Source organism: Mustela putorius, unplaced genomic scaffold (genome assembly GCF_011764305.1).
Source record: "Mustela putorius furo isolate JIRA1106 unplaced genomic scaffold, ASM1176430v1.1 tig00003972_pilon_pilon_pilon, whole genome shotgun sequence".
Classification (NCBI taxonomy): Eukaryota; Metazoa; Chordata; class Mammalia; order Carnivora; family Mustelidae; genus Mustela; species Mustela putorius.
In genome coordinates this window covers 4041141-4185319 of record NW_025422115.1, presented here as the reverse complement: position 1 = coordinate 4185319, position 144179 = coordinate 4041141, and the positions used below count along the sequence as shown (strand labels likewise).

Below are 144179 nucleotides of genomic sequence, written 5' to 3'. Positions count from 1 at the left end.
GATGATAGAGAAGCAACAGGGTTTCTGTTGACTTTTGTCTTAGTCATAAAATAGAAGTGGCCATTTCTCACTGCCTTTTAGGAAGGGAGGGCTGTTTAAGATATAAACCAAGCGGCATGGAAAGTGGGATCTATGCCTATGTGTTGGGCTTCCATCCAGCTTCACGACCTAGAGTATGGACTGTTTGCTGGATTTATTAAGACTTCAAAAAGACCGTCCTCTGCTTGTTTATTGCTCCATGACTTCAGTCACACTGACACAATTTATAACCTCAAATTTGCAAACTAATGTGAATGATAAGCAAAGACTTGGCGAAATGTGCTTTAAAATCCCACCTGAAAATTACTGAAACAATGCAAACAGAGCTCCTTCTCAGCCAATTATTTTTTTCTGGGACAATATCTAAATGTACTACATATAATGTACTTGATGGGCAAAAGGATGCATCCCGGAGAAAGGGTCTCACTTCCGCCGTGAACGTGAACGAGGAACGAGGAACCGGACAGTAAGTGCCCATGTGAATTACTGGCTCGCATACGGTGGAGGCGGTCTTCATCCTGAAAATGGGTTTGGGAGGGAACGGACACCTTAGGCTACACGAGGTGAAGTAACTGGATGTTCTGATTTCTCCTCTCACCTAATTGGATGCGCAAATGATCTGTCTGCACAATGAGCTCGTGCCCGTGGCTCTTTTCTCCTGCATTTGTATGCTGTAAGCGTATGCACGTGTACGAATTTATACCAAATCGCGCGGGCTCTGTTTTCCTGCAGTGAGATCTCTGAACCCCGGGAACAAAAAGAAAAATGGCTTCTTAATCGTGATGATGTTTGTCATGTTGCCGTGCAGTTTTCGGTGGTTTTATTTGACCTGTCATAAAAGCGGGGGACAGAGAAGAGGAGGTGCCCATTAAAGGGGGTTGTAAAAGGCGTTTTTGCTGTGCATTGGTGTATAGGTTGCACTCAGCAGGGGCCACTTTATTATGTATAACTGTAATATTTTGCCTGCGTGTGTCTCCTAACACCGGGCATTTCAGACGCGGATTTCATTCCAGCCACTCCCCCATTGTGAAACTCCTAAGTAGAGGCTAGACTCTGATCCTATGGGAAAATCTCTCTGTGGTTCAGAATCCTTTTAGGGATTAGCATCTCAAACGACTTCATTCCGTCTTTCCATGGAAGCCGAAGGAAAACTACTGGATAAATTTGCCTTCATGGCCTGTGCTACTCTTTCTTCCCTTTTCTAGTTTATAGTGGCTGTGGCTCTAGGGAGGCTTAATGGAGCCTGGAGGGTGAAAGTGAGTCAGTCAGGAAAAGTTTCCTGGAGAGGAGCTTTATGCTTGCATCTTAAAGAGGAACCAGGGCTGACCTAGTGAAGCAGGGGGAGGGGTGCTCCAGGCAGGGGAGATAGGGAGAGCAAAGGCTTAAAGGTGCTAGGGAAGTGGCCCACTTGGAAAGTGAGACTAACAGACCATGGGAGAAGGATGGGAAGCAGGGGATTGGTGGGGGCGGGGTGGGAACTAGGGCAGACAGTATGATTTTAACTTCAGCTGGCATCCTCATTGCCTTGGGAGGCCATGACAGTGTTTTGAAGCCCTACCTTTACCGACCTAGGCTCTTTTGCTCTGGTGACTTTCCCTGGCCTATGAATCTTTCTGACTGGCTTCTCTCTTTATAGCAGGTTAGCGTAAGGTCAGTTTCTCCAGAATTAAAAAAAAAAAAAATGCATCTCAACTTGAGGCATTTTTCATGCTTTGGTTAGAATCTTTCCTCCCTCATTTCCTCTTATGTCGGTACTCTCTTGCAATAGTCGCTTTAAATGAAACTGATAAATAAATAAATGCCTCTGTGATCTGCAGGTACCAATTTGTCAAAGGCCCATGACTAATGTCCTCAGGCTGCTGTTTTTCGGTTGCATTCCTGAAACTCACAGTCCTGAGTCCTAGTGATGGTGTCACACCATGTGAGGGTCAGGGAAAGAGTTAACTATGAGGGGAAAACTCCACTTCTGGCCACAGTGGAGTCACATGAACTGGATTTACCCTCTCACCTTCAATGACTGACTTTACTTTTCAACTCTGTGGAAGTTGCATTATTCTAGCTGAGCACTCAATGTACATATGACCTAGACTCCTGGTCATGGAACCGATCTTGAATTTTGGCCTATCTGACTTTTTATTGCTTCCATAGAATGGAAAGAAAATGGGTTTACCAAGAGCATTGTTTTCTTGGAAAAGACAGAAGTTGCGGGTGGAACCCCAGTAATTATAGAATACCTACTGTCTGCAAGGCACTATGAGGAACACTTCCCAAACATGAGTTCATTCAGTGTTTACTGCAGTCTTGTGAGAAATTAGAAATTTCAGACCATGGAAACTAAGAGTCAAGGGGTTTGCTTAAAGTCAAATAATGATGAGGTGTCACATCATCTGGAAACTGTACACTTTATCTATTGTACTAAGCTGAATAATATTGTTTTTAAACCTCTAATTGGTATCAGAACCAATTTTAAAGAATGAAATTAAATTTTTTTAAAAGATTAAAGAATTAAAAATTTTTAAAGGAGTAAAATTAAATGCTCATCAAAGACCAGATCTTGTCTTACTCATCTTTGACCCCTGGAGACTAGCTTAGAACCTGTTGCTTAGTGGCAGGGAATGTTTGCTGAATGTCTAAAAGGAGAAGAGAGAGAAGAGAAAAGATGAAACAAAGGAAAAACCCAGAGAGAAAAGGAAAAATATAGGAAAGGAGAGAAGGAAGAAGAAAGAGTAGGGCAAGACCCGGCCAAGCAAGAGAGGAGGATATAGTTAACCAGAATAACCAGAGGTTATAAGAAGACCACTGCAGTTGAGCACAAAGCTTTGTGAGGCACTTCTTGCTGGCTGATGGAATGGAAATCAGATGTTTGATTTCATCTTTATGAGTCAAGTATGTTACTCCAGGATTTCTACTCCTGGCCAAGGTGAAGTAACACGGACCAGATTGGGGCACCTGGGTGGCTAAGTGGGTTAAAGCCTCTGCCTTCAGCTCAGGTTATGATTCCAGGGTCCTGGGATTGAGCTTTCTGCTCAGCGGGGCTCTTGTTTCCCTTTCTCTCTCTCTGCCTGCCTCTCTGCCTACTTGTGATCTTTGTCTGTCAAATAAATAAATAAAAAACAAACAAACATATTAATCAATGATATTGGTTTGAAATTCTCCTTTTTGGTAGGGTCTTTGCCTGGTTTGGGGATCAGGGTAATGCTGGCTTCATAGAAAGAGTCTGGAAGACAGGAAACAACATGTGTTGGAGGGGATGTGGAGAAAGGGGAACCCTCTTACACTGTTGGTGGGAGTGCAGGTTGGTGCAGCCTCCTTGGAGAACAGTGTAGAGATTCCTCAAGAAATTAAAAATAGAACTTCCCTATGACCCTGCAATTGCACTCCTGGGTATTTACCCTAAAGATACAGATGTAGTGAAAAGAAGGGCCATCTGTACCCCAATGTTTATAGCAGCAATGGCCACGGTCGCCAAACTATGGAAAGAACCAAGATGCCCTTCAATGGACAAATGGATAAGGAAAATGTTATCCATATACACTATGGAGTATTATGCCTCCATCAGAAAGGATGAATATCCAACTTTTGTAGCAACATGGACGGAACTGGAAGAGATTATGCTGAGTGAAATAAGTCAAGCAGAGAGAGTCAATTATCATATGGTTTCACTTATTTGTGGAGCATAACAAATAGCATGGAGGACATAGGGAGATGGAGAGGAGAAGGGAGTTGGGGGAAATTGGAAGGGGAGGTGAATCATGAGAGACTATGGACTCTGAAAAACAATCTGAGGGGTTTGAAGGGGCAGGGGGGTGGGAGGTTGGGGTACCAGGTGGTGGGTATTATAGAAAGCACGGATCGCATGGAGCACTGGGTGTGGTGAAAAAATAATGAATACTGTTATGCTGAGAATAAATAAATTTAATTATAAATTTAAAAAGTAAAAACAAACAAACAAACAAAAAACAAAACAAACAAACAAAACATGGACAGATTTACCTGAAATAACTACAAAAAAACCCCCCAAAAAACAAAAAAACCCAGACAAAACATATGAAATAATGGGTTTCAAGACATTGGATTCAGACTTTGAAGGACAGGGTTCCTGAAAGAAGGGAAATAAACCAGGTGAATCCTGTAACTGCCCCCAGATTACTGCCTGAGAGAGTTTCCAAGATACACTGAGGGAGGGGAAATCCTGGTAATGCTCAAAGGGCTTTCTAAGTTGAGAAGATGAGGATGGGGACTCAGAGAGGCCAGAGCAGCTAGAAGTAGAGGACCAGACAGGAGAAGGCTAGAGAGAGAGAGAGAGAGAAAGGGAGAGAGAGAAGTGTGTGTGGGGGAGGAGAATATATTTTGGATACCTGTACTGAGAGAGAGAGAGAGAGAGTACTCTGGATATCAGTAATCAGTCCCCCTTGACTCTATAGTTGTGACTGATTAGCACATGTGTGTGAGAAAATTACCTGAGGCTTTGGAAAGACAGATTAGAACTAATAACCCCCAGGATTCACAAAGTGCCCAGAACCATTCCTCTTATCACCAGCCAGGGTGGAAAACCTCATAATTCACTTGGCATAATATATAACATTCAGAAGTATTTTGTCTTATAGTATGGGAAAAATAGCCCCCAACTTTTTTTCTCCATGGTTAGCTTTTTTGAGCTAACAAAGCTGAAAAGCAAGAGATAAAAGAATTAAGCTATTTTTAAGTAACTTAACTGCATACTAAAGCAGAGTTCAAGAGTATGCTAAAAAAAAAAAAAAAACAAAACAACCCAGCACTAAACATAATAAAATTTGTACTGTTCTGTATCCACTCAAAAATTACCAGGAAGCAGAAATATCTGAACTGTAATGAGAAGGAAAAAAAATCAATCAAAATTCATACAGAAATAGCACAGATGATAGACTTCCTATACAAGGGTATTTAATGGTTATAATTATATTCCATGTGTCCAAGAAGCTAGAAGAAAGTCTGAACATATAAAAGATAAAAGAAAAGACCTAATGTATGAAATAAAGAAAAATACACTGGATGGCATTAAGATTAGAATTAAAGAAGAAAAAAATCATGAACTTGAAGACATACCAATAGCAATCATTCAAAATGAAACAGATGGGGCACCTGGGTGGCTCAGGTGGTTAAGCAGCTTGCCTTCCACTCAGGTCATGCTCCTGGAGTCCCAGGTCATGCTCCTGGAGTCCTGATTTGGGCTCCCTCCTCAGTGGGGAGCCTGCTTCTCCCTCTGACCCTCTCCCCTCTCATTCTCTCTCTCAAATAAATAAATAAAAGTAAAAAAACCCAAAAAACAAAATGAAACAGAATCATCTAAAAGACTGGGGGGAAGTGAACATCGGTTTGTTTGGGGACAAATTCAAACGGTATACATGTAAATGGATGGGGAGGGAACAACAGAGATCCTGGAGGAAGCAAGAGTTCCAAATTTCCCAAATGTGATGACAGTTCTAAACATTCAGATCCAAGAATCTCAGGAAACCCCCAAGCAAAAGCCACATGGAGAAAATTATACCAAGTCCATCATAATCAAATTGTTCAAAACTAGTGATAAAAAGTCTAAAAAGAGGTCAGAGTAAACAGACACACTTTGTACAGGGCAGCAGAGTTAAGGATACAGCGGATTCTTCATCAGGAACAAGGCAAGTCAGAAGTTGGAAGAACAGCCGGTGTCAAAGTAGTGAAAGAAAAAAAAAATCTGTTAAGCCAGCAAAATCACTTTCAAAAACAAAGATGAAATTAGAACTTTTTTAGACACAAAATACTAAAGTGATCATCAGTAGCATAACAAGAAATGTTATAGAACATCTTACAGGCAGAAGGAAAGTGATATGAGAAGGAAGTCTGGATCTACACAAAGGAACAAAGATGCTTGGAATTGGTAACTATGTGGGAAAATATAACAGATTGTCTCTTTCTTATTATAGAAATGTTTTTAAAAGATAAGTGTTTAAATGAAAAATAAAAATATATTGTGGGGTTTATAACATATGTGGAAGTATAATGTGTAATAACACTAGTACAAATGGGGACATGGGATTGTTTTGTTGTAAAGTTCTTATACTCTTAGCAGAGTGAAAGGATGGGAAAAGGTATATATCATGCTAGTACTAGCGAAACAGAGGGTGGAGTGGCTATAGTAATACTAGATGAAGTAGATTTCCAAGAAAAAAATATATATTATCAGAGATAAAAGGTCATTTCATACTTATAAAACAATTGATTCCCCAAAAGAACATTTCTAAATGTGTACCTAACAACAGAGTTGCCAAATATATGGAGAAGAAACAGTTGTAGGACTGCTTCCTTGGGCCATGGACAGAATTGACTCTGAAATGCATTTTGGCATAGCACACCTGTGCCTTCTCTCAGGGCACCCAGAGAAATGTCTTGAACCTCACTGGTCCATTTCCTGTAATGATGTTGTTGAGAACTATGTGCATTACCCAATGTATGGTTGAGTCTTTTGGAGAGGACCTGATGTAGATGCTATTGTTCTTCCCATATGATACGGGGTAGTGGGGTGTTTCTTTTTTCCTCCTTGACACTGATTCTTTGGTGTTTTGGTACTCAACCATTTCAAATGTATAAAATTTCATTGCCCATATTTTGAAATTGATACTTTTGACCACTGTTTCTTATTTTTCCCTTCATTGTTTTTATTCACATTTTTATCAGCTATATTTTATGCATCATCTGAAGCTTCCTTAAATTCTTTTAAAACATTGAGATGGTAAAAAAAAAAATCAACACATAATAAGCAATGCTTTATTAACCTGTTAAAAGAAGACATCAGCCGAGAGACTAACTTTTTATTGTATATTACATAGTTACTAATGAGTGGTGTTGGCAACAACTGTTTGAAAGGCATATTTCTAACCTTACTCCTATGCCCTTGATAAATACTGAGGGCATAAGACTAAAGTGGGCTTTGGGAAGGTGTGTCTGTCCCCTTGGGGGAGGCTAACATCATATAGAAGTTCTAGCCAGGTGAGGCCCTAAGGGCAAGGAACATCCACTGGAGGCTCACTAAGACTACCTGGACGGCACTTCATTCATTATTTGAGTGTGGATACAGATCATTAAACCATTACCACTAAGAGAAACGAAGGTCAACATGAGCTTAAAGCTGCAGGGAGAGGGTGTGAGCCCTGACATGTAGGAAGTGGAGGGATTTGGGGAAACCAATGTTAGGCACAAGTCAGGAAAGATAATTTGAGGTGGGGTAGGGGACTAAGAATTTCGGCATAGATTATTGGCCAAGTTAAGGTGCTGGTAGCTTGATTTCCATGTTGGGTAGAGCTGAATAGTGGGAAGGGGTGTAAGGTTGGGAGTGGTGTTGTATGGGAAGGTTTACTACACAGCTAGGCACGGGGTGAGGCAATCTAGACACACTTCCTGAGTCCCATGGCAGCCTTGAATTATGAATGAGAGAGTCAGAGGAATGGGCACATGCTCCAGGTAGTGTCTTCTCCTGGAGAGGTCTTTCCTCCCACTGAATGGGATTGGGGATACCAGCTCTCTTTCCCTCATATCCCTTTAGGAGAAACTAATTAGATAATTAGATAATACTCAAATGAGAGAATGCTCCTGAAATACTCGGAACACCATAGAGGCTTGATTGGCAGCTAGCTCGATTCGGGAGTGGGTAGGGTAGGGTCTGGAGTTTTCAGGTGGAGAGAGATTCAGTCAGTTTCAACAACTTCATTTCTGATTGGCTAACATCAGACAGCCTAGGTAGAGGCACCTGGGAAGCCACTGATTATGGATGAGAAAGCCCATGGCATACGTAGCCCAATCGGATGAAGGAGTCTTCAGAGCAAATCTTATAAGGTTAGGGGTCCCCCCCAGAGTCTCCTGGGGTTGCCTGGGTTAGGGGTGGAAGAATGGAGAATGGGGAAGGAGCGGCAGAGACAGTGTTGATTACAGCCCCTGGTACTTCTTCCCACAGAGTGCTGTAGCTTGCCCCTCTTATACTAAGTTCTATTTAAAGATTTCTCTTACAAAAGCAAGCTGTAAAAGCAATACCAGTAGAGAAGGAGTGGTTCTAAGACTTGGCAGGGCAGAGGGCATACCCTCTGTTCATTCAGCAACCAATCAGGTCCCCGGGTAAAAACTGTGGAGAAACTTGTAGATTTGGTTAAACCACAAACTCCATTTGTATAGAGTATTAAGGGTATCGTTTTGACAGTCAGTCAAAGTGTAGGTACGAGTGTGTTCTATGTCACTTATCCTTCAGTTAATGGAAGTCAAGTAGGCAGAGAGGCAGGCAGAAAGAGAGGAAGGGAAGCAGGCTCCCCTCTGAGCAGAGAGCCCGATGTGGGGCTCGATCCAAGGACCCTGGGATCATGACCTGGGCCGAAGGCAGAGGCTTTAACCCACTGAGCCACCCAGGTGCCCCCATTTTCTGTGTTTCTGTCCACTGTCCAATCTCTGGTAGGGCTGGCTGTCTCCTGCAGGCTCAAATTCCCAGGGTCCCCTTTGATTCTTCTACATCATCATCTCTTGTGTTCACCATATTCAAGACAATTCAATTGATTTTGCTTTCAAAATATATCCAGAATCTGGCTTCTCTTTCCCACCTCTACTATTGTCACCATCATCAAGACCTACTGTCTATTATCCAAGGCAACTTTTCTCAGGGCTGGGTCCCTGCTCCTTAAACTACCTGGGCTCTGCACACAGGGTGTTCGATATGCACAGTGTAAGCCCCTTCAAGGCTTCCATCTGATAGCTCGTGATGCACTAATGACTTTGGAGATGCATGTCTAATAGAAAAAATGATAACTAAATTAAGCTAGTTAAGTTCCCGGTCTGGACAGCTCTAGGACTCATGGGGAAGTTAGCTGGGGTTTGAGAAAGCAAGAAAAATTAGCTGTAGTTAGAGAATTGTGTAGGAGCATCCAAACATGCAAACTCTGTAACTGCATTGTCCCACTGGTAGTCACTAGCTATACAGGACTGTTTAAACAAAATAAAATCAAATACAATTAGAAATTCAGTCCCTCAGTCACACCAGTCACATTTCAAGTCCTTACTGTGGCTAGCTAAAGTCTACCATATTGGATAGCACAGATGTAGAATATTTCTTATAATAGAAAGATCTCTTGAACATCGCAGATCTTGAAGCAAAAGACAAGGTCAAAACTGTCTCCTGAAAAGAGCTTGATCTGTGCCATGGAACATGCTGACGTACAAGGATGTCTAGGCAATGGTCACCCAAGTTACCAGGAACAAGACGGAGGAGAGAATGAGCTGACCAACATGGTCAGTAGCTAGCAAAGTCAGGATCAGCTCTGCCCTTGATAGTAACATGTCACTGCTCTACTCATCCAGGCTGGGGCCTTGAGATGAGTGCCAGAAACCAGAAGAGCTAATTGGTTACCAGTGGGGCCCCAGGTTTATGTAGGCCCCTGGTCTTCTTTATGAGACTGGAACAGGCAGACTCCAACAGCTTGTTTCCCAAGCTGTGAAGGTACTTCTTTCCTAAACCTCTTCTTACTCAGGGACTAGACACTTATTGTTACCATAGACATTATTTCCTTATCGATCCAACGTTGGAATTTTGCTAGTGCACACAGAGAGAAGCCTCATGGCTTGCTGATGCCCTGCCAAGCTCTTCTTTGGGTTCCTCCTCATGCATTAACAGTGTCTGGGCCACAGTGATGCTGTGAGGCAGGTGTCTTCACTTCACAAGGAGGCAGTGGGAAACCCAAAGGGATGAGTAACTGGCCCGAGACTACAGAGCGTGGCTCTGGTTGGAGCTGGGGTCCACATTCTGATTGTGATTCCAAAGCCAGTCTTGGTTCCATTAGATGGTGGTTTCCCTCAGCTGTAGACTGAATATTTGTGTCCCCCCCTCACCACCCTTCCAAAATTCCTATGTTGAAACCTAATTCCCAATGTGCTGTATGTATTTGAAAGTGGTTCCTTTGGTGGGAATTAGAGAACTTATACAAGAGACCCTAGAGAGGGGTGCCTGGGTGGCTCAGTGGGTTAAGCCTCTGACTTCGGCTCAGGCCAAGATCCTAGGGTCCTGGGATTGAGCCCCACATTGGGCTCTCTGTTTAGCAGGGACCTGCTTCCCTCTTTCTCTCTCTCCCTGCCTCTCTGCCTACTTGTGATCTCTGTCAAATAAACAAATAAAATCTTTAAAAAAAAAAAAAAAGAGATCCTAGAGAGCTCCATCTGGTCACATGAGGACATGAGAGGACAGCCATCGATGAACCAGGAAGTGGTCCCTCGCCAGACACTGAATCTTCTGGCACTTTGATCTTGGACTTCCAGCCTCGAGAACTGTGAAAAATAGATGTCTGCCATTTAAAAGCCATTCAGTCTATGGTATTCTTTTTTTTCTCTTTTTTTAAGATTTATATATTTATTTTGAGACAGAGAGAGAGTGGAGGGAGGGGCATAGGGGGAGAAGAACCTTAAGTGGATGCCCCGCTGAGTGCAGAGCCCAACACAAGCTTGATCTCACGACCTTGAGATATGACCCGAACTGAAATCAAGGGTCAGATGCCTAACTGACTGAGCTACCCAGGCTCCTCCAGCTTATGATATCCTGTCAGAGCTGTCCAAACAGACTGTGGGAAGTGTGAGGATTTCAGAGCTGATCAAGGAGAAGAGGGGCCAGGACAGGCAGTGACATACAAACACTTGATTAGGTCATGCTTGGACAGGGTTGTGTGAGAGGGGAGATCTCTCCCAGCAAGAGACCTTCCAGAGTCTGGTGTGAAGTTACCAGCCAGAGGGTAATAGGGAAAAGGACCTCCCAGGGGAGAGGGGGATAAGAGAGGGGCCTTGTGTGTCTAGGTGATGTTGCTTAGCAGCTAGTTGAGGCGTCTGTAGGTCAGTAAGCTTTGAAAGGCCACTGTGGTGGGTCTGGTCTTATCTGTAGCCAGAAGATGCAATTTTGTGGGGTATGCAGAATAGATGGGCTCTAAATGGCTAAAGATATGTTTATTTGGATGATATTTAAAGCAGTTTGATGTGAAGAACTTGAATTTGGTGCCTGCACATTTTGGGCTAACAGTTCTAGCCTGATTCAAAGAAGTAAAGAGCATGAGAACAATTTTAGGACAATACAAAGAGGTTGTATGGCCCATTTTTATAACATCCTCCAAGTTGGTAACATCACTATTTGTGGTTCAAACTTCTGTATCTGCCATTCTTAAACCGTGGGAGATTTCATCTTGGCCACTATTCTTTCTTTCTTTGTGTTACTGTCCTACCAGGATAGACTTCCATTTACTTCTTTGTAACTTTCCAATACAATCAAGGTTAGGATTGCACTTAAATATCTTCCTGGAACCTTGTTGGCAACCCTTGTAGAACATTTCTCATATCCTCTTTTAAATTAGGGATAATTTTGCTACAGTGCTTATTTCTGCTTCTGGACTTAAGGATAGACAGAGTGTCTTCATGATTGCTGACTTTCCACAGGGCCTGGACTCACTGTTACCTGAAGAAGAGCAAAGAGGGAAGTCACTACCTGCCTGCTGGTGTCCAAAACTTCCCTCACACCTGCACAGGGGAGTGGGCAAGGCTGCCCCTCAGGCCCTCCTGTACTCACAGATTTCAATGAAAAAGGACAACCTACTTCCTTCTTGTTCAGAGGGATTTGTCGGAGGATGCTCTAAATGGAACATTTCCAGGCATGTCTGTTTTTTCTGGCCATCCCAGTGGTCGAAGGCTGATGGTTAGGTTCAGCCAAACTATGGAGTGTGGTAACTGATGTGGTCTCAATGACCAGCCCATGAGTAAGTGGTGGGTGACGTATTTTGACCATCTTGCACCTGGTAAAGCAGTCCCACGTTACCTCATTTAAAAAAAAAATTATTTATTTGACAGAGACATCATAAGCAGGCAGAGAGGCAGGCAAGAGAGAGGTGGAAGCAGACTCCCTGTTGAGCAGAGAGCCTGATGTGGGGCTCGATCCCAGGACCCTGGGATCATGACCTGAGGTGAAGGCAGAGGCTTAACGGACGGAGCCTCCCAGGCATTCCCCACGTTACCTCATTTTAACTCTGGGAGGTAAATTACTAGACTTATTTTTTAAAAAGGAGAAATGAGGGGAGGCAGCTAACAAATGGCAGAACAGGAGCCCAACCAACGTTTTTGACTATCCTTGACTATGTAATATTCTAGTTTCGGCTATTTAATTTTTTGAGGGGAGGGGTTAGCAATCTCCCTCCCCGCTTCTCTCCCTCCTCCCCTCCCTTTCTTTTCTTTCTTATTTATTTATTAGTATAGTTGACACACAATGTTACATTAATTTCTGGTGTACAACATAGTGACAGTATGTTCTTCGGTGTTGGTTATTTAGTTTTTACCTTTTTATTTACTTATTTATTTTTAGAAAGAGAGAGAGAGAGAGAACTCCTGTGTGCACAGGTGGGGGTGGAAGGGCAGAGGGAGAGGGAGGGAAAGAATCTTAGGCAGGCTCCATGCCCAGCACGGAACCCGGTGGGCTTGATCTCACAACCCTGAGATTGCGTGCGACCTGAGCAGAAACCAAGAGTCGGACGCTCAACCGACTGAGCCACCCTGGTGCCCCAGTGCACATGGGCTTGCCACACAGAAGGAATGAAGTCCGCTCGCGTTGGCCCCAGTGGAAGTGACGGTATTGTTGCCTCTGCTCTGCAGGTGAGCACCCCGAGGCTGAGCCAGGGAAGCCCCACGGACTGTCTCGAGGCAAGAGCTGAGATGTAGCACAGCACATCCAGGAGTAGAACGTCCTCCGTCTGAACCCGGTTCCTCTCCTTGCTCCACTTCCTCTAAGGGTAAATACTTGCCCCCCTCCCATTTTTTTAAACAAAATTGTTTATTAGAGAGAGGGAGAGGGAGAGAAAGAGATTGCTAGAGCTCAGGGGAGGGGCAGAGGAACGGGGAGAGAGAGCATCCCAAGCAGACTCCACACTGAGTGCAGAGCCTGACTCAGGGTTGGATCTCACTACCCCGAGAGCGTGACCCGAGCTGAAATGGAGAGTCGGCTGCTTAATTCTCCACATCACCCGGGTGCTCCGGGTAAATAAGCCCTTTAATAAAACGTGGCCTTTCGGGGTGTCTGGGTGGCTCAGTCAGTTAAGTCTCTGCTTTCAATTCAAGTCATGATCCCAGGATCCTGGGATGGAGCCCCATGTCGCTTTGGGCTCCCTGCTCAGCGAGGAGCTTGCTTCTCCCTCTCTCTCTGCCTGGCTCTCTGCCTACTTGTGATCTCTCTCTCTCTCTGTGTGTCAGATAAATAAAAAGGCTTTAAAAAATAATAAAAGGTGGCCTTTCAAAGAAAGCATTTGAGGAAATCAGGGCTCCTTGGAAGTGAAGACTGCTCAGTGGTGACTTTTGGTTTTACCTACTGCTCGGGTGTATGCGGTCCTGGCTCAAGCCTTCGGTGACTTCCCCAGAGATGCCTCATTTGTGTCTCCCCAGTGGCCCCAAAGACACTGCACTGGCTCTCAAATGTCATCCCTGGGACTCTGGGGTAGGGGCCGATGGAACCCCAGGATAGGCCAGTTGGCACGCTGAGGCTCTCTTTCTGTTTCTGCCTCCAGTGAACAGAAAGACAGAAGGGTTACGTGGTCGCTGGCCTTTGTCTCACCTGTAAATTCAGGGGCCAAGGCCAGGTGATCTTTCAGGTTTCCTCCTGCTCAGAGACCATCTGCAGCAGGATTTCCCAGTGCTTTCCTGCAGCCGCAGAACCGCTCTCCGCGTATCCAGCTGTCATTTTTCTCTGCTGTCTGACTTCTCGTTGTGATCTCAATATTGGCTATTTTGTTAAGAGCAGCAGTAAAATCTCTGTGCGTGGCACTATTTTAATGAGCCCCGATGATAAGAGATTTATATTTTAAACCCATCGCCCATTCCATTTAAAAAAAAAAAAAGGTGTCGGGTATCCCCACATAAAATACTGATGAGTCGGATTAACTGTCCAAAAGTGCTTCACAAACTCCCTTCCACGGAATCGTGAAGCGGAGAGTGGAACCGCTGTGGCATTTACAAGGCATGAGCTGACACCAGGCATATTTGAACACCATGAGATATGGTATCACTGGGGACAGAGAGTGAGTTTAGTTAATAATGAATGGCATATCCCATAAAATACCATTACACAGTGTTCAGGGCCCAAGAATGATGACATAATTATTAGGAGACTGGGAGATTAAGATATAATTTAAAAAAACATGACAGGGGAGGGTGTAATTGGGGAGACAAAATACACAGGAAGTTTGTAATTTACATGTCAAAATACCTTTTTCATGTTTTGATTGGATTAGACGCTGCCTTTCCACTCCATTTATCCTGGCTTCAATTAGAGGCAGGCGAAATGACATCTCACGTTCATATTCTTGACACACGCAGCTCACAGGCACTTTCTAATTCTAACCGACAGGAAGGGGGAAAGGGAAACTCGGTTTTGCCTTCGTCATGCACTTTTTACTTAACCCCTAATTTGTTTCTAAATGAGCCTGTCACTGCGGTTCAGGAGGCTTTGTGCGTGGGCCCCTGCTGCCTGCTTCTGGTGCAGACTCCTGTCATAACTTGATGGGCTCTGACCACCGCCCCCCCCCCAACCGTGAGCTTGTAGGGAGACTCTAGCCAAGCAGGGGTGGAAGGAGCAGGAGAACTCCGGGTGCCTTTTTGAACAGGATGGGGCGAAGACATGTCACAGAGCCAGATGATGGTAGTGAGATCATTTTTCGCCTGGGGTCCAGCACAGTCTGTCCAAACTAGAGGACACGGGGTGGCAAGTGCTCCGCTTCTTGGCCTTCGTTCCCGTCGTATGGGTTTTACCTGGAAGCGTGCTCCATGCCTTCAGTGGGGATAAATCCTTAGGTTTTCATTGGCCTTGGATCCCTGATAATAGACCAGACAGCCCAAGGCCCACCTGAAAACCCTCAGTGAAATACTTCATTAACTCTCACTTCTGAAAGTGGTATGTCTAGCCATCCGATTTGAAGGCATTTGCTACCCAGGAGGCAATTATACTTATCTGTGAGATGAGAGCTTTGATTATTTCTCATCTATTTGATGGAAGAGTCTATGCTTTCCTTAAATTGTCTTGACATTCTCTTTCCATTGGATGCAAGGATGCTACTCTATCTATGTCTCAGTACATATTGGTAAAAAGTAGCCTGTGAAGACCTTGCACATCAGGGGTGACTGGTGGACGTAGTCCTCTGGTGCTACCCAACAAGGATTTGGCTATAGCTCTGAAGAGTGAGACTGACTTGGGTAACATAAAATTTGGGACAAATAAATGCCATTTTATACAAGTGACTGGTTTCTCTCTACCAGCTACTCCCATACATCACCCTTCCTGCTTACTGATCCTTGATCAACTATTTTAGCCTGGGAGGCTGAAATTGACTCTTATCTTGGGGTTGTGAGTTTGAGCCCCACACTGCGTGTAGAGACTACTTAAAAGTAAAATAAATAAATCCCCCCCACCCCCCCCCAAAAAAAACCCCACACCAATTTTAGGTTGGATGTGATTCATTTGGGTCACTGAGTGGGTGATTTGAGGAAAATCTTCTGGTGGTCAAAATACATGGCCTTTATCCTAGGGAGGTTGTTAAGATCCCGGGAAGGCAACTGTGGGGGTTCAAGACTGTGGGGGCTCAAGCAGTCTGGCTTTGGAATCCTTTTCTGCCATATGTGCTACCTTGGCTGAGACACAGCCACCTTCAGCATCAGTTCCTTATCTATAAATTGGGGACAACAGGACTACCCACCTTACACTATTTAAATGAGGATTAAATGAAAGGAAGGAAGGAAATGAGGATTAAATGAAAGGAAAGGAAGCATGTTAAATGCTCCTCAGGGAACCTGGTAGATTGACATCTTTGGCAGTGGTTACCTGTTACTTATTCTTGGGTTTTCAGCCATGTTTTCTGAGCGCTCTTATCCAGTCGTTTGCTCACTGACACCCCTGTACCAGGCCCTGGGTTCAGTCCTGGTCCTGGTTCTAACAGGTGGCTTCTGTGTGTGGGTTTTTTTTTTTTTTTTTTTTTAAAGAGAACCTTCTTCACATGCCCATGGTTTTAACCTTTTTATGGTTTCTGGTCCTTCCAGGAAAGCGAGTTAGTGCCTATGTCATTGGGATAAAAATAAGTAGATTCCAGGGTGCCTGGGTGGCTCAGTCAGGGAAGCATCCAACTCTTGATTTTGGTTCAGGTCCTGATCTCATGGGTCATGAGATCCAGCCCTGCACTGGGCTCCACACTCAGAGGGAGTCTGCTTGGATGCTCTCTGCCTCTGCCCCTCCCCTTGCTCACAAACTCTTTCTCTTTCTCAGTAATAAATATTAAAAAAAAAATAAGTAGATTCTGGGGAAAGAGGTATCAGTTGAGAAACTATAACAATATTGTGTTAAAGCAGACTTTAACAAAATATCTGTGCCTGATTGAGGAGAAGCAGGGGTTCTCAAGCAATACTTGGGATGCACAGATATCCACAGAAAATTCATATACTTCCATCAGCCAGTGGGAGAAAAGAGAGGTAACCATAAAACTTGGCTCTGAAAGCAAACCTTCTACCTCTCAGACAGTATCAGGCCTGCGCCCCACTACCATCTAGACACACCACCCTCGACCATCTGGGAAAATGTCCAGTATTTCCACTATAGTCCCTTGTTTAACTGGGACTATGCAATACTCTTTGTGATCTCCTGGGTATAAAGATGAAAGAACCAGTCTCAGTTACCAAGTAGGGCACAACCAGAAGGGAGCTTGCCTCTCCTGGAAGTTTGCACATTGTCTGATTAATAAGTATCAAGGAGGGGAAACTGGATGGCTCAGTTGGTTAAGTGTCTACCTTTGGCCCAGGCTTTGATTCCAGGTTCCTGGGATCGAGTCCCAGGTGGGGCTCCCTGCTTGGCTGGGAGCCTGCTTCTCCCTCTTTCTCTATCCCTCCTCCCTGCTTGAGCCCCTTATCTCTCAAATAAATAGAATATTTAAAAATAAGGAGTAAGGCATCCCTTTCTGGAATTTTTGCTAAAACTAAGCCACTAACCATTCTGTGCTGGGTCATCATAGGAGGAAAGTGCAGTGTAAAATACTTGAATACACTTATCCCACTTGATTATTACAACAAAACTGAGGAGGGTCCCTTAAAGACTATTGTCCCATTTTAGAGATGGGTAAATAGAGATTCCATGGGGTAATGGCCTTTCTTGAAGCCAGATAACTACAGGGTAGAAGAGGTAGAAGAGGCAGCCTTGAGTTCTTGACTCCAAATTCAGTGAACTTTCCATGAAATCACATGCCTTCGCGCCTAAGTCATCAGACATTTTCTGCTTCCCCAAAGTCCTTCCTAGGCACCTGAGATTCCCTTAAAACTGCAGCCATCTAGCTCCAGATTTGGAGTAAAAAGTAAAAAGTAAAAAGTTCACTGAAGCCTGAGGGTGTGCTTTGAATGGAATGTGATTCTCCTTGAAAATTGAACCAAAGGTTTAAGATGGCATTGGCTATCTCATTATGGCTGTGCCTGTGTATTTACTATTTTGTTTAACCAAAATAGGTCATGAAAATATAATATATTATTGATTCTGATAGAGTTCTAAATCCTCAACTGAGTTGGGGGGTATGTTAATTTTATGTAAAAACTTGAATATTGTGAGCACTGGGAGCCATTAGGTTTCTTCTATCAGAAATTGACAGAAAAAACTCAGGCAAGGAAATGCTGTAGCAGAATTAAGGGGTCATGCTCTCATCCTCTTTTAGATGTTTCCTTAGTATGAAATTAGGTTTCCTAAAATCTATGTACATTACTATTACAGCTAACGCTAGGGACAAAGCTCTTGGATGCTTGTAAAAGGATTCTCATGTTGATTTGACAACCACATCAGGCTTAGCAGTGATAGGCAGAGGTGTCTGTTCATACTTCTCCAATGAAGACATACAAATGGCTATCAGACACATGAAAAAATGTTCATCATCACTAGCCATCAGGGAGATTCAAATTAAAACCACATTGAGATACCACCTTACACCAGTTAGAATGGCCAAAATTAGCAAGACAGGAAACAACATGTGTTGTAGGGGATGTGGAGAAAGGGGAACCCTCTTACACTGTTGGTGGGAATGCAAGTTGGTGCAGCCTCTTTGGAGAACAGTGTGGAGATTCCTCAATAAATTAAAAATAGAGCTTCCCTATGATCCTGCAATTGCACTACTGGGTATTTACCCTGAAGATACAGATGCAGTGAAAAGAAGGGCCATCTGTACCCCAATGTTTATAGCAGCAATGGCCAAGGTCGCCAAACTGTGGAAAGAACCAAGATGCCCTTCAATGGAGGAATGGAGAAGGAAGATGTGGTCCATATACACTATGGAGTATTATGCCTCCATCAGAAAGGATGAATACCCAACTTTTGTAGCAACATGGACAGGACTGGAAGAGATTATGCTGAGTGAAATAAGTCAAGCAGAGAGAGTCAATTATCATATGGTTTCACTTATTTGTGGAGCATAACTAATAGCATGGAGGACATGGGAAGAAATAGAGGAGAAGGGAGTTGGGGGAAATTGGGGGGGGGGGGAAGGTGAACCATGGGAGACTATGGACTCTGAAAAACAATCTGAGGGGTTTGAAGGGGCAGGGTGTGGGAGGTTGGGGGAACCAGGTGGTGGGTATTGGAGAGGGCACATATTGCATGGAGCACTGGTTGTTTTGCAAAAACAATGAATACTGCTACGCTGAAAATAAATTAAAAAAAAATAAAGAAGTGATAGGCAGGTGTAGCTCATCCTTGTCCCTTCCCTGAGGCTTGGGATTTATGGCACTTGTTCACATGATTCTAAAGTTTACTCGTAGTCATAGTTCCCCAGAGAAACAGAATCAATAGGATATTAATAATCTATCAATCTATCAGTCATCTATCTATCTACTATCATCTCTCTCTCTCTCTCTCTCTATTTGTCCATCCATCTATCTGGAAGACTCGGTGTTAAATTCCTAACTTTGAAGACTACAGGCTGGAAACTCAGGCAGGGTTTCTGTGTGGCAGTTGTGAGGCAGAGTTGTTTAAGGCTTTCAACTGATTGGATGAGGCCCACCCACATTATGAAGGGTAATCTGCTTTACTCAAAGTCTACTTACTTTAATGTTCATCACATTAAAACAAACAAACAAACAAGCAAAAGAAAAAAAAAAAAAAAACCTTCACAACAACATCCAGACTGGTGTTTGTCCAGACTAGGCCCTAGCCTAGCCAAGTGGATCGATGAAATTAACTATTACAGGGCAATTCCCAGATCAGTCTATGATTGGCAGTGTCCCTTGCACCCAACTAATTTTCTCCCCTTTTGGCAGAGGACAAAATAGAAATGAAAGACAAGCTAAGGGAAAGGGAAGGGAACATTGAATTGGATTAAAGTTATCCACAGAAGAACGATGGCCCCTCTCTCGTCTCTTCCTTCCGGTAGAAGCCCAATTGCTAGAGAAATGCACACATCATTAACTGCTGGCAGCTGCCTACTCACACTCTGCCCAGATTTCAATTCATACTGTTCAAATGGTCTTTGTTTACACCAGAGAAATTAAATTAGAACAGATAATACACATGAGCAGCATTCCTAATGGCCCCATCATCCTGTCAACGGTTTCTTGTATGTTCAGTGTTACGTTTGGCTTCAAATTTTGGAAGCGGAAAATAGCACACAACTAAATGACGTGGGGGCTCATACGGGATGGTGGAGGTGCATGGCAAGGCTGGGAGGAAAAGCTGAGACTCATTTCCTGGAATCACAGAGAAGACTGAGGGCTTCCAGGCTGGCAGAAGGCACTAAAGGGGTATATTTGCTAAGATTCATTTATTTTAAAATTATTAACAAATCATTTTTTCAGAGAGAAAAGAATCAAGTGAACATTAAAGTCACTCTATTACTTTAAAGTCTATTTTTTACTTTATTTGGTTCTCCAAAGACTAGAGTGCCTACCTCTTGGTTCTCAATACTATCTCCCTTTTTATCTACCTTTTCTCTCTATGGAATCTTATTCATTCTGATTGTTTAATTATCATCTCTATGCTGGTGACTCCTACATTTAAATCTCCAGATCTGCCTTCTCCTGGGAGCTGCGGGCTCCTATTCAGCTGTCCACTTGACATCTCCATGGGGTCTGTAATTATAGTCATCTGAGACAAAATGGCCAAGACAGAACTTTTTTTAGGCTTTATTGAGGTATAATTGATAAATCAAAATTATAAGATATTTAGAGTATACAGTGTGATGATCTGGTATATATGTGTACTGTGAAAACATTCTTCCCATCTAGGTAATGGACACATCTCCTCACCTCACACATTTACCCTCCCACCGCTCCCTCCCCCTTTTTTCTTTTGGTTATACCATTCAATTTCTAATCTCTCAGCAAATTTCAATTCTCCTGCAGTGTTTTCAATGATTGTCACCATGTTCTACATTAAATCCTCAGACTTAATTCATCTTATGACTGCAAGTTTGTAACCTTTTACAAACTGTTCTCCCACTTCCAGGTTCTAGAAGCCATATATTATATTCTGTTCCTTTGTTAGACTTCTCTTGTTTTCGTTTTTTTTTTTTTTTTTTAGATTCCACAGGCAAATGATACCATGCAGTTTTGTCTTTCTCTGTCTGGCTTATTTCACTTACATAATGCCCTCCAGGTTCATCCATACATTTGCAAATGGCAGACTGTCATCCTTTTTTAAAGCTGTGTAATATTCCATTGTGTGCATGCATCCTCTCTTCCTGGTTCATTTATGTGCTGACAGACACTGAGTTCATGTCCATACTTTGGTTATCACACAGAACTCTCCTCCCTTCCTCCTGTTTCTCCTCTGCCATTTCTAGCCCAGCAAATAGCCCTCTCCATCCATCGTTTTATTCACTTAAAAACTCAGATGTCATCATTTTATTTCTCTGATTACCTCACTTGCTGCAAGGAGTCCACCAGAAGGTTCTGTCTCATCTACCTCTGAAGCAGGTGATTAGGCATCTTTCTCTTCCTCTTGCTGTGCTGGCTCAGCTGGCCTCGTCTCTCCCTGGGCACTCTGCAGCTGCCTCTGAGGTGGACTTTCTTATTTCAGGCTTGCTCATCTTCCTGTTCTATGGCCTCCACTCCATGCAGGACATCAGGGGAGCTTTGTGGTACACAAAGCAGATCGTGCCAGCCTGTGCTTGAAATACTTGAAGGGCTCCCACCAACTCATGATATCTAAATGCCTCCCTCTGACTTACTCATCGGGCCCCCATAAGTGATCCTTGCCCTCATTCCTGAGCTCATCCTGGACCCTCTTTATTTGTACGGTGCTATAGCCACATGGTCCGCAGTATCTTCACAACCAAAGCGATAAAGGATCAAAGCAGTCCCCCGCAGTATCTTATCTCCACCCTGGGTGCTACCAGCTCAGGACCTTTGCATTTGGAGTTCCCTCTATCTAGAATATTCTACCTTTCAATCTTTTGCAAGATTGGCTCATTGTCATTCAGACATCAGCTCAAATGTCACCTCCTAGGAAAGGGTCTCCCTGTACACCTTATCTAAAAAGACCTCTCTCCTAGTCACTTGTCTGACATGACACTTTCATTGTTTCTGAGGCACATAACACAATCTGAAGTTATCTTATTTATTTCACTTTCTTTTTTTTTTATTGTCTATCTCCCAGAGAGAGAGAGAGCTTCAAACACTTTTAGAGACTGTTTGGTAACCTTCCACATGTTGAAGAATTGTCCTTCACATGGCCAACACCCTATATGTTGTTGTTGTTTAAAGATTTATTTATTTATTTACTTGACAAATCGATAGAGAGCACAAGTAGGCAAAGCAGCAGGCAGACGCAGAAGGAGAATGAGGCTCTCCATGGAGCAGGGAGCCCGATGTGGGGCTCAATCCCAGGATCCTGGGATTGTGACCTGAGCTGAAGGCAGAAACTTAACCAACTGAGCCACCCAGGCACCCCTTAAGGCTATTTTTTGAGAATATTTTTACCTTCTGATACAGAACTAGAAAGCAGAATGCAAGTGTAGGATATCACTGTAACCTTCAGATAATTTTGAAGGAATTTCTTTTTTTGTTGTTTTTAAGTTAAAATTATTGGCCCAATTTTATCACACAGTTCTGTGGTTAATGAAGTAAGAATGTGCACAAATGGATACTTTTGTTTAAAGCTATCCTCTTGTCTTTGTTTATAAATTTTATACACGTTTATGCAATTATCTCAAAATACAAAGTTTAGTGTGAAGTGCATCGCAAAAGGCTCATTTGGGTGCTGGCTCTTCCTTCTCTACCCGATCTCTGAGAAGTCGGGTGATTCTCCTTTACCTTCCTCCCAGAATTATGCTCACTCCTTGCATTTCTTTAAATATTAAAAAGTTCAAAAATTTTTCCCCCATATATTCATTGGCCATGTGTACTTTTCATTTTGTGTAGCATGTGCGTATTCTTAGTGTTTTTATATTAAGGTTGTTCCTTTTTCTCATTTAGATAAGAGCTATTTTTTAAAAAAGATTTTATTTATTTATTTGAGAGAGAGAGAGATAGTGTGTGTGTGTGTGTGTGTGTGTGTGAGAGAGAGAGAGAGAGAGCTGGGGACAGGGAGCAGAGGGAGAGGGAGAAGCAGGCTCCTGGCTGACCAAGGTACTTGACACTGGGTGGTCTTGGTCCCAAGGACCCTGACACAAAGGCAGATGCTTAACTGACTGAGCCATCCAGGCGCCCCAGGTAAGAACCATTTTTGTATTAATGTCAGAATCTCTTTGCCTATCCTATATCACATATATAATTTCTCATTTTATTTGAGTCAAAATTTTAAGAATTTCTCTTATAAAAATATCAAAAAAAAGCAAATAAAGAGAATAAGATAGCAAATCCTAGGGACCCATCACCAATGTCCACACCTGTAGACTGGTAACCATCCTGCACCATCTTATAAACATGTCCACCCACTTCCACTGCCCTGACGTATTCTGAGGCATGTCCTCGATAGCAACTTATTTGCAATCAAATTAATTAATAAATTAATTAATCAAATTAAATGTATTTGAGCAGACATTTCTCAAAGGTAAACTTTCTTTCCTGTACACATAAGTAGCATATCATGATCTCACCTACAGCTGAACAATATTATTAAATATCTAGTCAGTGTTCAGATGTTCCAGATGGCTTCATAAATTTTTTTAAAGTGTTTTTGTTTGAATTAGGTTTGAATTATAGCCTCATTGCCGTTGCCCCCCACACCCTCAATCCCCACTTCTTTGCAGTTATTTAATGAAGAAACCACGTTTTTGTCCTGTAGAACTTTCCACAGTCTGGATTTTTCTGATTCCATCTCAAAGTACTCTTTCTACGCTGTTCTGGCTTTACTTCCTGTAAACTGGTAGTTTGATCTAAAGAATGGATAAGATGAGGGTTTTATTTATTTTTATTTTGTATTTATTTTTATTATTATATTATTAATTATTATATTATATTCTTTATATATTATATATTTTATTACATTCAATTTTATATATTTATTTATTATGTATTATTATTTTATTTATTTATTTTTACTTTTTGCAAGATGAAGTCATAGGTCGTGGCGGTGCCTCTGTCAGGAAACCCTTTGGGACTGTCAGATCTTCCTATCTTGTTAGCGGTCCTGGGGTCAATTACTGCTTTGATCCTTTATCGCTTTGGTTGTGAATTACTGATATTTTCACTCTGTCATTCTTCCTCATTTATTACCTAAGATATTCCTGAAGGGAGAAATTTCCCCTTATTCATCACTCCTTTACCCTGTGGTACGGTTTTACGGGGAAAGCAGAAGAGTTTGATTCTTTACCTTTACTTGGTTGTTTTCAAAATAATGAGTTCGCTCCCTGCCATTCTCAAGAGGTGACAATGAGTGTTTTTTAAACTTGGTATCATTATAAACTCATGAATTTAAACATATTTGAAGTGTTTGAATTCATTGTAATTATTATTCCTGTTGATACGCAAACAGGATAATTCATCTGAGGATGAGCATCCAGTCTGCAAACTGAGGCCGTTTAGAGCATTTACTAGATGAGCTTGCCATATTTTTTTTAAGATTTATTTATTTATTTATCTGAGAGAGAATGAGAGAGCATATGAGTGAGTGCGGGGAGAGGCAGAGGGAGAAGGCCACCAGCAGACTCCCTGCTGAGCACAGAGCCCAGTGTGGGGCTTGATCCCATGAACCTGAGATCATGACCTAAGCTGAAACCAAGTGTTGGCTGCTTCATTGACTGAGCTATCCAGGTGCACTGCCATATGGTTTTGGAAAAGTAACCAGAATAGCAGTGTCTCTTGTTTTGTCATTTAAATCAAAATTCAAAAATAGTGATGAAAAAGCAGTTTATTTTTTTTAAAGTACAATGAAAGAATTCTATATACCAGGGTATAAAAGCAGTGTTTTTGTTGTTGTTTGTTTTTTTAAAGATTTTTTTTTTTAAGTTATCTCTACACCCATTTTGGGGCTTGAACTTATAACCCTGAGGTCAAGAGTTGCATGCTCCACCCACTGAGCCAGCCAGGTACCCCAGCAGGGTTTGTTTTTTTGTTTTTTGTTTCTTGGGTTCCCCGCCCATAGAAAGACCATTTTGATGCTGAGACATAAATTTAATTGCTGGTGTGCATTTGGTTCCAAACCAAACAATATATACTTTGGCATTTAAAAAAAAATTTCTGGAGGCACCTGGGTGGCTCAGTGGGTTGAAGCCTCTGCCTTCGGCTTGGGTCGTGATCCCAGGGTCCTGGGATCGAGCCCCGAATCGGGCTCTCTGCTCAGCAGGAAGCCTGCTTCCCTCTCTCTCTCTCTCTGCCTGCCTCTCTGCCTACTTGTGATCTCTCTCTCTCTGTCAAATAAATAAATAAAAATTAAAAAGAAAATTAAAAAAGAATTTTCTGTGTTGAGAAATCATGCTTTAAAAGTACATTGCTACACCCTTCCCTATTTCTCAGGATGTTTTTCAGTGAGTCTTTTGTCCTATTTCACGTTTTGTAATAATGCCATGAGGTTTAAAAAATAATGATGAAATGTATGCAGAGAAGTGCAGAAACTTGTAGTATGGTTCAAAGAATAATATTAAAATCAATAAAGATGGCTGGAAGAATAGTCATAAAGTCAACACCCATGAGTCCGCCATGAGGATGAAGCTCAAGAACTTTACAGGTGCCCAGGATGCCTCCTTCTCTTTTTTCCCAGACTGATTCCTCTACTTCCCCATCTCCAGCATTTGTGTTAATCATTCCTGTATATTTCTTTGTATTTTAGCCACCTCGGTACTATCTGAAAATAATCCACTGTTTGGGTTTGGGCACCTGTGTAGCCAGGACAAGCCAAGGTATGTGAGGACAAGACAAGTGTTACTCGTCTGAAAGGGTAAAAGAGGAGAGGGAAAGAGTCTGTGGGTCAGCCTGGATTTACCAAGTGTAGGGGATGTCAGAAAGCAGGGTCTTGAGGGTCCTGGGAACTGGAGCCCCAGGTCTGGGGATCTGGCAGGGCAGCGGTCTGTCACACATGGGTGTCCAGTGGGGACACAGACTTTGGGGAATGCACTGCTCTGGGCTCTTCTGTGGGGTGAAAGACAGGTGTTCAGTAACTCCAGGCAGCTGGGAATAGAGTGCAGAACACTCCTTGGACAGATAAAAGCCAGGTAAGACCCTGAGCCAGGCTCTCCCGGGTCTTTAGTCCCAGGGTTACAAAGCATGTCTAAGTGACCCCAGCAAGTTTACTAACACAACCCTCCCCTTGTCTGTCTCTTGAGTCACAGAGCTCTGAGGGAGACCGTGTGTCCTTCACCATCATCTGGGCCTTCTTGTTGCTGTTCTCTTGTGGGATCTTCTTTGTCCTGCCTCCTGTGTGCCCCTCTTTCTTGATTTACTCTGATGGTGTGGAATATATTATGTATTAGCGTCTTGGAGGTTGCAATTTTTGAGATCTTACATGCCTGAAATTCTTTCTTCTCTGCTCATTTTGGATGGCTTTTAGGTTGGAAATAATTTTCCTGCATGGTTTTGTCTTCTTTCTTTCAGAATCCCTTTTGAGAAGTCTTAAGACAGTCTGTTCCTTAATTCTTTTTTCTTTTTTTTTTTTAAAGATTTTATTTATTTATTTGACAGGGAGAGATCACAAGTAGGCAGAGAGGTGGGCGGGGGCGGGGGGTAGGGCAGGCTCCCCGTTGAGCAAAGAACCCTATGTGAGACTCAATCCCAGGACCCTGAGATCATGCCCTAAGCTGAAGGCAGAGGCCAACCCACTGAGCCACCCAGGTGCCCTCCCTGATTGTTTAGACATGATCTTTTCTGTCTCTGCCCCTCTTTATTTGCAATTGCAAAGGTGCATGGGGTGTACATCCATGAACATTTTTTTTTTTTCTGCAAGATTCTGAAAGAGTCATTTTATACTGACTTGTGGTTGGGTGGACCTCCATTTCCCCCACCTGTGCCTCGGTGTTTGACTATCTCAGGTTTGTCTGCCTGTTGTCACTCATCCACCTGGTTTTTTATTGCAAGATTTGGTGGCTGCTCTCATTGCAAGTTTGTGTTATAAGAATATTTTCGTGGAGTAGTGAGAAGGAGAAAATTTATTTGTTCGATCTGCTACCTTGCCTTCCTTATGTCATGGGTTTTTAATGTTCGTTCGAAATTCTTTCCCTGTCAATGCATTGTGAAGGGTCAAAATCTGCAACAGAGAAGGAGGACCTGTGTCCCTAGTCCCTTGACCATGATCCTCACCTGGCCAGGGCCATCCATGCAAAAGAACAAGGCAGTCAATTCATTCACACAATTCAAAACCGCCTTGGCAAAACATATTTGCCATCTGATGGATTAAAATGGAGAATAGTTCAATAATTGAGTTTCACACACTCAGGCTGACCATTTTTGAAGCCTCTTTTGAGTGGCTATCCTTCGTTTTTGTTTTTGATTTTGTTTTGTTTTTCCAAAAGGCTGTTCTGAGAACTCATAGCCAGGCAGGCTTTGATGGGTTGGTGGCCTACTGTTTTGGGGGAAGGTTAAGGTATACACAGCCATGTCTACCACAAGTCGGCTTTTCCCTGAATCATTCATTCCTAGAGGAGAGAAATGTGAAATCATAACTCAAGAGGGCTTCAGGGTATAGTTCAAGGAACCTCTCACCAGCAGTGAGAAACTTGGGCACCTTTGGCATCGGACTCCATTTTGTTTAAATATCAAATCTGTTGTCGACTGCTGAGCATAGTGACTGCCTCAGAAAGGTGAGTTGCGTGTCTTTGGAAGATTTCCATAGTTTTTGGCATATTGCCACATGTCTTTTCCCGAAGCATATCACAAATGCTTTATTTCCACTGGTGGACAGAAGAATTTCCATGACGTTTTATGTCTGAAAATAGAAAATCTTTGGGCTTCTCTTCAGCAAAAAAAAAAAAAAAAAAAAAAAAAAAGTTAATGAAAATTTAACTTGACGTCATTTGATTTCTCTTTATTTGTAGAAAGAATCCCAAGCCATGCTTTCTGACCTCTTTGATCTCTTATTGTTGCCAGCAGCTAATGGTGGGTGCCTGCTTGTCCATTAATTCTTTCCTAAAAATATATCTCAGTTTTTTTTTAAATTTTTTATTTATTTATCAGAGAGAGAGAGGGGGAGAGAGTGAGCACAGGCAGACAGAATGGCAGGCAGAGGCAGAGGGAGAAGCAGGCTCCCTGCTGAGCAAGGAGCCCGATGTGGGACTCGATCCCAGATCATGACCTGAGCTGCTTAACCAACTGAGCCACCCAGGCGTCCCAATCTCAGTTATTTTTATAGTGTACTGGCCGTAAATCTTTTTCCCTTAGAGGCACAAGCTGGATTCCTAAGACATAGTAAATAAAGAATTTATTTATTTTATTATTATTTCTTTGCATAGGAAACCCACGGATGCAGTGTGGATTGGAGTTTTAAATCTTTGAACTTCACGTGTTACTTAAAGGGCAGAGAAAGGGACTCTTTGAAAGGGTATTTAAAGCTATCTTATGAGCTTTGGCTCCCTTACTGGAGCGGACCCCAGATCCCAGGGTGGAGTGCAGTTGGTTCCGCCTTCCTGGTGCTTTCCAAATTGCTTGTTCCAAGAACCTGCTTGTTAAGGATCACAATCCAGCAGAGGGTGGCTATTATAAAGAAAAGTATTCAAATAAGAGGGTAGTTAATCTGCCTTCTGCATATCAGTTCCTGCTCAGAAAACAAAGACCTTGAATTGAGTTCATGTGTTGATTTGGGAGAATCTCTATAATTTATATAGTCTCCAGATCACACTGCTTTTCGAGTCATTGTTGGAGGCTGGGTAGAGCAAAGTGTTAGTGGAATACAGACCTGAGGTCAGATTCATAGTGTGTGACTGAAAGGAAGGTACTTAATGTCCCTGAGTTTCATGATTATGAAATCTGGGACTTTCCCCTGTTTTGTCACTGTCCCATATCCGCTCATAGAACACGGCCTGGCACATGGCAGGGGAAGGTGGAGGGGTGCTTGAGAAGTGATAGCATATGATTTCACTTACAGTGTCAAAGAAATCTAGAAACAAAATAAATGAACAAACAAACCAAAACCAGACTCTTAAATACAGAGAACAAAGGGGAGGTGGGTGGAAAGATGGGTGAAGTAGCTGTAAACTTCCTGTTAAAAATAACAAATTCTCTGAGATGAAAAGTATACCATGGAATATAGTCTGTAAGATCATAATAATATTGTGTGGTGACGATGGTGATTACATTTACTGTGGTAAACACTGAATAATGTATAGAAATTTTGATCACTGTGTTGTATACCTGAAACTAATGTAACATTATGTGTTAATTATACTTCATTCCTCTTTTATAAGAGAAATGTCGGATTAAATGATGAATGAATTAAATAAATATATCACTCCTAGCCCAATTCAGAGTATTGGTAGGTACTCTATGAAAGCTACATTCTTTTCTCATCTTTCAGGATGAAAGCTAGGGGTGCCTCGGTGGCTCAGTTGGTTAGGGGGCCAACTCTTGATTTTGGCTCAGGTTGTGATCTCAGAGTCACGAGATCAAGCCTAGGTTGGGCTTCCCACTCAGTGAGAAGTCTGCTTGAGGACTTTCTCTCTTCCTCTCACTCTGCCCCTCCCCCTGCGTACTCTTTCTCTCCCTCTCTCTTTCAAATTTAAAAAAAAAATAATCTTTTTTTTTTAAAGGATGGATGCTGCATATAACAATATTAACGGCTACTACTATATCCAACATTTGATGTGAGCTAGATGGTGTTTTAAATGTTTTGCACGGGCTAACTCACTTATTCCTTACAAATAACACTTCTGTGAAGTGTAATTCTGTTCTGGTTGAGGGAATGAGGTACAGAGACAATCAGTTAGTAGCCCAAGGCTAGACATGGTAGAATCAGGATCTAAGGCAGCATGGTTCTGGAGCCTGTATTTTTTTTTAAGATTTTATTTGACAGAGAGAGACAATGAGAGGAAAAGGGAACACAATCAGGGGGAGTGGGAGAGGAAGAAGCAGGCTCCCCACCAAGCAAGGAGCCTGATGTGGGGCTTGATCCCAGGACCCTGGGATCATAACCTGAGCTGAGGGCAGACACTTAACCAACTGAGCCATCCAGGCATCCCAGAAGCCTGTATTCTTAATCAGGAGCATGGGTGCATCTCTCTTACTGGCTGTCTAGCATCTGAACTATGTCTCTCTGTTAGGGGAATTTCCCTCCATCTTGAGAGGCAGAGGTTACACCCCATGATAAAACTAAAAATACCAGCCACTCACTCCCCCTGCATTTTTGGGGCAGCTGGGGTGCAGGTCTGTAGCCTTGGACCCACCAGTCAGACACACTCATGTCAGACTGGTGGAAACTAGTGACTAAGGAAGTAGGGTCTTCCTAAAGTTCACACTGGCAGGGGTGTAGCTATATGCAGCTTCCAAGGCTAGTGGTATGGTTCTGACAGCAAGACCCAGAATCTAGTGTCTGCGTGTCAGTAATTCCCAGCAGTGCCCCATCTTGGAGTGGATAAACATAGTCCAAAAGGGCCCAGTCACTCCCTGAAACTGCATAAAGAGAAAGGTCACCTTCCTGGTATGCTGTTGCTGGCTCTGCCATCCTCCCTGCCAACCCAATATTTTCATGTTGAGTGGGAAGGATAAAGACCTTATTCCTAGTTTTCTGATGTCCCCGCACAATACGCTGACGCCATCCAAGATGGTGGGCTGCTATATAATGGCCCCTCTCCAAGGGAGCCCTGAAGGACAGGGGGATGGGCCACTTGCCAGTGGACAGAACTGTAGGTGGCATCTCAGTCTGTACTTGCCTGGAAGGAGAGAGAGTTTGGGTTAAAAAATCTTCATCATGAGAAGTGTCTGATGGTTTGGCTGGATGCTCAAGGTCTGAGAAGGACGATGATTGCAGTTGATGTTATGGAAACTTGAAGGAGAGGATGGCAAATAAAGATAAATACTTGCCTCCCAAATGCGTTCACCCAAAGGCTTTCGCTGGAGAGAAACCCTTCCGTAATGAGGGGGCTCCCGCCCCCCTTGTGTCAGTCAGCCTCTCCCCAGCCATCCATTGTTTGATCAGTGATCTCCTGAAGTCAGTGGAGTTCAAGGGAATAGAGGCTAAGCCTGGGCTAACAACATGGCCTTACCTTCCCGAAGGGAGACTAGATTAATGTCATCATTGCCGTGTGCCCAACTGGCAGGCAGCAACAATTCATCTAAAAATGGCACCACACCATGGAGGGACCAGTCAGCTACCTGGTGAGAGACTGACAGCATTCAATCCACCTTGTACCTAGGAATCAAGGATTGGAGGAGGAACTGGCATGTCTCACTAGGAAACCCACTTCTAAACTTGTTGCTCCCTGCTCTCCAGGCTCTGGGCCCTTCTGGCTTCGAGGCCTTGGCAGCCACGGGAGAAACACTTCTACTAGAAAGTGCAGTCATGGTTCCATTTAACTAGAAGCTATTTCAGGCTCCTCTGGTCACTGGTGAGACAGGCCAGAAAGGGAGTTAGAGCGTTCATTGTGGCAATTGGTATTTGGAGCATCAGCATCCCACAAGACTGCCCCCACTTCACATACTAGTTGCAAGTCCCAGGAATACCTGTGCCTTTGACCAATCACCTCTAAAATCAGAGTTTCCCCGTCCTTTCTCTCAGATTCTATAATTTGCTAGAATGACTCACAGAACACAGGAACACATTTTCCTTATGTTTCCTGGTTTATTATGAAGGTTGCAATTCGGGAATAGCTAAATGGAAGAGATGCATAGGGCAAGATTTGGGGGTGTTGGCAATGCATGGCTTCCATACCCACCAAGTTCCGCATCCTCCCAGAACTTCAATGTGTTCATCAACCCAAAACAGCTCTCTGAATCCCATCACTGAGGTGTGTTTGGGGAAGCTTCATTACCTAGGCATGTCTGATGAAATCATTGGGCATTTGTAATTGAAATCAGTGTCTAGCCCCTCTCCCCTTCCTGGAGATCTGGGAGTGGGGATGAAAATTCCAACCCTTTGATCATGGCTTGGTCTTTCTGATGACCAGCCCCCACGCTGAAGCTATTTCTAGCATTCGTCCTCCTGCCCTCCCCGCCAGCCATAAGTCATCATTTTACATGCAGAAGCTGCTCTTATCACTCAGAGGATTCCAAAGGTTTTAAGAGCTCTGTACCAGGAACTGGGGATACCGAAGTAATATTTATTTATTTTTTGTTACACCATGGTTGCCATATTGCGTAGTAAAAAGTTAGAGAAGACTATAGCAATTCCAGATGGACAGTACTATGAAGGGATCAGATTTCTGTTTTCCCACCTGCTGAAAACCTAGGTGGATAGGGTAGGAATGAAGTCCTTCTTTCAACTAGGGCCCCATGAGCATTTGTAGAAACAGGGATTGGAGGACTGACTCGGGTTTTCTCTTTGGTGTATCACATATTTGATTTGTTTCCTTATTCCTTTTTCTCCATTTCTTCCACAATTTTATATAAGGTGTATCACTGGTGGTTAACTTTATAATTATTGAATATGGAGCTTGGATTACAAAGGAGCTAGGGGATGAATGGCTATTATCCAGAGATGCTGGCCTTGGAGATGAATGTCATGACTGGAAGTCCTTTGGGGTGTCCAACTTTTGGGGCGTGATTCAGGTTGTGTGTTGGAGAGTTACACCATGTTCAGCAGGAAGTGTTTTTGACCTTTGGGAATTTTAAATTTGGTAAGAAGAGTGTATATTGATGGAGGTGAGTCAAAAAATTAGATGCCGGGGATGTTTGTTTACCCAACATCTCATGGTCTTCCTATGTCTGGGGGAGTCTCTATAAGATAAGATAGGAGGCAGTAACCTACCCCAGCAATAAAAACTGAAACTCTAAACTTGTTTCACAGCCCCTCTTTCTGGAAATGGGGGAACGGTAGGTTGATATGTGACCTTGGCTCTGCCAGTCAGACACTCCTGTGCCAGATTGGAAGTGCCAGAAGCAGGGACCTCTTGGGATTTACTTTGGTGAGAATGGTGACGGCTGGAGTAACTAAGTCAATTTCTGGAAGGAGCAGCCATAGTCATGCCATCAGTGGGATGCTGAGCTTAGCCCTGAAGTATCTTTGTGCAGGTGGTGAGGTCCTATTCTCAATGAGACATGTTCTGTGTGTAGAGTTTGGACATTTCTCTTGGCCATGTAACCTCCTACAATGACTCCCTGGACCACTCAGAAATCTTCTGATATATTTATTATTTTTTTGCATGAATTAGATAGAATTGGTATGTCTGGCTTGCAACTTATAGATTGTGGTTGATACACGCCAAAGGGCAGACTGCTGGAGAATGAATTCTCCTGTTGATAAATGCTCATGTGCTTTTTACCAACTAGGTGAGCAAACATACTCATGAAAATCACAGAACTTCCTCATTACATTGGAAATTAGAAATCCAGGACCCCAGTGTCCATCTCTCATTTAGCCATTTGGTTCGTGTTTAACGTCAGTGGCTTCAAAGTAGAAAGGAATGTTTGCAAGTGGAGCAGATGTGAGCATTGTGTCCATGTGGAACCAGAAGCAGTGTCCATGTGGCCCCAGTGGACAGCACTCAGATCATCAGTGTGCAGATGTCGCTTGGGGCTAAGTCTTGGCCATGGTTTCCAGCGGGGCCGTAACACAGCTACACGGGCCACCGTAACAGTGATTCTGCACATGCTCATGTGTTCAGGGGAGGGGAAGGGAGCAGGCTGCCTTGTCTGATGGCCTTTGGAGTACCAGCTTCTCAGATGGAAACCCACTGGGATTTTGGAATAGCAGTTGCATTTTTAAGCATTTGCAACCCCATTTCTGGAAGTTTTTGAGGTTCTATGATGAGGGAAATTAGTCAAATGAGCAAAAAGATGGAGAAGGACCATTGACTGATAGGTGGCCTTCTTTCTCTGGAACTGTTGGAGAGCTTGTTTGAGGCAAGTCTTCCTGGGAGACCATGCAGAAGATGACTTGGCCTGTGTGTGGCCAGTGGCCTTGAGACACTGGGCTGTGTGTGTGTGTGTGTGTGTGTGTACGTGAGAGAGAGAGAGAGAGAGAGAGAGAGAGAGCCAGTGCATGGGCTCTGACCTTTCACTCTCAGCTGAGAGTCTTTGGGGTAAGTGTGATGGTGGTATGTACCCCACCCCTTATTTCATCCTAACTGATTTCAGCCTTGTCATTAGGGCTCCCTGTTAGATTTTTGCAATTTTTTCCCTGGCATTTCCCTATGTCCCCATCAGAAGGATGAACTTCATCCTCAAGTTCTTTGATCTCTAACTTATATTCTAATAGGAAATTTCTGGGTTGACGCATTACAGGGTGTTTAATCTTCCTGCTTGGAAGAGAAATTAAAAAGCCATCTTGTACACTCACCATCCTTTCCCCCAAGACTCTTAGCGAGGAGGGAAAGATCAGTAGAAACTGGCTGTTTATTTTTTCTTTCTGTGGAAAGGCATGTGAAATGCCTTCCATGGGTGAGTAAGAGATGGTCTGATTCTATCTCCTGCAGGATTCCCCAAGCTGACGCAAGGTGATCACAGTAATTTCTAGAGCATTCTTTCCATATCCAGTCTACCTTCCTTGAGAAAGTGCTATTTCTCACCTCAGCCCTATCGAGTGCTCACTCATAAAGCAAGTAAGCATGCAGGGTTCCTGAGGTCTGGCACTGGCTTCCTATCTGGGTAGCGCCTCTCCTTACTGTCTCTTTCACAGACTCTCCCCAAAGATGCCACAAAACTTGCCAATTTTCCAATAACACCTCTCTGATTCCAAGTCCCCCTCTCATCTAGTTTTTGAAGAATCCTACTCCCAAGGCTGGCCTTCCACAAAACCACACTTTCTTCCAGGTCTGCTTGGCTTTCTGCATCTGCTACCATACAGGCTTCATGGCCAGAAACTCTGCCCAAAGCAGCCCCATAGTTGTCACTCCAGTTCCTGCCTCAGATACCTCTGCTGGCACTGCACCTGTATTCACACTGGGACCATGGATGCTATTGGTTCCAGAAACTGAATGTGGCCACCTCCACAGCTGAGGTGGTGTGCTTCTCCCCTGCTGTAGCTCTCCCTTCCTGGGCAGAGTCCAGGGAGGGGCATGGGACTTGAAGAACCTATATCCTGGGCCTGCACTTCAAGCGAGGGATGCTGGGAAAGTGAGTGTCAGCCACTCTGGGCTTCTGTGTGTGTGGGGGGGTGCTTCTGCTCATGTTTTATTGCAAAGCAGGTCATAAGACACCACAATCTCAAGAGACAAGGAAACAGAATATTGCCATGTTTCTTGAAGAGGGATAACTAGAAATCTTTGGTGAGCTGTCAGATGACCCATAGTGGCCCATTTGTGTGTGTGTGTGTGTGTGTTGAATACTCTATGGGTACAGTTAGCTTTTCTACTTTGTCTTTAATGATCTCTTTTTTTTTATATCTAGCTCCTCCATTAGCCCATAAATTCATTCCGCGTAAGAGTTGTGTTTGACTCTGTATTCCTAGTTGAGAGAGTGGGGGGAATTTTCCCAACTGTGGTGTTTTTTTTTGTAGCTGCTCATCATCCCATGTGAGATCTCTTTCCCAGGGCATCTCTAGACCTTTCCAGAGGATTTCAAGTTACCTGGCTTTACTCTCTGTAGGCCCTGGGTGAGAATAGTTGAATGGTCTCAACTCTGCTGATCAAGGGAAGCTTATCTCCTGTCCCAGGTGAAGTTGTGTTTTTATCTGGACCCCAGGAACTTCTCATTTTCCTTGGAGGATAGGGGGAGAACTGAGAATCAGAATCCTTTGTGCATAACAGGTTCTATAGGTACCAAGTATCCATAAGCCCCTCATATCTGGGCCCCAGGATGTTTGGTGTTTGCTTCTTCTTCTGAAGGTCTGCCCCCCATATGAAAACACATAGGTGCCTGACTCGAAAAAAAGCTTTATCCATGTGGAGACGGAACCATCCCAGACCCTGGCTTCACAAGGTGTTTATCAGCCTTGCTCAGAGAGCACCTGGAAATTGGCCACCAGCTTAGCCAGAAGAGCACCCCTGTGATGGGATGACCTGTCAGCTCTTCTGCTCAGGATCTTAGAGATGATGGATGGATAAGGCCAGATGGCTGCCTTCACTGAGCCTGGTGAACTTGGCACAGAAACGTCTCCAGCAGATGTTTGGCCTTGGGTGGGGTTCCTTCCTAAACACCTCTCTCTTTTGCCTCTCAAGAACAGAGGCCAGGAGGGTCTGCCAGGTCTGCAGGGCCTCTGACCAGTGCCAGGACGTGCTGACATGGGCGCCAGATCCTGCCTGTCAGAACAGGATCTTCAGAGCCTCTGAAGAAAAAAACCTCAAAAGGGGAAACACTGGGAAGAAAGAAAAATGAAATTGACCAAAGAAATTTCATTAGATAGATTGCTTAGAGATAAAGCCAGGCCAGAGAAGATATTCCCAGGAGTTAGGAGACCTAGCACAACGTTTTTGATACCAATGATGGCAATTCGATTTCTGTTTATTTTCATCCTCATGTTGCTGACAGCTCCCCTCATTGTCTTAAATACGGGTTGCCAGAGTCAATTAAATATGCAAGAAGAACAGTATACATTTTGGGGGAAAGTAATGATTGTTACACCTTAGAGAAGCTTAATGAACGCATTAATAAACGATCCTTAGCCATGATTTCCTCCTAATAGCTATTAAAATCTTTGTAAGCCTACAGCATAATACATAACATCTTGTTCCAAGATTTGCTTTAAAAAAATCAATGCATACCTAAGCTATTTGTGTCAAAACTCATTTATTTTCACAATAACACAGACTGTCAAACCTGACATCCTGCTAATAGCATCTAGTGCATTTCCATATTATTCAAATATTTCCTTTTATGAAACGGGGACTTTTATTCACACTGCCCTGTGTACCATGCAGCACGCGTTTGCACATTAGCTCAGTTCACACAGCCAGAGAAGGGTTACCTGTGGCAACTAATTATGCCACCCTTTATGCATATTAATGAGTCTGGGAGCAGCCCTTCTCTGTTCTGCAGAGAGGAAAAACAATTCCAGCCTAAATGGGAAACCGATTACAGGCAGAATACTGGAGAGTCGGAGAGCGCTTTTTGAAAATTTTCCATTTTTGATGTCCCTAGGTGTATTCATCTTCTACTGCGGCTGTAACAAATGACCACAAACTTTGTGGTTTAAAACACAAATTTGTTATCTTACAGTTCTGGGGGTCAGGGGCGCCACACGGGTCTCACTGGGCTAAAAGGAAGGTGTCAACGAAGCTCTGTTCCTTCCTGGAGGTTCTAGCGGTGAATCTGCTTCCTTGCCTTTTCCAGCTTCTGGAGGCCTCTCTCTGGTTCTTGCACGTAAACTCCCATTTCGGAACGAGGAAGGCGGGGCTGAAGCCTTCTCACAGGGCGGTCTCTTTCTGACCACAGTCTGGAGCAAGACTCTCCAATTTGAAGGTTTCTTGTGAGTAGGTAGGACCCACCAGGATAATTCCAGATAATCTCCCCATCTCACAGTCCTTAACTAATCACTTCCACAAAGCCCTTTCACCACGTAAGGCGCCATATTGACAAACTGACAGGCTCTGCCTTTAGGGTGCTGCCACCTTCAGTAGGACAAGGGGGTAGGGCAGGGGTGGGGTGCTTATTCGGCCTCTCACCTCAGCTCTTGCCCATTCAGCCATGCTGGAAGAAGCCAAACAAGATGCTGAGGGAGACTGCAGATTTCCTCACCGCTTGGTTACTCATTTCTCCTTTGCTACTTCTCCTCATTGATCTCACATCCCTTGTCTCCTCTTTTGCCTCCAGATCCTTTCCTTTCCTTTCTCTGCCCCCCTCCATCTATGTCCTCTTTCTGTCACTTTGTCCCTTTTAGTTTCTCCTGTCATCCAGAACAACCCACAACCCCACTCGAGTTAGCGGCCTTGGTGAGCGTCCCCCATCCCTGGATCTGTGCTTCATGTTACTGATCTTCTTCTTCGAAGGTAAACATGGTGGCATCGATGGGCCCATTTCATTTCAGCCTAAACACACTGGCCACTTCTATGCACCAGGCTCCCCCACAAAGCAGGGACACTGCAAAGGAACAGGGAATGGAGCAGACAACCGGATGTCTTTTGCATGGCCTTGAAGTACTTCTGGCCACTGTGGGCACTTCCTGTACAGTCCTATGGTGGCTTTCTGTGTCTCTTTGCCTGATGGCTTTCTCTGGCTTTGGTGGAGAACAGGGGACAGTGTCAAGGAACTAATGTCCCAGGAGCTACCCTCAGCAGGTGAGGGGATGGACGTTGGTGAATAAACACTCTGGGTTTCTTAGCTGTCAATGAGATGATGCAGGGGCCTGTCTACACCAGCTCCCTGTGGTCAAGAGTGGGTTAAGCCCCAGTGGCTTGCAGTGGCAATCCACTCTGTTCCCTTCTCGGTCTTACTCCCCCATACCCTCACAATACTTCCTGGGATCACCTTCCACATAAACACAAGCACGAATTCTTGTCTCAGGGTCTGCTTTTGCAAGAACCTTAGCTCCAACAGAAGACCTGATTCCTGTGTTGGAGAGGATCAGAGAGAGAGACACACTCATGAGGAGGGTGGTGTGAACAGTATCGAGGGGCCCAGAAAAGTGAGGTCCTGTGTCCCCTCCTGTGTCCTCTACCTCTTTCAGTAAATCTTCCTCAAAAAGGAAATAGCACCTTTCCTCTATTTAAAGATGTTTCCTTTTTAGAACGATTGGCATGGAAAGGCAGGAAGCCCTGCTCCTAACCTCCAAGGAACAGACAATGAAAGAGGAAGGTGGGGGGTCTGGTCAGTGCCTGGTCCAGTCCAGTCCTCGCTCCAGGAAGAAAAGGCTGGATGGGCAGAAGCGGAGCCATTCCTTGTGCATGAAAAATGAGTGATAAATATCCAAAGCAAAATTGCTGTACTTTCCACACGATCATCCCACCTCCCTTCTCCTGGGGCTGGTTCTAGTTGTCCTGTCCCAGGTGCAGATTCCAGCTGTGACGTTGACTTCTTGACCTGGTGGGAGAGATCCATCCTGCCTGCTGTCCCCCAGGGGTGCATTCCTGAGCTCCTTGGCCTGTACCCATAAGAAATGCCTACAGCAGGGAGCCTTTGTTTTATGAAACCACAGCTGCCTTTGAAGTAATCATTGCCGTATCAAATTGGGAAACTAATCTGATTTTAGAAGTATAGCCAAATCTCTGCTTAAAATTATAAAATATAATTATAATTGTCAGACGCCTTGAATCTACAGCAACCATCTCAAACTGTAGAAGAATTTATGAATTAGAAAATGATAGATACATGTGCTCAGTAGCACAGATACTTACCTTGACCAGAGCACAGAGGCGGCCATCTTGCTTGGGTGAAGGCACAGATAGGGTGGCTGGGAGGAGTCCTTTTTTTTTTTTTTTTTCAGGAGGAGATATAAAATCAACCCATTTTGATGGTGGGCATTAAATCTTTTTGGCCAATACTGCCTGAATTCTCTTTCAATCTCGTTAGGATTAGAAAAAGGCATTTCTCAAAATGGTCACAAGGTAGAAGGCTAGATCAGGGATTCTCCATGGTGGCAGTCGGGAGGAGGAGATGGTACATGCTTCCTCAAAATGGGACATAGCAAAACAGGGTGGGGAGGGACACATGAGCAGTTTGGAAAAACATATTCTGAATTATAAATTATTCATAATACCAGTTCAAAATTTAAGTTCCTTGATTGGTAGGATATAAAGGGCATTTTAAGGAATTGAGTTTTTTATATTTATATTATATTTATATCAAGGGGCAAGAGCTTTTCCTTTTTTTAAAAGATTTATTTATTTGAGAGAGAGAGAGATAAAGTGTAGGGGTAAGGGAAAGAGGGACAGGGAGAGAGAGTCCTAAGCAGACTGCACTGAGCACAGAGCCCCATATGGGGTTCACAACCTTGAGAGCATGACGTGAGCTGAAACCAAGAGTTGGATGCTCAACTGACTGCACCATCCAAGTATGCCAACGGGCAAGGGCTTTTGGAAGAGATTATAAACTCCTTTGAGGGTGGGATATAAAGGAAGGTCAGTAACTTTTACAACGACTTCCAAAGTTAGGAAGAAGAAATGAGTGGAAGAGAGAATTCAAGAATAAACAGTCAATGGAATAAGCCTGGGACAAGCCAATAATGAAATTCTTTGAGACTTAGGAGAGAGAGGTCTCTCCTTTACCTCTTCCCAAGGAACCAAGGGTATTTATGAGAGGATGTCTCCTGTTTAGGGCAGAGGTACAGGTGCAGGAGGGGTGGCAATATCTGTCCAAAAGGACTTTTTAAAATTCATTCATTCATTCATTCATTCATCCATTCAACAAAGATTACTGAGGATCTACCATACCAGAGACCTTGTGCCTGGTGCTGGGTATATGATGGTTAGCAAGACAGTTGCGGATCTGGAGAGAAAGACGGGTGCTTATCAACCATTACCAGGTCAACCGTTACATAGTGACAGGGGAAGTGTAACAGTCTGGGGTAAACAAAGCAAGAGAAGATCACAGGTAAACTGAGGCCCGGAGGATGGAAAGATGCCCAGGTAGAAGAGGTGGGGGATGGTCCAGGCAAAGTGAAGAAGTCACGCGAAGGCCCAGAGAAGAAGGCCATTCAGAGACTGGAAGTCAGCATGGCTGTGGCACACACAGCAAGAGGGAGAGTGACGGGAGGTGGGCTGGGGAGAGAAGCAGGACTTGGTTCATGAAGGGCCTTGTAGGCCATGCTGAGCAGTTTAGATCAGATTCCTGGGGCAGCTGGAGCCTACCAGGCAGGGAAGTGATATATTATGCATAGTTAATCTCTCCTGAGTGCTTGCCACCTGCCCATATCATTGCAGGACACTATTACTATTATTATCCTACTTGTCCTCAAATACTGTGCGGCTGGAACAGTGACCCCCCCAGGTTGGAAGAGAAGTTGTCTGGTTCCCCTGCATCAGAATGGTGATTATTTCCATCTTACAGATGAACAAAACCGAGGCTCCAGGACGGTCTGTGATTTGCTCAAGTTCATGTGACTGCTAAACGGTAGAGAGAGGATTGAGTTGCAGGTCTGTGCACCACGGACTCCTGGTGGTTAAAACCCTTCTTTGTATGTCCCCTGGGGTTAGAATCTTCTTTAAAAAGACTGCTGTGCAGAAGAGCAGGGCAAGGGTAGAAGCAGAGGGAGCAGTGGAGGGCCTCTGCTGCCATCCCCTGAGAGCTGGTGATGGTGGGCATGGAGAGAGCTGGGAGATGGAGACATCTAGAAAGCAGAAGGAGCAAGACAGTGAGATGTGTTAGAGAGGGATATTCTTTTCTTCACAGTGTATTTCTAAGATTAATTTATCATTTTTAGTAATATTATATAAATAAATCAAATTGTATATCCATTATGCTGCCTTATTTATGTTGTTTTGCTATTATGAGAAATTCACCTGTGGTGGCTCAGTCAGGTAGGCATCCAGCTCTTGACTTCGGCTCAGGTCATGATCTCAGGGTTGTGAGATGGAGCCCCACGTTGGGCTCCGTGCTGGGCGTGGAACCTGCTTGGGATTCTCTCTCTCCGTCTCCCCACCTTCACCCCTCTCTCACTAGGGAAGGAAAAAAAAAAGAAGAGAAATGCTCCTGGCCCACTAGAAGCAGATTTAAAATTGCACATTCTTTCTTGGGTTCCTATTGTGATATTACACATGTTTTCCATATACTTTAGGATCTGCTTATGAATAATGGCACTTGAGTAGTAATCCTATGAGTAGATTATTCAGTTTTGAAATGTGTTTTCTTCTTTAAGTATTTTTCCTCATTAAATCATTTTTCTATTGTTATAATTGAGGTGGGTTTTTCTTCCCCATTGGGATTTCCCTTGGTCATGATAGAAATGAGTGGGCCACAGAATCCATGGCCAAAAAAAGTTCAGATAACTGTTCAAAGAAAAAGTGTGGGATTTGGAATTGGTAAAAACTTGGGTCAAAGAAACAGGCAAAACCAGGATGAGCACATTCCTCTTCTGTGGAATGGGTATGATAATACCAACAAGGATTGGCATAATCATTACACGAAGTAATGCAGATGAACATTTCTTTAATATTACAAAGTGCTAGTAAATGCTGTGTTTAATACTTATTCCTTCTAGAATTCTAAAGAATTTAAGTTTTTCTTTAAGTAGATGACGATACCATATGAAAAGTGAATGCTCGCATACCAAGAAATATTTTTACAGAAAAGAAACCATGGACACAGAAAACTGTATAACACCAATGTTTGGTTTAATGCATTGTCAGGAAGGTGGACATCCACATAAACAGTACCTCAGGCAAGACCTACAGCTGGGCCACCTACAAAGCCCCCTCTCCTCCATTCGTTCCATCTCTACCACAGACCCTTCTCTCCCCACTATCGTGACTCATCTGCAAATTATTTCCTTGTGTTTCCTTCTATTATTACCCAGATGTGTACCCCCAAACATTACGATACAATCTTGCTTTAAAAAAAGTTCTGATGTTATCTTTTAAGGCTCTTTTAATCTACCGTTCTTTTTTTCTTCCTTGTAGTCCATCTGGTGAAGAACAGGCTCACTGCCCTGCAGCTCCCCCCAGTCGGGATCTTACTGACGGCACACGCATGGTGAACTTCAGCAAGTCTCTCTCTCCTCTGCATTTCCTGCACTCTGGGAGCTGGATCCAGAATCTGGCTCACACTCTGGTTAGGCTCCTTTGGCTAGATGAATGGGTGATGCCATATGCTTTCACAGGAGGCCACTGAAGGTGACTTCTGGTTCTCTCTCTCTCTCTTTTCTTTTTATTTGAGAGAGAGAGAGAGAGAGCGCATGAGCTGGAGGTAGAGGGAAAGAGAATCTGAAGCAGACTCTGCGCAGAGCACAAAGCCCAATGTGGGACTTGATCTCACGACCACGAGATCATGACCTGAGCCAAAACCAAGGGTCAGCCGCCCAACAGACTGAGCCACCTGGGGACCCCTGGTTGTCTCCTTTTCATGATGTGACGAGTAATGGCCTGCAGATCCCAAGTCCTTTTCTTTATAGGGGGCTGCAAAATAGTGATTCTAATTTTATAATTTTTTTTGCCATTTGTGCCTTGGACTTCTTTGATAAAAAGATGCTTCTTCTCATCTACCATTTGTTTACTCAGTTGTCCAGACCATGCAAAAAAGCAGAATAAATACTTGAATCTTTTCTTTTATTTAATAATTTTCAAGACAATGGATTGGTTTCCTTTCCGCCTCTGAAGATAATTTATTTTTCCCTTAAAGTCACTGTGAGCTCATGGATTTAAAGATACTTGATGAGGGGCACCTGGGTGGCTGAGTGGGTTAAGGCCTCTGCCTTCGACTCAGGTCATGATCCCAGGGTCCTGGGATCGAATCCTACATCGGACTCCCTACTTGGTGGGAAGCCTGTTTCTCCCTCTCCCACTTCCCCTGCTTCTGTTCATTTTCTTGCTGTGCCTCTCTCTGTCAAATAAATAAATAAAATCTTTAAAAAAGAAAAGATACTTGATGAGTTAAAACTTCTGAAATTATGCCAGTTCTCTCCAAACTTAACTCTCAGAGTCAGAAGTTCCTGTGGTCCAGGCCCTCCTCCACTTTCTAACTGTCTCTGCTTTATCACTTTTTTGTCTAATTGGTGGCAGCTTCTTTCTGATTCCAGGCTCCCCTCTCCTCTAATCCTTTTTAAAAATCTCCTGTTTTATTTTCGCATTTAACTTATACCAAAAAAGGTCTCAGAGCATAATGCATGGCTCCAACAGTTAGCACCACTTGGTTGTACAAACAGAACGTACCAGCACCCCAGAAACCCTTCTGCATATGCTCCCCCCATCATGATGCTCTCCCTTCGTTCCCACTACTCTGAATTTTGACACTGTGGTTGGGTTTTGTCTTTCCCTTTAATATCCTATAAAGAAACTTGTATGGTATGCATTTTGTGTTTGATTCCTTTGGCTCAAGGTCACAGCCATGAAGTTAATACAATGCTTTGCATGCCCAGTGGTTTATCATTCTATTGCACAAAGGTGCTGTGGTTTTATGTATCCATTCTTCTGGGGGTCATCCAGTAGGTTGTTTCTGCCTTGAAGCCATTATGAATACTACAGGTATAAACGGTTTTGTGCAAGTCTCCTAGTATACCTCCTCCTAGTGTACCTAGTGCCCATTTTTATGTGGGCTCTTGTTCTCAGAGAGGAGTTCATGATTTTTTTTGTGGGGGGGGGGCATACATCTCTTCAACCTTAGAAGCTGATTCCAGTTTTCTAAACTTCTTACAGCCATTTTAAATCCCACCTATTGCATACGAGAGGTCCTGTTACTTCACAGCCTAGTTTTACTCATGTTAGTGATGTGATATTTTATTGTTGTTTTAATTGGCAGTTCTGATGACTAATGAGATTGGGTACATTTTCATTTATTTGTTGTCCATTTGGAAGACCTTTCCTTTGAAGTTCTTATCGGACTTTCCTTTTTTCCTGTTGGTTTGACTATCTTTTGGGGGGAGATCGATTTGCAGAAGTTCCTTCTGTAGTCCGGAACTGTTTTGGTTGCATAGTCAACTGTTTGGGTTGCAAATACATTTCCTCCCCTCTTCCCTTTTCACTCTCTTAAGCATGTCTCTGGATGAACGAATGTTCTTGATTTTGGGTGGCTCCGTCAGGGAATGTCCAAATCTTGATTTTGGCTCAGCTCACAGTCCCAGGGTTGTGGGATCGAGCCCCATGTCAGGCTCTGTTCTTAGTAGGGAGTCTGCTTGAGATGCTCTCTCTCTCTCTCTCTCTTCCTGTGCCTCTTCCCCCAGCACTCTCTCTTTCTCTCTCTCAAATAAATAAATAACCTAAAGAAAATAAAAGCTCTTGATTTTAACACAGATAACAACCCAAACCTCTTCCTAATGGCTAATGCCTTTTCTGATTTTTAAAGAAACATTCCTCTACCCTGAAGTCATTAAGATTAATTACTGTGTTGCTTTTCACATTTAGAGCTATAATTCACTGGGAATTTTTGTATATGCTATGAAGTAAGGTCAAGGTTTTTGCTTTTGTTTTTTCCCCACAGGAATAGCCAGTGTGGGGTTTCACAGCCTCCTCTGAAATCAGTGCATATCTCCTTGTTCATGTCCCCAGCCCCGGGAAAAGATGTTCCTAAACGCTGACCCCATCTCTCCCCATTTCTCTCTTGGCCCCTAATTGTTTCCTTCCTTGTTAGTTCTTAGATGTCCTCAAGAAGATATTTTGTTGCTGCTGTTGTTGTAGTTTTATTTTGTCCAGCTTTTCCTGTTTATCCTCAGAGAGAGGATGGCTTCGGATCCTGTATTCTGACTCCCAGTTCCTTTTTTACGATGGTCAGTGATCATTTCTAAAAGATAAACAATCATCTCATTCCTTGGATTAAAACATGGCAGTCACTCTTGAATACCTTTGGAGGCCATTTCTCAGTGTGTATTCTGGGGCCCCTCTCTAAGGGTTGCAGGGAAAATATAAGGCTTTTGTGGTCAGATGCCTTCTTCCTGAGAGTTGGAGGTAAGCCAGCATAAACAGCAGCCTTGGTCACAGGCCTCCTCAAGGCCTATGTGTAAAAGACACTTTGTGGGGAGGCTGTTAGAGAAGTGGTTCCCCAATCTATTTAACCACAGAACCCTTTCCTTGCCCAGCATCTCAAAAAACAAAACAAAACAAAAAACCCTACACTTCTAGAGAACACACTGGAAAGTGCTGCTTTAGATACGAACAGAGTTCCCCTATAGGACTGGTGATCCGCCTTCTGTGTTTTCAGCCTCACCCCTAGCTTCTCTCTCTCTCTCCCACACTATGCTCTAACCCACTGGGGCCACTCACATGATTTCCATATTCTCTGTGATCCATTGTGTTCCTTTGCTGCTGCCTGGCATGTCTTCTGCTTCTTCTAACTCATATGTACCCTCCCAGGTGAGGCCTCATCTTCTCCTGGAAGCTTTCTTGACCTTCTGGGCCTGTGGACTCCCTCCTTTATTCTTTCAAAGCCACCCCCTGGGATCCTTCTCCTCACAGTACTGATAGGACAGCAGTAGAATTGTCTGCTTCCCTCCCTCACCTCAGGCCCTCCCAGAGAAGTAGGCCAGACCTGTCTTTCATCTGACTAATGGCCGCTTTAGTATATTGGGGCACCCAATAATGGTTCTAGTCATTTGTTTACTTTGTACCAGCATTCACTGAGTGTCTCTCAGGGGCCGGACTCCACACTAGGAGAAGGAAACAAAATGGCTAAGTTGTCTTGGACTTCATATTCTCACAGATGTGAATGTTCCCTGGAAAAGTCTTGACAAGACACCATTGGCTTATGCTAGTGCTACCCTAACCTCAGGCCATGAAGGCTGTTTCCAGATGCCATCAGATAAATCATCTTTCAGTGAGCCTGTGGCTTGTTTGTGGTCACCGAGGGGCTGGAAACCAGACCATCTAGAGGCCTGTACTGCTGTGTGATCTGTAGATTCTTTTTTTTTTTTCTTAATTTAAGATTTTATTTATTTATTTGACAGAGAGAGAGAGATCACAAGTAGGCAGAGAGGCAGGTGGGGGGTGGGCAGTGAGAAGCAGGCTCCCCACTTAGCAGAGAGCCCAAAGTGGGGCTTGATCTCAGAACCCTGAGATGATGACCTGAGCCTTAACCCATTGAGCCACCCAGGCACCACAGATCTGTTGATTCTTAATGAAAACTAAGATCTCTAAGAGTGTTCCCTCATGCAGACTGCCCCATGACTGCAGGATTATAGCTGGCTGTTTCGCTCTTAAAAAATAATCTTGTATCTCTTTGCATGAGAGGAGATGTTCCAACAAGGCTCAGCCCTCAAGCCACTGTTTGGGTTGAGATTGTCTTCCCTCTTATCTTAGTCTTCATGGATGGAAAATGAGTTTTAATTAGGTTCTGGTACAAGTGAAAGCTTGAATACTCTGCATTACTAACTGTGACTGGTAATAAAATTATAATAATAATAGTTATTATTAAAACAATAGCAGTAACAATGGCAGCTATCATATCTTGAAGGCCTGCCGTGTTCTAGTCAAAAACTGGTAACTGCCCTGTTTGGACTGGAGTCCTGGGCTGATGGAGTTATCTGGGAGATGACAAGGCACAGTGGAGGGCATGTGCTGTGGAATGACACAGGCATGGGTTCGACTCCTAACACTGTCACATACTAGCTGGGATACTTAGGCAAGTTCCTTGCTTTTTCTGAACTTCAGGGCCCTCTCCTATAAAAATGGTAATATCAGGTTTATAGAGCTGTTAAGGAGAATGAAATATGATGTATGGATTGCTTCTTGCCCAGTATCTGGCACATAGTATTCAAAGGCTAGTGGCTGTTCCTTGTGGCCCACTGGATACCTCCTTGTGGATGGTTTGGACCTGTGGGCAAGGGGCAGGGATGGGTCTTGGACCCCATATCTGCAGGCACTGCCTGGGCTTCTTCTTTGTCCAGGACCATGAGCACTGTGGGGCTGCCCACTTTGGGTTTGGGAGAATTTCTGCTGCCTGCAATCTCTTCCTGCTATTTCATATCCCACACTGGTTGCCATTGTTGTGAACTCTGACCTCAAGCAACCCTGAGGGTCTTGAAAAGTCAATATCCTTTTCTCTGTCCACCTAAGTTGAGGGAAAATGGGGGTTTTCTCAAAACATGTTAAGGTGCTGAAGAGGTTCAGCCCGGAGACAAAGGCCAGTGATGGATTGTTCTGTGGAACAGATGAGTGGGCTTGTTTGATTCCGTTTACAGCTCTCCAGGAATAGTTTGGGTCTCAGGAACTGGGTGGCTCTGATCAGCTGGTGATGGGCTGGAGACACAGCTTCTTCCCTGGTTGATGTTCCTTCTGAAATGGAACAGATTAATGCCTGCTACCTGCCTGGTTTGGTTCTAAGTGTCCTCAGTTCTAGAATCTTCTTATATCCTTTGAAAGGTGAGGAGGCTTGAAGACTTGTAAACATGAAAAAGATGGTGAACAAAGACACTGGCACCATTTCTGTGCATAATTGGCCTCAAGTAGGTGGGAGCTGTTCTTCAGAAGCTCAAGTGTGGAGAGGTTCATACCAGACCTAAGGGCTGGACTTGACCCTGTCTTGAACAGCTCCCATGTCCATCTCTTTTATTTTTCCACTAAGACTTTTCTATAACTAGAAAGGGCAGAGCTATTCAAGAAGGACTTGAATATATAAACTTATATTGAATATTTATTGAATAAAGGAGAAATAAATAATTATTGAATAAGCACATGAATAAGTGAAGAAATGATGAGATGCATGAATGAAATAAAACAGCTCTTCTTCTGTAGAAAACATGTATTATAGAGCCTTCTAGAAGGACTGGCTATAAACCCCTTTCTCCATTTCTCACCAACCTCCCCTAGTTCTGCCTCTGACCAGGACTCAGTCATAAGGTAAATTGTGTGAACGGGAATAATTTAATCCTGGGGCTCTTGGAAGTATCAACTAAGTTTCCTAAATGGAAAAAAAAAGTCTAATTTTCTTAAATGAATCCAACATCTTCATATATGTATGTATTTGTATACACATTTATTCAGTGTGTATTTAGAGAGTAACCATATGCCAGGTGCTCTTCTGTGGGCTAAGAATAAAATGATAAAGAAGACATAAGAAAGGCTCTGAACGAGTTCACAATCCAGTTATCAATCAGATACCATAGCTCTGTAGGAACACAGAAAGGCTGAGTCTTAAAGGTTCAGTGAAGCTTGCCAGACTTGCAGATGCAAATATGTAGAGGCCTGGAAGGCCACTGTCTTTGGTGGAAGCTTCAGGTTCGGTGATGGTTGGAGGGCAAAGCAGCAGACAGGTATGAGCATGGGTACTGATTCCTGTGTATTATACTTCCCCCTTTGTGACCTTGGGAAAATTACATAATTCTCTGTTGACTAGTTTCCTTCTAAGCCTGGGATATTGACAATGATGGTGTTATTCATGATAAAGAAAAAAAGGAAACCGATAGCCCTTCCGTGCCTTGTAGTGTTCTAAGTGTTTTTGTATGTGTTAGCTCATTTTATCCTCCAATACCCTAATGAGATTAGATGCTTTTGTTTTTCCTCTCCCCCCGCCCCACCATTTTACAGACAGGAAAACTGAGGTGAATACATTGCTGATTTATTCAGATGAGTCAATGAAAAGTGATAAATGTGCCTATAGGAATACACACATGTCCCCGTGAAATCTTTCAGGGCACTTTGTTCAGAAACCAGTGTCCTTTGGATCCTGAGGTAACAAAAGAAGGAAAAACTGACTGACGACAAAGTCTTAAGAGTATTTTTGTTGACATTATGAAGTCTACTGCATTCTAGGAGCAAAGGATAGATCCTTCCTACCATGTGTTTAAAGAAATCATAAAGGGGGAGAAAAGAAAAGAAAAAAAAAAAAACCCTTACCCACGGAAGTATTTTACAACTCTCTCCCAAGGTCAGATTTCCCCTATTAGTGTGACCTCCTTATTCATTATCAGGGGTGAATCTTGACAGCCTGCTGCTCTGAACTTTGCTCCCCATGGAGAAATGCTTATCTTGTGATGTCCGTTCTGAAACTCTCCATGGGAAATCTTTGTCTCTTGCATCATTCAGCTGGACATTTTGGAGCTCAGTCCTCCCCTAGGTTTAGCACCAAAAGATCAAACAAGTGCTCAACATTCCATAAAACCTACATGACAAGGCGGAGAAAGACAAAGCTTTCTAAAACAATGCTGGAGGAGAGCACGTTCCCAGCTGGCTCTTAATGAATGAAGACCAGTGGGATCACAAAGAAGTATCAGTACAGGAAAAACAAAATATTCAGCAGAGGCGCTCTGACTCCAAAACTCTTGGTCTGGGAATATGATGGGCTGAACACAGAGAATATAGCCAAATCAGTTGTGGAGTCTGGAAGCTTTCCTCTAGTCAATGGGAAAAATTAGAAGGATTAAACCAGTGAAATGACAAGACTGGAAGTTTACAGAGATGGTGCTGAAACTGTGGAAGTGATAAATGGGAAGGGGATGTAGAAAAAGAAAGGAAGATGAATTAAAGGGGTACTGCTGTGTCATGCTTGGGAAAGAGAAGACTTTGAACTCAGTAATGATAGATAAGGGGACACTTTTACTAGTTACTTAGGAAGCAAAAATTTTAGAGCTGGGAATGATCCAAAGTCAATGAGAAATTCTTCATAGCCCTAGCTTGGGCTCCCCTACAAGAAGACCTGAAGATAAAGATTTGAATGTGAGGTGTTGATTTAGGAAGCGAGCTAAGGAAGCACAGGATATTTCTCCGGGTTAAGATCTCTAAGTCCTCTGCTAACACTGAGTAAGGCAGGGAAGGAAAGGAAGCCAGTATAAGATAGCTTAATAATAAATTTACTACTGTAGGCCTCTGGGGTTCATCCATGACTATAGGCAACTGCAGTCCTCTGGTAAACTGTGTAACATGCTCAGACTTGTCCCATTCAAGGGGTGAGAGCTGGGGTATTTATCCTCCAACTCCCATCTATCATTGTTGAATGCCACTCATAGGGACAGACATTAGATCCCTGGCATTTTCATTCTTCCCTAGAGCTGCACACATTTCTTCTTGCCAAAGCAGCCTCTAATAGTGAGAAGATGACCGAGAGCAATCAGAAGTGAGCTCTTGTGGACAGGGAAAGCCCAAGACACAGGATTGGGGGTGCTTGCAGAAGGATCCCTGAATATATAGTAGATAGTGGGTACTAAAGGCATATGGATGGTTACCAATATTTCTATGCTATGGTTCCCTTGTTTTTCTTTTTTTTTTAATTTATTTTTTTATTTTCAGCATAACAGTATTCATTATTTTTGCACCACACCCGGTGCTCCATGCTATCCATGCCCTCTCTAATACCCACCACCTGGCACCCCGACCTCCCACCCCCCCCCCGCCCCTTCAAAACCCTGATTGTTTTTCAGAGTCCATAGTCTCTCATGGTTCACCTCCCCTTCCAATTTCCCCCAACTCCCTTCTCTTCTCTATCTCCCCATGTCCTCCTAATTCTTTTCTTTTTTAAAGATTTTATTTATTTATTTATTTAAGAGGGAGAAAAGAGAGAGAATTGGGGGAGGTAGAGAGGCAATGGAGCCCAGGTGCTGAGCATGAAGCCCATGCATGGCTCGATCTCATGACTCTGAGATCATGACCTGAGCCAAAACCAAGAGTCAGATGCTTGACCAATGAGCCACCCAGGCACCCATCCCTTGGTTTTTAATTCTAAGAGCAGATAATGGGTAATGTTTGAGAGTAAGCCTTCATTTCAGAGCAATAAGGTCACCTGGATGACAGATGACTATAGCCTCCATTTGGGGCTTTCTATGACAGGTTGGGTGTCATTCTAGAGATAAGCCACATACCTGTCCTGCCCAGATCAGGCCTAGGCCTGAAACCCCAGCCTCATGGGTCTGCTAGTGCTCACTGATGTCAAGAAATATGAAGAATGCATTAGCAAAAGAGTTTTATTGGTATTGGCAGAACTTTTGTGGAATGATAAAAATCAGCTAAGCATGTCTTACAGAAAGCTACCAAACAGTGAGGAATACAGGCTGATGGGCTTAGATGAAGCCGTTAATCTATAGGAGGTGAAGAGCACAGTCTTGTTGGCTGTGATAGTTGCTATCTAGGTGACCCAGCTGGTGGAACTGTCTGGCAATGCACTCATTAGTTTGCAACGATGCTTATGGCCTGACTCTTGCTTCTCCAGGTTAAGAAGTGAGTGGCTTCATAGAGATGTCTCACCAGGCAAAATGGTGATTCGTTTAGGAAAGCTGGAGAAGAGTTGGCTATCTTGCCATATAATGTAATTTATCAAAAGATAGGATCTTTTTTTAAAATTTAAGATTGGGCCTTTAAAGGCAACATATTTTGGGGGGGCTGATCTGCACAAATGGTTAAATTTCTCAGGCTTCAAAGACATATACAGACCATGACTCCTTGAAAGGGTACATAACAAATCAGGTCATGATCTTTATCTTTGCTCTGTGACTTCATTTGTTCTTCCGCTGTCATTTATTCTAAGTTCTGTGTAGCTCTGGGATCTGTCTCTTCTCTCCATGCCCATCACCAGTGCCCTGGTTCTAACCTCATCACCTCTTCACTGCATGTCTTTTCGTTTGTTTCTTTTTACCTTTAACCCCACCCTATCCTACCTCCTTCCTAGAAACTTCTGCTAGAGTGGTCTTCCCCAAATGCCAGCTGGTCATATGATTCCATGGTTCAAAATTCTTCCAGCACTTTTCATCACCTGAACTGGTGGCTTGCAGACAGAATCCAACATGTAGGTATCTTTTATTTCAACAAGTCAGTGTTCAGTTGTAACCTTAATTTTGGAAATCTTTTCATTGGGACTGGAAGTCTAAGTTGGCTACAACCCTGTTTTCTGCACGTGTCTTGATTGCTTACACAAGCCCTACTAGCATCTGAGACTACAGTCCCTACCTGCCATTGAAGGGCTGATGGTGTCTGCCTTCTGAACACGTTTTCTGCCTTGACTTTGCCATTTTCACCTGTGTATTAAACCCCAGAAACTTCTAGAATATGCTATATTTTCTCAAGCCTCCAATCCTTTCCATGGGCTGTTCTTGCTGCCTGAAGGGCTGTTTCCACCCATGCTTTCAGATTGCTTCAAACATCATGTACTTGGCAAAGCCTTCTTGGACCTCTCCAGATTGAATTGGCAAATTTTGCATTTGTATCCTCAGTGTATTATTCATTCATTCATTTACTCATTCATTGATTCACTGATTCATCTATTCTACTATGTTTTGCACACTGACGAGGTATCAGGTGCTGAAAGAAGTATTGTGAATGTGCAGATATCCTAGGCATAGACTTTGCCCCAAAGGCCATCAGAGTCAGGTAGGTACTCTGTGATAGGTCATCTGGGCCAGAAGGAAGGGTATGAATGGACTGGGGAGGACGTAAAATTGGAAGGAATTTTAAGGAATCCAGTAGGGACCAAATCACAGAGCCCCTTGTCAGCTAGGCCTAGGATGGAACTTACCATGAACTTTGCATGAAGGATTTTGACAAGGGACAGAAATGGTCAGACTTGTGTCTAGACATTTCTCTTCTGGAGAAGGGGAGGCTGGATTAGAGGGATGTAGACCAGCTTGGATTCTGTTGTCATGACCTTGGAGGTAGATACCAAGGTGGTGAACAAGGGCAGCTACAATGGGGAGGGCTGGGAAGGAATGTATTACAGGGGAAGAATGATCACCCACTGCGTAAGAGATCGGCTGAGGGGAGGGAGTGGTATGGGAAATGTGATGAAAAGGACATGTACCAGGGCCTCCATGCTTAGCTTAGAGTATGCTTAATATTCTCTATCTCTCTCTGCCCTTGCCCCTATGTGTACTTTGTCTCTCCAAGAGAGGAAGGAAGGAAGGAAGGAAGGAAGGAAAGAAGGAAGGAAGGAAAGAAGGAAGAAAGGAAGGAAGGAAAGAGAGGAAAGAAAGGAAACAAAGAAAGAAAGTACATGTGTATGGGGGAAAGGGAGAAGCAGAGTCCCTGCTGAGCAGGGAGCCCAATTCAGGACTTCATCCCAGGACTCTGGAATCATGACCTGAGCCAAAGGCAGATGCTTAAGTGACTGAGCTATCCAGGTGCCCCTGGGGTGGGGTTTCTTATGTGCAGGACTTAACCTTTGCTAACTTTCATCTGAAGAGCCATGCTTCCTTGTTGGAGCCTGTCAATGTCTGTGGGGGACCTGTTGGTGGTTATTCACAACCACCTGCTCCTCCAATTCTTTCTAGCTTCATTCATCCAAATGGATGAAAAGCAGATGTCACAAACAAATAGTAGTAGTAGTAGTAATAAATGAAGTCATATCCATAAGAGTAAAGGTAAAAATATCCTGAAGCCTCCTGGTGGTCTACCAGAAAGCTCCCTTGAAATGCTACGGACTCCATCATTGCTGGCTGGGAATAGCTGTTCACCTGGCCATGGACCCACCTGTCTTCCCTTGCATCCAACCCCTGTTTTCTCTGGTGTAAGTTCTGAGAGTGTGGGGATGCTTGCTTTATTCCCTCCATATTTTCGATGCCTAGCTCCCTATATTTCCAATGCCTAACTCCCTGCATGGCACAGAGTTGGTATTTCCAACCTTTGTAAAATGAATATAGAAAATTGAAGACCTCCCCTGCCCACAACAAATCTTGTTCAATCTGTGATGTATCGAGCTTATAATCCTATCAACAAGAAAGGATGGCTATCCATCGTTTTCTTACCAAGTCATGAGAAAATGGCAAGGTTGGGCTCAAGCTCCAAGGATCTCTAAATACCTCCTGAGCTCTGTAGTTTGGTGTTCAAGGTTATCCCGAGTTCATATGGATCACCCATGATGGGACAAACCTCACTTTGCAATCAGATGGCTGGAATTGATAATTGTATTAGTTCCAGAGAAACAGAACCAATGTATGTATGTAGAATGTATAATATACACTACATGTATCAGATTTATCTATATATCTAGATTGAGAGACAGATGGGCAGAAAGAGAGAGAGAGAGAAAGGGAGAGAGAGAGATGGAAAGGAAGAGGGAGACGGAGATTTTAAGGAATTGGCTGACATGGTAATGGAGGCTGGTAAGTCCAAAATCTGCAGTGTGGGCCAGCAAGCTGGAGAGCTAGGGAAGGGCCAGTGTTGCAGTTCAAGTCCAAAGGCAATCTTCGGGTAGAATCCCTTCCTGCTCAAGGGAAGTCAGTCTCTGTTCTATTCAGACCTTCAACTGACATGATGAAGTCCACCATATTACCAAGAACAATCTAATTGACTTGAAGTCCACTTATGGATAACCTCATCCAACAAACACCTTCCAAGAAACATCCAGAAGGATGTCTGACCATGTATCTGAGCACTGTGGCTCAGCCAAGTTGATACATAAATTAACCCTCACAATAACCAGTATTTTGGAGGTTGGAAGTCATAGATGATGCTACTTCCTTCATATTTCCATTCTTCAGACCTCTTGCACCTCCAGATTTGTTGCCAGGGCTATAAACCACAAGAACTTGCTCTCATTTTCTAGTTCAGCCTAGAAGGCTTCTTAGGAACTGAACCACCTTCCTGGGAAGCACACCTTAGGCTGTTTCTATAGGCTTTGCTTGGCATCTGAGAGATATCCATGAACAATTCTCTCAATTAGCTCCCAGTGTTAAGAGGCATTATCAGCCATGGTTAACAGCCTCCTAAGCTCCTTGGGAGCTTACCTATGACTGCCAAAAATATACTTTTATCTTACAACAAGGGGATCAATGTTGGGGCGCCTGGGTGGCTCAGTGGGTTAAGCATTTGCCTTCAGCTCAAGTCATGATCCCAGAGTCTCTGGATTGAGCCTCCTGTTGGGCTTCCTGCTCAACGGGGAGTCTGCTTCTCCCTTCACTCGTGCTCTCTCTCTCTCTATCCTTCACTCTCTAATAAATAAATAAAATCTTAAGAAACCAAACCAAAACAAGTGTTTAACACTCTTAAATCATTGACTACCCTGGGCTCAGCACGAGGCTGCACTTTGAGGACCATCACTGAATCCATGAGAGATAGGTCCTACAGGTAAATTAGATGCTATCCTCAGTCCCATTTTACAGATAAGGAAACGGAGACCTGAAGGATTGAGGATATGCCCAGTGTGTCTTGTTCTGGCATGACCTGTTGTAGCAAAATCTATGCTCCAGATCTAACTGCATGGGATGATAGCCTTTCTGTTGTGTTTGGGAGTTTGTGGGTTAGAAGTGGGGTGGCTACTCTCTGCTCCTTGGTAGCGAACTCCCAGCGAGACTCAAATGACTGGAGGTGGCCCAGAGGAACTCGTCTGGTGACTTGGTTCTGGCTGGCTCTTAGAGTCGCTGCTTCTTCTTCATATTGCATTCGCTGCGGCTAGAAAAGCCAAGGTAACTTCTCCCACTCCTGGGTACCTGGGCTGGGCTGATCTCACACTCTCCTTACAGCTTCCTTCTCCATCTTGCTGGCTTGGGGGCTGTGGGATAGTCAGACTTTTGCATGGCACCTGCTTTCCCCTGGGGCAGAGGTTACAAAGGCCTACATGTCTGGCCTCAGAAGTCCGAGACTGCCACATCTGGGACATGTCCCATGGATCGGCAAATCCCTGAAGCCCCCATGCACTTAAAGAGAGGGGATCAGATTCCGTCTCTCAATAGGAGGAGTAGCAAAGAACGTCAAGAAGCTTCCAACTACCACACCCCTGTTTAGTAAGAGGCAGAGCCGGGACTTGGAGCCCAGATTTGCTTGACTTCAAAATCCTTGCTTTTTTCCTAAATTGCTTTGCCTCTCTGCCAGCGTCCTGTGTGCAATGGCCGCAGGGTTCCTAATTATGAGCGGGGCCCTGGGTCACCATGTAAATGGAGAGAGAGCTGCAGGAAGGTTCTAAGATGACACTCCGCCATGTGTCAGGGCAGGACAATGAGAAGGGCCAGTGCCAATGTCCTGCTGGGCAGAAGGGACACCAGTGTCATTGCTCATGCTGCGGGGTGCCTGGGGCTCTGGAGGAGAGCTGTGTTTCCAGACTGACAGGAAAATGCTAATGACTGATGCTAATAAGAAAAAGCAAACAAGGCAGGGCAGAGTAAGTTCTTTAAGGGAAAGAAGTAGAAGGGTAAAGAACACGGGAGGAGAGGCATGGGGTCAAGTCTTCACTGCGGCCTCCTCCGGGAAGGATGAAGACATTCTGTGAGCCCCTGTTTAAACAGAGGACAGCAGAGACCTAGTTTCTTGAGCTTCTTCTTCCCCAGCCAGGCAGGCAGTGGCAGGGACTCCGATCTCAGAGGAATTCAGGGGCCCCACAGGAGGACACCTCACAAGCTCACTTATCTCTGTCTTTCCTGCCTCTCGTTTCTGCTCTGGGGACAATTCTTGAAATTTGTTGGAGAATTAAGGATGATTTTTTTTTTTTTTTTTTTTTTTGAATTGACTGAAGCATCCAATTCAAAGCTGTTCCATGAACGACTTGTTGTAACTTGGTAAGGTTCATCTGCATTCCAAAATGAAGCTGCCTTTCTAATCTTGGACAACAGTATTTTTCTCCATTTTAAAAACCCCGTTTTTAAAATATAATGTTTAGTATTCATGTGTAATTACACTTTTAACCTATTTGCAACCCGGTAAGGAGAGGGTATAATACAAGGTTCGCTGAGCCTTGTTGACCGCGTTCTGGCACCGAGCATTTCCTTATTCCTATTCGTCTCTGGTTTCCCTTTGGGGTAAATGTGCCCGTGTCCCAGGTGTAAATTATGATTAGTGTCAGCTAGTCAAGACAATGCCAGTCCCTTGGCCAGCGACTGGTGTGGACGTGCGTGAACATGTGACCTCGCAGTCCTGGCTAATGAGATGTCATGGGATGTCAGCTGGGGTTTCCAGGGTAAGATCCTGCCCCATAGAAAAAGAGAGCAGCATAAAAGAGAAGGCACCCTTTGTTCCTATTCTGTCAGTTTTGAGTGATATGTGAGGATCTGAGGGTTTGAGTACCTGCAGCCATTTTGTGACCAGGAGGAGAAAGGCAAGAAAATATCAAGAGACATTGACCCAGCACTCTGACATGGCTGGGTCACAGAATTAGCTCTGTGACAGCCTGCCTTCAGACTTCTAGTTTTCAGAGCATTCTTAATCACGTATTCTGCTACTTGAAACCAAAGGCTGCCTAACATGTATGTTTGACCTCAGAGTTCAGCTGTTTAGTGTTTGAAGCCTGACCTGCCTTTCAGATGGAAGAGCAGTGTGACTCAGAGGCTCCTGGATGTGCTGCTGGTTCCCCTGAGAGGGGAGCAGATTTCCTAATTCTAATCGCAGGCTTTCTTTCCTGGCCTGTGCGTGTGTGTGTGTGTGTGTGTGTGTGTGTGTGTGTTTGTGTGTGTGTAGTCAGGGAGAGAGATATGATATTCTCCACGTGAGAGAGAAAAATGTGTTTTCATGCTTTTTCCTTACAACCCTAAGTACACGCGTAATCTTCTAAACTTGTCACAGCTGCTAGAGAACCCATTTTATTTTATTTATTTTTAAAAATTTTTATTTTTTTTAAAAGATTTTATTTATGTATTTGAAAGAGAGAGTGCAGAGAAAGAGAGAGAGAGATTGAGAGCATGAGTCAGGTGAAGGGCAGACGGAAAAGCAGACTCCCTGCTGAGCAGGAAGCCCAACATAGGGCTCAATCCCAGGACCACCCAGGCACCCCTGGAGAACCCATTTTATTTTATTTTATTTTTAATTTTTATTTTATTTTATTAAAAGATTCTATTTATTTCTTTGACAGAGAAAGAGATAGCGAGAGCAGGAACACAAGCAGGGGGAGTGGGCGAGGGAGAAGCAGGCTTCCCACTGAGCAGGGAACCCGATGTGGGGCTCGATCCCAGGACCCCAGTATCATGACCTGAGCTGAAGGCAGATGCTTAATGACTGAGCCATCCAGGCACCCCTGGAAAACCCATTTTAAACCAGTGCTTGTGGAATACTTGAGTAACTCAGTTGGTTAAGTGTCTGCCTTTAGCTCAGGTTATGAACCCAGGGTCCTGGGATCGAGTCCCTGGATTCCAGAATTGAGCTCCTTGCTCAGCAGGGATCCTGCTTCTCCCTCTGCCCCTCACCCTACCTGTGCCCTTTCTCTCTCTCTCTTGCTATGTTCTCTCTATTAAATAAATAAATAAATAAAACCTTTAAAAACAAACAAACAATGCCTGCTTTAAAAAGAACCTCACTTCCATCCCTGATTTTCCTAATATAATAGATTGGTGTTGTGGGGTTCTTGTGATGGAAAAGTCATCATGTTAGGGTCGTTAGCTTTCATGGTGCCTGGCATGGGTTCTTCCCACGTTTCTTGACTCCGCCAATCATCAACGTATTTCTTCTCAGCTCCACATTCCCTCTTCATTCCCTGGTTGGCCTCAGGGCGCGTTTCGCTTTTACCCTGAGCACAATGGCAAGCTTTGTCAGCAGAGGGTGCTGCTGGAGGGTAGGGGTGGGACGAAGGGGCTTCTCTTTCTGGGTCCAGGCACTGCATTTTGCTGTTTTTCTGGTTCCTGCTGCATGTGGGTCAGACATGTGGTTGTGGGGGGACATGTGGGGGTTCTCTGCCCCAGCCCTAGGCACATAGCATACACACCCCTGGCAATTTGACCAGCTGGCATGACCTTCTGGTCATCTTCCTGGAACCCTCCCCATGCAGACCCCATGCAAACCGCAGGCCTGGCACCACTTTGCCTGTGAGTGGACTCCAAGCCCTGTGACCCCTCTGTGCCTGCCATCTGCTCACACCCTGGAAGGCTGCTTCCCACTTGTTCCTTGTCTGTGGTGAGCTTCTCTGTCACCCACATATCTCAGCCCTACCTTCTCTGACGAAGTTGGAATCCTAGTCTTGGGGAGGTGTGTCCTTCCTTGGGTTCCCTTGGCATACCCTTAGAGTTCTCATTACATGTATTTTTTTAAGATTTTATTTATTTATTTGAGAAAGAACAAGCAAGCAGGGGGAGGGGCAGAGGAGGAGAGGGAGAGAGAGAATCCCCAGCGGATTCCATCCCAAGCACATCCCAGGCCCTTTCAAGATCTCACTACCCTGAGATCATGACTGGAACCGAAATCAAGAGTCAGACGTTCAGGGCTGCCTGGGTGGCTCAGTGGGTTAAAGCCTCTGCCTTTGGGCTCAGGTCATAATCCCAGGGTCCTGGGATCAAGCTCCGAATCCGGCTCTCTGCTCAGCAGGTAGCCCGCTTCCTCCTCTCTCTCTGCCTGCCTCTCTGCCTACTTGTGATCTCTATCTGTCAAATAAATAATAAAATAAAATCTTTAAAAAAAAAAAAAAAGAGTCAGATGTTCAACCAAGTCAGCCACCCAGGTGCCCTTCATGACATATTTATAGCTAGCCTCATGTCATGACTTGACAATTCTTTATATGAAAGGTCTCAATCTGTACCGAAGCGATTCCTTTCCCATCTTGCCATCCCATCAACTTTCTGTCTCCTAATTGGACCAAGGTCGATGCATTGAGTTTCAGAGTTAGGAGATCTTAGGGATGTCTTTTGCCAATAAAAGCTGGTAGCACAGTTATCCAAGTGATAGGGAACGGCCTGTCTCGGGGAAATGGAAGTTCCTGAGAGGGTATCTGTAGTCGCATAGACTCATCAGACCAGGGGAAGGGCAGGGGAGGGCTGAGCGGCCCTGTGGGGCGATGGCTGCCCATTTCCCCAAGAGTGAAGGGAGCACTGCCAAGGGTAGGCCATGGGAAGGGCATTTCTCTGAATGAAGCTTCCTGGCCATCTACCTGAGAACTAGCATTCCTGAGAGTGCATTCCTGCTCTAGGAATCTTCATTTAAAACCCTCCTGCGGAGATCTTTCAGCGCAGGAAAAGTAAGTGGACTCCACCAAAGGCCCTTTCAAGCAGGTTCCAAGATGGCAGGTGGGCCCCAGTGCAGACTTGGGCCCTGGGAATGTTCTTTTACAAAGTGGGGGCCTGTGCCAGGGATTAAAGAGCCTCTGTGAACACTATTTAGGAACTGAATGAAGAAGATTTCAATGGGAAGGAAATAAAATGAAGGGAGAATGGTCGCTTCTGGCCTGGCCTGCAGGACCTCCCTGCAGCCGGCCAAAGCCAAGCCCCTTGGGCCAAGCACGTTTATGTCAAATTTATGGCGGCAGAGTTATTGGGCTGAAGCAGGTTGGCAGGGCCATCTGACGTGGTGGCTTAGTGGCCGGACGTCAGAATGTACCCTCACAGGTACAGGCCTCAGAACAATGTGGGACACCCCTCCGGGGAAAGATGTGACAGTGGCCCTGGTGGGGACACCCAGCTGTATCCAGCTATGGGGGAGCTCTGGCCATGTGCCTGGTGCTTCTGAGGTGCTTGTCATGCTGCTGGTGCTCTGCCACATCCCTTCTGAGGCCCCAGTTCCCAGCCTGGCTGCTCCCCGCTGACCTCTCAAGCCCTGTCAGCAGACTTTGCTCTGCCTCCTGAAGCGAGTCTGGCTCTGCCCACAGCGGGAGGGCTACGGGGGCACCTCTCCACTAGCCTTTAAAGTTTCCTGACAGTTCCTGTCGGTCAAGCAAAGGATTCTTGATTTCAGGTCATGATCTTGGGGTTGTGGGTTCAAGCCCCATGTCGGGCTCTCTCCCTCTGCCCGCGCTCTTTTCTCTCTCTCACTCTCTCTAAAATAAATAAGTGAATAAAATAAATAAATAAAACCTTAAAGAAAAGTTCCTGACAGATATTTATCTTTGGGATTGGGGATGAGCAATCAGAATTCCTGGGAACTTTTGGAAATTCCTAAAGTCGTAAATTATTCTGTATTACCCTTGTGTTTACAGAGGGAAAATCATATTGAGTATTTTTAAATACACTGTTTAAAAAAAGTATTTCAGTGGTATTTGCAAAGAGTTGCAGCCAAAAGCAAGTATGCTGGAAAACACCAGTGAACATTAAGGACTAGTATTTGAATAATGTAACATTGAGTACCTTAGCAGGCTTCGTAGCACCACACAGAATCAGGATGGCCGATGGAAGGACAGTATTTCATTGCTTCCTCAACTTGTTAGTTCTTAGAACATCAACATTGCTCCTAGGATTTGAATAAGGTTCACTCTGTGTATAAACTTATTAATATTCATCGTATTTGCAAGAATGACATTAGCAGCAGACCGGGCCCGGAACACGCCCTTGTCACAGGGCCAGCAAGACACATGAGGCTGGTGTTCCCCTGCTACGTGCTCCTGCCTGGTTTCTGGAACCATTGACCTTAAACCTCCTCTACCTGTCAGCCTTCTTGCTTCTGCTTCGGATCTGACTCAGTGAACGTGTTGAAATCAGTGGTTGTTAAAATCAGTAATGCTTTTTCTCATTTTCCTGAAGCCTCACGTCTTTTTTGGGGGGGGAGGGGGGATTGCATTTTGGATTTAGGATATATACCATTCCCGTAAGGTAGTCCCACAAGGGAATATTACCAATTATTAGCTTCATAAATAAGAGTGTTCTCTGCCTTCAGTTGGGGTCATTCTTGGTGTGCTGAATGATATGGGTAACAAAGGCAGAAGAAAAATCGTTAAATCTCCTTAGTACCTGCAGCCTGTTGACAAGTCCTCGAAACAGGAAGAGTGACATTCCTCTAGAGACTCAACTTCCTCTATGTTGACACTTTGTTAAGGGCAAAAGGCAATCCTAGTCCTTCCCCTGCTCTGCAGGATCCTATAAGCCTACTTTGATGTATAAAAATTCTTTTGGAAACTTATTTTATCTTTCTTTTATCTCTAACCCCCACCCCCAAGATACATGTGGGCAGTTATCCCCCAAGCAAATGGGCCACTGATATACATCTGAAGGGTCTCATGTCTAAGGTTTTATTAGATGGTAATAAATGACCTTTTCCCAATAATAGCTAGCTCCCTCGAGGTTCTGGAAACTTTGCTTCCAAAATTCCTTAGAGACTTACACTCTTCCTAAGGTCCTTCCAACCTCAAAGTATATAACGGGCCACACCTCATGACCCAGTGCCGCTCTTTCTGCCCATGGCTCCTGTCCCCGTGCTTTAATAAAAACACCTTTTTGCACTAAAGATGCCTCAAGAATTCTTTCTTGGCCATTGGCTTTGATCCCTAACGTTCTTTCCTACATCACTGGGAACTTGTCTCTTAGAACTCCCAGTGGGTTGGAGTTCCAGTTGCCAAGAGCGGGAAGTAAGTTGACAACACAGCCTTTGTTGGCTTCCCTGCCTAATGTCAACACTCCCTGTGAGTGTTATTTTTATCTTTTAGGGGGAGGTGTATTGAGGAGCTGTTATGGGCTGAATTGTATCCTCCCCAGAAATCATCGGTTGAAGTCCAGCCCCCTGTTTAGAGATTGAGTCTTTAAAGAGGTAATAAACTGTAGGGAAGGAAACACAATTTTCTTCTCCCCTTCTGCTTGGCTAAGACCACCCAATAATAAAAGACAGAGTAACAGGAGAAAAAAAATTAATTACGTATGTAGAGGAGCCCACGAAGATGTGAGATGCAAAAGGCGACCAGATATTTGAGGCTTCCATACCGTCCTGAGCTAAGGCAAGGGACAAGGGTCTGGGATGTCAATAGGGAGGAAGGCAATTTGCAGGAGGGCGAGAAAAGGAAGTGTTTGTGTGTGTGTGTATGTGTGTATGTTTCCTTCAAGATTTTATTTATTTATTTGAGAAAGAGAAGGAAGGGTCAAAGGGAGAAGCAGAAACCCTGCTGAGCACAGAGCCTGACTCAGGACTCCATCCCAGGACCCTGGCATCAGAACCTGAGCCCAAGGCAGACACTTAACCAACTGAGCCACCCAGGCGCCCAGAGGGCTGGTGAGCAAAGTTTACCCTGCCTTGCCCCTAAGTCTCCTAGGTGAAAAAGTTTTCTCTCCTAATGGCTCTCTTCCTGGTACAGGCCTCCTTTCTAATGTAAATTTCCTTTCTAGATGCAGGTTTCCCTTCCCTCAGGGTAAGTTGTCTGTTTTCAGAGCTGCTTCTGGGTCTGCAATTGCTCAAAATAATCAGCTCAAGATATAGTGAACTCTACTGAACTCTACTCTGGTGACAGATGGGAGCTACATTTACGGGAACGTAGCATAATGTGTAGAATTATTGATCACTTTGTTGGGTACATGAAGCTAATGTAACATTGTGTGTCACTTCTACTTCAAATCAATGAAAAAATGATAAAATTAAAAAAAAAAAAGAAAAAAAATTAGTGCAAACCAATCCTTATGCCAAAGAGACATGTTTTTGGGTGGCATAAGTCAAAATGAGGTCCTCAGTGTGGCCCCTTATAGAGTATGACTGATGTCTTGTAAGACAAGGAGATTGGGATGGGAACATACACAGAAGGAAGACGTGTGAACACCAGGAGAAGGTGGCCGTGCAAAAGCCAGGGAGGGAGGCCTGGACTAGATCCTTCTGTCACGGCTCTCAGTGAGAACCACCCTGCTAAGGCCTTGATGTGGGCCTTCTGGTCCCCAGCACTATGAGACTATACCTTTCTCTGTGTAAACCGTCCAGTCTAGGGGACTTTGTTATAGCAGCCCTAGAAAACAAAGCTTTCTCTCCAGGTAAAGGAGGAGTACTTGAATCTCTCTCATGGGCTGCTGAGTTAAGAACCCAACCACCAAGGCGGGCTATCCTTCCTCCCTCACAGTAAATCTGGAGGGGAGACTTTCCTGTCTTTTGCTAAGGGGTTAGCAACGTGAAGCCAAGGAAGATAAAGCTGACAGAGCCTTGGCTTTCATTCTGGCCTGGGGATCGCTTTGGTGTGGAACAAGAAGACCTTGGTCTTGCCTCCCGGACAGTGGGTGGTGGGAATGGCAAGGCCCCAGCCTCTCTCTGGAGTCCTGTTCATGGAGCACCACTTTAAGATCAGAAGGCAGAGGAGAGGAAAATGTTTTAGATTTCACTATTTATGCTTCCACTCATGGGAGAGATAAAGGTCCTTCCAAAGAGTGGGGAAAACCCCACAAAACTCTGAAGGCAGCAAGATATTGAGAGAATAATGTGTGACTTCCTCAAATTGGAAAGGATGGTAAGTGTATTGGTGATGCCAGGGAAGAGTGAATGGGACTGATTCTCCCAGGGTATAGGAGGTGGGGCCCCAAGATGCTGGGGGCTAGTGAGATGGCTGGGACCATGTTGAATATCTCTGTGCAGGAAAGGGAGCTAGAATTAGGCCATGACGGGAAAGGGGCCCAGAAGCCCGGTGCTCTAACGTTTCCGGGACAGAAAGATTTATCCAGGACAAGTGGCTGGCGGTACTTGGAGACAGATGTGGTCCTCCTTCAGTGTACAGCCAGATCATCTGTTTTGCCTTCTCGTAAATATGTCTCTCTGAATGTCCACATGGGAGATTTGGAAATAAAACAAAAAAACATTTTCTATGGGCATGAAAGGCTTAATTTATTACCAGCCTTTCAACCAAATGAAAATGATTTGCTTTTTAAAAGACTGTTTGCTGAACAAATGTTTTAAAAAGGCAATAGATTAATGCAGTTATTGTACCAATTTTTTAAAAAAAATTTACCAACAGATAGACAGGTATTCCGAGAATGTTTTCATACATTTTTCTCTGTGAAGGTAGAGCTTGAAGTCTCCTGGAAAGGGTTTTATGTACAGTTGGGTTCTTTAAAGAAAAGGCACAGACTTTCAACTTGCTTATCCTGCTGCTCTTCTGTTCTGTGCCCAGGACACACTTCTAGGTGGGCTCTGAGAAGCCGCTGGAAATACTAGTTATTATATTGACCATAGGGATAATCTGGTGTTTTTGTCCACTTCCTAAGGCTGGCATTGCATCAGGACCCAGAGGAGGAAAATCTTTTAGACTTTGCCACCAAAATAGATAGATAGATAGATAGATAGATAGAAAGATAGAAAGATAGATTGTTAGATAAAATGGTCATGCTCTTCAGGGTGTAGATGTCTTTATTTTGTCAATTCTGTGCATCTTGGAGACCGTCAGCTTTCCTCTTGTTACTAGTGAAGGGGTTGACTACAAGGCTCCCCAAAACCTGTCCCATTCAGCATGTGAAATATTTTGAACTGAAGGCAGTCAGGACTGAGCAAATTTAAGAAAAACTTTCACCTCTCCCTTAATCACCTGAAAGAATTTAGGTGAGGGGCCTGGCTCAGCGAGAGCTGCTACAGGTGAGCACTTTTATCGGAATGAACTATCTGTAGGGCAGGGCAAGCATCTCATTACCAAACCCCTGCCCTTCTTCCTATCCTGGGAATTACCCTCCTCCTCTTTGAAGCCCCAGGCTGTATCCCATTCCTTACCTTATGATAGCATAGAAACCTCAATTGCCTGCCTTGTCTTTGGGTCTCAAAACTATTATGGGGGCCCCCTTAGACATACATAATGAATTTTTTTTTTCCTGTTAATTTATCTATCCTATGTTGATTTGGTTATTAAGCCAGCCAGAGAATCAAAAAGGGTAGAGTAAAAAATTTCTTCCCTTGTACCAGTCACTGAGAGGCTTATGATCAGGTCTGTGGCTCATGTTTAATAGCTGAGTAGCGCCTTCTGGACAACTGTTGTGTGCTAAATGAAATTTTGTTTTATTCTTTTTCTCATCCCTAGTGGTTCTGTTCTGTCTCTTTACTTTTGTTCATCTTGTGGTATGGGATTTCATGGGCTTTGCGGAAGTCTTTTAGGCTACAACATTATAGTGGATCCTGGGGCACGGGGCCCTTGTTCCCCTGACTGCCAGGGGTGCTACCCGCTGACTACTCATAACAGTGTTCCTCTCCAAGAGTTGTCCTGTCTGTGTCTGAGGGAGCTGTCTCACACAAGGCCATACTCCTTCCCTGAGGGCAGTTGACACCCGGAGTGGTGGACGGAGATGGAGGCCAGGCAACCTTACCCTGGAGTCATTAAATTCTGTTTCCCAGAGAACCTTGACCAACAGTAGTTGGTGTTAATAGTGAACTGAGGTAGCAGATTCAAAAATGGGACTTTGGAGCTGGGTCACTACTGGCCAGCAGGCAGTAAAATGCCCCATCTCCATGGTGGGTGAGATACTGACTGTCTCTGTCACAGGCAGAATTATCCTGGTAGAACTTTCACAGGGGGGAAGCCGGTCTGGGATGCTAGAGGACAGTGAGCACAGGAGGGCATACTATCTAAGGCATTTGGATGCTTGGTAAAACTTTAAAAGTTAGAAATTAGAACGCTGTTCATGGGGCTTTGAATACACATTGGAGAAAAACAATGAAAGGCCAAGGATGATTAATCATCAATGTAAGCCTAAGTGTGAGAACAAGAAGGCCTCCTTGGCAGCTTTTAAAGACATTTATTTCTTCTGGCCAGAGGACATAAAGAGCCCAGGATTTGACCTGGGACTTAATATAAGAGTAGAGGAGTCTTCTGGAAGATGAAATTCTCAACCCTGACAGGTCCTGAGCAGATTAAGGGTGAGACCTGATACCCGGGATGGGGACATCTGGGTTGATATACTGAAAAATCCTTTATTCCCAGATTCCCCTGAACCCTCTGGGCCTGCACAATGGGCCCATTCTTCCCTGTTAAAGTCTAGCACTCCTTCCTTCCCCAAAGATGATGCAGAGGCCTTTGCCTTGAAGATAAAATGCCCCTCCCTCAAGCAGGACCCACCTCCACTCCTTCGTGATCAGAGTGGCAGATCAGTAACTAGGGTTTAGTCACCACCTGAGCTGGCCAGCTATAGGCGGGGCTTGCAGAGGAAGGACAGGGACTGAACCATGAAGGAGCTGTGAGATTCTGTCAACTATCAGCAGGACTCAGGAGAGTGTGTGTAGGACAGGGTCCTCAGCTGTTGGATGGAGGGGAGAAGATAACATTGGCTATGGGCAACTTTATTGACAGGGAACGCTCTCCCATGATACAAGATTGGCATTTTTGCTAGGAATCTGGAAAATGATGCTAACACACAGCTAGCATGGTTCTTTGAAGCTTGGAGAAAGCAAAGGTGTACACCAAGGAAACTAGAAATCCTGGAATAGTCATTTCAGGTGAAGATAGAAGGGAATCAAAAGGCTCAGAGACATGGGCATACGACTGGGTATACTATGTATATAGAATACAGATCAGAAAGCCCACTGTCTGAGTTGGTGGCAAAGAAGGGCCTGGAGGACACTATTTACCAAAGGGCTAAGGAATGTCCTGGGAGGAGGATGGCAGCATCGCTGGGAAGGTGAATAAGTATCCTTTATAGACCATGGCCAATATGGTAGATGCTATTCCAGAAATGGACTTTCTGACAGCAATGGGCCAGGTGGTGGTACTTAACTGTCAGGACAAGGTGTCCTCACCTGTTCTAGTGACCAGCAAGATCAGAGTGGTAGGCAGGGATGGCTAAACAGCCAGGGGGCTGAGGAGGTGGTTAATAGGATAGGGAGTTGCCTAAGTTGGGACAGAGGGACAGACTACAAATACCTTGCTCAATCTAGACGATAAGAAGAAATGATAAATGAATTATCAGGAGGCTGAGGGGGAGCTGCCCCAAGAAAAACTGAGGATGCCTTGCCCGTTTTCCAGGCTCAAACCAGTTACACGATGGGAACATTAGTGACTGTAGGAAAGGCACAAAGGACCCCGTAGTAGCACAACAGGTGTAAGATGTCCCTACTGGGTTTCTACCATTCGTAGCCTGGTATACTGGTTGCTCTGGGAGCCCTGGCTTTGGAGTCAAAAGACTACAGCTGGGCCCAGGCTGTACCGTTGATCATCTGTTGTGGGTCAGGCAATATCACCTCTCTGGGCCCCCTGCCAGACAGGGTGGAGGTCAGGAGGCAGGTAATAATGGAATCTCTGTGATGCCTTGGAACCTTAAACACCTGACTGTCCATATCTGATTCTCCTCAAGAGGATCCTAATCACTTGGGGTCAGATGTCTTGGCTTTCCCATGAGCATCTACAAAAGCACACACACACTTGGTCTTTGGGAACAACTTGTTGGCTGATTACTGTCAGTTTCTCTTCGTAACTGATAGGAAATGATCCTTTAAGTGGATAAGATGGGATATTTTTAGAACTGCTTTCTCAACTTCATCCTGGCTGTGTTGCTATAGAACCTGGCCCTGGAGTTGACGTTTGACTCCTTGCTCGCTTGACCGTCCAATCCGGGGTAAGAAACTGACTTCAAAACCTTAGGGTCAAGAGGCAAATACCCCTCAGATTAAATGAAGGACCCCTTGCCCAGAGAGGGTTAAGTGCTCCCAATGGGTACTTGTAGCATGGGACCTCTGACTCCATCCAGATACTCCTCACACCGTGTTGTTGAGCTCACCGAACACTTGGAAGGCAGGCACCATGGTTCCCTCATGCATAGTAGTCATGTCCTCCTAAGACAGATCATTGACCATAGTTGACCCCTAAACCGTCTCCCCCCCTTTTTTTCTCTTGTGTCCTCTCTGAAACCTGTTCTCTAACCAGAATGGGAATTCTGATGTCTCCTTCACCCTCCTTTCATTGAAAGCTTTACACTCAGCCAGTCCCTGTGTTCATAGAAATCGATGAGACCCAACACCAGAAGCCAACACATGGTGGGGCTGACTTGAAGGAGGCAAATGTCAGTGCTTGATTTAGACTCCGGCTGGGCTAATACAACACCAGCTGAATGAAAAAGAGAAAATAAAAAGCTTTAAAAGAGGCTTTTTCAAAATACCTAGACATTTCACTCCATTGGTCTCATCCTAGCTGCTGAATGAGTTTTCTGGGCTTTGGATGCTTCTGACCTTTTGTTTAGACAAAGGCTTTGGTTAGAGTCACCTGTGGCCTTGTCTCTAATCCTCTGCTCACCTTTCCTAAGACTCATTTCCCTGCCCTTTAATCATTTTTACTGCTTTTCTCTGGAACATCTCCAGGTCTGGTCATCCCTCTTAAATGCAGAGGCCACAAACTAGCTGAAGAATGCTAATGAGGAAGGGAACAATATGGAGTCTATTAGGAGGATTAATTCCTAGCCCCCCGCATATGCTGCTAATTCATCCCAGCTTTTCAAGCCCTGTCCAGGAGGCACCCTCACATGCAGACTATGGTCCTCCACGACCTGCAGTGCTTTTCCTGCTGTGTCGCTCACCGGCACACCGTTCCGGAGCTCAGACCTACTTGGGTTGGCCTGTACCTCGTATTGTTTTCATTTGCTTTGGGTGAAGCTCTTTTATTTTATAGATTTGCCCGGAATTTAGCCTCACTTCACAATCTGCAAACTCCTGGCTGCTTCGTTAACTTTAGCGGCAAACATCCTCAAAGATGCTCTGTGCCTGGGATGGTGGCCTGAGGACTCACAGCCCAGAGGATGTTGGTCGTGTCTCACTCTGTCCAGGCTACGCAGTCATGAGGCTGACCTGGAGCTGCTCCAGCAGGCAGCCTCGCTTGGCATGTCCTTGGGTGCCGCTGTGGGAACAATGTTTCACCAGTCGGGGCGGCAAGACGCAGCAGTGTCCATGACCTTGGTGGCTGGGCTGGGCTGTGCTGCTGCAGATTTATAAAACACAGATGATGAAAGGCTTCACTTGGCATTTTCTCATTCTGACATTAAATGAAAGCAGAAAGCAGAGCTTTATTTTTTTTTTAAACGGATTTATTTCTTTTAGAGAAAGAGAGAGTGAGAATTAGGGAAGAAGCACAGGGAGAGGAAGAGGGAGATAATCTCCAGCCGAGTCAGACTCAGGGGCTCGATCCCACAACCCTGAGACCATGACCTGAGCCGAAACCAAGAATTGGACATTTAACTGACTGAGCCATCCAGGCGCCCCAGAAAGCATGAGGATGGAAGAAGGGAGTAGCTTCATCTAATATTGTACAGAATTCTCTGCTAAGTAAACCAAAGATGCTTCCTGGAGAATGCAGACATGGGCTGAGGTGAGACTTTCCTGAGTAGGTTGTTTCAGGGGCCAGGGAACAGTCAGGTCAAGGATGAGCCTTGACCACTTGGGGCTGTTGGATACAGAGATGGAACTTTGGTTTGGGGCTGGAAATCCTAGTTCTCAGGAATGCCCCTGGCCTCTTGCCAGCTTAGGTCTTACAGTCTTTTCATCTGTGTTTAGAGAAAAAAAAGGATTTTGCATGCATATTTCTCGAAGTTGCTGTGAGGATTAAACAAGACAGTGGATGTTGTAGGGCTTTGTATATGCTAAAGGATTCTCAAGGAGGAGGCAAAACTAACGTACCAGTTCCAATTAGGTTTGGTGGCACATAGAAGAACAAGACTCCCAAACCCAATGGGCTTCAAAACAATATAAATTCTTCTCGCTTTGTAAGAGGGCAGAGATTTGCATTCCTGGGCAGGTGTGGCAGGTCCATTAGATCATTAGTCTCCTAGACTGCTTCCAGCTTTGCTACATATGGCCTCATCTTTATGGCCCAAAATGGCTCCTAGTGTTCCAGCCATCACACCCCAACACCAGACAGCAAAATAATGGAAGATTTCCTGGAGGTTGCCCAGAAAACCTCCCTTTTTATCTTGTAGTCTGGAACTTAATCACCCACTTTACCCAGTGGCAGTGGTGACTGGAGAACGGGGTGTTTTGTCTAGGTAGCATTGTGTCCAGCTAGATGTTAAGGTCCAGGAGCCAGGGAAGTGGGGGATGGGCATTGTGAGGAAGTTGGTTGAGACTCACTCTGATTTGGCTTTCTTCACTCTGAAACAAGGGGTTTTTACTTGACCAGTGTTTCCAATCCTCATTCATGTAACACCTCCTTGGTGTGGCCATGTTCAAAGTCTACATACACCTCTGGCCAGTGCTGGAGTCTGCAGATCATCCAGGTGATTTGCTTAGCCCTCTTCCATTTGACTCTCTTTGAGCTTCTGTTCATTTGGAAAGGAAACTTTATGCCATTCCCATCATTGGAAAACCAGAGTTACTTGCCATGAAGAGAAGATAAGTATTAAAAAAAAAAAACAAGGAAATTAAAAACAAGAAACGATTAAATTCCGTCCAAGGATACAATTAGCTTCCCATAACTCAGAGCCTGAGGTCCTAGCCCGACTTGCTGAGGAAGATGGTCATTGTGCATCCAGGAGGGTTAGAAAAATAGCATTATCAAACCACAACTTTCTTCTTGCTCTAAGGAGAAAGATCAAAGACTTTCTTACTGTGTAATTTCTTATAATGTCACATTATTATCCCCTAAGGTCATCTTATTTTCCATACACATTGTACGCTTTAGAAGACATTCTATTCTATGATTTCTTTTTCTTGTACTGAGAATTTTAAAAGACATGGTGGTTTTTCTCCAGGAATGTGCCCTCATGTGAACTGGTCCCAATACTGCTTTTTGGCCTTAGGCATTTTCCAAGGGAACTGGAAGTTTGGGGTTGTCCTAAGGGGAAGAGGCCAAGGTGATGCTTTGAGGTTGTTCTAATAAGACATTCCAAGAGCCTGAGCTCAGACCAGGGAGGCCAGGAGGCCAGGTGTGGAAGGTCCGTGCTAGTAGAATGGCCCATTTTCATCAGATTTGCTGCCAAAATAAAGACTGGGAAAGGGGCCCAGGTCAAATGTTAGGGGACTTCTCCTGAAGGCTGAAGACCCCACCCATTTGGCTACTGTTGCTACAGGAAGGCACCCTACAGACTACAATGGCCGCCTCCCACCCTCTGGGACTCCCTGCAGGGGAACCCTTACAGAAGTGTCCTAACTTGGAAAAAAGTCTGAGTGAACATGGTGAAGATAGGGAACCTGGTTTGGCTTTTCCCATAGCATGTTTCAGAAAGCCCTGAGAACTAGAGATAGAGCCTACGGAGAGTCTTCTTGGACATGGCTTTCTTAATTTCCATTTTCTGTGGCTGATTCTGCTAAATTATCTTGGGGGAAACTGGCTTGATCTTTTACAGTTGTTAAAGATAACTATTGGGTCCCCATCAAATTCAGGATGAACCAAAGCACTTGGGTAAAAGCTGTCCACTACTCGTTAAAACCTGAGCTAGAAACAAACTCAGATGCAAAACGACAAGTACCTTGAATTTGGGAATGGTGTAACTGGCTTAGCTGGCCCAATGGTGATTGACAGGGCCTTAGGGGGAAAAAAATCTGACTGGGGTTCCATTGGCACCTGTGTGGGGGATAGGAGATAAGGACAGGGAGTCTTAGGGAGAGGAGAGTATTACACACTGGGAGCATGAGGTGGTTAGTTGTTCATGTTGGAGCTGTGAGAATACTGTGTTCATAGGGGGTAGGACTGATGGGGCCAAAGGAAGGCAGGAGGATGGACGGGGTGAGAGGTGGAAAGGTAGAACCATGGGGCTGAGGACTTTAGTGTGTGGTGTGTAAGAAATGATGTCCATGAGAGGGTGGGGTGGGTTGTTGTGTCGTAGTGTGTGAGTTTGGGAGGAGGGATGTGGTCTACACTGCTCTGCAGAGGGGAAAGAATGAGAAAGGACAAGATGGCGGGTGGGGACAAGAATGGGGCAGAGGCCAGGAGCAGCTCCTTGTATCTGTCTTCTCAGAGGAGAGATCTGTGCCAGTTCTGTGGGGAGTCAGATGTGGGGCCACCACGGCACCTGCTCAGCATGACTTATGGCTCTTGGAACCAGGGCCATGTGCTTGGGAAAGACTGAGTTAATCAACATGCTTTCCTGAAGCTGTTTTCAGGCTTCACCTACTGATGCATTTTCTGGCTTTCCAAGGAATACAGTGCATGGGCTCAATGTCAGAATCTGTGCTTTTTTTTTTGGGATACCTAATTGCTCACCTCTGGAAGGACCCCATTTTATCCCTTGCTCATTCTTTCATTCATTTCGACATTTGCTGAGCACCAATGCCCCGTCAGTACTGGGGATGCGACAAAGAGGAAGTAGAGTCTTTACCCTCAAAAACTTCCATGATCCTGGGGGAAACTGATGATTAAACCCATGACTAAAACCAATAAGCATAAATGGAGAACCTCATAAAATTTCCAGGGCAATTGAGAGAACATAACTCAGCTTTGCCTTAGCAAACTGGACTGAAGTGTAGTGGACGACCGGCCAGGAGTGGACAGAAGGTTATTCTGGGTGGAAAAAGGAACTTTTCAAGAAAAAAAGTGGGGGCAGGAAGCTGTGTGGTGCCTTCAGTGTGGCTAAAGCTCAGAGTGAGATGCAGGTGGGTGGGAAATGGTGCCCTGTAACCCCACAGAAGTAATTTCTAGTGGGCATTTGGGTGCCTTATCCAATAGGTCAGTCATTCCAGTGTGGACCACACCAGCACCTTGGGGTGGACAAAAGATAATTGAGGGAAAAGAGCATTGTGGTGGTTAAATGCACTTGAGAAAAACAGGAGTCCAGAAGTCAGGCATATATATTTTTTAATCTGGAATATTCTCAGAGCCTTTTCAGTGTTAATGTGTAGTGTCGATCTTTGGGGGGTTGATCCATGCAAGGCTGGTGAAGAGCTCACTGTTGGTGGAATGCTTGATGCTGTAGCACATCGTGGGAAAGGCTGCTGTGGGCTGAGGAGGGCCACAGAGGGCTTTCAGCGGCGGAGTGGCCTGGGCGGATTTTTGAGAGATCGTTCTGGTAGCTCGTATGAAGGATGCACAAGAGGAGACTCAGACAGATGAAAAGGGCCCCGTCACATATGTGTCACATATGGGCTGACCCCCAGCTTTCTTCTGTAGTTAGCCTCCCCACCCCTCTCTTCAGGGGAAACCTCTCCCACATGTGAACTCCAAAGGCAATTTATCTGAGTGTCTTCCATGGAGACCTACTATTATCTCCCCTATGAAGGAATGAAATAATTGAGGGCAGACCCTTCATCTTTTTTTCCTTCCCCAGACTTTTCTTCTCATGATGCTTCAGTAGTAAGTTCAATCTTCCAGGCTGTTCTTCACACGGGATACTCCAGGCCATTCCTTTAGGTCAGTAGTGACCGGCACAGAGCCAGGTAACTCTACCTGCATGCTAAGAGCTCAGCGAGATCACAGAACCATGCGTACGCTACAAGGATGGCTTTACAGGACAAATTACACTTGGAATTGACTTGGAGGTGGGGGGATTTTAGGCAGAATGAAGGGAGAGAGGGAAACACATCCTGAATAACATGGCCGTGGAAGAGTGGGTGGCTGGAATGATCTACACAGGCTCATGGAACCAACTGAGCTAGAGCAGTGTGGTGTGATGAGGATTAAGGAACACAGAGCAATCCGAGTCATTTGGGGATGGATTATGGAGGTTTTTGAAGATAGACAGAAGACTGGGATTTCTTATGATGGCTGCTCATCTCCAGATGCGTTCCTGCAGAATGGTCCATGTCTTAGAGTCTGGTTCTCTAGAAAGTTCAATATGGGGCAGAGATTCCCATCCTCTTATGTCTGTTTTCTCTGATAGTAGGCACATGGCTAGACTGTATTTGTGAGCCTCCTTCCAGAGCACTCATACCATGCAATGAAGTTCTCCCTGGTGGAATCTGAACAGAAGTGGTCCATGCTACTCCAGGCTGTGATCATGACCGAGTCTGGACCATGCAGACAAAGGCCATGCCATTATGCATGACAGAGACACAAAGGAAAGAATCTGCACTCACAAATGACCATGGAGGTCATCATGCCCACATTACACATGGGATAAGAATAGGAAGATCAGGTCAGAAATTGTATAAAACAGAACAGAATTTGAACAAAAACAGAAGGTTGGAAGCTATAGATCACTACATACATGTAAAAACTTGATTTGATTCGAGGAACAGATTTTTAAAATTGATTTTTAGTATATTCACTAGGTTGTGCAATCATCACTATTTATTATTATTCCGGAACATTCTCATTATCCCCAAAAGATACCTTGTAACCATTAGCAGCACTCTGCCATTTGCTCCTCCCTCAACCCACTGGCAACCACTAATCTATTTTCTCGCTGTAGGGATTTGTCTGTTCTGGAAACTTCATGTAAATGAAGTCATACACTATATGACTTTTTGTGTCTGACTTCTTCCCTTAATGTTTTCACAGGTTGTCCATGTCATATCATGTATAGTACCTCATTCTTTTTGTGGTTGAAAATTTTCCATTATGTGGGTGTACTATATTTTGCTTATCCATTTACCCATTGATAGTTGTTTCTACCTCTTGCATATTATGATTAATACTGCTATAAACATTCATGTACAAGTTTTGTGCTGTGTTTTATATCTATATCTATAAGTCTATATTTATATCTATATCTTTATCTATATCCAGATGGCTGGGTTCTGGGGAAGCATTGCTGAAATGCTTCAGCAATGCTTCTTCTTCCTGTTCTTCTTCCTTTCATTTGTAAATTAAACTTTATTTTTAAATTTATTTTTAAAAAAGATTTTACACACACACACACACACACACACACACACACACACGTATATATTGGTTTCTGGAGTAGTATTCAGTGATTCATCCCTTACATACAACACCCAGTGCTCATCATAACAATAATACCCATCACACATTGAACCCATCTCCTACCCACCCTTATCAACCTTCAGTTTGTTCTCTGTCTTTAAGAGTCTCTTATGGTTTTTTTCCCTCTCTCCTTTCCTCCCCTTTCCCATCTGTTCATCTGTTTTCTTTCTTAAATTCCACATATGAGTGAGATCATATGGTATTTGTCTTTCTCTGACTGACTTATTTTCCTTAGCATAATACATTCTAGCTCCATCCACCTCATTGCAAATGGCAAGATTTCATTCTTTTTGATGGCTGAGTAATATTCCATTACATTACACCATATATAATGCACACATATATACATACATATGTACATACACATATATACACACACAGACATATATACATGCCATATTTCTTTATCCATTAACCAGTCAATGGACTTTGGGCTCCTTCCATAGTTTGGCTATTGTTGATAAGGCTGTTGAGAAACATTAGGGTGCATCTGCCCCTTTGAATCTGTATTTTTGTATCCTTTGGGTAAAGACCTTGTAGTGCAATTGCTGGATCACAAGGTAATTCTTTTAACTTTTGAGGAACCTCCAAACTGTTCTCCAGAGTGGCTGTTCCAGTTTGCATTCCCACCAACAGTGCAAGAGGGTTCCCCTTTTTCCACATTGTTGCCAACACCTGCACAACTTATATTTTTATGTTATGTTTCTTGACACAAGTTATGTTTACATTCTCTTCAGTATATACCAAGGAGTAGAATTCTGGATCATGTGGTAGCTCCATGTTGAACGTTTTGAGGAATGCCAGAGTGTTTGCCAAAGTGGCTGTACCATTTAATATTCCCACAGAAATGCACGATTGTTCAAATTTCTCCATAGCCTTACCAGCACTAACTCTTGTCCTTTGTTATCTAGAAAGATATATATAACACAGATATTTTAGTAGGTGTGAAGTAGTATCTCCTTGTAGATTTGATTTTTATTATCCTAGTTATGAATGCTATTGAGCATCTTTTCATGTTTTTGTTAATCACTTGTATATCTTCTTTGGAGAAATGTCTGTTCAAATCCTTTGCCTTTTCCAAATCGGATTACCTGTTTTGTTATTGGTGAGTTACAATGTTCTAAAGGTATATATAAATTCTGAATACTAGGTAATTATCAGATACATAATTTGCAAATATTTTCTCCCAATTTGTGGGTTGTCTTTTCGCTTTCTAAATAGTGTCCTTTGACTCAAAAAGTTTTACATTTTGCTGAAGTCCAGTTCACCTATTGCCTAATCCAAGGTCACAAAGATTTACTCCCATTCTCAAAGATTTTTATAGTTTTAGCTATTCCACTTAGACTTTTGATCCTTAATTTTGAGTCAATTTCTGTAGAAGTGTGAGGAAGGGGTCCCAATTTCATTCTTTTTTAAGTGGCTATCCACTTATCCAAGCATTGTTTGTTGAAAAGACTATGGTTAGTAATTCAATCTCTTTACTTCTCCTCAGTCTATTCAGATTTTCTATTTGTTCTTGAGGAAGTTAAGGTGACTTCTTTTTTATTTTTTAACCTTTCTAGGAACTTGTCCATTTCATTTAAATTGTCTAATTTATTGACATACAGTTGTTTATAGCCTTCCATATTATTTTTATTTCTAGAAGCTGGAAATAATATCCTCTCTTTCTTGATTTTAGTAATTTAAATCTACTCTTTGTTTTCCCTTGGTCAGTCTAATTAAACTTTTATAACTTTTGTGTATCTTTTCAAATAAATAAGTTTTGGTGTTGTCAATATTTTTTTTCCGTTTTCTCTTTTCTTCTGCCCAAATTTTTAAATAAGATTTTATTTATTTATTTATTTATTTATTTATTTGAGAGAGAGAGAAACAGAGAGGGAGCATGAGCCAGGAGAGGGGTAGAGGGGGAGGAAGAAGCAGACTTCCCACTGAACAGGGATCCTGATGCAGGACTCAATCCCAGGACCCTGGGATCATGACCTGAGCTGAAGGCAGACACTTACCTGACTGAGCCATGCAGGGGCCCCTCTTCTTCAGTTTTGAAGAATAATTTTCCTGGATATAGAGTTCTTTGTCAACAGTGTTTTTTATTTTAATTTTTAATGTATTATTTATTTAATATTTATTTTTTATTATTATGGTCAATTAGCTAACATATAGTGCATCATTAGTTCTTGATATATTAATTCAATAGTTGTATATAAGACTCAGAGCTCACCACACACGTACCCTCCTTAATACCCATCATCCAGTGACCCCATCCCTCCACTCCCTTCCCTTCTGTAGCCCTGTTTGTTTCCCAGAGTCCAGAGTCTCTCACGCTTTGTCTCCCTCTCTGATTTCTTCCCGTTCAGTTTTCCCTCCCTTCCCCTGTCAATAGGTTTTATTAGTTTGCTTGTTTTTTGAATATGTCATCCAATATGTCTTCTGGCCTCCATGGCTTCTAATGAGAAATCAGCTGTTATTCTTGCTGAAGATCCCCTGTACGTGCTGATTCTCTTCTCATGCTTTTAAGATTTTTCTCTTAGTCTCTGTCTTTCAACAGTGTGCGTTTGATGTGTCTGGGTGCATCTCTGTCAAGTTTATTCATCCTACTGGGACCTTGTTGAACTCCTTGAAACTACTTGCCATCAAATTTGGGAGGTTTTTAGCCACATTTCCTCAAGTATTCTTTCGATCTCTTTCTCTGTTCCCTCTCCTGTGATATCTTGTATATGTTGGTTTGCTTCTTGCTGTCCCACAGGCCTCTGAGGCTGTTTTCATTTTCTTTATTCTACTTTCTGTTTTACAGACTAGATAATATTAATTGACCTGTCTTGAAATTTTGTAATACTTTTGCATACTTGCTCATAGTGAGTTTCAATTTTCCAATGGTGAATTTTAATTTTAGTCATTGTAATTCTAAACTCTAAGAATTTCTGTTCCTTAAATATATAATTCCTGTCCTGGGGTGGATATTGTCTATTTGATGAGACATCGCTTTCATACTTTCCTTTAGTTCTTTTGGCAGGATTTCCTTTAGATTTTGAAGCATATGTAAAATAGCTGATTTGAAGTTTTTTCCTAGTAAGTTCATGTCTGTGGCTCCTCAGGGATAATATCTGTTGATCATTTTATTTAAAGAGCCATACTTGTGTTTTTTTGGTTGTTGAAAATTGGACAAAGTAATATAGATAAATAAATTAATATAAAATATTTACTTTATATTACTTTATATAATATACTTTATATTACAAAGTAATATAAATAAATAAATAAGAAATGTTCACCTCTGCACATCAGATCCCCCATGCCCGCCCAGAGTCTGTTGCTGTTACTGCTTTCTTTTAGTTGTTTTTGTTTATTTAGTGACTTCTCTGAACTTTTTGATAAAGTCTCTATTCTTCACCATTTGTGGCTGATGGAGTCTCTACTTGCTTTGCTTAATGGTCAGATAATGACTGGATAGAGATTTCCTCAAATGTGTGGAACCAGTAAATCTCTAAGTCAGGTCAAATACAGGCATCCTTGCAAGGGAAGTCTTCTGGGAGCCATCGGACAGGTGGGACCAGACAGGTCAGATAATGACAGACCTCTCAGAATGAGGTCTTGAAAGAGCTCTAGTTCCATTTTGCTCCCTGTGGTGGCTCCAAGGCTACGCTGGGAATGTGGGTTGTTACCATGCCAAGCCAGCGCCAGAGCAGGCGAGCGAGGGCTGGGAGTAAGGTGAGTTAAAAACCACAAAGCTCATTGTTTTTAGCAAGATTCAGAGATTTCTTGAATACAGGGTTTTCAGTTGCTGCAAACCTTTGGTTAATTTCTGAAGTTCTGAAAAAGTCAACGCTGGCAATTTTTGTCAAGTTTCTTATTGCTTCTATAGGGAAAAGAAACTCTGAAACTCTTTATTCCAACATTTAGGCTGATGGCAGTCATCGATTTTAAAAAAGTCATTAAAATTATTGTCTTTTTTAGTTGTCAAAGAACATGATGCCCTAGAGAATGAAATTTGGGGTTCACAGCCTGACTTTGCCATTTATTAACCTGTGGCTCTTGGCAAGTTACTTCGGTTCTTTGGGTCTCCGTATTCTCTTGTGAGTTGTGCGTACTAATAGCACTCACTCAGTGGCTAGGCTGTGCCTATATAAAATGAGTTAGTATGTGGAGAGTTCTCATAAGAATGCTTAGTACAGAATATAAATTTTATCTTAGCTATTACTTCTGTTGCTTTGAATTTTCAGTATAGTCCTGTACGTTTTATAGGCCAACTTCTAAAGTAAGGTGATAGAATTATTTACTGAAGTCACAAGAAGTAGTGAGCAATTGATTTAGCCAACTTTGCCAAATTGTTGCAAGGATTAGAGATAATATATGGAACATTTTCACCTTGTACTGAGTAGGTGTTCATTAAATGGGAAACACTCCAACAGATTATGACTGTAGGACCTTCTCCATAGTTGGTGAATAGTACATAGGTACTTAAATATTTCATTTAATTTTTTATATTGATATGTGTGTTTGGATTCAAGTGTACCTTGTGGCCGGCGTGAGAGTCTTTTCTTTTGTCTGAGTTTTGGCAGAGCTAGAAGAAGAGGAAGCAAGACTCAGGCAGGATGAGCCTCTAGGCATGGTTACAGCTACATGGACAAGCACATGGCTTGATGTGAGGCCTCAGCACATCCTGGAAATTGTTAGTTCCAAAGGCCTTGGGAAGGGAACGAGGCCAGTGAGAGGTCTTTCAAAGCGCGGTGAATGGGCTGAAAGCAGTAGATCAGAAGTGGCTAAAAATGGAACAGGTGGTCTACATAAATACCAGCTGTACATTATGGCCAATTTTATTGCCGGTTTATAATGTTGTCCGTGGTTATTTTACAACAGTTTTCTTTATTTCTGACATCGCTGTAAATCTTGCCATAAAATGGCTCTCATGCAGCAGAAAGGCTATGAAACGGCATGGGGAACTTCAAGGATCAGTCGATTGTAGTGGAATGGAAAGGAGGCTGAAGGGGCCTAAGACATAAAATAAAGGGAAGCCGCAGGGGGAAAAAATCGGGGGCCGGATGTCTCATTATGCATTAGAATTTGTCCTTTCACATCCTTTGGATTGTGAGCAAAAACAGATAGCACTTCTAGGATGGACCCACCAGGTGGCGCCATTGAAAACAGTTCTTAAAAGGACCCCTTTTTCCGGGTAAGGAGAATTTAGCAGACCTGTAGTTTTATTTTTTTTTTATTTTTTTAAAGATTTTATTTATTTATTTGACAGAGAGAGATCACAAGTAGGCAGAGAGGCAGGCAGAGAGAGAGAGAGAGGAGGAAGCAGGCTCCCTGCTGAGCAGAGAGCCCGATGCGGGGCTCGATCCCAGGACCCTGAGATCATGACCTGAGCCGAAGGCAGCGGCTTAACCCACTGAGCCACCCAGGCGCCCCATGACCTGTAGTTTTAGAGGAGGAAGCAATACTTGATCACTCCTTGATGCATGGAGAGTACGTGTGTGCTTATTACATAATCTCGTGTGTGTGTGTGTGTGTGTGTGTGTGTGTGTGTCTGTGTGTCTGTGTTGTAGTTTTAAACAGCAAAAGACCCCTTTCTCCAGAGAGACAACTTAAACTTGGCTAGATTTTGGTAGGGCAAGTTTGAGCAAAGTATCACAGATTGAGGGACACATTTGTATATCTTCTGATTAACATTAATAATGCCTTGCGTGTTCTTTTTTTTTCTTAGCCTAGGGCTATAAGCCTATGTTTCCAATTTTCTTTTCTTATCCTCTGCCAAGGAGTGAGGGAGGCTGCCTGGTGGTCCACCCCACCCTCCCCTGCAGCAGAGGGCTGGCTCTGCTGCCACCTGGTCCCTTTCAAGGCCTGTGTCCCAGGCCTGAAAACCCTGGGAGTCTCTTACAGGAGAGGTGCCCACAATTCTCAAACTTGTATAACAAGACACATCCCAGAATTGGAACCTGGGAAAGCTCGGTCTCTGGCCTCTTCTGCCCCTCTCTAGCTCAGTAATTATGGGCGTTATCACAATCTTTAAAGACAACAATGTGCAAAGTGCTTAGCACACAGCCAGGCACCTACTAAGTGCTCAATGTATGTAAGAAAAGGGCTTTTTTGAATTTATATGTATTTCACTTAGGAGTTTCAACATCTTGTATATCTCTGCTTTTTTTTTTTTTCTCACTAATTTTTCTAAGAATTAGGAAAGATGAGATGGCATGGGATTGTGAACTGTGCCTGCCTATAAGCTCCTCTGGGTCCAGGTGCCACGCCCTATATGTCCCTACTCCCCCTGGGGGGACCTGCCGATCCTGTAGCCAAGGGGCTGGGCCAGTGGGCTCAGGAGCTTCTTACAGCTCTGTACTTCTAGAGATGGCAGTGAGGTAAAAGAGGAAGGCAACCTACATTTCCTGAGTGCTTGCTGTGTGCCAGGCACAGCCCCTAGAGGGGTTTCAGGTGTTATCTTGTTTAGCCGAGCTCTGCAGTGGTCCCCCCTCCCCCCGCCCATCTGTGGTTTCACTTCCTACGGTTTCTGTTACCTGTGGTCAATCTCGGTCGGGAAGCAGGGGATCCCCCTTCTGGTGTGTCCTCAGCAGGTCAATAGTCACAGGGCCAATGTCATTCTCTTCATTCATCTCATCACACACATTCATGTCATCACAAAAAGAAGGGTGAACACAGTGCAGTAAGATATTTTAAGAGAGAGAGGCCACATTCATGTAACTTTTATGATAACATCTTGCTATTATTCTATTGTATTATAAGTTACTGTGGTTGATCTCTTACTGTGCCTAATTCATAAATTAAACTTTATTTTTTAATTTATTTTTTAAAAAGATTTTATTTTTTAATTTGAGACAGAGAGAGAGAACGTACACAAGCAGGGGGAGTGGCAGAGGGAGAGGGAGAAGCAGACCCCCCACTGAGCTGGGAACCCCCCCCCCCGGATTGGAGGACTCCATCCCAGGACCCACAGATCATAACCTGAGCCAACGGCAGACGCTTAACCATCTGAGCCACCCAGGCACCCCTGAATTAAACTTTATTGTAGGTATGCACGCATAGGAAAAAACCTATCCATCTGCCTTGTGACTCTGATTCACAATGTATCTGTGAACATACTATCCATTATTCCATTCTTTAAAGAGCCATGGCCTCCATGGACCTCATGCCTGACACGAAATGACACTTTTCATAAATAAGAATCAAATTAGAGAAAAAAGTTAAATACCAAGAACAGCTGTTGGAGGAGGAAATTCTCTATGTCAGTTTCTCCCTCACCTGACTGCGCACGCACATGGTGTCTTACAGGTGGGGAAGAGCCGCTTGCAAGGGCAGGAAGGGGGTCAGTCTTCCCTTCCCCCCAACTCAGATGTGGACTTGCCCCTGGTCCCTCTTTCCAGTCCTCATCTTTACATGGCTGTGACCATTCCCCCAAGTTCAGGCCTTCTTTGTTTCTCCAGAATGACTGCGAGCGAAGGCCTTGCAAGAGTCGGAGGCCAGGAGTCACTGGATGGGTTGGTTGGATAGTGTCTTGGGGCCCATGGCTCCTCCATTTCAGGGTCAGAGAGGAGAACCACGGTACTCCTGCCTCCCCACTCACCCAACTTGGGTGTCTGCCCTCATGTCCAAGGTCCCATGCCTTTCCTGGACCAGCTTGCTCTGCTCCCTCCAACCTTCCAGCTTCCGAGAGAGGACAATAACCATCTCCATTGTTGCTCTCTCTCCTTTTTGTCTTCATTATCTTACCTCCCCGAAAATGCCTTCTCCGCCATCCCAGCGACATTGTCCTCTGGGTTCAATTCACCAATTCCGCAGATTTAAGAGTAATTTTGTTTTATTGGAATTTGACTTTTATTATAGGTGGAATGAAGGAACGGAATTTCGGCCGCTTAAATCATCCGGGAGCTTGAGTCCTCTTCTGTTGGGAAAATTTAAGGGGGAACAACCAAAAGCCCTTTGCGCCTTCCTGTTTCTACTGGGACAGGCCTGGCCCCTCTCTGTGCCATTCCTGGGAAGACGGCTGGATTCTGAGGAAGCATTGCCAAATGGCCATAACATCAGCAACAGCTTCTTCTTCCTCTTCTCTGTCTTCTCCTCTTCCTCCTCCTCCTTCTTTTATAGCTTTAAACTTCAAGACATTCATAATCAGTGTTCTGTTGGCTTTCCAGTGTCACAGACGTGAGGCAGGTATAACACGCTTATCACAGGGATCCCTTTTTGTAGTTTATGTACAAATTTATCTCTTTCAGGGTAGAATGGATTCATTGAGTCTGTCTTAAAAGATTAAATTATTTTACTCCTTTACATTACAAGGGGTGACACCCGGTTCCTCGCGACAATGGTACCCAGTCAGGCAGAACTTTCGGCTGGTGCCTGTTACCCCCGGCCTGTGACTGAACCTTGTAGGGCTGTAGATGAGTGCAGAGCTCGAGTTAATTTAGAAAATATCATGCATAACCTGCCCATTATTTTCCTAACCCCAAACAGGCAAGAAGGACGCAAGCCGCGAGCGTGTTATTTCAGCTGTCAGAGTCATGAAACCAGTGGCCAAGAGGTACTAGTTGTTCACGATTCTCTGAGACAAAGCAACTTAGCAGGGCCTCTGAAAGTGGTTTTTTTTTTGGTTTGGTTTGGTTTTTAGTTTTTGTGGGGGCTCATATTTTAAAATTGAACATCATTTAAATGAATTGCTTCAAATGATCGTGTCTGTAGTACGTTATGAACCAACTGGGAAGTCATGCCCATTGATAGTGTGATCGTCAATGCTGTGAACAGGGTTATAAAAAGCGTACCTGTCATATCTTTTTTTTTTTTTTTTTAAGTTCTGCATCTACGCTAACGTTATTTTCCCAGTGACTGACTTTAATCAAATTCTCCCACCTCTTTCTGACCTCAGCGCCAACTGTCTTCATAACCCAGTTGAAAAGAGGAACATCTAATTAAGATCGCATTCATACTTGCAATCTCTCTGCCCAGTGGGGAAAGATAATATTGTCGCTCAGTGTTTGGGGTGGATGATAGTAAATGCTTTCCCCCGGAGGCAGTGCTGTTGAATGAGGACCCCATATGAACTGCAGAGACTTCAGCATCTTTGGAAGGAAGACAGCTGGACGTGTTCCCAGGGAATCAGTGACCAAGTTGTCTGAGGTTTTTTTTTTTTTTTTTTTTTAAGATTTTATTTGTTTATTTGACAGACAGAGGTCACAAGTAGACAGAGAGGCAGGCAGAGAGAGAGAGAGAGGGAAGCAGGCTCCCCGCTGAGCAGAGAGCCCAGGACCCCGGGATCATGACCAGAGCCGAAGGCAGTGGCTTAACCCACTGAGTCACCCAGGCGCCCCAATTGTCTGAGTTTTTCATGACCTTTTCTGCTCTGCTCAGAGAACAGAGTTCAGATAATCAGCCTTGACCCACAGTGAACTTGAGATATCCTGTTTATCGAGGAGTAATTTACATATAGTCAAATTCAGTCTGCTTTGGCTTGCAGTTCTGTGCATTTTGACAAAGGTGTACAGTTGAGTAACAATCACCACCTCACCCTACGAAGGTCCCTTTTGTCCCTTTGTGGTAGTCAATCCCTTTCTGTTCTCCCCAGCCCCAGGTCTGGGGTTGCTGACCTGTTTTCTGCCCCTGTGGTTTTGACTTTTCCAGAAAGTCGTACAGATGGTGTCACACAGTGTGTCGCCTTTTGTACCTGGCTGCTTTCACTTAGCACGATGTCACTGAGATTCGTCCATGCTGTTCCAGAGCAATTCGTTCGTTAGTTCGTTCCTTCCCTCCGTTCCTCCCTCCCTTCCTTCCTTCCGTCCGTCTGTCCGTCTGTCCTTCCTTCCTTCTTCCCTTCCTCCCTCTTTCCTTCCTTCCTCTCTTTCTTTCCTTCTTCTCTTTCCTTCCTCCCTTCCTTCCTTCCTTTTTTTTGTTTTTGTTTTTGTTTTTCTTTTGGGGGAGTGTTTTATTATATGAATATACCACAGTTTGTTTAGCCACTCACCATGGAAGGGACATTTAAGTCTTCTCTCGTCGTGCCAATCCCGAATCCAGATTCCGTGAACGTTAGCATGCAGGAATTTGTGTGAATGCATGTTTGCATTTCTCTAGAATAAATCCCCCGGAGCGAGATTGCTAGGACACACGGTAGACGTATGTTTATTCTTATAAGAAACCGCGGAAATGTGTTTTCAAATTAGCTGAACTGTATGTGCATAGTTCAAAAGGGTTGAGAGAACGTGGAATGGAGAAGGAGTCTCCTTCCCATGAATCCTTGCGATCCGGTTCCTCTTCCTGTTAGCAATCCTATTACCAAGTTTTCTTGGAGAGAGAGAAGGAGAAAGAGTATTCTCTAGAAAATGTTTTCTGCAATTACAAAATGTGTACATAGCGTCTTCTTTTACCTCAGTACACGATCGCGTGTGATCCAGAGTGTTTGGCCTCTTGTTCTTTTCACTTAGCAGTTTGTCTCAGTGGTCATGCCGCGTCATCACACGTGGAGCTGTATCGCTCTTTGTAAGGGCCGAAGAGTTTGCCAGCGCTTGTATATGCCGTCATGTATGTAATTTGCTCCCTATTGGTTTCTAATCTTTCGTCATTATACACAATGCAGCAATGAATACGTTAGTACAGTAATAGCTGTCATCAGCACTACTGAATGAGAGGGTGTCTGCATTTTTAATTTTGAACATTATTGTTTAGTTTCCATCATGACTGTTGAACCAAGGTAAACTCCAACCAGCAATCCATGAGAATGCCTGTTACTCCACATCCTTCCAACACAGGCTACATTTTTTTTTTATTACTGCCAACTTTATTGTGAAAATCGGTTCTATTTTTAAATTTTCTTTCTCTTGTGAATGAGAACACAAATATCCATTGTGGTTCTTTATTGGTGAGCTCTTTATAAGTCTTGTCCATTTTTGATTGGGATTTTACTCTTTTTCTTTCTCATTTATTTATTTATTTATTTAAAAGATTTTATTTGAGGGAGAGAGTGAGCGAGAGAGAGAACACGAACAGGAGCAGAGGGAGAGGGAGAAGCAGGCTCCCCAGACTCGATCCCAGCACCCTGGGATCACGACCTGAGCCAAAGGCAGATGCTTAACAACCTGAGCCACCCAGGTGCCCCTTTTTCTGATTGATTTAGAGTTCTTTGCAGATTAAGGAAATTAGCCCTTTGCTTTATGAGTTGAAAAAAAATGTATTACTAGTTGTTTTTCCTGTGGCTTCATGCGTAGTGTTTTTTGTACCTTGAAGAAAATATGGATTTTTTAAATTTCAGCTCATGCATGTGGAAAGGATGAATTCAAACCATGACGAAAGATCACGGAAGAGAAGTCACGGGGTCACTGAGCCTGGGTTACAAGGAACGTGGTAGCAACATCACAAGAGTGGGTATGACCCTGCTCATTGTGGGTGACCGACCTGCTGTTTTCCACACTCGAGGAGACCGTATCTAGAACAATCCACCCCGAGGCCCGTGCTTCCCTGAATGGGATTGAGAGAGCCTGGCTGGTCCACAGGGCTTGCAGGGCCACGCGGGTTGGGAGTATTTGGTCCATGGAAGCACCATCCGTCGTGTGTCATTTGACTGAGAAAGTTTGGTGACGTTCGCCTTGGCCTCAGTGAAGCAGTGGGCATGGAGTTGGTCACTCTAGGAAAGGCGTGAGCCAGCCAGGCCTGCCCTCGTGGAGCTACTGGAGGTGGTGAGTGGGGACCCTAGCCCGAGGCAGACAGACCCCAGACTGAGAGGCATCTGTGGGGAGGGCGTCTCCTTGGCCAGCAGGGGTGAGGAGAGGCCTCACGTTCGGAGCGCAGCGGGCTCCGGCGCTGTGGGGAGGATTTGGTCAGGTGGGCGAGCCAGGTGGGCCCCTTCCAAAGAGTGGGGAACTTCAGCGAATACATGTGTTTGCTGTAGGTTGTTTCTCCTAAAATCCTGTAACCCCAATTTTTTTGTGTCCCTGGAGATTTGCTTCTCGGTGGGCCTCAGTGGCTGAAGAAGGTTTCCAAGTGCTCTGAGCCCATGCAGCATGGCTTGTCATCTGCGCGTGCCTTGTCAGCTGATGAGGTGCGCCACACGCCCCTGCCACGTGGCAAAATCAGTCACTTTGTCCTGGCTGCTGCCTCCCTGTTTTAGCTTTTACTCAGCACCGGATCAGTGAAGGCACGGCTTGCCAAGCTTTGTGAAACCGAAGGTCAGATTTTGTAGGAGAAGTCGATGACCCGTAGAGAGGCTTTGCTCAAGTTCCTTGGAATTAAATTATAATATATACCCAAGTAGAAGAAGATGAAGAAAATATACCCAAATATAATATATACCCAGATACCAAAAAGAAGTATATATACCCAAATTATAATATATACCCAAATGCCTCCTCCTCCCCTCTCAAACCATGCTATGGAAAAGAGGGAGGTATCCTCTATTCAAATTCTTTCAAATTCTCTATTACCAGGCAGCCTGTTAATGACTTTGAACAATAAGTATAACGTAGGAAAGACACATTAGCTTTCACTGATCTCAGTCAGTTCTAGTTGAGATGCCGGTAGGTCACCAGAAAGAATTAGTGAGAGGGAGTCGGAGGAGGAGAGAGTATTAATGCGGGAATAGTAATTATCCTCAGGGAAAAGATTTCACTCTTTCAAGTGCCATTAATTGTAAACTAGCTTTTGAAAGATCCTTTAAAAAGGAATATTTTGTCAGATCACTCCAGGAGACCTGGGGGAAATCAGCATCCTGATGTCGTGCCAATGGGGACTTGAAGCTTGGGATAAAAATCAGAGTGATTTTATCATTTATGGCTTAGAAGAGTTTGTATCTTCGACAATTTGAATCGAAGGGAGGTTGACAGTTCTGGAGAATGGCCTGGGGATGGCTTGACAACAGGTTCCAGAAATGTAGAGAGGTAAAAAATAGAATTGCTTTAGGACATATTTAGAGAGCAAAGAAAGCATCTAAGGGGCACCTGGGTGGCTCAGTCGGTTAAGCATCTGTCTTCGGCTCAGGTCATGATCTCAGGGTCCTGGGATCAAACCCCGAATCAGGCTTCTAGCTCAGCAGGGAGCCTGCTTCTCTCTGTCCCCCCCACTCGTGCTGTCTCTCTCTCTCTCTCTGTCTCTCTCTCAAATAAATAAATAAAATCTTTTTTTAAAAAAAGCACTCTTTTTGAAAAATAATATCTTGCTCGGTGATACGAGAGACTTAAATTAGCTATGCACAGCTAAACTGTAATCCAAAACATTGCAGGTTTATTTGCACAACTTAATAATGTTATATTAAAATCTTCACATTAGGAAAATGGGGTATGGTCTCCTTATATTCGGAAATTTACCATAAAAAGGAGATGGAGCATTTTTTTTTTCTTGTCCATTTATAGCATCTATACAAGGGCTTAGAATCAGAAGGAAAAAACCCGGTTATATTCATTATCTGCAATCAGTGAAATGGAGCAAGTTTGCCGAATTCAGGGAGAGAGGATTCGAGGTCCCTGCCCAGAACATCGGAAATGCTTAGTGTACACTAGATCCAGAAAATCATTACTACCCTCTGTCCCTCGTGTTGGCTTAGCTAATGGTTTTTATGTTCATTAATTCTTTTTATGATTATAGAAGCAGTTGTGTTGATTCTGTCTTTGTGATTTCACCTACTTGCTGAAATGGGTTTATAACCCCAAATCAGTAAGTTCAGCATGGCCCAGAGCACTGGTGGGTGTGCCCAGGGCGGCAAGACACCAGAGCTGCTCCTGTTCCCAGCTGAGATTGAATACCGCAAGCCTTCTTGTTTCGGTGCTCATCCCATAAACAAGTTCCTCTGATGTCTTTTTGGTCACATTTTGTGCCTTTGTGTGATTTTGTGTGATTTTGCTGTTTAAAATGGCCACCAAGGGTAGCACAGAAGCACCTCTCATGTTCCTAGAGGCAAGGAGCCCACGCTGTGCCTTGCAGAGAAAATGTGTGTGTCAGTCAAACCTCAGGGAGGCGGGAGTTAGAGAGCTAGTGACTGTGAGTTTAAGGTATGGAAATACACATAAAACAAGGATATGAATTTATGTGGTTATTGAAAATGGGACTGGAGATTTGCAGGAATCAAACCTTTATTTTTCCCTCAGGTCAGTGGTTCAGTGGAGGCTTGGTCACTATCCATTGCCACTTTACAGACTGTGACTGCCGTGGCTCGTGAGACTTGGCTGGACACATGGGACGTTCTGTTCCGTGGCTTGCATTTTTCTTCTCAATATACAGTAAACGTTTTCTGAGGACATTTCATCATCTAAAGATTATCTTCCAAAACTCAGTTCACGGGTAATTTGGCATCGGAAAGCTGGGCTGAGTAGATTGAAAAATTGTACTTGAGGCCAAAGTGGTGAGGAAATGAATGAGAGAGAAACTCGCAGCTGCCATGGGTGAGGTCAGGTGTCCAGGTATCTCAAAACACAAATCGAAGGGAGCTGAATGAAGTTTTTGCTTTTCATCCAGATGTTTGGGAGGATGCTGATACCAGCCTAGCGTGAGGTCATATTTCTTTGGTCGCTAAAATAACGCCGTTCATGAACTTATTTATAACAAGAGGGGAGGGAAGTCAAGAACCTGGGGACAAAGTCTACCCACGTGAGGCTTTCCTAATGAGTATTCTGCAGAAAACAAGTTCCATGAAGTGTTGGTCGGTGTTATTCACAGGCTGCGGCTTGAATGTACAATTACCATGAGGCTCAAGGTGAAGAATGTCTTTTTACTCTATTTCTGCAAGTCTCATTAGATGTGACTCTGGACTCCCATGCACACTTCCTTTAGGGGCATTCTCCTTTTCCCCAGCCTCCAGGTGAGGGCTGCAGGGAACTCGTGCATACTGGAACAGTTGGCAAGGGCTCTCTGTGGTTGGTGCCTACTAACCCCGAGGCTGTGCTCAGTTTCTAAGCCAGCACGGCCCCCTGTGGGGGAAGATGGGGACAGCAGCCTCCTGATGCCCTTTGACTCCTGCCTGAGGTTTAGCTGCTGAAACGCCTCCCTAGAGGTCCACCAGTGTCCCCTTACTGGGAGACTGCCATTCTTCGGGACAGAAAACTCTAAACCCCAGTCTCCCTCCTGTTCAGACAATCTCTTTTCCCCAGGACTAGCTGCTTCAGCCCAATCTCTCCTAACCCCTAGAGCCCCTTCCACTTCTTGGACCAATTATTTTAAAAAAAATATATGAAAATATTTGAACTTGACCTTGATCATGCAGTGACATCCTCTGCAAAATAGGCAGGGGGATGCTCAAGTTAAAAGAAATTTGCCAAAGCAGTGGATTTATTTATTTTGTAATTAACTGCTGTTTTTAATATGCTGGATCCATTGTGAGTCAACAGGAGGAGGTTGGAGCTGGGAAAGGTTTCAAAATGGAGCCTTTTGGATGTGTACTTCATGGGGTTGGTGCTTGGTTGAGTACACTGGAAAGCCCAAGGTAGTAAATGGCCCCTTGAAGTTGGCTAGTGATTAGTTTCCTCCCCTTGAGCATCATTTCCCTAGCAGAAGTTGAAACCATTTCGTCCAGATCCTTCTTCATAGATTGCGGCAGAGAAATGGCATCCTCTAAGGTGTACTCTGTTGGTGTCCATTCAGGAAATCTGAAACATCCAGAGTGGGCTCTGGATAAAGCTTATAAGGAAGTGAGACATCTGGGGACCGGCCTAGGACTTGGGGCTGAGGAATAAGGAAGATCTTCTACCTGTGTGATGTTGACCTTAAGCCAAGGGACCTCTGGGATCAATGCCATGCCCTTTAGGACCCCTGAGAATTTAGAGACTGTCCCTCTAAAACGGGCAGTGCAAAGTAGCACTGTCTCCATGCAGAGCCCTTCCTTGACCAGAGTCCTGTTGCCCTTTGGAGTGAACACACAAGGAAGCACTCACAGACAGTTTCAGGCTTCTGTCTATGCAACGGGAGGCTTCGTGCGGGTTGGGGAAATCCACGCCTTCACACCTGCCACAACCAAAGCAGGGGGTGCGTCTTCCAAAAAGACATCTCCTTTATGTCTGTGATCCTCGGTCTCGGGCTGAGCAGAGAAGTCTGATGCCCCACGGACTCTGCCCCTGGCCTCTGCAGGATGAGCTGCATTCCTCCCCTCCGAACACTGCCCACTGCTGCGGACGCTGGCCCTGTTGGCTAGAACGGAGGTCTGAACTGTGTCTCATTTCTCTGGCTGAGTCGAGAGCATGCTGCAGCGTCCTGGAGGTTAATCTGAGAGTCCTCCTGGGCAGGGGCACTGGAGCACAGGTGTCGCTTGGGGAAGTGGGTTTGCGTCTTTAAGACGTACAAGCGCGACCATTTCCTGTTTCCCTTCCGTGAGCCGCCCACCCTGCACCCAGCTTCACATTCAGCAGCATTTCCTTCGTGGATTACTTTCGCCCTCGACATCCATATAATTGTGATCATGTGAAGCCTGTGAGCAGTGCGTGCTCCTTACTCTGCTGTATCTGCCCCCATCACCCATCTCATGACCTCCAGTTCTGCCAAACAAACACTGGTATTGGAGATGCCCTTCTGCATTTGTGCTCTGTGGGTTCCAAGTTGGCTGCTCCTTGCTCTACCTGTAGGTTATTTTGGGGGTTAAAATCAACCTCAGAAGGCCTCATCTGTCAAACAGAGCTCATCATACATTGGGCAGAAAAATCCGAGAAAACATTCAGCTTGGTGGGAAGCCTACTATCCCCCTTCTGCAGATTTCTTCATATCTGCATTTTTCCACATATAGTCCAATCAGGACCCTCCTTGCTGTCTGGACCCTAAACACATCCATGGGGCATAAATCCTAACACCCCCCCAACTTAACAGATTGTATCACCTTCTCTATTTGGGGGTCTGACAAGCCTCTAAAGGCTTCTTAACAGATTGTATCACCTTCTCTATTGGGGGGTCTGACAAGCGTCCATGCCCATCTGAGGTTCCCCAGGAGGCTTGGGAGAAAGCTTTAGGCCTTTGGCAAGTGGTAGAGACAACTGTGAACTTGACACCAGAAGTCCAGAGTATGGGACCTAATCTTGCCTCTACCTGGCTTGAGGAACTGGGCACATCACATACCCTTTCCAGGTCTCCCTCTTGTTCCTCTTCAGGGTGGACATCACAAGTCATTGTGCTTATTTGAAGACTTGCCATGGAAATGGGTGTAGCATAAGGCCCGTTCCCAAGTGAATGACAGCTGCCTCCCTATTTGCCTATTCTTTTTTTTTTTTTAAGATTTTATTTATTTATTTGAAAGAGAGAGAGAGAGAGAGAGAGATCATGAGTAGGCAGAGAGGCAGGCAGAGATAGAGGGGAAGCAGGCTCCCTGCCAAGCAGAGAACCTGATGCAGGGTGCAGGGCTTGATCTCAGGACCCTGAGACCATGACCTGAGCCGAAGGCAGAGGCTTAACCCACTGAGCCACCCAGGCGCCCCCCCATTTACCTATTCTTTATGGACCTCAGGTTTCTCATGAATTCATTGGGAATCATCATTTCTGCTCAACATACTACAGAGGAGAGATCAGAATCAAACAAAACCTGCCTGTGCAAGGGCCCTGTGGCAGAATCTGTAGCATCATTCATGTTTGGTGGCGGGGAGGGGGGGTTCTCAATTCCCGGAATCCCATACAGCTCATGAGGCCTGATGGGTGTGCAGTTGCTGCTGTTGGGTGTTAGTGGGAGAGGGGGCCTCTCCTTTGTGGAAGCTGATTCTTTCCCGATTCCTCTTGGTTGCTGAAAGCCTGTTGGCTGCATGGTCTGGATGCTGGGAGCCTTGTCCAAGATGAGAACTCATCTCCTTTTTGTGTCAAAGAAGGTGTTAATCAAAGATGCTGAATCCACATTCAGTGTGGTGAATGGGCCTCCCTTTGTTTAGCCTTGGTGCTGTTCTCACGTCTAGATGTGCTCCGTCTCCTTTTCTGAGTACCTGTGATTTTTGGAGAGGGGCAGAAAGGGACATGGGGTGGAGCCTTCAGTGCCCACAGGGCCTACCTTGGGACGCCATGATGTGTGGCGTGCACGCATGTCCCACATCTTGCTTCCCCGGATCACATCATCGAGGGGGAGTTTGCCAAGAATGTGTCTTCAAACCTTACTCACTGTGAATCTTGAGAAAATTAATCTTTGATCCTTGGGTTCCCCTGTTTCAGATTTGGACAGCTATTAACTACCCAGTATGCTTATGGTTAGAATTCGATCTGAAAATGTGTGTGGATGGTTGAAAGCCTTTTTGTAGACCTTACAGTAAGGGCCTGGTTATCACGCTTCATCATTGTCCTTGTCAAGGTCACAGGCAGGAGGAGGGAGGGCATGAGCTCCGCCTTTCTGTCTGTCTGAGAGAAATTCAGAGCTGCTTATGGGTCGGGAGAACCAAGTTCTGAGAAACAGCCCTTGGAAAGGAAGCTGTTGGTAGCTGACTAATTACGAGAGAGGGGGACAAAAAATTTGCAGTGCTGTTCAGGTAAAAGATGGGTTCCGAGATCCTCCCTTGGGGGACACAGAGGAGTGAGACCTCCAAGATGCCATTGGGGTTCAGAGGGGTCCTCTAGAACGAATGTTCAGGGACTCTGAGGAAGGAGCCTCCCGCCCCTGGGTAAATCAACAAACCACTGTGTTGTTAACTTTGGCAAAGTTATTCTTGTACCTTGTGGCCAGACACTTACTTCAATCTATGGAGAAAAGGAGGGATTCTCAGTGCCTGAAGAAAATGGTTCTAGAATCTCTAAAATCACATTAGAGTTGACATCAGAAAGTGTCATGAAACAGGAACTGTGAGAAATTAAGTTGCAGGGTATGGATTTTGTCAGACTAAATTAGAGGTAAGCAGTACCCGCTTCTCTCCGAGGGCCCGTGCGCAAAATAAAACGAATGCTTGCTGGCATGTGTGGTATCCTATTGGCACACTCTGATGTGTGAGGTATGGCAGGCCACAGGGTGAGCATCAGAATGGGAATCGTAATTATTTTTTTATAGCAATGTCTTCTTGAGCTTCAGAGAGAGAACTCTCCCTTTGCACAGGCAAACATCAATTTGGGAGCCGAAGAAGGTAATTTTCACATGCAAATGCATAGGAGGTGACATGAGCAAGAGGCAATGAACAGACTGTTAAAGAGAAGACACAGGCCTCCTCCTCCTTCCACTTCCATACAGAGGAGCCAGGGGCTAGAGAGAAGTAGAGACCTCTTGAAACAGGAGAGGTACCTACCTCGTGATTTTCTATGCTCACCTTGCTGGAACATGTCTTTCTGACCATGGAACTTTCCAAGAAGTGTTTTATTAAAGCTTCCCCTTGGCAGAAAGTACGGGCCATCCACCGTGAAGTGAAAAGTGTGGGTGGGGAGTCCCATGTGATTCAGAGCTGCTCTTCTGCCTCCTGGCCATGTGACCTTGTCACAGGATGCTGTCAGGATCGATGGGAGTATACTGTGAGGTCTCCAGTGGTCCCCTTGGAGCACAGGTCACAAAACCCAAGGGAGAAGGAACAGAAACCACTGCATTTTCTAAAACAGGAGTTTCTATGCTAATCTCTCCTTCAAGCCTCTCCCCTCCCAAGTCACACCAAGACTCAAATCCATGGATAATATGGAACTGTCTGCCACCAGAGTCAGCGAGTACCTTCTGGCCCAGAACGTCTGCCATTCCGAGCCATCCTTGGGACACTGGAACTTTTCCAAGGTGCTTGGGCCCTGTGTGCCTAGATGAAGCCTCAGTCACTATTTCTCCTGCTTGTGCTGTTTACAGAACAGAGGGAGCTCTGCCGTCCCACTCCCATCCCACACACATACTGTTCTCCTCGTTTCTAAAAGCTTCTTTGAGAAAGTTCTCCTTTTACACTTTGATGTTTCTGATCAAGACACTGTTATTTCTGAGCCACTCCCCAGGACCCACTGGGGAGCAAATGTCTGGAGGCTTCTTAGGGAGACACTGCCTTTATCCTGTTTGGTGCCTCCCTGGGAGCTGGGAGCATAGGCTGGTTCTCTGCTGAACCAGGAGAGGGATGGTTAAGGCAAGAAGAAATTAATACTTCATCACAATTAACACTTCCCCATAACCTCACTCACGTTCATGTAATCGTGGAGGGTCATTATGCACATAATAGGGGAGGTGAGGAGACACATAGCAAGTGGAAGCTAATTTTCTCTTGTTGTAGGGAGAGAAACAGTTGTTTCCTTCCTACCCCCACCAACCAAAGGTATTCCAATACAAGACCCTCCTAGTAACACCCAAGTGTCAGGGGCTATCAGGAAGTTGCTTGGCTTGGCTGCTTGGACATTGTTCCAGGGAGATCAGCTCACCTTGGTCTGACTTCATAGGAGTTTCTTATTTATTTAAGAGAGAGAGGCAGAGAGAGAGGAGAGAGAGAATCCAAGAATCCCAAGCACACTCTACAGTGAGCACTGAACCCAAAGTTGGTTTCAAGACCCTGAGATCATCACCTGAGCTGAAATCAAGAGTTGGATGCTTGAAACAAAAATCTCAGTGGATGAATTCAAAGGCAGAACAGAGCCAACAGAGGCATATGTGAACCAGAAGATAGAAAAATAGAAATTATGCAATCTGAGCAACATTGATAAAAAAATAAACCTTAAGAAATGAAAAAGAACAGAACCTTTGGGATCTATGGAATTATAACAAAAGATCAAACATTTGTGCTATGGATACCCTGGAGGGAGAAGTGAAAGAAGGTGGGGCTGAAATGGTACTGTAAGAAATATTGCCTGAATCAGGGAAATACAAATCAAAAGCACAATGAGATACCACCTCACACCAGTCAGAATGGCTAAAATTAGCAAGTCAGAAAGCAACAAATGTTGTCAAGGATATGGAAAAAAGGGGAACCCTCTTACGCCGTTGGTGGGAATGAAATCTGGTACAGCCATTCTGGAAAACAGTAAGGTGTTTCCTCAAGAAGTTAAAAATAGAGCTACCCTACAAGCCAGCAATTGCACTACTAGGTATTCACCTCATAGATATAGATGTAGTGATCCGAAGGGGCACCTGCACCCCAATGTTTATAGCAGCAATTTCCACAATAGCCAAACTATGAAAAGAACCCAGATGTCCATCAATACAAGAATAGATAAATAAATGTTACACACACACACACACACACACACACACACAGGGATATTATTCAGCCATCAAAAAGGATGAAATATTATCATTTACATCACTGTGGATGGAACTGAAGGATATTGTACTGAGTGAAATAAGTCAGTCAGAGAAAGGAAATTATCATTTGGTTTCACTCATATGTGGAATATAAGAAACAGCACAGAGGATCATAGGGGAAGGGAGGGGAAAACGGAATGGGAAGAAATCAGAGAGGGAGACTCGCCATGAAAAGATTCCTAGCTATAGGAAACAAACTGAGGGGTGCTGGAGGGAAGGTGGGTGGTGGGTAATAGGGTGATGGGCATTAAGGAGGACAGGTGATGAGATGAGCACTGGATGTTATATGCAAATTATAAATTACTAAACTCTACATTTGAAACTAATGATGTAATATGTGTTGGCTAATTGAATTTAAAGAAAAAAAAAGTAAAAAAAAAAAAAAAACAAAAGGAAAGAAATATTGCCTGAAAACTCTCCAACTTTGTTGAGAGACATAAACTTACAAATCTAAGAAGCTGAAAAGAAACCCCAGAATAGGAAAAGCCCAAATTAATCCACACTAAGACACATAATTAAACATTTGAAAGCTGAAAGTAAAGAAATGTCTTGAAAGAAGCCATAGAAAAATAACACATTGTTTATAAGGGGAAGATAATTGAAATGACAGTGGATTTCTCACTAGAAAATATGGAGGCCAAAAATAAGTGGCACAATTTAGGACTGAAAGAAAAGAGTTGTCAGCCCATACACTGGCTGAAACATCCTTTAGGAATGAAGAAAAATCAAAAGAAAAATGTTTGTCACCAATTTGTCACCAGCAGATCTACTCTAAAGGAAAGGCTGAATTTATTTGGACAGAATGGAAATGATAAAAGAAGGAAACTTGGAACATCAAGAAAGAATAAAGAACACAATAAACAAAAATATAAATACCATAAACTTTCCTTTTTATCTTGAGTATTCTAAATTAAACTTGATAATTGAAACAAAAATTATACAATGAAATTGTTCTGACTTTTTGTTAAAAAAATACCTAAGGTTATAAATGGAGGAGATTTAAGAAAAACATAAAGGGATGTAAGTTTTCTATGCTTCCATGAAACTGATAAAATGACTTTGATAATCCATATGTAAATAATACCTAAAACAACCATTTAAAAACTGTACAAAGAAACACAGTAAAACAAACAAACAAACAAACAAACAAACCATACAGATACGTTGAAGTTGAATTCTAAAAACATGATGGTTCAAGTAAATCACATCAATTCAGAGTATAGAAAAAAACCATGAGGGGCGCCTGGGTGGTTCATTGGGTTAAGCTGCTGCCTTGAGCTCAGGTCATGATCCCAGGGTCCTGGGATCGAGTCCTGCATCCGGCTCTCAGCTCAGCGGGGAGCCTGCTTCTCCCCAACCCCCCACCACTTGCCTCTCTGCCTACTTGTGATCTCTGTCTGTCAAATAAGAAAGAAAAACAAAACATGAAAAACTGAGAGAACATGCAGAAAACAAAAAAATAAATAAATAAACTGGCTGATGTAATCAGTAATCACATTTACTATAAATGGTGTAAATGTATCAACTAAAAGACAGAGATTGGTGGAATGAATTTGTAACTAGCCTGACTGCATGCTGTTTATAAGAAATTCATTTCAAATATGATGACAGAGGTAGCTTGAAAGGAAAAGGATGACAGAGGATATACCATGCGAACATTAATACAACAACAACAAGAAGAAATAGTAGAAGAAGAAGATGGAGGGGTCTAGAGGAAGGGGAAGGGAAGGAAGGGGGAGGGGTAAGAGGCAGAGGAGGAGAAGGAAAACTGACTGTATTAATATCAGATAAAGTCAAGCTCAAAGGAAAGAAATTTACCAAAAATAGAGAAGGACACTGTAGAATGACAGATGGGTCAGTCTACTAAGAAGACATAGCAGTCTTAAATGTGTTTATATATGCACCAGACAACAGAATTGCAAAGTATGTAAACAAAAGCTGATGGAGGACCCAACACATTATATTCAAGACCCCTCACAACATGTTCCAAGTTTGACCATATCCTGGGCTATAAAACAAACTTAAAACAAATTTAAAAGAACTGGAATCATACAAAGTTTTGTTCTCTGACCACAATGGAAATGAAATAGGAAAATGCCAAACAATTAGATACTATGAGAAGAATGTTCTTCTAAATAGCCCATGGGGCAAAGAGAAAGTCTCAAGGGAGATAAAAACAATACTACTGGATAGAAGGAAAATGAAAATACAAAAAAACAAAATTTGTAAGATACAGATAAAGCATTGCTAAAAGGAAAATCTATAACAGTGCATAAATGAGAAAAGAGGAAATTTTCAAATCAATAATCTCTCACCTCAAGAATTTAGAAAAAGAAGCAATAAAAAGGGACAAACCTTGATACATAAATGAGCAAATCTCCAAAGAATTATGCTGAGTGATAAAAGTGGATCTCCCAAATTTGCATACTCCGTGATTCCATTAATGTAACATTTTACATAACAAAATTATAGAAATGGAGATCAGTGAGTGGAGGAGGAGTTGGGAGCTGGAAAAAAAATGTGTGATTATAAAAGGGCAACAGGAGGGATCCTGGCATAATGGAACTGTTCATGTCTTGACTGTAGTATGAATGTCAATACACTTGTTGTGACACTGGACTATAGTTTTAGTTTTATTGAGCATTGGGGGACTTTAGGTAAATAGAATAAGAGATTTCTTTGTATTATTATTTTTTTACAAGTGTTTGTAAATCTACAATTATCTCAAGGTTTTTTAAAAAAAGGTTAATTAAATTTTTAAAAAGAATGTGAGGCACAATAATCAGTGTTTACAGAACTAGTGAGTTTTGAAGTTGTGTGTGGCTTGACCTAAGGATCCCTGAAGGGCCCACTATAGATGACTTCATCTCTGTAGCCTCACCTGGCACCCATTCTCCCTTTTCCCTGCCTTTATATCCACTACAGTTGCACTGGGTTCTTTCTGTCCCTGCTATACACCTTACTTTTCTGCTAAGGCCCTTTGTACATACTGTTCTGGCTGCCTTCCCTCCCCTCTTCACATTTGTTCCATTCCTACTCATCCTTTAGAACCCTTCCTTAGGGATAACCTCTCTGACTCGGTAAAATCGCCCTCCCATGCCCCCCTATGTCTTTCCTACATAGGACCAGTCATGTTGGTCACATTTGATTTCTGGTTTTTCTTAAGATCTTCCTTCCTTGTTGGTCTGTAAACTCGGTGTGGGGTCGGGGTCTGCTTTGATGCTCTAGGGTATCTCCAGCATCTAGAGCTGTGCTAGGCACATAGTAGGCAGTCACCACATACTTGTAGAATGGCTGAAAGGATGCGTGGAGTATTATTCACTAATTTCTCTCTCAAACTAGCAATATCTTCAACACTATTCAAAACTCAGGCTAAATAACCTCCATCCTCAGGGTGACCTGCCATCCCAGAAAAAAGTCAGTGTTGCTTTTCATGGAGGAACATGGAAGTGCCCATCCCAGCATGACCATAGTAGAGCTCCAGAAAGGGGCATGATTTTGGGGAGATGTGCTCAAGGAAGGACCATCTGATATTTGGGCAAGCTAGCGTTCTGTAGAGAGGGGTCCTTGCCACAAGAAGCTGATCATCTCAGCGACTCTATAGCAGTGAGTATGGACGGATTTATTATAGCTGTGCACTTCTGTGATGACTGGCTCTCCCTTTGAGGAAAGGTGCATCTTTTCCTAAATATTGGAATTAAGACTGAATAAAATATATAGTATGTTTACCCCATTCAGTGCCATTCTGCGGCCTCCCAGTGCAGCTAGACCTTCCTGTGTTCCAAGGTGGCTTTATACAATGTGAGTAGAGTCACTGCTGTTGGAAAGCAGGCAGGCTGTTTCAGGGCTATCCTAGAGTGCGGAAAATGAGGCATCTCCCTGTATCACCACAGATACCAGATCGCCCCACTCCACAGCCTTTATGATACTGTTGTCACACCTGTTGTCCCCAGTAGAGTGTAAGTGCTTTGAAGAAAGGGGGAGCTTATCTTACTCCCCACTGTATCCTCTACATCAAAGTCTGTGTCTATAGTATAGTAGATGCTCAGTAAATGTTATGTGAATGCATAGAACTAAGCTGCATGGTCTTTTCATTGGACTTTTTCTCCAGGTTTTTGTGCTTTGCCTGAATCCCCACTGAGTCAACCTCTCTCCTTCTACTATTCCCATGCCCACCCAATCCCCCAGTTTATATCACTTTCCACATCTAGGCTGAAGGCAGCTTAACTATTATTACCTGGAGGTGGGGATGAAAAATGTCCAGTTAGTTTACACATTGAATCTTGGTCCTCTCAATATGGCAAGGTTTTCCAGTAAGTATGGAAGGGAGATTTCAGTAAATGAAAATGTACTGTATCCTTGCTGTGTGTTGGACATTAATTTCATGTGTGTTGTCTTGTCCATTCCCATGTTTTCCATTTTCACGTGGAAGGAAACTTAGATTCACAGAGATAAGCTCTTTCCCTAAAGCCACACAGCAAAGGAGCAGGCACCAAGTATTCAAGTTCAGATCTGTCTAATACCACGAAGATAATCCTAGAATACCTTTTAGAATTTTTTCTGACAATAATTTTAGCTTTAAGAGAAAGACTAGACACTGTTTTGTGACCTTTCCAATTATCTGACAAGCCCAGTACTAATCAGCCAAGTCAGAATGATGACCTCAGGACTGCTTATGCCCCAAACCATCTTCTGATGAAATGATAAAATGAGACTGCCAGGCTAATCAACAAATCTGAAAACATTATGTGAGTTCCAACGATGCCTTTGCTTCTGGCCCATCCCACCTTCCCCCCAAATAAGAAAGCAACTAATTTGCAAAACTCTTGCTTCTGTGAAGCAGCTGTGAAAGTCACTGACATATATGATTAGCATGGAATTAATTCCTGTTGCTAAAGCATTATTACCATCCCTAATGAGATTTAGGAAGTGACTCATACTCTATATGAAGGAAGGTGGATACTATTCCTTTAACTCCAGAAGAAATGTGGGGGATGCCATTTTCAATACAAAGATTTATGTTTGGGGATCAGGTGTTTATGGCAGCTTGTGCAAGGTAGATTTTTCTCAGTGATTTGAGAGTTGGAACAATTTATGACAGTGTAAATGGGTCTCTTTTGTATATTTCTATGCTTTCCTTTCATGGGAAATTCTGTGTATGGAAGACAGTTAAAATAATTTTAACCCCTTAAATTAAATGTCCTCTAACAGAGCTATAAATTTTATTGTTTGTTTTATTTATAAATTTAAATGAACAGAAGAAAAGAAGAATTAAGGCTACTCTAGTCACATATGGAAATCATTTATTTCAATTACAGAAAAATAGCCACCATAACCCTTCTACTCATAGATAAAGAGGGATAATTGAGTGGTGTATTTCCTTATAGGCTTTTACTATGCACATAGTGTTGCTACTTAACTAAAATCACACAACCTACTGAAATTTGCATTTTGATTTCCCCACATTTCATAATAAGATAACTTTTCTTTTCTCACAAAAGTACTTTATAGGCATGATTTTAATGTTTTCAGAATATTGTATGGATTTGCCATAATTTACTAAACTGTTGCCTTATTGTTGGATTTTACACTTGTTTCCAACTTTTCACATTTATAAATAATGATACAATTTGTATTTTTACACAATTGCTTTATTTTTACTTTAACTTATTTCTATTGATTTCCTAAAAGGGCAATTACATGGTCAAAGCAAGTTTGAGATAAATTTCAGGTCCCAAATGTTGCTGAATAGATTTTCTGAATATAGCTATTGAAATGAATTCAATCCAGAATTCTTTTTAACAAAGGAAAAATAAAAACACCTTTAGAAAAACAAAACTAAACAATTTGTAGTCTTTAAGCACACACTAAAAGAAGTACTAAAGCATTTCCAGGGGCGCCTGGGTGGCTCAGTGGGTTAAGCCTTTGCCTTTGGCTTGGGTCATGATCCCAGGGTCCTGGGATTGAGCCCCACGTCGGGCTCTCTGCTCAGCAGGGAGCCTGCTTCCTCCTCTCTCTCTCTCTCTGCCTGCCTCTCTGCCTACTTGTGATCTCTCTCTGCCAAATAAATAAATAAAATCTTTAAAAAAAAAAAAAAGAAGTACTAAAGCATTTCCTAAGAGAGAAGGAGAGCTATCTCAGATGGAAACATGGAAATGTAAGAAGATATAAAGAGAAATGGAAACTATGCAGGTAAGTCTAAATGAATATTTACTATATAGAATGACAGTGATTTGAAATTAATGAGAACAAATACATAAAACAACACACAAAAATGGGAGCGAGGTAATGGAATTGAAATTAGCAAAGTTATGGCATTACCTGGGAAGTGATTTAAGTACCTATCTCTATAAGACTCTAATAAGTCAAAGATATTTGTTGTAATCACTGTGTAACTGTTAGAAGAAAATAAAAGATATTAAAACTACCAAAGTTGTAATTTCCAGAAGGAACTGTAGAATAATCTTAAAAAGCTTTATTCAAAAAATTGCAAGAAAGTCATATAAAGGATGTAGAACTGGTATGGCAAGTAATAGATAATAAAAGCCCCAAATATACCAGGAATTATATTAAGTGTAAATGGACAAATATATCAATTATAAAACAAAATCTCTCAATATGAACAAATAAACACCTTCACATGAGAACACAACTGAAAGTCTAAACATTAATAAAAAGTAACATGGCTTAATTATATAAGATTAAACAGACTTTAAGGCAAAAGGCATTCTTGGAGATAAAGGGACATTTCATAATGATTAAGATCAACCAGCAGAAAGATTTAATAATTTTCAATTTGTATGCACTGAATAGTACAGCATCAAAATAGCAAATGCAAAGATTGCAGATTTAAAGGAATAAATTCACAACCATATTGGCTGATTCTAACACATTCTCTGTAACAAACAAACAAAAACAAATCATAAAAGGTAATATAAGATTTGAACGTGATTTACCACCTGTACACCCAATTTCAGAATTCATATTATTTTTAGGAGTACATCGAATATTTATCAAAATTGACCATATGAGCTATAAATCAAATCTTAACAGAATTCCATGTATTAAAATTACACAGTGAAATAAAGGTAGAAATCTATCAATGATAAACTTTACTAGAAAGCCACCAAATGTTTGGGAATTAAACAGTATATGTCTAAGTAATCCATGGGCAAAATTAAATCATAATGGAAATTTAAAATTATTTTATTAAATGAAATGAAAATATGATACACTACAATGTGCAGGAGGTAGTTAAAACCATGCTTAAAGGAATATGTTCATATGTCAGAAAGAAGATAAACTGAAAATTAATCATCTGTTGATTTTCTTGGTAGAACCTATAATAGAAAGTTAAAAATATTAAGTTAGAAAGAAAGAGGAAAGGAGGTAATAATTACAATAGTAGAAATTAGTTAAATATGGAACAAATGTACAACACAAAAAATTACAAATCTGAAAGTAAATTCTTTGAAAAACTATACTCTTACTAAGTATGATTAAGAGAAAGAGAGAAGACATATATCGCCAATTGCAGGAATGCAGAAGAGGAATTACCACATATCCTACATACGGTTACAAAAAATAATGAAAGGATATCATGAACAACTTTATTTCAGTAAATTTTGAAATTTAGGTAAACTGAGGAATTTTCTAGATAAACACAACTTACCAAAATGGAAACAGGGAGAAATTTTCTAAAATCTAAATAGTTCTCTGTAGAGTAAATAAATTGAATTTGTAATTACAAATATCCCCACAAAGCAATCTCCAGGCATGCTGGTCATTTCTTCCAGACACTTAAAGAATAAATAACACCAAATTTGTACAAACTTCTCCAGAAAATGGCAAAATAAAATAGAGAACATGTGTCATCTTTTTTTATGAGGCCAGTATTAACTTGAAAACAAATCATGACACAAACATTTATAAGAAGGGAAATTAAAGGCCAGTTCCAAGGATAGACATACAAAAATTATAAATACATTTTAGCAAAATGAACCCAACACTTTCTAAAAAGATAGTACATCCTTTTGAATTTGGGTCCATCCATCCCAGAAATGTAGCATTTAACCTAATCTTTATTTTACCACATTAACAGAATAATAGGAAAAAATGGTATGATGCTTTAATTAGATGCAGAACCAACAGCGATAAAATCCATTACCCATTTCTGATAAGGTTCAGTGAACAAGAAATAGAAACAAAACAAAAACCTCCCTAAGCTGATAATGAACAAAAAAATCCAAGTACAAAAAATTGTACCTGATGGTATAATATACTAGGCATCTCCCCAGATATTAGAAATAGCACAAAACTTGTTATTATCATTCCTATTCATTATTGTACTGGTTGTCCTAGCCACTGCAATAAGGCAAGAAAAATAAATGAAAAGTACAAAGACTAAAAGGGAACAAATAATTTCCAGATTATGTTGATTGTGAAGTAGAAAAATCTAAAGGAATTTGCAAATAACCTATTGCATTGATAAAATCTAACAAGGTCACTGGATAAAGGTTAATGTATAAAATCAATGTTATTTCAATATATGAACAACAAATAAATAAATAATGACATTTTTAAAAAGATACCAATTATAAGTGTCCAAAATGTCAAATATCTCAGAATAAATCTAACAAAAAATGGGCATGACCTCAACATTAACCCCTATAAACACTATTGAGATAAAGAAAACATGAATAGAGGGATATTTCATTGTCACAGGCTGAATCGTGGTACCCTCTAAAATTTATATGTTGAAGTCCTAACCCCCACTCTACCTCAGAATGTGACTCTATTTGGAGAAAGAGATTGTAAAGAGAAGTTTAAGTTAAAATGAGGTCCTTAGGGTGGGCCCTAATCCAATATGACTAATGTCCTTTTAAGAGAGTAAATTTGAACACAGCAGGGCACAGATGAAAGGTGATGGTAAGACACAGAGAGCACACTACCTCCTACAACCCAGGAAAGGTGTCTGGGAATAAATCAATCCTGCTGAATCCGTGACCTTGAATTTTTAACCTTTGGACAATGAGAAAATCATTTTTCTGTTGTTTATGCCTTCCACCTGTGATACTTTGTTATGGTAGCCTTAACAAGCCAATACATCCATATTTGTAGATTGGAACACTCAGTATTGCAAAGACGTCATTTATTCCCCATTTAATTTGTAGATTTGATGAATCTGGTATTTCAGTCTAAATATATTTCTCCACTATTCTACCCAAGCTATCCTTGTCAAAATATCTTTTTATCAAAGTAGCAGGGGATGCCACACATGGACTCAAACATCAAACGCTTATTTCTCGCAGTTCTAGAGGCTCAGAAAGCCATTTGGCTCCTGGTGAGAGCTCTTTTCCTGGCTTGTGGATGACTGCCTACTCACTATGTCCTCCCTTAGCAGAGAGACAGAGCTGCTCTGAGGTTTCTTCTTATAAGGGCACTAATTCTACTGGAGTAGGATTCCACCCATATGACCTCATTTAACTTAACTTATTTACTCCAAATTTGGTCACACTGAGGGTTAGGCTTCAACATATGCATTTTGGACACACACAGTTCAGTCCATAGCAGTACTTTTCTCCAATCCAGCTTATGCCTCTAACCCACATCTTTGTGAAGGGGTCAAGCCTTCTGCCAAGCCCATGCCTATAGCTCTTCGTATAAAAAGCTGAGAAAGCCAATGCAAGTTCCTTCAAATCATCCAACCTCATGGTTTTGGTTACATTTGTTGTTTCTGAGATAGAAGTAACGTGACTTTGTTCACTTAGGGATTCGACAGTTCCAGGGGGAAAGAGGGGTTGGCCCCTTGAGGGTTCAATTATGTGAAAACCCAGGGAGCTTCTGGGGAAGAACCCATAAAATGGGAAACAAGAGTGCAGATGCGTAAGGCTGACTGACTCAAGGACACAGTTCAGGGAGGGTGGGCAGGGGGAAGGGGATTCTGGCTGGGCAGCATTCCTCTGTATTTGGAGTTGGGTCTGTACAAAGAGAGAACTAAACCTGAAGGAGGGGATTTACCCAGTTTCTTTCTTTTTTTTTTTAAAGATTTTATTTACTTATTTGACAGAGAGAGATCACAGGACCCTGAGATCATGACCCGAGCTGAAGGCAGCGGCAGTTCATGTGAGCTGAGATGCCTCCTGGGCACCCAGGAGCAGCTAGGGCAGAGGCTAGAAACCTCTCCCATCTGCCTGTGACCCCATTTATGTCCCTAGGCTGCTGTGGGGACCCAGGGTAGGGTGAGGGAGAGGGCAAGTGTACCACAGCCATTCTCTTTTCTGCACTATTTTGGCCTAGATAGATAGCCCCTGTGATAACAGTATTGCCATAGTGATTAAATAAGGAATAGCTCTTTCTGGAACATTTTCCTCTTTTTATTTTCTTTTAGCAGAGTTGGTGAGATTAAGCTCACAGAAGGACATCAATTAGTGCAAAATAAATGTGGGATTCTGGAGCTCCTCTGTGATGGTGGCAGTGACAGAGGACAACACTCCGAGAGGGACTGGTATAATCCAGTTTATGTAAGCAAGCACTTCCTCCCCATTTCCCAGGGACTGCCAGCCAGGCCCCCAGGGAAGCCAGGATGGTGATGGGCTCTTCTTGTTGTCTTAAGGGATTATGTTGAACAGATTCAGAGACACTATTCTCTGGACCATTACCGCACTCCATCCTCTCACCCCTTCACCTCCAGCAACCCTCACTTTTTTTCCTATAATTAAGAGACTCTTATGGTTTGTCTCCCTCTCTGGTTTCATCTTGTTTTATTTCTTCCCCTATAATCCTCTGCCTTGTTTCTTAACTCCACATATCAATGGTATCATGTGATAATTGTCTTTCTCTGACTGACTTATTTCACTTAGGATAATACCCTCTAGTTCCATCCATGTCATTGCAAATGGCAAGAGTTCGTTCTTTTTGATGGCTGAGTAATATTCCTCTCTGTGTGTGTGTGTGTGTGTGTGTGTGTGTGTAACACATCATCTTTATCCATTCATCTGTCCATGGACATCTGGGCTCCTTCCATAGTTTGGCTATTGTGGACTATTGTGAACTTGCTATTGGCAAGTTCAAATTTAGAAATTCAGTTTTATTAAAGGCCTCACATGGGCTAACTTTGTCTTAAGAATGGGATGTGGGTATTATGGAGGGCACGTATTTCATGGAGCACTGGGTGTGGTGAATAAACAATGAATCTTGTAACACTGAAGAAATAAAATTAAATTTAAAAACAAGAATGGGGGACTCCTGGGTAGCTCAGTTGGTGAGGCGGCTGCCTTCGGGCTCAGGTCATGATCCCAGCGTCCTGGGATCGAGTCCCACATCAGGCTCCTTGCTTGGCAGGGAGCCTGCTTCTCCCTCTGCCTCTGCTGCCACTCTGCCTGCCTGTGCTCTCTCTCTCTCTCTCTGGCAAATAAATAAATAAAATCTTTAAAAATAAAAAAATAAAAAGAATGGGATATAGCTATGAAGGGTGTTGGGGGACATATTTTCAAAGTGTGGCCACAAGAAGGCTATGTATGATTATGGGGACGGGGTGCAGTGATGGTAAGAGAAGGAAGCTGGTATGTGATAACTATAGAGGAGGGGCCCCTTCCAACCCTGGCCTTTCGGAAGATGGTGCAGAAATCCTGAACATACAGGAGTGATAGTGGGAGAGAGACACCATAAAACCACTGAGTGTGGACAGCTGGAGAGAAACTCCACATGCATTTTAATTTCCTGTGAAATCCACACACTGGCTTATGGCAAAGGGCTGGTTACCTATTGGACTCAGTGTTGGCTCCAGAAGTGGTCCATTTTGGTCAACAGGGGTGAGCAGCAAGCCGGCCAACAGACTGGTTATTTGTAGGGGGTCTGCGGAGACGGGGAGTCAAAAACCAAAGACAGTTCTGAGTTTTAGGGCTCTGTGGTCAGCGAACAGTGGGTCGCCTCACAGAGGTGTAGAGGTCCAGAGGATGGACAAATGCGGGTCAGAGGGTGTGTCAGTTGTGAACACACATGTTTGCCGTGGCCACAGGACTGCATGAAAGGGGTATGTGTCAGGCAGGTGAAGGAGCATCAGGCCTGGGTTTGGATTGGAGACCTCCTCAGGGCTGAAGCAGGGCAGGAAATCAAAAGGACAGGTCATTGAAGAAAACGGTGAGAGCAGAAAAGGCATTTTGGAGGAGCTCAGAGTATAGAGACTCAGAACGCACTTGGGATCCAGGCAGGTCTGGGTAGGACTGTGGCTCTGTCATTAGCTCAGTGTCCTGGGACAAGTACTTCAGCAGAGAGATCCTCCGTTTCCATACGAAATCAAGCAAGGCAGGAAAATCACTTAGAATTTGGTGCAGAGAAACACAACAGTGTTAGCTATCATTATTAGGGAGCCAAAGATGGAAGAGGAAAAACTATGGAGACCGATAGATCAGGAAAGCATAGTGTCAGTTACATTGACAGAATAACTTCTGTGATTTAAAAAAAGAAAAGAAAAGGAAAAGGCAGTAACCTTCAGAGTTTTCACAGGAATGCATTGTGACCTACAGCTCCATCCTGGAAAGGGACGTGAACTTGAACCAGACCTTTCTAAAGGCTTGTTTCCCTCCTTGTAATAACGGAAGTGCTGGGCTGTTACTATGGCACTGGTAATCAGCAGAAGAGGGAATAATCCAGAATTTCCAGCCAACACATTTTCATCGAGTACCTGGAGACGGACAGTCTCAGTGCCCCTTGGAGCTTCAGAGGGTCCCACCGATTCTTCAGTCCCCTGGTCTGCAATGGTGGCCGCGGAGAGCTGGATCCCCGCTACCCAGCTCGGCTGCTGGTGCCTGCAAGAGTGTCTGGATGTCATACCAGTGGCTGGGCACAGCCACGAATTTAAGAATCCCGTGGATCTTCATTCCACTTTAAATACATTATTCAAATTAAGAAGGGGGGGAAAAAAAACCCCTCATCTCTTCATAGCAGCCTTATACCCATTGGGTATTAGTTTTACGATTTGTGCAGCTGTTGGGTTCAAATTTCCCAAATGTTTTGGCTCCTGTTCCAAGGTCTGTACCAGGGCAGCAGTGTCCTGTCCTATCAAGTTCAAGCCAAAGATTCCACTGGGGAATGGACTGGGCAACTTCTGGGACTCTTTCAATCCGTGTTAGGGACAGTTTTCAGAGCCAGAGGCCGGGAAGATAACCCCGGAAGCACAGAATGAAATCAGATTTTAATTGGATGGCAGCAATGTACTAGTAAGGCTAGTTAAGCATATAATTAATTGTTGTAACTATAGCAACAGGATGAGCTGGAACGATTAAGGCGGCACCAGGGGTTCAATGAGAGACTCTTAAAAAGACAAGTGGTGGAGATTGCAGAAAATAATTCATTCTCCTCCAGTGGTTCTCCAGAGGGCCTCACACTCTTTAGCAACCCAAAATAAATCTGTTTAATAATATTTTCTTAGATTCATGCAGCTTTTCATATCCCAAAGGGCCCCGAGGTGCTTCATAAGCCATGAACATAAATATAGATTTGGAATAATGTATGGAGCCAGATTTTCTTAGCGCTTAAACAACTCTCTGGTGGTTTGTTCTGCCCCTTTGGAAGCCCCATTATCTTCAGGATACCTGGGAGCAGTAAGTTACTAAGTGGCATCCCCATAGGCCCCGGGCCTGAAGCTTCAGCAGAGCATAAACTCAGGTAGGCGGAGGGGCGGCGGGAAGGGGAGGTTCCAGAAACAATACTCCTATTTATTCATACCCTACCTCATTCCAAAAAGGCTTGGGGGGGCTTACAAAATACACAGAGCACATCAGGGTAAAATAAACACACAAAGCCATCTGAAGCAGGGGCAGATAATAGAAAGAAACAAGCAGATCTTTAGAAATGTTTGTACAGAAAAAACTTCCAACAGTCTCCTACGGAAGTGGGCAAAATTGCCTCCATTCCTCTTACTGGCCAAAACAAGTAGGAATACAGAATCCAGGGCAGGAAATAGACACTGGCCTCATGGAGATGTTCACCTCATCCTTTGGACTCTACTCTTTGGAGTAGAGACTCTCTATGCTGGAAGGAAGTGCAAGGGGGGCCTGGAAAGGTGTACTTCTATCAAAGGAACTTCTTCCCCCACCCCACTGACAACTCTTGACTGGCGATCTAACTTTGTTCCAGGCATCCACCCTTAGAGGGAAGAATAATTCAGCTTTTGATGCTTCCTGGCATTCTGGCTTGATCTGTAGTGAAAATTTAGTTATCAAAGCAGAGGTGGCAAGTTGGTGGCCCATAGAGTAGATATAACCCACGTTGTCTTGCCTGTTCAGGAGCTTGGCTTTCAAATCTGGACTTCGAACTTCTCCTGAAGAATTGGAAGGTCTGCACTGTAGGTTCTCCATTGCACTGCTGCTGACCTTCTTGCAGGGGACAGAATTCCTCAGTGCACAGCAGTCCCCACCATCCACCATGACATACAGCTTATGTCATAAGCTTACGTCATAGAAGCATCTCTATTGTATGTTACCTGCCTGGTTTCTATAGGCAATTAAGTGTTAAATCTCTGATCTAGAGTCTTGTCCCCTAAATGCTCCTACTGTTTATCATTGTGGAATCTAGAAGAAGAATGAGACAACCAAAGGGTTTAGCCTTGGCTATTTCCTGCCACTGCTCTTGAAGTGTTTTCCATTGGGACATCTCAGTGAGGGCTGTCGATTCACCTGTGCCTCTCAGGTAGGTTGGATAACCCCCATGCTTTCTGTGGTTATCTAAACCTCACTCACCCTCTGGGCTTAGCTCAGAACTCTTCCCTGAAGCTTTCTCCATGTCTTCTAGTTCATTGATTCTCCTGTGCAGACTTTTCATGGGGATGGGAATTGTTTTCTAAAGCATCAAGCTTCCTAGTATACTTTCTTCGAAGTGATCTGCCGCTGAATGTGTCTCTATCTTGCAGCTTCGCCTCCCTCCCTGTCCACAGTTGCCTTCTCCCACTTTATAGGAGAAAGGCCACCCTCTACCCATCCTCAATCCTGTAGTGCTGCATGGATTCAGGATGTGCAAGGAGGTGATCTGAGGCATGGAGCCAGGTGAACTTTGAACCCTGGTAATGGGAAAACAAATGTCTAGGTAACACATTCTTGAAGAAGATCTCACTCGTCAGAGAGCTGATAGATCATTCAAATAGTTTTTGAGGATGGATTAGGAGGAGATCTTTGGCATCTGTCTCAGATGGCATTCTTAAAAATAAGCTACATTGCTATTATAGCATTCCTTTTGTTCCTGTCCATTTATGTAAATGATGTTTATTCAGTATATACATATATCAAAGTAAAAAACAGAAATATGACTGATGTCATATCCCATCTTATTGTAGGAATATGTAATGATCACCCAAGGATACATGAACAAATTGAAAAAACCTCATGTATCTCATTAAATATACATATCCAATAAAATTTTATGAGGAATATTGTTCTATCAATTATATACTCTCAATAACTGTATATATGAACCAACCCAGAAGAAATAAAATGCTGTCAGGTTAGTGGAAAACAAATACATGTCAAGGAGAAAAAATGATATAAAATTTCCATCTGTTAAAGATATTTGTATTTTTTTGGGGGGGAACTTATTTGTATTTTGAAAATGGCTATTAGAAGTAGTCAGTCACCATGGTACTTAGATTCCATTGGATACACTTAAAATGAAGATACAGTTTTATTTTGTAAAGTCAATATTTATAATATAGTGAAATAAATATTCTTTGTAACTCTTTAGGCTTTTAATGACACATCCCAGAAGTCAAATTAGCAATGTTCCATTGAATATGTAGTTTTCCAGAGTTCTTTGCAGAGAGTTTCCTAACAAAAATATTAAAAGACCATCATTTTAGTAATTATTGTTTCTTCCAGTAATTGGAAGTTATTAGGAGCCATAGAATTCTGTGAATCATCAGTTAACCATTGTTTATCAAGCATTTGCTCTGTTTTAAAATAGTAGAATATACAAAAATACAGCATATAATTTTTCCCACTGAAGAACATACATTTTACTTATAAGTAAAGATGACAAGAACAAAGTGTCAGTAAAAACAATATTTAAAAGATAGGTTGATATCATGTTGGGAGGCCATTTCTCCAATATTTCAATAAGTCAGAGCATAACCAAAAATGCAAACCAACAAAAGACCCTTAGTAAATTAAAAAGAAAAATATATTCTGACCAGATCAGGAGGAAAATATATAGATGAAAACCCATAGGAGTAAACCAACAGCAAAAGTCAAAACTTTACTCAGAGCTTGTTTACTCATACTTTTAGAAACGATACTAATGAGTTGATCCTTGTGGTCAGAATCAAAGACAGTATCAGGAGTGGAGAATCGTAAAGGCAACAAGAAATTAATGCTGACTCTCTAGGGAGTGTGAAGTGTCTTCTGAGCCATTGTGGAGGAGATGAAGAGAGAAAGAAGTTGAAAGGCATAGCATTTGGGGCTGCATGACGTAAGGTTATCTGCCACATTAGCATTGCTTAGAGCAGAGCAAAATAATTAGAGTTAGCATTCATCAAAATACATTCACAAGATTTTGTGTGCTCTGCTTACTAAGGCAGAAAAGCATGAGATAATTCTAGAAAGATTTCCCTCATAATGTCTTACAAATTGAAATTAGAAATGAGATTAAAGATATAGATTCCAACTAGAAAATTCTAGTAAAGGAACTCTTCATTCTCACAGGATCAGAAGGCTCATTTCCTCTGTAATTTTAAGGTAAACAATGTGGTTTAGGGTAATGGTTTTCCAGAACCACGAACTACATGGCCTAGGTCAACAGAGCATTCAGCTCTCAAGTGAGCAGAAATGAATTGGTTCCATGCTGTCTTGCAAGGTGGCTGGAAAGTCTGCTTTGAAAGCACCTGACTCATAATACACAAGGGCTAAATAAACAAACTGGGCTTGTTCTTGGCTGAACGTGTCGGCTGTGTAGACCGAATCCTCATCGAGTGGCCCACGTGTAAGTTTTTAAACTCAAGAGCACATCTGCGGGAAGATTGTGGTTTGACTTTCTGAGAGATGAGTTCACTGCCCTTCTTGAGCAATCGTCTAGGGGCAGTCAGGCCATTTAGTGGAAGTGTCAAGGCTGAAGGGATTTTCCAGAGAGGCTAGCAAGTAGGGAGATAAGCCTCTCTGCAATTAAAAGGAAAGTGACGTGGGCTTGGAAAAATGCAACATACAAATAAAGCCAGGAAAAATCACAGAGGATCTTAAACACTTGGACATCTTGATGTGTAGCCTTTATTAGTCTGGTTTTTCTTCTTCATCTGTATAGTATCTACATGTTATTTTGTGTGTGCATGTTCCGGGGGCAGGGGAGGGAAAGGGTGTAGAATGGGTATCATAACTTTCTTTTATCTATTTAGCAATGCATTGTGGACATTCTTGCTATTCAATATTCTTCTGTATCAAGGTTGTGAATGGTTATATAGCATCCCAATGTAATTATGTATCAGAACTTGTTTAACCAATCCCCTTTCATTAAACACTTTGTTGTTGGTTTTTTGTTGTTGTTGTTGTTTGTTTAGAGAGAGCGCCTGGGTGGGAGGTGCAGAGGGAGTGGGAGAGAGAATCCCAAGCAGACTCCCCACTGAGCAAAGGGCTGGAGGCTGGCTCCTATCAGGACCCTGAGGTGATGATAATGGTCTGAGCCAGAATCCAGAGTCCACTGTTTAACCGACTGAGCCACTCAGGTGCCCCTTGGTTGGTTTCTTTTTAATTGTTTTCATGTTATTGCTGTGACAAACAACTCAGAGGTAAAGGATTTGTGGTAATGAATGTGGGAGTTTGATTCTCTTGTTTTTCCAGACACTTGCAGTGGGAAGGCTGCCTTTAATCATTTGTGGCTTGAAGTTTCTTATTCTGGTGATCCCCGAAGGATGGCCGGCCCCACCCCATCTCTTTCGTTAGGGTTAGAGGAAAATAGAACTTGCGGGGATTTAAGAAATGAGACTGGGCTAGGAGAGCACAATGGAGACCAAGCAGATGAATGTTGCTGAAGTGTGGTGAGGGCACACAGTTTATGGAATGAAGCCATGAAGGGAGTTCTGAGGAAGGTGCTGTCAAAAGGAGAATTTGCCCAGTGAAAGATGTATTTAAAAGCCATTTTTAAAATTCTAAAAAACCATAAAAATAAAAGCTACCATCATTATATTTCAAAAATAAAGGAAAGAAAGAAAGAAACTAGACTGGCGAGAGCCCCAGTTCTTTCTAAGGAACTGAACTGGTAGCTGCTTTGTGTGATTTCAAAAGTCACATCATCTAGGAGGTCAAGACCTTTAACAGGGTGGTTTGACAATCCTAGACATAAAGGCTGAAATAAGAAAAAAGAATTATGAAATTGGAAACAAGAGATAAAGAAATTGGATGCTAGGCTTCCAGTGGGGTTTCATCACTCTGTGCTGGAAAAGGATGCCCAAGAGGCTCCCCGAATAAATGCCAAAAGAGGACTGCCTTCATGTTTTTGAGTGGGAACATCCCAGGACCAATGGCAAGTGTTAGGGGAGGAGGCTACAGTAGAAGAAGGTGGGGAAGCCTTGCGATGCTGTGACATTGGTCACAGGGGGGTTCCTTTGATTTCTAATCACTAGAGACACTTCCCCAGTGTTAAGTATGAACAATTCTCAGAGGCAGGGCAGAAGGGCGACTGGTGAATCTTCAGTGGTACCATCAAATCTTTGCAACAGATACAACACATTATGCTACTATTCTTGGGAAGAGATGGTTGGTTTCCAACTTCAATTTTTTTTTTTTGAAGATTTTATTTATTGAATTTTCAGAGAGCACAAATGGGCAGTGGTAGGCAGAGGGGAGAGGTAGAAGCAGGCTCCCTGCTGAGCAGGAACCACCACCACCACCACCCTGCACCCAGGGGAACCCCCCGGCCCAGTGCGGGACTTGATCCTGGGAACCTGGGATCATGACCTGAGCTGAAAGCAGAAGCTTAACCGACTGAGCCACCCAGGCTCCCCTCCAATTCATTTATATACATGCTGCAAGAACACGCCCCACCCTCTGGAAAAGGAACTGTCGCAGATTCGTGAGTGGAAGGCCAGACTTTTTGGGAAAATGTGTGCCCCACGCTAGTCCAAGCAGGAGTAGCATGCTGCTAAGTGTTTAACACTGACCCCCAAACACAAATAGGGATTTGAAGCATTTGTTCCTTTCCATGGTGTGAATACTTTCACTGTGGTCAGTTTCCTGCAACCAACCTGATGTGTTGTTGTGGATATGGAATTGGGGAAATTTGCATGTAATTGACTTTCAGTCTCTGGTGTGAGTTCTTGCTAGTTCACATTAAGGAGTGGGTGAGGAGAAACATGCCTTTGCCACCAGAGCCTGACCACATCTCCCTGCTGCCACTTCAGCACCCCACCAGCCACACCTGACCATTCTTGTTCCAGACCCTTTTCCAGAGATGTCCACTATTACCTCATTTCTCCAGCTCGGCATTAGCAGAAAGCCCTAACTTGAGTTCCGCATTGCTTCCAGAATGCAAGCAATGCATTCTAGGAGGCTTCCAGAATGCAAGCAATGCATTCTAGGAGGCTTCCAGAATGCAAGCAATGCATTCTAGGAGGCTTCCAGAATGCAAGCAATGCATTCTAGGAGGCTTTCCTAGCCTCCAGGGAACCTGGCCAGCACAGAAAGCTGTGTTGTAACACCCTCTGGCTCCTCCTCATCATCTCCCCTTATCTAAAAGGGAAATTGAAACTGTGTCCCTTCAAACCGGCATCTCCTTTCTGCAAGACCATTTGCCGCTGAACCCTCCTGCTTCTATTGCCAAGTTATTTTAAGGTCATGCACCCCTAGCTTCTGCTCTTTAGATGCCTTTATTCTGTCTCCATGATTAATTATCTGCCTGATTATTCTCCAAGGGCCAGCTGTCTTTTGGGATATCTCCTCTATCTCTTCCAGGATAAAATTAAAATACCACCTCCCCTGGAGCTCTCCTAGCACTGTGGAGCTACCTTGCCCCTTGAATGTGGAACCTGAGATTTTGATTATTTGCCCATAAGCCACTTGCTATTCCAAAGCTGTGAGTTCCTAGAAGACAGAGCACAATCACCTCTATCTTTAGCCCTTAACCAGAGTCTGGCATGTGGTCAGCCACCCATAGTCGTCAAAGTCTTGAGTAAATCAATGGTTCAAAATGGTTTAAATAATCATAGTGCCCATTATTGACAACAAAACAAAACAAAACAACAACAATAACAACAAAAACCCAGAAAAAACAGAAGAAGTCAGAAGTGGAGCAGTTCTAGGGATAGGTTCATTCAGCATCTCAACAGTATTCTCAAGGAGACAGGTTTGTTCTGTCTTCCTTCTCTGCCGTCTTCTACCTGTTGATTTTTGTGAAAAGGTAGCAAAAGAGCACCTGTGTGGCTTAGTGGGTTAAAGTCTCTGCCTTGGGCTCAGGTCATGGTTTCAGGGTCCTGATCCAGTCTCACATCTGGCTCTCTGCCCAGCAGGGAGCCTGCTTCCCCCTCCTCTCTCTCAGCCTGCCTCTCTGCCTACTTGTGATCTCTCTCTCTGTCAAATAAATAAAATCTTAAAAAAAAAAAAAGAGAGAGAGAGAGAGAGATAAAGAGCTATGTAAGAAAGCACAAAGTTTGCAGCAACTCCACATATCACATCCATACATCTATCAATGTCCAAATGTTAGAAGAGACTCTCTGTCTTGTATTTCAAAGGAAACTTCCCCAGAAACCTTTTCCTCTGCCCCTTGAGCAAATTTCCCTCCATGTGGTAAGGGAATGGAAATATAATGGTTGACTTAGACTAATTAAAAAGTTCTCCTGAACTTCCTGGCCCTCTAGTGGACAATATCAGGGTTCTAGAAGTGGGATGGGGACAGCCATCTGATACACAATCAACAGTTGCCACACACACAGTCAAGAGAGATAGGTATTGGGCTACTATTGTCCACGTGACCAAGCTGTGTGCATCTCACTATATGAAGATGGTTCAACAGTAGAAACTCCCTTGTTGGGGCGCCTGGGTGCCTCAGTGGCTTAAAGCCTCTGCCTTCAGCTCAGGTCATGATCCCCAGGTCCTGGGATCGAGCCCTGCATCAGGCTTTCTGCTCAGCAGGGAGCCTGCTTTCCCCTCTCTCTCTGCCTGCCTCTCTGCCTACTTGCGATCTCTGTCAAATAAATAAATAAAATCTTAAAAAAAAAAAGAAACCTCCTTGTTGTAATTCATGACACCAATTAATTATAAGAGGAAAAAATAAATAACCATCTTAACAGATTCAGAAAAGGCTGTGATAAAATGTAACACTTATTCATAATTTTTTAAAAGGATTTAGTAGATTTGATAAGAGGAACATGCAAAAACCTAGAGCAAACATGTTTAGGGGCGCCTGGGTGGCTCAGTGGGTTAAGCCTCTGCCTTTGGCTCAGGTCATGACGTCAGAGTCCTGAAATCGAGTCCCACATTGGGTTCTCTGCTCAGCAGGGAGCCGGCTTCTCCTTCATTCTGCTGGCCTCTCTGCCTACTTGGGATCTCTCTTTCTCTCTGTCAAATAAATAAATAAAATCTTAAAAACAAACAAAAACCCCCACGTGTTTAATAATGAAACCTATGGATATCAGTAAATCATTGTTTCTATGCAAAATTGTTCTATAGAGCCTAGCTGAGTATAAGAAAAGAAATAAATTGTGTGAATTTGAAAGAAAAAACTCCCAAAGATATTATAACTTATTATTATCAAAATAGCACATTATATGAAAATTGACAAGCTGATTCTAAAACATAGAAGAGAAAAAAGGCCAACAGATAATAGCTATTTTTGAAGGCAGTTTTGAAGAGAACTAGGGCAGAGAGGTCATGTTTGACCAGAAATTAAGATTTATGTTGAAACTACAGTAATTTGGCCTGTGTGATATTGGCACAGGGCCAGATACACAGGCCACTGAAACAATGCAATTACCCCAAAAATAATGAAGGCTCATGCAGAAAGTTACTATATAAGAAGGTTGACATGCAGATCACTATCAGAAGAATGGTGTCCTTAGCAAGTGGTTTTTAATAATTTATTAAGGAAAAGAAATAAAATGCACCTTTAGCTCAAATCCTATACAAAAATGAACCCTAAGGAAAATAAAGACATAAGATAGGAAAATAAAAACTTCTATTCTTTTGTAAAAACATTTACAAAAATGTCTTTGTGGTGTCTGGTAGGGAAAGAATTTTTTTCCCCAAAGATACAAAGAGAACAGATAGATGATGGGTAAATACAAGTTTTGACTGAATTTTTTAAGAAGTTTAAAATGTGTGTCTCAAGCACAGTAGGGAAAAAAGTGGGAGGGTAGAGAAAACCATAGGGATAAGACATAAAGACATTTGCAATATGCAGATGCACGTTATATAAAGAACATTTAAAATGGATGATAAGGGGCGCTTGCGTGGCTCAGTGGGTTAGGCCTCTGCCTTCGGCTCAGGTCATGATCTCAGGGTCCTGGGATGGAGCCCCGAGTCAGGTTCTCTGCTTTGCAGGGAGCCTGCTCACATACCCCACCCCCTGCCACTGACTCCGCCTGCCTCTCTGCCTACTTGTAATCTTTGTCAAATAAATAAATACAATCCTAAAAATAAAATAAAATAAAATGGATGATAAGAAGACAAGTAATTCCAGAGTGCCTGGGTGGCACAGTTTGTTAAGCCTCCAACTCTTGGCTTTAGTTCAGGTCATGATCTCATGGTTGTGAGATTGAGCCCCCATATTGAGATCCATGCTCAGCGTGAGTCTGCTCGAGATTCTCTTTCCATCTCCTGCTGCCCCTCCTGCTTGTGCTCTCTCTCTAAAATAAATAAATAAATAAAGCTTTAAAAGAAAGAAAGAAAAGAAAAGACAAATCATTCCATAAGGAAACAGGTGAATGATATAAATGGCGATTTGTAGAAGAAGATACCCAAATAGCCCACAGAGACATAAAAAACACTCAACAACACAAGAGGATGGTAAATTAAATCATAGGATACTTGTGCAGCAGAAGCCTATATCCAGCGGTGACAATAAATGAACAGGAGTGCTCTACATCAACATGGGTAATTTTTATAAGCTGTGGACTGAAAAGAGTTTCAGGAGAATACACTGTGAACAAAGTCATCGATATAGTTTTTATGTAATGTTTAGTTGTGCAACAATGATACTTCTATCGCTTAGGTACACAGACCAAAGTTTAAGGACGTGCATAGATGTGGAAAATATGATGGGCATGCCCAAGGGGAATGGGGTGGGGAGAATAGACTGCTTCAAGTTCAACTTTTGGAGCTGGGAGATGGATACCCTTGCATTTGTTACATTATTTTCTCCATACTTTTATATGTCAGAAATGTTTCCCAGTAGATTTTTCCAAAATCAAAAGAAAGAGGCAGCTCTCTCTTAAGGGGCACTGGCAAGTTGATGGCTATCCTTTCTGTCTTGTGTACCATCTGGAAGCACAGAACGTGTCTTCCCAAGACCTGAGAAGAAAGTACCGTTCTAATGTTCTGTGTTACATGCCATATCACTGACAGATCTGAAGGAAGGTTGTTCTCAACATTTAGAGATTAATTTGAGCCACGTGCTTTAGAGTGCATTTTTTAAAAAAATTACAAGTTAATCAAATGCTTCTGGAAAAATCTGAAATCCTTCAGAGAAGGATTCTCTCTGTGTGTCACAAGTCACTGTGTTCTGTCCCAATATATTAGGGAATGCAGACTTGCTCACAGATCATTGCCAATTGTTACTCAGTAAGTGTGGTTCCTCCCTTTATTTCTTAAGTCTTTAGGATCATCTGATGGTACTTGATTGGGGAACATGGGTTTGCTTGTTTTAATCCTATCTGGTCTTTGCAATCCAACTCAAATTAGTGGTCTTGGATGAAGAGTGGTATTTAGCTGGGGAGAACTAGGAGCTGCCCTTGGAAGCCAGACCCCAGCAAGTCGCTCAACCTCTCCATGCTATTTGTGGTTGGTTGTGAAAGGGAGGCTTTGGGATTAGCCTGGGGCTGTGTGCAGTGAGCGCTAGATTTATCCTTTCTGATAAGAGCTGCTCAGCCATCTTGGTGGGGAGACAGCCCCCAGAGGTGTGGGCTTAAAGACGGACTGCCATTTATTATTGGCGAGATTTGGGCTGAGTCATGTAATCTCCCCAAACCTCTGATTCCTCATCTGAAAAATAATGTGTTTTGAAACATAAATTGTATATGACCAGGGCGCCTGGGTGGCTTAGTCAGTTAAACAAACGCCTGCCTTCTGCTCAGGTCATGATCCCAGCTCAGTGGGGAGTTTGCTTCTCTCTCTCCTCCCGGCTTGTGCTAGCTCTCTGTCTCTCAAATAAATAAATAAAATAAATAACGAGATAGATAGATAGTTATCCATTGTTGTGTTCTCACCCGCTTACCCGGGTGTGCCAAACAGCCTCAGGCCCTGCACTGTGTTTGCTTGTATGGGTTGTGTTCCTAAGGGTACTGGTTGCCTTCACTTCACCCAGAGTCACAACCTCCTGGTGGATGATTTCATCACTGTGCACGACACACTTGCAGCACAGAAGGCTCCTGCTCTCTTTTTATTTCCTGGACCCTGAGAAAGATGACTCAGGCAGAAAGAAATTTCACTTTGCACATCATTTGGCTGTGCTCCTGGGCTTTGCCCAACAGAAGAGAACAATGAGTTCTTGGCTCCTCAACACTGGCATTTACCTGCACCATTCCCTATAAAAGGAGGCTGGGCTGTGTGAAATAATTGGTCTGATGTCATCATACCTGTAGGAGCAGCTTCTCTGCTGTGAGTCTACGTAGTGCCTTGTAGGCAGAGGAAGGAAATTTGATTTCAATAACCAACCCATCAAACTTTCATTCTAATTATTTTTGTCTGGTGGTAGATTTCTGAGATCAAGAAATCCACTGTGTATGTACTTTCTTCTTTGAGAAAAGTAAGAACTTACATTGATGTAAAAAAGTGAATGATGTCTTTCTTCCCCATTTATATTTATATTGCAAAATTTATCATCTGGTACACAAAAATATATTTGGGGAACTAAGGGCAAAATTCTTTATTATATTTTAGCAAGATGATCTAAGATGATGGGACTTTTTTAAGTCCCTTTTAGTGGAGAAGCTCCAATCTTATTCAAAGGAGGTCCTACTTGTCTTAAAATGTCTACAGAGTAAGGAACTAGCTCAACAGGAAATGAGGAAATAAGAAGCAGAAAGGTTGTATTAGTGATTTCTGGGTACTGGGTGGACCTAAGTGCTGTAGTCTGCTGACCCATGGGAGGGTCTGAATCCAAATGTCAATCTTTTTGTCCAACTGTGGCCCAGCTGCTTGAGAATGAGGACCAAGGGGCGCCTGGATGGCTCAGTTGATTGAGCATCTGCCTTCGGCTCAAGTCATGATCCCGGAGTCCTGGGATTAAGCGCCATATGGGGTTCCCTGCTCAGTGCTTCTCCCTCTTCCTCTGCCCCTCCCCCTGCTCGAGCTCTTTCTCTCTTTCTCTCAAGTAAATAAATAAAAAAAATCTTTAAAAAGTCTTTAAAATCTTTAAATCTTAAAAAAAAAAAAAAGAGTAAGAATGAGGACTAAAATTTGTTATATGACCAATGCTCTTCTCCAAAGACTGTATGATTTTCATTTTGTGTCTCATAGATTTGCTGAAAGAAAATCCCTTAAAAATCTTAACTGAAGCAAAGTTTTGTTATAATGGGAATGCTCCCTGAGTCAGCCAAGTCTGGGGTCTGATTAGAGGCTTCATCAGGCTCCCAGGGACTCCCCAACCCACCTCTTTCTGTTCCTTCACATCTACCTCTGTTTGACTCCAGATGTGGAATGTACCCTTGGACAGGGAGCTCAGCTCAGGAGGTAAGGTCATATGCCAGTCCAGAACCTGCGACCTCAGTAATCCTCTGCTCCCCTGCACGTGCCCCACCCCCCACCTCTGGGCAGGTTTCTGAGTTTCTATAGCGCTAGAAAGCTACCACTCAAAATGACTCTGGTGATGTCATCCATCTCCCATTCATTCCGTGTTATGAAGCAATGAAGAATGTTGGCGTCAGTTCTTGGCCAAACCCAAGGTAGCAGGAAAAGTCACTGCGTGGCCTCCATCATCAAAAGCTTGAGTGTGGTATCCCATGTGCTTGGGAAAGAGGGAAAGAGTCAGTGGAACAGAAGATCCCATTATTTCACCTTTGATGAAGTTTCTGTAGCAAGCACAACATTGAGTGTGTGGGATGACAGGGGGCAGCCTCTGAGTGGGTGTGTATGTGTTTTAAATGTTGATCTGATTTCCTGTGCTTTTACTTTATGAATAATTTCCTGCTAAGCATGTAGGATGAAGAAAACAGTTTCTCAAAAAGTTAAATATGGAATTGCCATGTGATTCAGTACCTCTTCTCTTTGGGTCTCTTTGGTAAGACCCAGAAAAAAATTGAAAGCAAGGTCTCACACCAATATTTATATCCCCATGTTCATAGTAACATTATCCATAATAGCCAATTGTAGAAACAACCCAGATGCCCATCAGTGGATGAATGGATAAACCAAATGTGGTTTATACATATAATGGAATATTATTTGGCCATAATGTGGAACAAAGTACGGATATGTGCTATTGCATGGATGAAACTGAAAATATGCTAAGGCAAGGATATCAGACATAAAAGGTCATATATTACGCGATTCCCTTTTTATGAATTAGCCACAATAGGACAATTTATAAATTTATAAAGACAGAAATTATTATTAATGGCTGCCTGTGGAAGGAGAAATTGGGAATGGTTGATTAAGGGGTATAGTATTTCCTTCTGAGGTGATGAAAATGTTTTGGAACTAAATAGAGGTGATTGTTGCACAACTCTGCGAGTATCTGAAATGCCACTGAATTTTGTATTTTAAAATAATTTATTTTATAGTATATGAATTTGACCTCAACTAAAAAAAAAAAATGTCTGTGGGGTTATTTCAAGAGTCCCAAGAACAGAGCTTTAAGAACAGGTCAGAAGAATGCATTTCTTAAATGCTATAAAATATACAGATGGAGACACAAAAGTCCCAGTATGGGGAATTTTAACACGTATTGGCCGAGTGTGGTGGTAAATTTTATGTGTCAAATTGACATGGACCATAGGGTGTCCAGATGTTTGGTCAAACGTTACTCTGGCTATTTCTGTGAGAGTGTTTTGGATGAGACTAAATTTTAAATCAGTAGATTGAGTAAAGCATATTTCCTTCCTACTGTGGGTGGGCCTCATCCAATTAGTTGAAAGTCTGAATATAACAAAAGGGTTGATTGTCCTCAGAGTTAGAGAAAATACCTTCTGGCTGGAGGGTGGCCTTGGCTTCCCTTCAGACTAGAAGGGATCTACTTTCCTGGATCTCTGTCTTGGGGACTCACTACAGATCTTGGAACTTGTTAGCCTCTGTAACTGCAGAAGTCAAATCCTTATAATAAATTTCTTTATATCTGTCTATCTGTGATCTATCTATCTATCTATCTATCCATCCATCCATCCATCCTGTTGGTTCTCTTTCTCTGGAAAACCTTAATGCCCCAGTTTACTAGGTTTCTGATACCATTATTTCTTCTCATATTTTCTTTCTGAGCTTTCTTTCTGTTTACCTTTTTGTCCTTTTCACATAATGCCCTGTTGTCTACCTGACTTGACTTTGAATAGTCTTACACTTCATGGCAAACAAAATTGCCAATTGTGATTCTGATTGAATCTGATTCTGACTGAAAATGAAAATTTTATCAGAAAAATAAAGGTAATAATTCTGTTGGGTTTTTTGTTTTTTGTTTTTTTTTTTTTTACTGAAAGTTAATTTTACAATGTGTGAAAATTTTACTAAAGTGTGTATTTCATTGTCTTTTTTTCTTCATAAGAAGAAAGGTTTATTTAGTTCTGCCTTTTCTGGCATGCTGGTTTTGTAATGAGATGTCCAGGTTCACCTACAATAATACTGCCCATTGGTGTGTTATGGAACAGTTTATGACCCTCATTAACTTTGATAGTTATAATTAAATGAGGCTATGAAATACATCCAGGGCCAGCCCTCTGGAGGGTTCCTGATTTCAGTTTCCATAGACACTCAGGAGATGATGAATGTAGCTAAGCCAAGGTCCAGGATACTGTACCTTAAATATCTATTATCTGAAAATAAATGTCTTTCTCCAAATAAATAAATAAATAAAAGGCCAGAAGCCATGAAAGTCAATATGAAGAGACAACTGGGGATTAGCCCAGTGATTGCCATGGCCAACGCTTCAGAGAAGAGGTGATGTTTCATCAAGGTGTGGGCCTCATTTAGTGGGGAAGGAAGGGTAAGAGGCATCTATTTATCTCCTACAATGGGCTGTCATTGCTTCTCACAAAAGTCCTATAAAGAATGTAGCATTACCCCATTGTGGAGATGAGTAAGGCGATGCTTTTGTCCTTGTAAACTCTGTGACCTAAAGCAGATGTCTCATCCATGAGGACCAAGGCTGTACGTTTGCCTGAGTCCTAGCTATTGGTGCGTGATGTGGAGTGTAAGCCCACCAGGGGTGCTGTCTGTTGGACAGTGAGCAAGCGTTGCAGAAGTGTCTCATTGAATCTGTGCCTCGCAGAGTCTTGCATCAGCATCCTATCATCTGATGTCTGATTCTAAGAAAAACAGTTCTGTTAAGTGAGAAACAAAGCCAGAAAGAGCTAAGTCATGATCCCTCCAGAAGTCATCTGGTGAGTCAGGAAACCTTCTCAGAAGGGGCAACTGTGTGGCACCAGGGTGGTGCTGAGGGATGAAGAAGTGGGTGCCTTGTGTTGGCTTCATGGAAGCACCACCAGGCATCCCCCAGGTTTGCTCAAGAAGGAGTGGAAAGCAGCAAGTGTTTTTATTAGCTAAGGAAGTCTCTCTGGAGCATGGGAGAGGTGCTTCCCAGAGATGCTGAGGGTTCTGAGCACAGAGGTCAAGGGAAGAGCAAGTTCAGGGCCTGACTTAGTGGGTGGGGGCTGAGTCAGATACCTGGTGCTACCACCTTCATGACCCTGATTTTACCTGGCACAGCCTGAAAAAGCCACAATAATGGGTAGAGTGTTCTTTGTGAGTTGTTCTCAACTCCATGGAAAGGAAGCACATTTGGGTCTCCATAAGTATGCTCACTAAGAACAGACAAATGGATCAATCATGTAGAACGCAATCCAGAAAGGAACCAGCAAATACTTGCAACTTTAATATATAGCAGAGGTGGCCTTTCAAACCAGGGTGTAATGAAAGATTACATGATGAGTAGTATTGAAATAATTTGTTATTCCAACCAAAGTAATCAAATTAATTTGGGAAACAGTAGTCAGTTTACTGTCTGACACTGTGAAAACAAAATCAAATGTACAAACAATTAAAATATCACAGATGTATTAGAAGAAAAGTAGAATGTATTTCTAACCTTGAGAAGTGGGAAAGAGATTATATAAGAAAGAAAATGCAAAAACAAAACAGAAAAAGATGGCTACACATAATCTTGTTGAGGGCACATATCAAACCCCCAGAATCATCCCATTAAAGCCTTTTCCTGCACTTGAAATGAGCAAAGATGTCACCTCTCTCTCACGGACAAGATATCACCTCTCTATGCTCATGGACATGGGAGCTGAAAGACAGCTTTCATCCAAAACCACCTCTCACCATCTCAACTCAAAATCCTTTTGTGCCCTGGTTGTGGTTCATGGACAACCACCACTGATATCCTCCCTAGTGATCTTGTAACTCATTTTGGAATAGACTATTATTTTGGGGCCTCAGCCAATAGCTTCACATTTTAATATCTCCGTGTGTGTGCATACCCCCACATGTGCATGTCAGATGATACACTTTGAATTGATAGTAGCAGTAACTCCTGGAGAGGGAAAATGAATATAATGGTGAGGTCAAGAGGGACTTCAACTTTATCTGTGCTATTTCAATTTTTATAGTGACAATATATTCATGTATTTCTTGTGTAATTAAAATTAAGTGAAATTAAATGCACCCTAGCCTGTACCTTTTGAGTTTCTGTAACTTAATTTCCATCTGCCAATGAAATAAATCTAACACCTTTCACTTGGGTTAAGAGCCCAACCTAATGTGTTGCTCTGTTGGAAGAAAACCAAATTGGGAGGCACTTTTCAGGGCTCTATGCTGTGGAAGGCTTAGCATCTGTCTCTTGGTTTTTGCCCTTTCCAGATATGTACTCAGTGTGTTTTGTACATTTGCCCCAGTACTTTGACTTCCTGGTCACTGGCCAACCTAAAGGGATGAATGGCAAAGCTGGCAATTTCCTCTCTTGCAAACATGAGAGAATACATAGATACCTGGTCCATTTCCAGCTGGAATCAAAGCCCAGTAGGTAGGGTATTTATTCCAACAGTGAAATTGAAATGAGTCTCTGTTTGGCTTCCTCAAAATAAGCCGAATAACCATTCTTCTGGTGTTCAGACAGCATCCTGGGGATATTTTAGTAAAGTGGCAGTCATAAAATGAACAAGGTGATCAATCTTAATGTGTAATGTGACTTTGGCTGGAAGCACACAAGGCAAAGCATGGCAATAAACACAAAGGCCCCAACGTTTCCCAGCTACCTTTCCCCCTGGACAGTTGCTTCACACCGCATTAATAATACCTGAAGAATACATATTTTACATTTTATAAACATTTCTTTGCCACCGGCCCTTTTCAGTCTATCTAGTGCCCATTTTGGTTGGTCCTAGGGCCAAGAACAGAAGGAATCATTTCTTCTCCCACAGAAAGCTCAGTCTAGTTCAGGGAGGCAGACACTTAAGCCAACATAACAGCACAGAAGGTGCCTTGAGAGAAAGAAACACAGGAGCTGTGGGAGAGCAGAGAAGAGCATCAGAGAGAGGTGGGTGAGTGCTGGGCTGCTGTAGGAAGAGGAAATGGGACGCGAGGAGGTTCCAAGGCATGGAATTACACATAGGTTTTGAGGAACATAAGTTATTAAGAGCAGGACATGAGCCTAGTAAAAGGTATGGCCACATGGAAGGTCTTGTGTGCTCATCCAAGGAGACTGAACCCAACCTGAGGGGAAGGAGAGCCTTTGATGGTTTCTTAGCAAAAGTGTGTGTTGGAGGATGCGGGGTGGACTCGAGCATAATTGCATTGCAAGGCAAGGGATCAATGGGATGTAAGCAACTTTGGAGGCTGAGAATGAGTAGCCTACAGAACTGAGGCTTTCTTAGACAAAGATCCCAGGAAAAGGGACAGGTGAATGGAATTGTGATAAGCTCAGGAAGCAGCCTCTGTACAGTTTGGTGACTTACAGAATGTTAGAAAGTTGGGTAGAAAGGTATATAAAATGCTGGCCTTGGTGCCTAGCTAAGTGGGGGCGCCATTCACAAGACGGTGCAGCCAGAAGGGGGATTAGGATCAGGGAGAATTGGTAAGTATACTTTTATAACAGACATTCTCTCCCATGTTCTAACAAAATTCTGGTGACTAGATGTGATGGTATGATGAAGTGGATCTTTTGGCAGGGAATCTTAGACACTCAAGATAACTGGACCCATCCAGGGCCTGTACCTGCTTAGTGCCAACTATGGGCCCAAAAGCAAGTTTTATTTTCTCTGGCTCAGAGCTCCTTTAACTGAACTGTGAAAGTTAGGTCCTTCTAACTCTACATCTACTTGCTGTTCTGCAGAAGGCAGGAAGCATACCAGACACACTTAGGGCAGAAGAGAAACTGTCTTCCAAATTCCTTCCTTTGATTATTTGATATATAATATGAGCACTTCCTCTGTGCCAGGCACTCTTCTAGGTATTAGGAATTCAGCTGTAAACATTTTGCTCTTGTGGAGCTTACTTCCAAGATCTGGAATCAGATAATTACAGACACATGTAATTATGCAGAGGGAAACAGTTGCTCTGGAGAGAAGAGGGGTTGGGAGCATTGGGGACAGGAGGCTCTCCTTCCTAGAGACTAGTCAGTGATCAGGAGATGTTCAGAGAACAGAGATCAGTAGAAGTGAGAGCATGAGACATGCAGATACTAGGGGGAATATTCCAGGACATAAGACTGCACATGCACTTTTTTGAGGGGAGAGACAACAGATTTGCTAGTTGATGGGCTGTGAGATATCAGACAAAGACAAATCAAGGATGGCTTCCAGGCTTTCTCTTGAACAATAACAACAATGAAGTTGGCATTTCTTTAGGTGGGGAAGAATGAAAGGAGCAGGTTTGGTAGCTGGAGGGAGACATTTAATTTTGGACTGTTTGTTAGACAGCAATGCAGGGATGTTGAATAGATGATTAATAGATTATATGTGTGTGTGGCCTTGAGTGTTGAGGTCTGGGATGGGGACAGAACCTTGGAAGTCATTAACATTTAAATACTGCTTAAGACCATGAGACTAGTCCAGATCACCAAGGGACTGAGTAGAGACAGAAGAGGAAAGAGGTCTGAGGACTCAGCCTGAGAATATGGGCACTTCACCTGGGAGTTGAGGAGCAAGTGGGAGAGGAGATGAAGAAGGGACAGCAGGTGAGAGAAGGAGATCTAAGAAGGAAATGCGCCCTGGGATCTGGTAAAGGCCTACTTTTACAAAAGAGGGATTCGTGCTACTGTTTGATAGGTGAAGAAACCTAGAGACCAAGACCTGCCCGTTGGAGACTGTTAGCTGGTGGAGGTGACTGGTGACATGGATGGAGTGGTGAGGGAGGGAGCAGAGAGAAGAGAGGAATTGAAGACAGGGAGTACAGCCACATCTTTCAAGGAGTCAGGTTGTGCAGATGAAGTACTTGGGTGGAGTGGGGCAGGAGAGAGTTCCTTGAAGTTGACTCTTTAAAAAAAAAAATGATTTATTTATTTGAGAGAAAGAGAGAGAGAGCAGGAGGAGGGACAGGGGAGAAAAACCCAAGTAGAGTCTGTGATGAATGCACAGCCTGAGGGGCCTGATGCCTCGACACTGAGATCATGACCTGAGCCAAAATCAAAGTCAGAGGCTCAACAGACTGAGCCATCCAGGCACCCCTGATGTTGCCTCTTTTCAATAGGCAATATGGCCATGTGTTTAATACCAGTAGGCTCCATCTTAGAGGAAAATACACATTGATGATGTAGGAGTGAGACCCTAGACCAGGCATGCATTGAGCTAACTAGCAGGCTCCACGTTTAATCAGAATGAGCATGTGTGGTGGTCTAAATAGAGAGAACCTAGTCTCCAAGATGAAGTAGGGGCTAGAATAGCTTGGAAGCTAATAAAGTAGTGTATCAAGGCAGCTGAGTATCCCTCTGAGGATGGGTTTGGGGCACCTAGGTGGCTCAGTCATTTAAGCATCTGACTCTTAATTTCAGCTCAGGTCATGAGATTGAGCCCCTTGGGCTCCACACTCAGCAGGGCATCTGCTTGAGATTCTTTCCCTCTATCTCTCCACCCTCCCCATCTTTAAAATAAGTAAATAAGTAAATTTTTAAAAATGTTGGATTCATGCTTTGTAGCTTACATTAGAAAAAAATTTCCAGATGTATTAAAATGAAATGCTAAAGAGTAAAATTTTAACAGTATTAAAAGAATCAAGGAAGGAAATTTTCAGTGTAAACACAGGGTGGAGAAAGCTTTTGGAGTAGGACACAAAAGTGAGAATCTCAAGATGGAAATGTTGATAATTTCAGCCTCACATAAATATGAAATTCCTCATAGCTAAAAATAGTTAAAACCTTTAAAAATACACGAGGGCATGTATATAATTCAAAGATTGAAAAGCAGCCAATTTCCAAAACATATGGAGATTTATAAACAATAAGACAAAGATGAACAACCAAAGTGGAAAATGAGGGGTCATGGACAGGTATGACTTGTAGGGAAGACAGCCTGGCAATATCTTTCAAAATTAAAAAAATGCATATATCCTTTGTCCTGGAAATTCCATTATGGATTTTTTTTTTTTTTTACTTGAGCTCCATGTATGTAAAATGATGTTTAACAGGGATATTTGTGGCAGGGTTATTTGTAATAACAAAAGTTTGGAGGATCCCTAAAGATGATCTACCAGTGGGATACAGGTGTTATGAATTTATGCAACAGCTAAGCAAGGGAATACTATATAGGTGTTAAAAAGAACAAGGGGCCTCTCATATACTTTAATCTCTAAGATTCATGATTAGAGAAAAAAAATGGGAGTTCCTTGGTGGCTCAGTTGGTTAAGCAGCCAACTCCTGATTTTGGCTCAGGTCTTGATCTCAGGGTCCTGGGATGGAGCCCCGCTGTTACTCTGCACTGGGCATGGAGGCTTCTTGAGATTCCCTCTCTCCCACTCCCTCTTCCTCTGCACTTCCCTACTCACTCTTCCTCTGCCCTGCTTTTTACACACACTCTCACTCTTTCCCCCTCTCTAAAAAAAACAAAACAAAACATGAAACACTTATATTATGTCCCATCCTTTGTTGTGGGAGCAACCTAGGAGTCAAAATAAACATGCAGCCATTCTGGGAAATGTGAGATATGTGCCTGCAGTAGGGCAGTCTGAAGCTACAAAGGTGGGGATTGGCTACTATTCACAGAAAACCTGGGGACACACCAGTCCCAGAAGGTGGGAGAGAAGCCATCCAGCAGAATAGCAGACTAATTCCAATCTCAGAATTCAGGAGGCAGTGAAGATTAAGTCCTACACAGGGAAAATGTCATTGATTGAACAGTAATGGGACAGCTGTTCCCACCTCTCATTTTTAGAGGCCAGTGTAGATGTGTGCTTCAACAGGAAACTGGGGTTAGGACTCTTTTATCTAAGAGTGCTTATAGGAATTGAATAGAACTTTCTTAACTGGATGAAGGTTATTAATCGGCAAGCTCTACAAATATCCTATGCACTGATAAGATAACAGAAGCCTTCCCCCAATGTGAGGAATGTCACAAGTTCCATTATCTCTTCTGCTGTGGAATGTGGTACTGAGCCCTGGCTGATATAATAATAAGTCAAGTTTTAAAGAGATAAGCATTAGATGTTGGAAATAGAGGAAACAGATTAGTTACCAATTATTAGAAATAGAGAATTACAGTTTAGTTATGCCTTCTTAAAGAACACTTCTGTGTTTAGCTACACTAAGGAACTCTCTTGTTAGAGAAAGTCCAAACATGTTTTCAGTTGAAAATTTTCTGCTGTTTCTAAGAAAAGCATTTACACATGCAGTTGAAACAAATGAGGAAATATAGTTAGACATCTACTATGCATACACGTACAGAGACACAAACATATTGATGGGTTAAGAGTCTGATTATGAAAGTCAAGACTATACAATTATTGGAATAGAATTTGGAAGAATACTTCACGCTCATCATTTATCTCATTTTTTTTTAAACCAGGGAAAAAAGTGGGAGGCTGACCGTAAAAATACTGAAAAGTTTTGTACTCTGAAAAATCTACTGAATAAAAGTAAAATGGCAGCAGTGGTCTGGGGAAAGTTAGGTCTACTGGTTGTTACAATTGATTAATATCCATACTAGATAAATAGTGATTACAAGTCAATAAAATGGTGAACAATCCAGGATCCCTGGATTCCAAACAAACTCTGGATCCCAGGGTCTCTGAGATCATGACCTGAGCTGAAACTGAGAGCTAGACGCTTAGCTGACTGAGCCACCCAGGCGCCCTCTGAAGTTCATCTCTTAAACATTACATATACTGCCTCTCATTCTATGCTGTTTTTGCACATCCCCAATTATGTCTTCTTAATGTACTTAATGAAACAGTACTTAACAAACTGATCAATTAATTAATACATTCTTTCACCATTTCTTGCTTTATTTTTACAATCATTCATCTGGGCCAACTAGGAACCATGTATTCTGCTATGCTATAAGGGACATTTAGATTTAAGGAAATACGGTCCTTGCCATCAAAAGAGCTACAAGTGCAGGCATGTTATAAGAGCTTAACATCACCTCAGTTATCATGTTGTTCCTATTCCAAAATGCTAGTTATAAAGAATTTCCATTGGAAATACCTTTCCTAGACAACTTCTGCAGAGTGGCTGAATTGAATCAAATTTATTTATTTATTTATTTTGCCCCAATTAACAGTGTAACCTTGCATAGTTGGCTAAAACTCACTGAGTCTGGAGTTCTTCACTGTGAAATAGAGTGATAATACCAACTTCTTAGTATTTGGGGAAGGATTAAGTGAGCACTAACATGGCATATAAAAGAAATTAAATAAATGTTTGCTGCTTGAAGTGCTACAATCAAAGAATTTGTATTCTAGACCCCAAGAGGACAGGTAGAGAAGCAACCTCAGAATTCTGTAAAAAATGACAATGGAAGAGATAAGCCCAGGTAGAAGGGACATTAAGCATGCTAGCATGTTGTCGGCTTGGGCAACAACCAACCTATGCATGTCCATCAGTGATCAGCAATGTTGTTATAGGGCTCTGGAAGCCCCGTGATGGTCCAAACATCAAGCTTTTAGTAGCTGGCACCATGGCAGGTGAGAGGGAGGACTTCTAGGAGGAGAGACCAGGGCAGTAATGACTATGGAAGGATTCTAGTAATCTCTTGAGGAGGCTTAGCACAGTGGCTACTTCTAGCAGATAATGAAGTATTTTAATAATTTAATCATAGAGAAAAATCTTGCTAGTTAATACCAGCTCTGTGCAAAAACAGAGGAGATATAGGGACACTCAGTGGAATCAGAGAACACTTCCTGGAGGAGGAAATTAACCATAAAATAAAACTGTGGAAGTCATGAATGAATTGAAAGGACATCACCAAACTTTTCTCCCCCAAGTCTAACAAAAGGAATGAAAAAGTCAAAAGAAAAATCGTGAAGTTTTAACCAACAGTAACCAACTGAATAAAGGACTTGAGCTAGAACCACAAAGTCCAAAGCCTGATGGCTGACGATGGAAATGGAAGGCAGCAGAGACTTCAGGGGTAGGGGTGTTGTTCCTAACAGCTTCTCCAAGCTCTTGGAACCTACGGTGCTGAGTTGACCAAGACTCGAATATTCTCACTGTGTACCTAGGTCTTCAAAGAAGAGGATCCATAAATTTCCTTTATGTAAGAGAAAAGTAGAAATGGCTGCTGGAGAAAAAGGGGAGGAAACAAGAAACATGAACAACAGAGAGTCTCTCTTTGGCCAAAAAGTAGACATGGCAACTACATAAGGAATTAGAGATATTCCCAATGAGAGTGGGGCCACCCCTAATCCCACCCCATCTAGATGACATGAGTTCTGAGCAAGAGTATTCCACAGACATTTGGAAGAAGAGCAGAGTGGAGAAATTCTTCTAAAAAGAAGAAAAGCAAAAGCTCCATCCCAGGAACATTTCCTGCTCTCTAACATTTACTGAGGGTGGAGAAAACTGGTGGGTGGAACAGGAGATACCCATTCATTGGTAAATCACAGCTCAGTGGGAAGACAGCAGCCCACACATCACCAGAGCAAACAAATGTCTGATCAGTACTAGGCAAACATGAGTCAGATGGAAAATACATTATGGCAGGCAAATTAATCTGCTTGAGGTTTTTCAGGTGAACAAGTTCTTTGGGAAGAGGGGTGAAGTGTACAAAAGACAAAAAGAAAAACAAAAAACAAAATACCATGATATGCAAAAATAAGGAGAAGGCCAACTAGAAGAAAAGATTGAACAGAAGACCACTTTTAGCAATTGTGTTATGCTATCCAGAGCAATTTAGTAAGAATAAAAATTCAGGTTTGTTCCAGATGAAATAATAAACCAATTAACTAAAAAAAAAAAAAAAAAAAAAAAAAAAAAAAAAAAAAGAGAGAGAGAGAGAGAGACAGAGACAACTTCCAGATCTAAGGACACAAGCCAAAACTGTTATTACTGAACTCAAACATAAATTACATTTTATAAATGAAAAGGGAAGCTCCAGACTAGGAGAAAACACTTGCAAATCACATATCTGAAAAGGACTTGTATCCAGAATATGTAAAGAATACTCAAAACTCAATAGTAAGAAAACAAACAGTTCAATTTTCTTTTGTTATGTTATGTTAGTCACCATACAATACTTCATTAGTTTTTGATGTAGTGTTCCATGATCCATTAATAGAACACCCAGTGCTTATTGGAATATGTGCTCTCCTTAATACCCATCACTAGACTGATCCTTCCATTCCCATCCCCCTCCCCTCTGAAACCCTCAATTTGTTTCCTGAGGTCCATAGCAACACCCACCATTTGCATTGACGTGGATGGAACTGGAGGGGATTTTGCTAAGTGAAATAAGTCAACCAAAAGACAATTATCATATGGTTTCACTCATATGTGGGACATAAGGAATTGAATGGAGGACATTAGGAGAAGAAAGGGAAAAATGAAGGGGTGGGAAAATCAGAGGGGGAGAGGAACCACGAGAGTCTATGGACTCTGGGAAACAAACTGCTCAATTTTAAATGAGCTACAGATTTACCCATAAAATGAAAACCTATGTGCACACAAAATCTACACATGAATGTTTATAGAAGCTTTATTTGTAATTGACCCAGACTGGAAAAACCCAGATGTCCCTCAGCTGGAGAATAGATGTACCAAGTAGAAGAGCCATAAAATTCAGTAGTACTCATTAATAAAAAGGAACAAGTGACTGATACATGCAAGGTAAATCTCAAACGTATCAGGGCAAATGAAAAAAAGCCGAAGTCTGCATACTGTATGATTCCATTTCTATAACCTTCTGGAAAAAGCACTATAGAAATGGAAAGGAGATGATCGGTTTCCAGGGCCTGTGGAGGAGGGCGAAGCTAACTACCAAGAAGCAGGGGCACATACGGAGGGTTAGGGACGTTCTGTAACTTGATTGTGGTGAGAGTTACCTTACTGTTTGTCAGATGCAGAATTCTACTTTAAAAAGGGTACATTTACTGTATATACATTACACCTGAATGAGAAAATAGGAACAAATTTTAAAAATGAATAAATTAAGGGTCCTGGGGTGATGCAGTTAGCTAGGCATCCAACCCTTGATTTGGGCTCAGGTCATGATCTTGCGGCAGTGATGGGATCGAGCCCCATGTCAGGCTCCACACTCAGTGCAGAGTCCGCTTCCCATTCTTTCTCCTTCCATCTCTGCCCCTCCCTGCTCGCAGCTCTCTCTCCCAAAGAAGTCAATAAAATCTACAAAGAAAAAAAAAAGGTAAATAAATTAGGAACACCAAACAACAGTGAGGAGTCTGAAAATCATATTCGTGATGCGGAGAAAAGACCTGATAGAATAGACCTGATAGAATCACAGACAACGTAGACCACAGACAACGTAGAGAGTAATAAACTAGGAGAGGCTTTCGGTTTCCGGTTCTGCGCATGAGGAGCTCTCCATTTCCGGTTCTGCGCATGAGGAGCTCTCCATTTCCGGTTCTGCGCATGAGGAGCTTTCCGTTTCCGGTTCTGTGCGTGAGGAGCTTTCCGTTTCCGGTCCTGCGTGTGAGGAGCGTGGAAGTGGCCGCGCTATCCCAACAAGTGGAAAAACAACCAGGTGAAAAATTAACAGCTCCTCTTAACTGTTAGAAGAGAAGTGAGGTCACAGGGCAAACAGCTGCCCCCCAGACTGAAGAGACCATCCGGCAGATGCGGAGAATCCCAACTCCCCAGAGGAGAAACCACGGCAGGAACCAGGGCTGGGAGGGAAACCGGAGCTGTCATGATGAACTGCTGGAGGCTCAGTGTGGGCAAGTCAGTTCAGAATCCCAGGGGGACCCTGGCACTGGGTGGTCTTCATGTTTCTGTGACTTTTACCTCCAGGAGCTTGACCAGGTTCTCACAGCGAATGTAGACACAGATAGAGATGATATAAAGATATAGATACATTGTATGTATTTGAGAGAGAGAGCGAGCACAAGCAGGGGGAGCAACAGGGGGGGGGGCAGGGGAGAGAGAGAACCTCTCCAGCACATTCCGTGCTGAGCGGGGAGCCAGAACCGGGGCTCAGTCCCAGGACCCTGAGATCATGACCTGAGTCAAAGCCCAAAGTCAGACACTCACCCACCTGAGCCCCCAGGTGCCCCTCACAGTGAATATTGGCTGGGGGGGTGAGGGGGGACCCCCCCCTCCCACCATGCTTCTGGCAGGGAGAGAGAAAGGAACCATTTAAAAATATGCCAGAGCATCTGTTCTTATTCAAAAGATCTGCTCTCAGGAGGAGCTTGTTAACCAGAGCTTAACATGCTGGGGTTTTATCGGAGCTTACTTGAACTAGGGGAGGTGGACCCCCCCAACTCCAGGCCACTAGAGCCATCTTGTGCCACCTAAGGAGCGGGCCGGAGAAATATTCGTGAGGTCCACGGTCCATAGGTACAGACTCACTAACAGACTGAGGACTCCGAGTACCTTCCCTCCCCCTACTCCTCATCACCACATTACTACAGGCCTCTTGCCAGTGGTTCCTTTTACCTGGTACATCATGTCTGGCTATCAAGACACAGTTGCTAGGCATACCAAAGGGCAAAATGTACAAACACAGTTTGAAGAGAGAGTGCAAGCATCAGAACCATATATGGCAGGGACGTTGGAATTGTTAGACTGGGAATTTAAAACAACTATGATTCATATGCTAAGGGATTTGATGGATAAAGCAGACAGCATACGGGAACAGAGGGGCATTGTACACAGAGAGATGAAAATCTTAAGAAGAAATGCTAGAGATTTTAAAAAAACAAAAACAAACAAACAAACAAAAACACTGCAATGGGTGCCTGGGTGGCTTAGTTGGTTAAGCATCTGCTTTCGTCTCCGGTCATGATATTAGGGTCCTGGGATTGACTCCTGTGTTGGGCTCCTTGCTTAGCAAAGAGCCACCTTCTCCATCTGCCTGCCACTCCCCCTGCTTGTGCTCTCTCTCTTTCTCTCTCTGACATATAAATAAATAAAATCTTAAAAAAACCCAGCACTGAACAGAGATGAGAAATTCCTTTGATGAGTTTATTAACAGTCTGCATGTGGCTGAAGAAAGTGTCTCTGAGCTTGAGGATCTATCAATAGAAACTTCCAGAGCTGGAAAGAAAAAAAAAAAAGGCAAAAACCAAAAACAGAACCAACCACCCAACAACAACAACAACAACAACAACCCCAAAACAATGGACATCAACAAAAACCCAAAGATAGAAAAAAATATACAGCAGAATATGCTTGATGTGTGGGACAACTGCAAAGGTGTAACATAAATGTGATGAGAAAATCAGAGGATAAGAAAGAAAGGAGTAGGATAAATATTTGATACAATAAAGACTGAGAATTTCTCCCAAATTAATATGACACACCAAACTACAGATCCAAGGAGCTCAAATAACACCAAGAAGAATAAATGCCCCCACAAAACCCCCAAATAAATAACAACAGAAAAACCCAAACTATACCAAAGCATACCTAATTCAAGCTACAAAAAAATGAAAGATTAAGAAAAAAAAATCCAGAAAAATCAAAGATAAAGAAGCCAAAGGGAAAAGACACCTTACCTACAGAGGAACAAAAGTAAGAATTATAGGGGCGCCTGGGTGGCTCAGTGAGTTAAGCCGCTGCCTTCGGCTCAGGTCATGATCTCAGGGTCCTGGGATGGAGTCCCACATCGGGCTCTCTGCTCAGCAGGGAGCCTGCTTCCTCCTCTCTCTCTCTCTCTCTGCCTGCCTCTCTGCCTACTTGTGATCTGTCAAATAAATAAATAAAATCTTTAAAAAAAAAAGTAAGAATTATATCTGATCTCTCAGAAACCATGCAAGCAAGAACAGTATGAAATGAAATATTTAAAGTGGTAGGAGGAAAACCCCTGCCAACTCACAGTTCTGTGTCCCTGCAATATTCTCTTTCAAAAGTCAAGGAGAAAGAAAGACTTCCTCAGACAAAAATTGAGGGAAATTTATTGTCCATACACCTGCTTTGAAGAACTGTTAAAGGAAGTTCTTTAAAGAAAAGCAGTGCAATTTAGGTCAGGCTTATGGTGGCAGGGTCTGGGGAAGGAGTGCAGGTGCCATGTCCAGCCATGGGGTTGTTGAGGAGCTCCTGCAGCAGCCCAAGAAACAGGCCAGGGAGAAGGACAAGGAGCATAAGACATTCAAGCAGAAGCAGAAGAGAAACAGAAGAAACCTGAGGAGCTAAAAGTGAAGGCCATGGGGAAAGACCTCCTGGCTGCAGGTGGAATTAAGAAATCTGGCAAAAAGTAAAGCATTCCTTGTGCCAAGGCAATGGTCTATAATTCCATGCCTGTTTAAACTTCTGGATTCTGTGTCATACTGTCTGTTGCTGCCTATACCTAGAATGAAGTGTTGTCTTAGATCCTGTTGTACATTTAAGAGTAAACTTTTATTAAAAAAGTCAATCTGTTATACTAAAAGAAGTAATAAGGGTCAAAAGCTCAGATATACATAAAGAAAAACATCAGTGAAGGAAGAAGTAAAGGTGAAATAAAGATTATGCTTATGTATGCTTACATATAAGTGAATTGGATGACAGCTATGATTTGAGGGACAGAATGGGAGAATTTGTAGCATTTTGGTATTATAAGGTCCTCACACTGCCCATGAAGCAGTATAGTGTTATTTGGAGTGGATTTGAATTAGCTGTAAATGTATATTACAAACTTCAGAGAAATCATTTTTTTTTAAAGATTTTATTTATTTATTTGACAGAAATCACAAGTAGGCAGAGGCGCAAGCAGAGAGAGAGAGAGGAGGAAGCAGGCTCCCTGTGGAGCAGAGAGCCCTATGCAGGGCTCGATCCCTGGACCTTGGGATCATGACCTGAGCCGAAGGCAGAGGCTTTAACCCACTGAGCCACCCAGGCGCCCCAAGAGAAATCATTTTAAAAAGAAAAAAAAAAGTACAGTTAATATGCTGAGAGAGAAAATTGAATCATATAAAATGATAAATTCAAACCCTAAAAGGGCAGAAAAGGAGTGGAAGACAAGAATAGGAACAAAGAAACAAAGAACAAGGACAACAAATAGAAAACAGTGAAAATATGGTAGATATTGATTGAACTCTGTCAGTCATTACTTTAAACCTCAATGGTCAGCATACCAATTAAAGAACCAAGACTGTAAGAGTGAATCAAAAAACAAGGCCCAAGCCCATATTCCCTACAAGGAATCTGCTTAAAATATGAAGATGCATATAGATTAGAAGTCAATGGATGGAGATAGGGCACTTGGGTGGCTCAGTGGGTTAAAGCCCACATCGGGCTCTCTGCTCAGCAGGGAGCCTGCTTCCCTTCTCTCTCTCTGCCTGCCTATCTACCTACTTGTGATCTCAGTCAAATGAATAAAATCTTAAAAAAAAAAAAAAAGAAGTCAATGGATGGAGAGAATTATACCATGCTAACACTAACAGAAGGAAAGCTGCAGTAGCAATATTAATTTCAGACAGAACAGGCTTCACAGCAAGGAAAGTTATCTCTTTTTTATGCAAAAAGAGACATTGCATAATGCTAAAAGGGCTTAATTCTCCAAGAAGATGTAATCTTAACATGTAGGGCACCCATCAAAATATGTCAGAGAAAATAATAGGAATTCAGGGAGAAATAGATGCATCCAATATTATAGTAGGAGACTACTGAGAGATGTTGCTGTATATCATCTGTCACCAGGAAATTGCAAATCAAGACTATGGTAAGATACCGCTAAACTCCTCTTAGAATGGCCAAAATTCAGGTCATGGACAGCACCAAATTCTGGTAAGGATTTGGAGCCACAGGAGCTTCTGTTCATTGCTGGTGGGAATGCAAGAGGGTACTGTCACTCTGGAAGATAGTTTGGAGGTTCTTACAAAGTTGAACTTACTCTTACATGGCATCCAGAAATCCCCAGTAATTTGCCCAAAGAATTTGAAAAGTTATGTTCACACAAAGACCTTGACAAGGATGTTTACAGTGACTTTATAATCATTGCCAACATTTGGAAGTAACCAAGATGTCCTTACGTAGGCGAATGGAGAAATAAAGTGGTACATCCATGCAATAGAATATATTTTTTAAAGATATTATTTATTTATTTGACAGACAGAGATCACAAGTAGGCAGAGAGGCAGGCAGAGAGAGAGGAAGGAAAGCAGGCTCCCTGCTGAGCAGAGAGCCCGATGTGGGGCTTGATCTCAGGACCCTGAGATCCTTACCTGAGCTGAAGGCAGAGGCTTTAATCCACAGAGCCACCCAGGCGCCCCATGCAATAGAATGTTAATCAACACAACAGTCAGATGACCTGTCAAGCCATGAAAATACATGGAGGAACTTTCAATTCCTGTTACTAAATGAAAGAGACCAATCTGATGAGGCTACATACTATTTGGTTCCAGCTATATTACTTTCTGGAAAAGGCAAAACCATAGAGAGAGTAAAACAAAAAACAAAACAAAACAAAACAAAAAAAACAAACAAATGATCAGTGGTTGTCAGGATGAATAGGGGGAGCACAGATTGTTAGGTCAGCGAAAGAACTCTGTGGTGGCTACATGCTTTTATGCATTTGATCAAACCTCTAGAATGTAGAACCCCCCCGATTTAAGCTATGGACTCTGGGTGATAATATGGTTTCATTAACTGTAAAAAATACATCACTCTGGAGGGATGTTGATCATGGGAGAGACTATATACGCCTATTTGGGGGAGAGTATATAGAAATTCTCCATACCTTCCTCTCAATTTTGCTGTGATCATAAAACTACTCTAAAGAATAAATTCCTTTAAAAATAAACAAATATATAAATGAATGAATGAATAAACTTTTAAAATAGGAGAGAAACTGATACATTAATATAGAAATGATTCAGCTAGATTGATATAGAAATGATTCATGTCTCACAAATGGAAAAAATATATAAACAAGATAGTATGTAATACAAGAAAATTTTCTCAAAATAAACAATAACTATATTTTTCAAAAAGCTCCAGAATTCTTAATACTGAGACCAAACCCAATTGAGTTATTGAGCTTTATAGGTAGATTTATTTCATGAACTTAAGCAAGGAGTGAAAAAATAGAAGTCTTTTTTTCAAGGCAAAAAAAAAAAAGTTAGCTGGCCTCAGATTTTTCTACAATATTCTGTGCCATAACAATAAAAGAATTACCCTAAAATGTTATGTATCACCAAGTTGCTATTATAATGTAAAGGTAATAAGGAGATGCTGTCAAGAATTGAAAGAATATACACTAGCCATTTTGGAAATTAAAAACAAAACAATTGCAGGAAAATCCTGTTTGAGTGGTATCCAGCTAAGAGGTTAAAAAAGGAAAACAGATTAGAATGGAGAAATGTATAAAGTGAATACAGAATCAATGTAAATTCATCAATAATTTTAAGAATTACAGGTACAGATCTAATTGTGATCATTATCCACATGAACATCATGATCTAAAGTAACAAAAATTTGTAAATGACAAGGGGAATCCTCACAGAAGTGCTAATAGGCTAAAAATTAAGGCATGAAGATTATTTTTTAAGTAACTCCTACTTTTGTTTCTTCCCATTAACCTCCATTTTTTACTTTAGAGCTATCCTTTTGGAATTAACACTTTTTATGAGAAAGAGGCATTTATTTCAACAAAAAGTGTCCCATTAATTAGTCCTTTTTCTTTCAAGTTCAACCTGAGCACAAAAAAATTAAACATGTTAATTTTAGCAAATCTAGAATCTAGAGAATGGTCCCAAGTTCACGTTCATGATGGTATTTCTGACTAGCTAGTGGTCCTTCCTGCTCTGAGTCCAGATAGAAAAATGCCTGTTGTAATAATTATGACAATAACAAGTAATCATAGCTAACATTTTGTGCATGTCAAACAAAATTCTAGGTGTTCTAATGTAAATTAGCCTCTATATTCTCACCCTGGTATTTCAGATGAGGAAACCGAGACATGGGTGTATCCACACACAAACACACAGAGGGGACCAGGAGTCATCAGAAAGCAGCCAGACTGGCTCCTGAGTCCTGCTCTTCAGCACGAAGCTGAGTGGCTTCCCTAGGATTCATGGTGGCCAATTCCAGAAGGAATTTTATTACACTTTCATTTTTGCATATGATTTTTCTGTATGGTTTGAATTCTTAATGATGACTTTGAATTTAAATTTAAAAGGAATATTTTTTCCTGGCCCCTGGGTGGCTCAGTTGGTTTAGTGTGGGACTCGATTTTGACTTAGGTCATGATCTCAGGGTGGTGAGAACGAGCCCTACATCCAGCTCCATGTTGAACATGGAGACAGCTGAAGACTCTCTCTCTCTTGCTCTGTCCAGCCACCCCCTCTCTGGGAAGGAAGGGAAGGGAAAGAAGGAAGGAAGGGAAGGAGGGAGGAAGAATATTTTTACTTTAATTTTTTTATAAAGAGTTGGAAGACAGTTTGATATAGGCAGGACATACACTGGGGGGTGGAAATTTAGATAGTTTTATTTCTCTGAATTTGCCTACATTTACAATTTTTATTTTTTAAAGGATTGTAGAAAATTGAGTAATTTAATTCAAAATGACACTTGCTCCCTCTTAGGCAGACAAGCCAAATATGCTTTTTAACTTTTATATTGTCCATTTTTTTTCCAAAATTCACTGCTTGGAAGAACACTCATTTCTTATTTTTCTCTAAGTGCTTTGGAATCAACCAGTAAGGGGGGTGCTACTTTTAAAGAGAGTGGAGTACAGATAATTACAGTGAAATAAAATGAGAAGAAAACCATTACTATGGTGAGGAAAAGGCATTTTTAAGTAGTTGGATTTGGAAGAATTAATGTAGGGTCTTTATAAATTTCACTATGGAATTTTTTTTTTTCACTATGGAATTTTTAAGCAGGATTCTGTCACTAGCTCTCTGTTCTGTACTAATTCTACTAAGAAAATTGACAAGGTTTGGAACCGTACCATGAAACAAGACACATAGTAAGCCTTCAGTAAATCTGCAGAATTACAGTTGCCATTTCCACCAGACAGAAGAGCCTGAGGATCAGAGTGGTCAAGCGTCAGACCTCAGGTCAAGTCTACCAGGTCTCATCAAAATGGAGTGGTAGAAAATGGTTACTGAGTCTATCCTCCATATGCTTCTTGATTTAAAAACATTAGTAACTTCTGTGAGAAGAGTCTATAATATATGTTTACTCACCTTATCATATGTTTATACAAATAATAAACTTATACAAATGAAATATGTTATGGTCATATGCAAATGTCTGGATGGATTCTCAAGAAACTTGGGGAGTTTGGGGGGCTTGCATTTACTTAAAGGCTATCTAGGGAACAGAAAATTACATTGGAGTGTCATGGGAGTCATCTTGGAGAAGCTTTAGCTGCTGAAAAGAGTTTATCAAATTTGCAGGTTGAGTTTTAAGCCAGTGTAATCCCCCCCAAACAGCCTTTGGAATATAAACAAAAACTTGGTTAGGTTTTTCAAAGAGCTGCCCCCCCCCAAGTCAGCGGATGCTAAGACACCTCCAGCAGCCCCATGTGATGACTGATCTGGGCCATGTTGGCCATGGGAGAGGAACTAGGCAGTGGTTCACATAAAAGCCTATAGAGGAAGTCACAGGGGCAGACTTCATGGGGACAGGTGCGAGTTAGAGGCCCAATGGTGTGGCAGCAGAAATTTCGCTGCTTAATGATTAAACTGGGCGTACTGGGGAGGCCAGCTAGAAATGGTAGTAGTGGTAGCTGATATATTGGGGGTCAACATTGGGGTCTTAGCGTCCATGCTGTTTCCCTTACATGCATGGACTCCTCCAGTCCTGACAAAAGACCAATGAGGTAAATGTAATTATCCAGTTACCCCCCTGAAAAAACAGAGATAATGGAGCACTTTTCCAAGGTGATACCTGATGA

The 144179-nt window shown here is 42.9% G+C and overlaps 1 pseudogene; it reads left to right on the top strand.

Moving 5' to 3' along the window:
* Window positions 1-138364: 138364 nt before the first annotated feature.
* LOC123389303 lies at window positions 138365-138555 on the top strand (annotated as a pseudogene).
* Window positions 138556-144179: the final 5624 nt, after the last annotated feature.